This window comes from Delphinapterus leucas, chromosome 5 (assembly GCF_059928025.1).
Source record: "Delphinapterus leucas isolate spDelLeu-1000000601 "Yukka" chromosome 5, BTC_Dleu_Yukka2, whole genome shotgun sequence".
In the NCBI taxonomy this organism is placed as follows: domain Eukaryota; kingdom Metazoa; phylum Chordata; class Mammalia; order Artiodactyla; family Monodontidae; genus Delphinapterus; species Delphinapterus leucas.
Window position 1 is genome coordinate 102,674,070 of NC_143133.1, and position 144,179 is coordinate 102,818,248.

At 37.5% G+C, this 144,179-nt stretch overlaps 1 protein-coding gene and 3 pseudogenes across 1 annotated transcript; 1 reads left to right on the forward strand and 3 right to left on the reverse strand.

Moving 5' to 3' along the window:
- Positions 1–3,514: 3,514 nt before the first annotated feature.
- Positions 3,515–67,962, forward strand: TLL1 (tolloid like 1). The gene is made up of 11 exons (XM_022561650.3): positions 3,515–3,596; positions 6,091–6,207; positions 7,399–7,544; positions 16,752–16,947; positions 18,576–18,701; positions 19,800–19,960; positions 22,386–22,566; positions 31,443–31,568; positions 34,153–34,280; positions 61,219–61,432; positions 67,319–67,962. The coding sequence occupies exons 1-11, from the start codon at positions 3,515–3,517 to the stop codon at positions 67,720–67,722; spliced, it is 1,881 nt and encodes a 626-aa protein (XP_022417358.3). The 3' UTR covers positions 67,723–67,962.
- Positions 67,963–101,774: 33,812 nt separating this feature from the next.
- On the reverse strand, positions 101,775–107,729 carry LOC149749200 (uncharacterized protein C2orf78 pseudogene; annotated as a pseudogene).
- Positions 107,730–116,221: 8,492 nt separating this feature from the next.
- Positions 116,222–123,658, reverse strand: LOC149749201 (uncharacterized protein C2orf78 pseudogene; annotated as a pseudogene).
- Positions 123,659–133,001: 9,343 nt separating this feature from the next.
- Positions 133,002–139,263, reverse strand: LOC149749202 (uncharacterized protein C2orf78 pseudogene; annotated as a pseudogene).
- Positions 139,264–144,179: the final 4,916 nt, after the last annotated feature.

Consider the following 144,179-nt stretch of genomic DNA (forward strand, 5'->3'; position numbering starts at 1 on the left):
TAAATGCAAATTTTCCCTTTAGTATGATATATTTCAGCACTGAACAAACCCTTAATTATCAATTATTCTTGGATTTGGCAAATCTTTCTGGAGACGATATACAGTAAATATTTTTGGCTCTGCCAGGTATGCAGTTTGTTCAAGTACCCAGTGCTACCATTGTATTGCAGAAGCAGTCATAGACAATATGTAAACGAATGTGTATAACAAAACTTTCTTTACAAAAACTGGCTACAGGCTGGATTTGGCCCATGGGGTATAGTTTGCTGGTCCCTGATTTTGCCCCTAGTCTTATTTCTGAGAAGAAAACAGTTGTCTGCCTAGAGAGTTTATCAGACTTGTCCAAGCTGCTTCTGGATGGAGCCCTGAAATCTATTTTATTTTACTGCTTTTAAGTCTAATATCTCTTTCTAAAAACTATTTAATAATATCAGTCTAATTGACAAGATTTCTACCTTCCCATCCCCAGCACTATAAGGTATAAATATTATTCTAATTGGTCTTTTTATGGTGTTCATGGAATTAGTTTAGGTAGATAGTAATGTCTTAACCGTGCTGACAAAAGTTCACTGCTTATATCATTCTCTGGAGACTTCCAGACATCTAGTCCCTTGACTGTTGATCTGCTTTTCTTCAAGATTGTTCACTCTGTAAGATTGTAAAACAAAGTCTTTAGTAAGCAAACTCCACAGCAATTGAATCCATTTAATTTGCAGAATAGCAACTAAGACCCCGAACAGATCACAGGAAATCTTAGAATTGTTCCTTGTATCTCCCTCAATCCCATGTTCTAGAGGAACTATGATTAATTTTAAATTGAGAAATGGTAAACTGATACTTAACATAAGAAATAAAACATCTATATAATTGTGCTAGGTAGCTTTTATTTCATCATTCTTTGAAAAAAAGATGCAATGTATTAATATAAAATAGCATAATATAAAACAATCAAATATTTTTCAAGTGCTTTTGATTTGTAATTCAATTATGGATTCTGCTAGCAACCTTATTCAAAGGCCAACGTTTTACTTCTACATCAGAGCCCTAAGATTTGATTTTCGAAAACCTATCTTTATTACATTTTCTGCTTCTAAAGGGCGCTATGTTTTACATTAAAGTAGGCCAGTTTTGTTCCTTCACAGTGCTTGGAGTTTAAAATAGAAGATTAAAAACAAGATAGGAAGCTTTTCTGTTTAGAGTTACCCCCCTTCCAACTGTGTGTGTGTGTGCGCGTGTGCGCGTGCACGCACGTATGTGTATGTGTGTGTGTTCTGGACTTCAAATATTAACTATTTGTTAGCAATCCAACCACATCATTTCAATTTTGAATAAATTTTGATGACACACATCCCTCCAATTTAGCTGATTTTTTCCTCATCAAGGAGGAAGTTGAAACTCTTTGCATACCATTATACAACTCCTTTATACCCCAGAAGGAAGCCACAAATGAGCCTTGAGGTCTACTGTTTGTGTCTGTATTCTAGTTTTGCCCTCTCTGCTATAATAAATTAGTTCTCATATGATCATACAGAGTTGAAACCCTGGTGGTTGCTACAGGGAGAATACAAATGGAGAATGAAACTTAATATCAGACAGTGGTAGTATTCCCCATTTGTAGCAGACTTAAAGTAAATATAAAGTTAAGGGGGAAAACCAGAAATTATTTCCTAATTATGTCCTAAGAATAACCTAATGTTGAATTGGTATTCAGAGATGGAAGAGCAAGCATATTGGTAACTACAGAAAAATAGTTTAGAAACTATGCATTTTGATAATCAAGTATGGAGGGTTATTGAAAAAGAAAGGGAAAAAAAGGATTAGTTCTTTGTCCTTTGATATCTTGGAAATTCTTGTAAAAGGATTTTTAGAATATTTAGAATGATAAAATCAGATGAAGGAAAAAAAACCAAAGGAAAAAGAAAAAAAACTATAAATAAGGTAGAAAGAAATAAATGAAGTTTTATTAAACTGAAGCAAATTATGCCACGCCTACTGCATTACAGTTAAACAACATCTTGTCTCTATTTTCACATCCTTGATAGGTTTCACCCTTTTGTAATCAAGAAAGTACATGTTTAAAGAAACTGGTAAATGTTGAATTTAACGGTGAAATGTTAACACCATTTTAAGGTACAACTGACTTTCATTATAGTTAGATAATTTCTTAATTTCTATCTCTGTGAAATTGTTATTTATATGGGCAATTAAAACCAACTTTGGCATACAATTTCATCAATGATCATCATGGTGCTGAGATATAAGATGCCATGAGAAATATTTATTGTTATGCTGTATCTTCATCCTAGGAAGAAGTAAGCTAGTTGAGCGAGGATTGATTTGCCATAATTAGTACTTACCTTTCTGTTAAATACTTTGCTCAAGAAAGGGGAGAAGTATATGTTTTCTAACACAAAAAAGGTAGTACTTTTAGGGAATATGAATTCAAAATTATGCTTTTTCTTTTCTTATTTTTCATTCCTCGAGAGTCTTCCTACATTCGAATTTTTATATTGACACAAAAATTCTGTAAATACTGTTATAACCTATAGTTTTATATTAGAAGTATTCATAATTTGTTGCTTTTGGACAAAGTCCATTTCAATTTCTAGATTAAAGGACAGGTTCATTGTACACCTTAAGCATCTTATATGTTTTAAGCAGAATAGAGTTAGAATGAGTTTTTGAATATAAAAAAGTATTTTCCAAGTGAATTTTACCTCAGCAGATATATGCATTTTTATGTTAGTTTGACTCTAGTTTTTGGTGTAATCAACTAAAAAAAAAGTTAATTATATGAAAAGTAAAGTCTTTTTATAAATCAGTAAGAAAACTGTCTTTTCTAAAGTTGCTCTTGAATTATCTTAAAAGGCAGCATCATTTCAAAACAAAGTACAGAATAAAGGGTCATGTATAAGATCTTCTAGCTTAAAAGGTCTTCGAATACATATTCTTGGATCTGCAGAAACATAGTGACATCTGTCTTTGATTATAGTTACATGGACAAATTTGAATTCTAGAGCTGTATTTAAAACATTTCAACATACACAATGATATTATGTTCCTGGAATATGGCACATGGTGGTTATTTTTAATGTAATTATAGATGCCTGAAATAAATTATTAAAAAGAAGACACTCATAGTAAAATCAGAAGTTCTCATGGTTTAAGTCATGTTTATCTAAGAAAATTCAAAATAAACTATTTGAATAAAGATTTCTGTTTGTTTCACAATTGTTCAAATTAACTTTACAGAAACTGGTTTAATTGCTGAAATGTTTAGTTTCTTTATTGACATTGTGCTTCTAAATTGTTAGACATTAAAGTGAATGAGAAAATGGGTGTTTTTTTGAGGTGTTTATTTTAAAAATATTAGAAGGATACTAATACAGGAAAAAAATTTGCTATGAATCTCTTTTCACAGTAGTCCTGGGTTCCTAGCCATGTGAAGTTACAATCATTTTTAATCTGTGTATTCTTTTGTTACATTTTGAAGGTTGTCTTAAACTTTACTACGATGGACCTATACAAAAGTAGTTTGTGCTGGTATGATTACATTGAAGTAAGAGATGGGTACTGGAGGAAATCACCTCTCCTTGGTAAGAGATTTTTTTGCCTCTTATGTGGCTATGCATGTAGTCTGTCTTGTCCAGAGACAATTCTTTCAAGAGTTATCTTAGGGTTTAAAATGTATGAGACCAGCATTTTAATTTTTCTTATACTTTTTTCAATCACAGCAAAAATACTCACAGACAGATAGATAAATAGACAATTAATTGATTTAAACCAGTTTCAATTATGAGGTGGTATTTGGACCTGAACATAATGATTTAGAATAGCTTATAGTGAATAATCATCACATATTCTGTATTTTTAATTTTAAAATCAGAGTTTTAATGAGTAAACCAGATAAATTGTGTATTTGTGTGTGTATGTTGTTTTGCTTTGTTTGCTAAGGCAGTAGAGCATGAGCTGTTAGGTACACATTTGGTTACTGGCTTCCTGCACCAAGGATATTGGTTCCTATTGTAGAGGTCACAGTTTTGCTACTCAGGTTTTTGTGGCTGAGAAGGTGCATCTGTAGTTTGTGTCATAAATTGTAGCTCACATTTGGTGCTCATGAAAATATGCTACCAACATTTAACCACAGACCACATCACTAACTAACATTAGGCACTTTCTGTTGCCCTCTGTTTTACTTAAAGGTGAGAGCTGCTGTGAGCATGTGAGCATCTACTCTACTGACTTTTTTTTGAGATTTTACTTCTATTTTTAGAAGTAGCTTTACTCAGCTGTGTTTATTTGCCTACATATCTTTTCTTCTTAACATCTAAAACCTGCTGAATGGACACTGTTTTATTAAAAGTGACAGCAGCCTTAGTAAGTCCAAGAGATCTGTAGAAATGCTTAAAAATAAGGAAAAATTAAGATTTGCGCTAATTTGATAAGTCAGGATGAGGAAAACATTGTATTGAACATTTAGTTTCTTAGCCTAGATGAAGCAATTTGTAATATATGTATGTGTGTTCCAAAGAAAACATTTCATTAAACTCATATTGAAAAACCAATTCTAAAACTGAAATATTGAGAACACTTTTTAGAGCACCATCAGCATTACACACTGCAGGGTATAATGGCCTAACAGACTGGCTTAGTCTGACTACAATGCTCATGTGGAAAGCTTTCCCCACTATTTCCTCTGAGACCTTGTTCCTCAGAGTGTAGCTGTCACACTGGCAGCATCAGAATCACTTAGAAGGTTAGAAGTGTGGAAATGCAGGTCCCACTCCGTACCTTCTGAACCAGAGACTGCATTTTGACAGACTCCCTGGCAATTCATATGCACATTATAGCTTTTTCTCTTTTAGTCAGGTTACTTTCTTCCAGTTTCCTTTTTTAAAGAATTGAAGTATAGTTGATTTACAGTGTTGTGTTAGTTTCAGGTGTACAGCAAAGTGGTTCAGATATAGATATATATTATTTTTTCAGATTATATTCCATTACAGGTTATTACAAGGTTTTGAATATGGTTTCCTGTGCTTTACAGTAAATCCTTTTTGTTTATCTATTTTATACATAGTAGTTTGTATCTGTTAATCTCATACTCCTAATTATCCCTCTCCCTCTCCCTTTCCCACACATTACAGTTTAAGGGACATTGCTCTGTTTTACATGCCCCTAATTTACTTTGCCATTTAAGGAGACATTTTTTCACCTGCTATCTGTTAGTATGAATTTGTTTTAAGTTGACTGACATTTTTCATATACTAAAACTATGTATGACATCATTACCAAGGGTACACAAAAATGGATGACAATATATTATTCTTTGTGGAATTATTTAATGTGCATTGTCATATTTAACTTTCTGTCATCATAAAATCTTAGAGCACAGTAGCAGATATACAGTAAGCAACGAATATTTGTGGAAGGTTGAAGGAGGGAAGAAGGAATGACAGGCAATAATATATTTGCTCAGTATTATACTTGCCTGTGGATAAACAATCAGAAAAAAATTAGAACTCATTATTAAGTCTTCTGATACTGTTTGCCATTCTGCCTACTACACTACATACTACAGCTTTATAGATGAGATGTATGTAGTAACATAAGATCCTTGGGCAGTCTGTGGGTTTCCCTGACAAGTCGCCATTGAACATGGCTAAACAAAGAACTATACTTTGAGCTGTCACTTCCCTACTAATGACCAAACTGAACATTTGAAGCAGTTTTTCAGGATCACTTGTACTTTTTTCTGTTTTCCGTAGAATATTCCCCACCTTGATATATCGTGTGTCATTTTACAAATAGGACATGTTTTGAGCTAGCTGTTTCTTAATTCTACAGATAATGATACTGACATCAGTCAGTTAATCTGAGAGTGATATGTTCCAATATTCTATAAATAAATATGAAGAGATTTATTTATCCACCTTTATTAAGTAAATATTAAAGAATAATTATGGCTCTAGTTCCTAGGGGTAGATACAGGAACCAAATCAGGTTTTATGTATGCAATTTGTAGCTAGTATGAAAAGCAATTAGAATATAAAGTCATATTTAGGAGTCTCTTTATTCTTTTATTTCTTTTAGGTAGATTCTGTGGGGACAAATTGCCTGAAGTTCTTACCTCTACAGACAGCAGAATGTGGATTGAGTTTCGTAGCAGCAGTAATTGGGTGGGAAAGGGCTTTGCAGCTATCTATGAAGGCAAGTCACATTGAGTTTAGAGATGGCTTCTTCTTAGACCTCTAAAGAGAAATATCCTTTCTCTCAATTAAATTAGAATGATATTGTAACTGTATTTCAATTACAAAATTTTCTAAACCTGTATTATAATGTTCATTATGATGATTTTAATAAAAATACTCGGTAAATTTAAACTGCAGAAACAACCTGCTTTCTGGTACCAGTAATGTGGTAACATGTAAATGTACTCATCAGGGATGTGTGGGGGAAAAAAATACTCATTATAGAGATGTGTGGAAAACAACAGCAACAACAAACGGCAAAAGAGTTCTTAAACTTCGGTTGTTTTTTCATGACAACATTAAAATGTTATGAAGAAATTACCACTTCTCTTTGTGCTGAGTTTGTATGTGTTTGATGCCTGTACCGCGGAAATGCCTTGATAAAGGAAACTACACAGAAAGTAATTGCACACAGTTCTGGAGCTTGCTTTGTCTAAATGAGAGTGTCAGCATTCAAGAAGAATTTACTAGAGGCTTTGTTCTATATGTATCTAAATCAGTAAACTGGCATTGTGCTTCCTGGCTTTAAAAACCTTCTTGCCAGATCGTGGGTAGAGAAGACCCTTCTTGCTCCTGCCTCTGCCAGCGCAGAAGTTTAGGTTATTTAGAAGACAGAAGATTTCTGCTTCTCTTAGACTTTTAAGAGGATGGAAGCATTTGTTTTAGAGATTAACTGTGTGGTTGTGAAGAGTATGGTTTGGATGGAGCCACAGATGTTGAGCACGAGGGCCGCTCACAGCCAGAGGCCCAGAGAGTTTTGTGGAGCTTCTCTCCTGATCAGCTTCTCCACTGAGGTAAAAGACCTAAAGAAGCAGTTCAGAGAGTCAGAGAAAACTCACATAGAATAAATTACAAAATCTCAAAAGGTTTTTAAAGTTTTTCTTTTAAATGCTTGTTTTTGTAAAAATGTGAATTAACAGTGATAAAAAATCATATATTCCTCTGCTGACTGTTATCTAATATCTATAGTTAAGTGGCTAGGTTTTTTTTTTTAACCAACTAAATATTTACAACCAGCCAACCTTGATTTTTATAACCTGGTTTTTATGTACTCAGCTCCAGGCACCAAACTAAAATGTTATCTTAGAAGCAAATGAAAATGAAATGGCATGTCTAGGTTTATTTATTTGTTTATTTTTGCTTTCCTCAGCTATCTGTGGAGGTGAGATACGTAAAAATGAAGGACAGATTCAGTCTCCTAATTACCCCGATGACTACAGGCCGATGAAAGAATGTGTATGGAAAATAGCAGTGTCAGAAGACTGCTATGTTGGGCTGACCTTTCAGGCCTTTGAGGTAAAGTCCTTCAGGCAGCCTTTGTGGGGCACATCCTCCATAAATGACAGTGCATTTAAGGGATCCTCATTAAAAAAGCAAAGAACTAGAGAATCAGCTTTTTCATCAACAAAGAAGCAAAGGATTGCCTATAAAATGCAACATCAAGAGCGAAAGAGGTTTTTTTTTTTCTTCTTTCCTCTTACTGCAGACATTTTCAAGAAGATTAAAGTGAGTTTACATTATCTGTGCTTTTTGAATTAGAATGTTTGAAGTACTGTCTATAGTTTCTTTTGACAAATGACCAGGCTTGTTTCACAAGAATGCTTGAAGAGTCCATTAAATAAAAATCTTTTATTTCTCTTCTAAACCAAGAGGTTAAAGGTAGATCATCTTTTTTGTTGTTGTTACAGTGTAAATCCATTTTTCACCTTTTTATCATTATGCAGAAAATTATTTATAAAAAAAAATGGGGATTTAAATATTCTTAGGAGCTTTTGACTTCATCAAAAATATTTATTGGGGAAGAGATCAGCACCGACATTGCATTATTAGATGAGGGCAGAATAAACCAAAGGCCAGTCAGAGTCCTGGAGCAAAGTCTGCAACTAAAACTACTGCACTAGCTAATGAGTCATTTTTGTGTAGTGGGGAGAACTGAGTGAGGAATTAGAAGCTAAGAGATATGGGAATTGTCAAGAACTCCTGAGCATGTTTAAATTACAGAATCAGGCTAGAAATTGAGAGCCCAAGGTGGAGTAGGAAGGAATGATGAGGTGCTGGCAGTAGGTCCAAGAAAGAGTTAGAGATCCAGATGCCATTACTGGAGAGTATTTCTTTATTGAAATTAGAAGGCCTACTTACTGTCCAAGTGATCAGAAGGCCGGTGTAGAGAACCCCATTCATTGCCAGGATGTGCTTGCCACTGAGTGTGGTGACTGTGTGGTGTCCCAGTCCCTATAGCAGGAGCCCCAGGGGAATCCAGGTGTTACTCAAAAGCCCAGAGAAACTCATACCCCCACCTGTAAACTGTGTAACATATTTTTTGGTATTGTCTCTACCCCTTTGCATGTACCTTCTAATTTTCGAGACATATTTCTTTTTAATCATGAAAAATCTCTCTTTTATGCTGTGATCATGATGTTTATGCCCCTGACCCCTTTGCATTTTTGGAAACCTTGGTTCTGAGATTATCTGATTCACATTTATTTTTAAATTTTATTGGATTGCAAACATTATTCAAATAGAACACTTTATTGTAAAGAGTAAACTAAAATTGGGTAGGACTCACTTTTTAGACCAAAACAACTGGTTCATTGAAAAATTATCTAATGACCACATTACATGTGTTAATATTTTGTGCTATTGCAAAAATTAAGTGATGAACTGCCTTTCAATATATAATTCAATGTTTTATAGAATTCTATTATAGTAGTGATGTCAGCAAATACATTCATTCCATGCATCTAAAAACTGAGATGCAGAAATTGCTGGCTTAGCTGGTTTGCAGTTTTTTTTTGGTTTTCTGGGGTTTTTTCGTTTGTTTTGATATATCAATATAGTAAGAGTGATATTATTCAAAAATAGGATAATGTAAGGACAAATAAGAAAGATTTACACCTCATGCACTTAAAACTGTGCCTGACACAGAGTAGTCATTTAATAAATACTTGTTGATTAAGTGAATGAATAAGTTATTGCTAAGCTTTGGAAATGAGGTAGAGTCATGTCACAGTTTGGCTGATAGTACATTTTATTTATTACCTCTAGTTTCCTGTCCTTTCTTCATTTTGCTTTATTTCCTTATGTTTTTCCTCCTTTATTTATATGCTGGACATATTTGAATGTCTAGTAGGCCTCTCATCTTTAACTGACTAACATCAAGCCTTTGATTGTCTTGTTTTACTCACACTAACCCACTCACCTTCAGTCTTCCCTATTTCAGTATTTAGTGTTTCAGTATGTCACTATTTACTCAAGGAATATCCCTAATTCCATTTTTTGTCTTAAACCCCAAGGCCAATTAATAAGCATATTCCATTTGCTTTGTCTCCAAAATATACCACATACATGACCACTTTATACCTACTTTCTGGCCACCACTGTTGCAATCACTGCCTCTTGCTTTGGAACTTTGATGAGCTCTTCACATCTCTACCCTTGCCCTACATATCCTGATATCCACACAACAGCTGGGATGATACTTTCACAATGTAAGTTATATCAAACACTCCTCTGCTTAAGGTTTTATCAAACACTACTCCCCATGTGCCTCATGGAGAAAATCTTTGTGTTAGACTTTCAGGCGTGCATTATAATGCTGTTGGCCATGAGTTCACTGTTAATGAATTTGAATATCTGTGAAGGTACCTTTAAACAGAAACACACATAAAGCAAGGTTAAGTATTGATTTGATGACAAAAATTTTGTGACCAGAAGCTCTCAGGAACCTAACCCTGTATCTCTCCAGGAGCCATGAATCAGTATTCACTAACTCAGTGTTTTCAGTGACTTTGTTGAACTCAACTACTGCTAATACTGAGAATTAACTGTATATATTTTTAATTTGGTCTAGTGGTCATTAGGTGGTTTGTTTCAGTTACTCAGTTATCTGTTTATATCAATTTGTTTTTGTTTACATAACATTTTCAATATACAGCTTATGCATTTTATATTTAAAATGTATAATTTTAAAAATATCTTCACTATTTCTCAGTGTTTTGTGTCTTTCTCTGACAAAACTGTTTTTATTCACTGATATCAGTCTTTGACTTTTTCAAACACTTTCTATTTTTGTAACTCTTTTATTCCCTATGTCACCCTCTCCCTTTTCAGATAAAAGGGCCCTTAAGATAAGCTAGTTCTGTTGAAATCTACTATAAAGAACTTACTGGCTGTTCATTATTTATGCCTTTCTGTGAATTTATGTCATGAATATTCACCTCTCCTAATGCTACTTAGATTTTAATGTAAGTACAGAAAGAAATCTGAACAAGTGCTTTTGTTAATGAGGGTAATAGAGTCCTAATACTTCTGTAATCATCACCTTTGGGAAGATTTTTCTTCTCTAGTAGTTACTGGTATGTTGACTCTTAAGACCAATACTGAAGTGAGTTTGTACATGAATGTAGATAATGTCTAAAATCATTTTGAAGAACTCGTCTTCTCTTCAGCAGTGGTGTTATTTGTAAAAAAGCCTCTATACTACTATTTCACTTGAGAACTTTCAGTATGCAGAAATACATAAGAGAAAAAGTTGGGGAGATTTTAATAGTACAACTTCAAACAAATGTCAGTAAAGCAGGAAATAAGTGAAATAAACCCAGAGCTTAGTTATGTTTAATTAAAATCCCTACATACATTTATTTAAGTGAGATTACATTTGAGGTACTTATCAATATTTCTACACACTGTGATTTGGTTATACTTTCCTTTTGAAAACCATAGTATATAATAGTCTTTCCCATAATTACTAGCAACATTCTAAACTACATACAAAAGTTTTTTATCTTGGTACAGTTGACCCTTGAACAACACAGGTTTGAACTGCAGGGGTCCACTTATATGTAGACTTTTTAAAATAAACATAGTACCTGTTATTTTCATTTTACAGATCTTTAAGTGTGGGGGAAAGTTTGTGTTTGATTAGAGAACACAATGTATGGAATCAGAAGAATTAGGGTTTAAGTGGTGAACCTCTGCAAACTATTTCAGCCTCCTTCCCTTGGGTGAGTCATTTATCAGTTCCTTTGTTTTTGAGGCAGAGATAGCAGTTGGCGGTTTTTCAACTGTTCTTGGTTGGCATCCCTAACTCCTACGTTATTCAAGGGTCAACTGTACTTTGTGAATTACCTGATTAAGAGTAATCCTTTAATTCCTTTAAATATTTTATATTAGTTTAAGTTAAGTAGACTAGTCTTTGTGAATGAACTAGGAAGCCAAGACAAGATCTTAATTAGTTAACATTTTAATGCTTGCCCTGCACTATTTTTGGATATTTGGCTAAGAATATATATTGGTTAATGACTGTATAAGAGAATATGACTATATAAGAGCTACTATATAAAGTAGCTCTTCAGAATTATAGTTTAGGCTATCATTCTGCTCTGAAAGATTAGATTAAATAAACTTGCCCAAGGTCACACAGTTCTTAATTGGTAGACTGTGAGTGATACCAATTCCATGGCCTGGCACTCTTACACCCAGATCTTGGTAGCAAAATGAGGCATCTAATTCTCTCATGGCAATAAATTCTCTCCCATCATAACTATTGTCATTTGTACATTTGAGTTGTTTAATCAATAAATGCCTGTCAGTCAGGGACTATGTCTGTTTATTCATCACTGTTTATATACTATCAAGTATATATTTATTATCTGGTCATCATAGGTTTTCAGTAAATATTTATTAAATTTATGAGTTAAAAATAATTGTGTCATGAAGGAAAAAAAAAATCAAATGGCAGCATTGAGAAAACTGAATCATATAAAAATAGACCTAACCCAGACTTATGGTTTTGATTTTCACATGGTTGAGCATTTTGTTTTTTCTCCTCCATTTTTGAGCTCTAATTGTATACATATCAATATTCATTAAGTATTAAATAGTAAAAATAAAACTAATACTAATTAATAAAATATTAAATATGACAGTGATACATTTTAAAATAATCTATTAAACTTTTATCCTTTTTATTTAAAATTCCTTTTGTCATAGCATTTATTACTTAAATTTACTGTATTTTTCTCATTATTAAAATTAATTTATTTTTAATAATAAATGCTAATCTTGATTGTTTTTGTTAGTCATACTTTTCTTTAACATTTTACCCCAAAGCAAAAAATAATGACTTAGCGTTTTTCCAAATGTATAGAACTTTAAGTTATATTATCTATAAAAGTTAAATCATTTATGGAGTTGATAGTATGATTATAGTTTGAAATTACATTCTAACACTCATAGAAGACTTTTTTTATTACTATTTTATTACTATTACCATCTTAACTATTTTTTAAGTGTATGACACAGTAGTGTTAAATACATTCACATTGTTGTACAATCAACCTCCAGAACACTTTTCATCCTGCAAAACTGAAACTCTTTACCCAGTAAGCAACAACTTCCCATTTCCCCCTCCCCCCAGCCCCTGGCAATCACTCTTCTGCTTTATGTCTCTTTGAATTTGACTATTCTGGGTACCTCATGTAAGTGAAATCATACAATATTTGATTTTTTGTGTCACTTTTTAAAAATTTCACTTAGTGTAATATCCTCAAGGTTCATCCATGTTATAGCACTTGAAAGGATTTCCTTCCTTTTTATGGCTAATATCCCATTTTATGTATAGACCACATTTTGCTTATCCATTCATCCACTGATGGACATTTGGATTGCTTCCACCCCTTGGCTATTATGGATAATGCTGATATGAACATGGATGTACAAGTATCTCTCCAAGACCCTGCTTTCAATTTTCCAAATATAATACCCGGAAGTGGAATTGCTGAATCATATGGTAATTTTATTTTCAATTTTTCAGGGAGTACGGGAGAGTTTTACTGAAACTATTACCTAGAAACTTTGGAGTTTTCAGAGGTTTTTACAAATAAGTAGGTATTGCAGTAGATGTTTTTGCGATGTTATATTTATTTGGAAATTTGATTGTAAAATGAAAGCAAAGTGTGTGAATGGCCCCTGAGCCTGGGTATGGTATCTTGCTCCAGGGCTGGCATTCCTTCAGTCTTAGAGCTCCCCCACATGCACTGACCACAAAGCTCTGCATTGGTTGGCAGTGTTAGAATGAGAGGCTGACTACTTTAGGTTACTTTTAATTGATTTTAGTTCTTGCTAAATAAAATAACTCAGCTTTTTGATGCTTCCTCTCTAACCTGCCAGTAAAGACATGGACCCCCCACACTTAGTAATGAAATGTAATATTAATCCCTTCTGGCTAAGCTTTGTACTTATTCTTCCTTCTTTGCGTATTTGGATTTACTTCCAATATCATTTATATATCAGTTTTCCAAAACAATCTTCAGAGCTTAATGTCACTTTCACTGTTTTCTCTATATACATATTAGGTCTGTTTACGTTATGATAAACTTGCCACATTCCTATATGGTTTGTGTTCTGATTACCTTAAAGTCTGTAATAAATCAGCATTATCATTACCAAACATATTTATTACATGTCCACGCTTTAAATCAAGAAGAGACTGTTTTTCCTTTTCTTTTTTTTATGAATTACTGACTTTGGTGTTCTTCTTCTCATGGTACCTAAGGTTACTGGCATAACATCAATGAACTTATCCACTTTTTAGCTTCAACCATATTTATTTCTTCAACTATATTTATACTAATTGATAAAGTAATCGATACTGCTGGAGAAAATGTTACACAAATAACATAAAATAACTCAAACTCTCATTTGTGCTCACCATCATTACTGTTATGTGGATGTAGTTGAAGAGGTATAATTATAATTAACACCAATAGAGAAGATTTATTGTGCTGGTATTGCAATTAGGATTAAAATAATTAAACTGGAAAAACATGTAAACAAAGATCATGGAGGTCATTGATATGATATGTAGGTCAACAACCATGGCATTTACTGTGTGAGACTACAGTGTATATTTCTATTGTTTTATCCCTAATACCAGGTGCATAATACTCAATATATAAGTAATATGTAATTCATAAATAGGTACTGGTGGAACCAATCCTAAAATTGGTCATTTTTATTCATTTTACCCATGAGATATTTACACTTTGTGTATCATATAAAATATTTAAAGCTCTAATTTTTACAAAGTAACCAGTGAATATACTATAAATTAAAATTTAAAGAGATTATTGTTTAACTGTTAAAGGAACAGAGTGAGTTTTATATACAGGGAAATACCCGCTATCCTATATCCTTTTAATTACTGACCATATGTAATTTTTTTCAACAGTGTCTCTCTTGTTTTCTTTGTACTGTAATTTTCAAAAGCAGTAATTGCTTCATAAATAGTAATTAAAACCCATTTTAATTAACCTTCTTATTTTTTACTCTGGTATGGCTGCTGATATGAAGCAACGTGATTTTTTTTCTATGAATTAACTTTCCATGGCAAGCAGCTACTTTCTTCATTGTGTGTTCTCACTCCCTTTCCTCTTCTAACTTAGCCTCTTCCCCCTTTCCAAAATAATTCATGTGTTGCAAGCATTTCATTCTGTGCTGCTCAAGCAGGTGAAGATAGATAGGTTGACTTGCTGAGACCTTTGGTTATTTTTCCTACAGTTTTGTTGTTTGTTCAGTTTTGCTTACCCTTTTATCCAGTTGTACACCCTGAGATTTTAGATGTTATTTTATATGTCCCCTTAACCAATGAATAGACTTTGGCCATCTGGAAATGTTCTCATATTTATAGAGAACTCTGATTTTGAAGGGACTGTATTAAAGACTGAGAGAAGAAGGTGTGTTATAGCTGGTCAGATTGGCCTCGTCACCCCAGTGACTAATTTTGTTCCTAGTGAGACTGCTAGCTCTCCCTCACCTCTCTATTTAACAGCTACTGTCTCAAAAGTATACTTTAAATAATGAGATAATTTTCATGTTAAATATTTTCCAATTCTTTCCCATAATTCCACACACGAAGAGAATACATTTTTAGGGAAAAATCTGGATTTATGAGTCACGGTGAGCTCCTACTGATAGTAAAATTGCAACCTTCAATCCCGCCACCCCCACTGCTCATACTTCCTATCTTGTTTCATTTTGTGTTCTTCCATAGAATGTATTATTTTCTAATATTTTATGATTATTATTTACCTTGTTTATTGTTCCTTTGCTCTCTACCCACCAGTATAAGCTCCAGCAGGGCGAGGCTCTGTTATTTTGATGAATGATGCATACTAAGCAGTGAGAAGAGTGCACAGAACAGAACCAGCACTGAATATTTATTGAAGAAATAAATGAATCCTGATTTGTGATTGGGAAAAGGGCAGCAGCAAATGCAGTACTTAGTTCTAACCAAATCTGCTTCAAAATCTATTTTTTTCTGTTTGTCCTTATGCTGCCTAATTTGAAGACTATCATTGTTAATGTATTGACAAATCAGGAAATGACTTCTTCAACCAACTATACCAGAAGTTTCATGCATACAGGTTGTAGTTCATAGAATGTGTTCCCTGACATTCATTCTGTAATAGGAGAATTCCATAAATTAGTGAATTGTATGTTGAATGTTGGTTGACAACATGTGATACTTTTCATGGTTTATAATTATAGATGTCAGTGCTTTCCAGCTTCAAATACCTAATAAGTAGTTGACTCTATTAAGACTTCAGAGTTAGGGCCCATTTTCTATGAAAAAAACAAAAGCAAGAATTTATTTAGAAATTGTCTTATAATTTATAAAACAATTTGTAAATTTTCTTTTGTTTTTTGTAGACGTTTAGAGCTAAAACAAAGGTCTACAAACATTCACTTCTTCATAAAGCCAATAGTCTGAGCTAATATTTGCATTTAGTTGTTTAGGAAAGAGATTGAGTACATCCAGGGTGCACAGGTCAAGAATAATGTGTTAAGGTAAAAGTCTCATCTAAACATGCCTGTTATCCTGAGAGGGGCAGCCAGTGCTAGTTCTACAATGGAGTAGTCTTCCCACACAAAGCTATGCTAACTATGGATAAAGGATTTCATAGACTAGGAAGAAATGTAATCCCCATGTTATCAGATTTTGCTTCAAAAAGATATGTATAACCTAAAATAGTGCAACATTTGTCAATAATATGAATTCAGCCACTCTATTGATAAAATAATGATTTTTTGATCAACTATGAGCAATTTTTATAACTATGTTTCAGAACAAATTATGCATTGTTTATAGCATATCTAGCGCAGATTTCTAATGATAATTATTAGTCTGGATTCTCTTAAATTCTATTTTCCAAAGAATTACTACTTGTATTTCTATTTTATTTTAAAAGACAGTTAACTTCTATTGATCTTAGTGCATGTGGATGCACTTTTTCATAGATTTTTTCCTGTCTCTCTAACAGAATAATACATCCTTTATTCATGGACAGTGTAGATATTACCATACACACTCAACAGAAATGCTCTCTTTTGGTATAAGTAATATGGCCATGTTAGTACTATGGCACTGAGAATACATGATACTTTTTTATAGAAATTGTTCTGTCTATTAATGAGATAGATCACATATTTTTACTATTACAGATTGAGAGACATGACAACTGTGCCTATGACTACCTAGAAGTTCGAGATGGAACCAGTGAAAATAGTCCTTTAATAGGGCGTTTTTGTGGTTATGATAAACCTGAAGATATCAGATCTACCTCCAATACCTTGTGGATGAAGTTTGTTTCTGATGGAACTGTGAACAAAGCAGGGTTCGCTGCCAATTTTTTTAAAGGTAATTTGAAATCATTTAAAGTGGAAGCTTTTCTCTGTCAAGGATAAATGTGGTATTTATCTTTGAGTTAGGGGAGAAATAAAGTAATATTGAAGATTGACGCATGCACTATTCATAAAGATATTTTGATGGTTTTTGATGGAATAGTTTACTGGCTATAAAACTGGAATTTGGAGATTTGTAGCACAGGGTAGGAACTCCATTAGGATATTCTACCACCTGTTTTTTAGGAAATAGTCAAAATCCAGAAATATACAGACAAGAGGAAAATATTTGCAATACAATCAACAAAGGGTTCATAACCAGAAGGGGATTACTGATATATAGTTTATCAATTTATTTCCAGGTGGCAGCATCTAAACCATCCCTTAGAGAATAGAATTCTGTCACATTAGAAATAATGTATGGCCTCCTTAGTAGAACATTCTGATCCCTAAAATGTCTTTTTGACATTATTACTGATCAGCTTTAATTTTGAATTGTATAAGCAAATTTTAGTTTATTTTCATGTCCCATGTTTGGTGTGTATTCCTCAGGTAAAAAGAAAGCTATTTTAGTGCAAATAATAACATCAGATTTGTATTTTGAAAATTCATAGGCACTTAGGTTAAGTGTGTTATTATAGAATAAAATTCTTTTATGTGAAGAGAAAATAAATTTTCTCTATAATAATTTTTAAAGAATAAGTGATGGATTCAGTAGTGTATGTCAAAATTTAGTGTGAATAATATCTAGATATTTTCATTATTCAAAGAGCAATAATATAATTGATTTTTCCTGAGCATTACTTAGATGCTCACCATTTGAACCGAAAGGCAGAGAACCTTGGCACTTCTACTATATGTATTCCAAGTATTCATTAAATTGTTCATTTACATGGTTTAAATCTTCTCTATGTTATATTTTACAGTAGAAGAAACATATTATAAGAGTCTCTCTCGTGATGTTTGTGTATTTGCTTAACAAAATGCCTAGTCTTTGGATGATGCATAATTTCTCCAGAGAATATTGTTTGCTGTTTTCCTAACTCACAGTAGGTTATTCCTAAAGAGTGAGATTATGGAGTACCTTGTAATATGTGTTTTTTAAATAGTATATATTTTTCATATGTCTATTTCATATATATTTTCATGTTACCATATACAATTAAAATAGTTTCTGTTTACAAAAATATGGAATTATTGTATTTTCTGGATCAACATATCTATATAAAAAGCAGTGAATGTTTTCAATTTAAAGAGGTCTATTAAGTTTCATAGTTTTCCTTCTTTTTAATTTTTAGTCACCATATTTTATTTCTTAATAATGATATTACTTTAAAAGCATTTCTTCAGGCTACCTAGCAAACTATACAATGAAATGAACAGGTGAATCCATGTTTTTTCAGTAAGTTTTTCTATTCCATTCTGAAAAATCTCTAGGTTTTAATAATCCTCTTTAACTTTAAAGTCAGAAAAAAACATACTGTGTCTGAGATGAGGTGATCTTCAGTTGGACCAGTCCTTCTGGTTCTTACACAATTAGATTGCAGTGACATGGGTTCTTCTATGTCATCAGTCAAGGGCTTGCAAATTGTTCCTCTTCCTTCGTTGAAGAAATCAATTGTCTAATTGTCGCCATTTTTATAGAGGAAGACGAGTGTGCCAAGCCTGACCGTGGAGGCTGTGAGCAGCGTTGTCTGAACACACTGGGCAGTTACCAGTGCTCCTGTGAGCCTGGCTATGAGCTGGGACCTGACAAAAGGACCTGCGAAGGTGGGACCAGATTTGCACGTGGGTTTCCCTGCCTGAAACCCCTACCCATTTCCTTCTATCATGTAGTCTCATTCTCCTTCTCTTTTTATGCCTCCCTCTTATACTAGAATAAAATAGACACAGTTATGAAGAAAATACAGTATCTTTAAAACACAGGACATTGTATTCCAGATAATAATGAAGTTATGTGGCTGTTATTTCCACATGACTACTAAAAATAAGTACACTTTAGAAACTTACCAGATATGGTAAACCTGAGATTATAGGTAGTTTAAAAATATATTTATAAATATAGTAATATTTATATTAGTTAACATACATATCCACATATACATATGTATGCCTATATATGCAAAGGCAATTCAAGAGACCAGTTATTTTAGCTAACTCTTGACTCCCTAGGAATTAATTAGGAACTGTGTACAATATGTTCATTTCACTTAACTTGCTTTTGAAACCCTAACTTTCCTAATTTCACTATCAATAAGAAAGAGAGGTAACATAAATAGTACCTCTTTTAAATAGATCATCCTAAAGAGAAAGAAAACCAGTTGCTAAATGGAGTTTGGGAATAACAAATATGCTCTATTTACTATAGTTTACCTTGCCTTCTAGCTCAAGTAACTCCTTCCTTGTCTTGGAAACAAGTAACAAGTTCCTTGTCTTGGAAAAAAAAAAAGAGTTTGGGGAAATAAACAATTGATTTTGGTCTTAATACATCATGCTGTATTGTACTTTACATATACCTTTTTATTAATTCTCACAACAATCGTATGGTGTAGGTATTATTATACACACTTAAAATATAAGAAATCTGACCCCCAGGTTTCTTTATATTGCTCGCCCAACTTTGAAGCGATCTAAAGTGTAAAGCCATCATTTTCTTCGCTCCATATCTACAAAATAACACTTTATAAATTGGATTAGATGATTAAAATAGTTGTACTAAAGATTAAGGAATAGAGACTGCAGCTTTCTAGATTTTGAAAAATCCAGAAGATGGTTGAAATTTAATGCTGAGATGTTTGATTATCAATGGAAAGGTGCTAAGAAGGGGGTAGATTTATTAGGGGAAACCTCCCTTTTCTTTCTTTCTAGCGGCTTGCGGAGGACTTCTTACAAAACTGAATGGCACCATAACCACTCCAGGCTGGCCCAAGGAGTACCCTCCCAACAAACACTGCGTGTGGCAAGTGGTGGCACCAACACAGTACAGAATTTCTATGAAGTTTGAGTTTTTTGAATTGGAGGGCAATGAAGTAAGTGAATAATAAATATATTTTTTTATAAAGTATTTTAGGAATCCCTAAAGACAATCTGGTAAACTAAAAAAAAAAAAAAAAGAGAGAGAGAAGAAGAAAGGAAGGAAGAAGGAAGGGAGGGAGGAAGGAAGGAAAAAAGGAAGGGAGGAAGGAAAATTGCAGTAGTACAATAGTATAAATGCTGTAGTCTTTCTTTGCTCTATTTCTCATTTCTGCAACTGCTTATAATTCCTGCTGGCATTGGATGATATTTTAGACTGTCTCTGGGAGATTGAAAATTACCCCCCAGCATTTTCCTGATTTATTAAAGTACTATGAAAATATTAGGGTAACGTCACATAGATTTTTCTAGAAAAAATAAACCAACATTCACTTGTTGAGTCATAACGAAAATACTTTTTTGGGAAAACCTGGTATATTTCACTTGTGGAAATGGGTATATTTTCATTATATAAGTAGTTTTTCATTATGAGTATGCTTATGGTTCACAGATAAAGTGAGAAAGATAGAGAAGAAGAAAGAAGTATTTTTAACTTCAATAAAACATGTATTTAGTTGACACTATCTTCCCTTTGCCTTTATAGCTTACCATAGTAAACGTCCAGTTTTCTGTCTGGTGATCACTTTTAAACAAATGAAATCATTTATTTGAGAATTCCTGTGTGCTGGTACATACACACCAAATTCAAATGGAATGTCAGGCCTAGAGATGACAACTTTTAGAACTGTGTCTTGTGTGATCGGTCAACATTAAGTCCAGAGAAAATGTAATAAATGTTTGTTCTATTTCAGCTTTTCTACTTTCTTTTCTTTTCTCTAACTCCCACATCCTTACTCCCAACAACTTTTTTTTCCTGTGTTTATTTTTAAATGAATGAGATCCAAAAGTATGATAAAATTCACTCAAAAATTATTTTGTCTTTGATGTATATCTGTTGGACACTCACAGAGAGCTGAGAGAACAGAAATATAATGTATCTGTGCTCCTGGACAATAATTGTTGGTAATATTTGTGGGTTTTATACCGTAATTTTGTCTTTGTGTATGTATCTTTGCTTCTTCTTTTTTCCCCTCCCACTTATCCTTCTTTCTTTTAATCATTTTTTAAAATTCTATTTGTAGTAGTCAAGGCACTTCTATGGTTTTGAGTTAAAAAGAAGTGCAGACTTTTGTGTTGCTTAAAGAAAATTAAAATATGCAGTGTAATGCACTGATATTTCAGAGAATTGTACAATTTTAGAGCTCATTTTGAGATCTTCTTTACATCATGTAAGCTTTATGATGGAAAAAACTGCAATTTATACTTCTTACATAATTTATCCACATGAAACATCATTTTTCTTTAATAATTATCTTAAATTTGGGGAAATATTAAAATTAAGAATGTATTTTTATAGTAATCTTAAAACAGCTTTCATATGAGCAACACGTTTTGAAAATGGGAATCTCCCTGCCAGTTCTTCAATGTAATGTGAGCTTAGTATTGAATGGCTTCTACTTTCTCAGTTTCCCTAAAGCTGTTGGTTGTGGCAGAATGGCATTTTGATTCACTAATTGATAGATGTTCCTAAGAAGGATAAACGTTTATGTTTACGAGGAAGAAGGGTAGATGGTTTAAAATAAATGGGGCATTGTGTTTGAAAGCATTTTTCTCATGGTAGCAGTCTTTATTCATAGAAGGAGCCTTTAAAAACTCTGTAACATATCCTGGAATTCTTAAACTTATGATGAGGTTACTGTGTGGAATCCTATTAATAAAATTCTGTGCATTTTCATAGTTTAAAGTCTTGAATATTTAAAATAAAATCATGAGCAAAATCTCGACTTATAGAATACTGGGTTAAGTTATAACTTCATTGTTTTATTCATTTTACTGATATCTAAAAAGAAAGTCAATATCAAACAACTTTAGCTTCGGTAACATTATCCCATCTTGTGTCAGAGCCCTCTCTAAATAAAAGTTGCAGTTGTAACAAAGTAGATAGAAAACTTATTTCATTTTTCCTAGCAACATTTTGCTTATTTATCACCTAATTAATATCACAAGAGCCAGTAATTTGAGTTGACATATTGCAAAGTACACATCATGCCCAGAGTTCAATCATATGCTTTGTTAAACAATTATTCATCGCAGTTTTCCTTAAGTCTGTATTTTTTGGAAAATATGTATGCTGTAAATACATATATACAAGCATACATTTGTATATACATCTCTTGGGGCTATTCGGAGCAAAATTCTCTCATCTGTCTATCATGCCTTCTGCTTCATATTTGGACATTTTTCTTGATTTTTGGACCTGTTAAGTCCAGTTTGACTACCACAGGAGTAAAGAGGGAAAAACACAGTAAATTTAAAAAAAGTAAATGTCAATCATCTGATGCTCTCAAATCTGGTGATTACAGTAACCATGTTTATTTCTAGGTTTGCAAATACGATTATGTGGAGATTTGGAGTGGTCTTTCTTCTGAGTCTAAATTGCATGGCAAATTTTGTGGTGCTGAAGTGCCTGAAGTGATCACATCTCAGTTCAACAATATGAGAATTGAATTCAAATCTGACAATACTGTATCCAAGAAGGGTTTCAAAGCACATTTCTTCTCAGGTATCAGTATTCTCATGCTACATGTGTATATTACAGATTTTAAAGGTGGATTGGCTTAAATTGTATGCTATCCATTCTTCCCAGTTTTCTCTAAATGAACTTGGAGATACATAGAATGCATGAACATTTATCCTAGTTTAATACTTTTTTAAAATTGGGATATTAATAAGAATGGCCCTGATGAAATGCACCCCTCAAACACTTAGATCTTACATAAATTCTAATCAAATATTTCAAAGGCTAGTAAAAATAACACAAAATTATTATGGTAATATTTTCACACAGTGACTTTATAAGTAGATAGCGATAATGATACCAGACTTCCAAAAAGTGGCAGACTTTTTCAAAATTATCTTTGTCTTTGGAATATGTGGTCTCATTTTAGCAACATATTTTTTATTCTTACTGCTTAGCAACATGTTTATTATTCCTCTTCTTACTATTATATATTCATTCCTTTTATTAAGCAGACGTTAAAAATCATGCTTTACCTCATCATTATAGAAATGATTGCAGTAAGAGACCTAGAAATATGGAAATTATAATTTTACTAAAAATAATATATTATTGGATACATTTAGCAGTTGACATGTCTACATTTGGAATTTAATGTTTAGTTGAACCAACTCACATTAAAAATTCCCTCTTAAAGAGCTGAAGTTTGATTAAAGGTCCCTAAATTTTAAGAAACTAGATAGAAACATCAGTGAAATGCCCTTATTTTCCCAATTTCAAAATTGTTCCTTTTAAAAATATTACTCTGAAACTTCAAAATTAGATAAAATTGTAATGAGCCTTGCTAGATATAGCAATCTATTCTGCCTGAAAGACTGGCAAGCAATGTAAAGCAACTGAATTCCAATTATGTTTTAATATCAGGTAATTTAGATTGAGTTAATTCAAAGTCTATTTATTCCAGTCCCCATGTATTTAAGATTAATGAGATTTACAGTGCCTGGGGTTTGTTTGGGGCTTTCAGTGTAATTGAAATTAATGGTTCACAAGTTCCATTGAGGTCCAAGTCATATAGGAAAGTACATTTAAAATACAATGGATCTTGTCTCCCTTGTTCTCATTCCCTTCCTTCCCTCAGATTTAATTGCCTTTTAAAAGTTCTTCTCAGATATAGAAAACAAACTAGTGGTTATCAGTAAGGAGAGGGAAGGGGGAGAGAGGCAAGATAAGGGGAGGAGATTAAGAGGTAAAAACTATTATGTATAAAATAAATAAGCTGCAAGGATGTAATGTACAGGGAATATAGCCAATATTTTATAACTTTAAATGGAGTATAATCTATAAAAATATTGAATCACAATGTTGTTTACTTGAAACTAATACAACATTGTAAATTAACTATACCTCAATATAAATAAATAAATAAATAAATAATAAAAATCATTCTCAGGCATTCATTTAAGATTTGTTATTCAAAGTAGCATTTTAATATACTATTTTAATGAAAGGAAGACTTCCTTAGACTTTACTATTCTATAAATATTATGCAGTTTACAAATTTTAGGTGATCCAGTGTTTAGAGATAAGGCTTCTTATCTTAGAACCACCTAAATATTTATTTTAAAAATTAAAATTATAAGGTGAATAGGTTTTATTATATTATTAATATTCAGGATCCTATACTTTAATCACTCATTTTATTTAATAAAACTTTTTTAAAAAGATGCATGCTACATATACTGGTGACAAAGTATAAGTAAACTTAAAGTTCCCCAGAGTATTTAAAATTTGTTATCTGATATTTCTCTTCAGGCAAAACTTCCTAAATTCTAAAGACAGGTTATTAGTCTGTGTCTTTAGGACAATAATATTGTTAAGTAAACTGAACAATGAAGTTCAGGGAAAATTAAACCCCAAACTCTCATGTTGTAGCTATCATTCTGAGAACCTATTATGCAGGCATACATTATGTCTTTAATAATCAAAGTAAAACTGTAATATTCTAAGTGTTCAGTGTCACAAGGTATTTAACCCCAGTTCATCTTGGGTTCTGTTCTCTTAACCATAAGAGATGATCACATCCTTTGCAAATAGCATTAGTTATGTGTTATGTTCAACATTATCTGTGACCTGGAAAAAAATAGATATACTTTTAAATTCTTTATTAGATTATTATTTTGTAAAGTCCAAGATAATTAAGTATAAACATTCAGTGTTTTCTTTTTGATTCATTGAAAAGTCTTGGCAGTTTGTCAGATTCATATTTAAAATACTATAGTCCTGGATAATTAATTAGATCTATTTTACATTTAAATTCTTGAGAGTTTCTGCTAGTGGGGAAGATGTTTGCTCAGGAAAAGGGAAGATAAAAACATATTTGTTTTGTACAATAAAGAGATGGCAGTGTTACTTAATGTCCTGATTATGATCATCTTACCGAAACATAATTTACAAAAGATCACCCATTATAATATATAGATTCTATTCACATTGAAAATATCATTTTAGAGCTCTAATAATGCTATAAGTGTAATTGTGTGTTAAAAGTCAAATAACTCATCGTATCTATTAGAAAGTAAGCATGTAAATCATGGGGATATTGTATTTCACAAACAAAATTGAAGGATTATTTTATGTTAAAATTCACTCTTGGGGATTTGATAAAACATATTACTGCATTAATTGTGACAAATTATTTAGAAATAAATTTAGCATAGGAATCAAGAATTATTACAATGACTAATCTGTTTGCTCAGAAATTCAATTCTTGGGACTCTTTCATAAAGAAATATTTCAAAATCTGGAAGAAGGATTTTCAATATACTGTGATAGTGACAGAAATTTTAAACAACCTTCAAATGCACTGTGTGAGCTCTTCCATACCATAAGGATGGTTTAATGATTTCATGGTGTAAAAAGTTGTATATGATAAAATATTAATGGAAATCTAGATATAAAGCTATATGTGCACTGTGCATACAGCTAAGCACGTGGGTGGGAACAGATCTGAACGATGCTATTTAAAAATCCCAAGAATGTTTGTGTTAAGGTGAAAAGATAGTGCAGTGTAGTTTCTCCACAATTTTTCTCAGTTTTCATCTGATTTAAATATAAAAATAACTTTAAAAGGAAAACACACATCATATTTCTACCTATCTTTTACCCCAAATATTTTCTAGATTTGAAAACATTACCTAATAGACTTTGATCTTTGAGAGTGAAATTTTTAAATCCATCTATTTGTTAATTAGTTAATAAATATTAATACAAATTAATAATATTAATGCAAATGTTTTGAATGAGTTAAAGCTTCTAATTTTTATTTTTAGTTAATTTATAATATCTTATAGACAATTGAATAAATGTTTGCTGTATTGTGTATGTTAATCCAGAAACATTTGATGGAGACAAACTTTTTTTTTTAACATCTTTATTGGAGTATAACTGCTTTACAATGGTGTGTTAGTTTCTGCTGTATAACAAAGTGAATCAGCTTTACATATACATATATCCCAATATCTCCTCCCTCTTGTGTCTCCCTCTCACCCTGTCTGGAGACTTAATCTTAAGTGGTTCTGTTTATAACCAGTTTTCTAAAAAGTTTAGAAGTGATTATGAATTTATGAAAACATAATGAGAAATATACCATGTTTAGCTATTTTTTCAGCATACTTTTTCTCAGAAATATTATCAAGAAATTCAATTTAAAAAGAAACAATATTTATTATAAGTGATTTCATATATTTTGTAAAGGAAAGCTATTTAAAAATAACTTCTAGCTGTCTTGCAACTAAGTGATACATCAAGGAAGAAAAAACACAAGGAAATGTATTTAGATTTTTAATGAATATAATGAAATAAACTTTAGCATTATTTTAAAAACTACAATTATTTAATGAAATAATTATACTGAGATTTTACTTATTTTTGCACATAGCCTCTGATTTTAAATAAGCACTTTATAGACCTAAGAAATGGAATTGGAAGAATGACACTAAGAACTTATTAGCAAAATAATTAATACAGATTTCTGTCACTTCCATGCACATCAAAGCAAGAAACCATCACATAAATTCTTATTTAATGTCTTAAATTAGTCATGAAAAATGCTGTAGCTTGAAAATCTAGAAGTGATTGGTTTATACAGCAGAATATCCACAAGCTCCTCTATAAAAATTAGTGTCATATAGTTCTGATATTAAGGGTATGTTATGAAGCAATATAATGAAATAATATGAAAGTAAATAAGGAAATTACAACTATAAAAATAAGGCTATTTGAACATGATGTAAAATTACATGTCTATTAAATTTTTTATGTAATTCAGAATATAATGGCATAGGCATTTTCTAGAAGAGATCTGGTTCAACAATATAATACTGCTATTTTCTTGGAATGAATGAGGTTTGTTTATAGATTAACAATAATTACTTTACTTTTATGATAGTAAAACCAAACTTAATTTTATGTGATGTTATATTTGAACACAAGTATACAAATCTGCATAAGTATACATGATATAGTTTACTTATTTTAAGTGATTAAGCAAAATTAACTGTATTCTACTCAGAACAAAATTATTTTTCTTTAAATAGGTTAAACTTAAAGGAAATTTTAGTAGGATTTTATGCATGTAAAAGCAGCAACATTTGGGAAACTGGACTTTTAATTTAATCACACTGTTCATTATTTGGGAATAATGTAACAAATAACTTCAGGCAGTGAGAGCTGCGCATAGACATTCCACCTTCTTTAGGCAACCTGGTAGTGGTGAAAAGACTCAATGATGACTTGAAGGATAACCTCATTAAATGGCAGTCCCCCTCACGGGTAACTTAATGGGAACGTGATCCTTTCCTGATGGACCCAGTGACCTGCACAGTAGCAGAAATGCAGTAAAACCCAGATTTCTTGATTCCCAGTTTATTTCTGTCTGTAACAAATATAGGAGTCAGATAAAATGATTTGTGTGATATTTCTACCTCTGTATTCAAGTGATTTCAACTGACCTGTTCCTCGTCTTATCTACCTTTCAGTGTTTATAGATATTTCTTTACATTGTTCCTCCTGTACACCATTTCTTTCATGGAATGGTCATAGGTATTTTTAGAATAAATTCAACCTGATATTATTCTAACAAAACATTAAATTTTAGCGTGATTAATTTCAAATAGAGCTCTCCTATGATTCTGAATTCTGTTCCAAGTTTCATGATAAATGATATTTAAATATTTGCATGTTTTAGAAAGATCAAATTGTCTGTCATTGCTCTCAGTAGAGCTTATCAGAGGTCTTTTGAAGGTGATTATTTTTTCAACAGTTTTGTGTTGAAACCTGTGTGTGTCTTGTATGCGTGCACACATGCATGGGGTGTATGTGTGTATGCATGAATGTGTGTGATCTGTTTATTTTATATTTGAGCATTTATTGTAAGTATATCTGCTCATGTGTTTCTGTTCTGGTGCGTGGACCCTTTACTTCTTTTTCCTACAGACAAGGAAGATTTCTGCAAAGAGAAAATTTTTATTTTTGAATCTTGCAAGAACTTGATACAGGTTGCCACTTCAGTCCCATCCAGTATGTATTATTCATAGACTAATGGCCTCTGATAGTCTCAAGGATACTCTGCAGGCCTCTGATGGGAAAATGCCACTTCCTTTTTCCATAATAACGGACCTTTCCTTCATCTAGCATGAAGGAATGGAAATCAGATATGTCCATTCCGAAGAAGGAGGCTAATTTCCACCTGCAAAGATTAAATGTTTTGATTTCTACTCAATAAAATGTTTGTTTCTCTTACTAATAAAAACTATTTTTTAAATTCCATGCCTATAGTATGAAAATGTTAGAAAATTTCAAATGAATCATTGATAGAATTCTCAATTATTGAATTTGTTATGCAGACTTTCTGAGAAATTTTTAAAACTCTGCAACCTCCTTCCTTCTCTCTTTCTTTGGATTTTCATTGTTCAAAATATTAGTAGTTTGTGTCCTAAGAGGAGAAAAGGAAAGAAAGTGAAAACAGAATTATATTTGCTAATAGTTTTTTTTCCTCAAATTTGATGACCTTTTATAATAAGTTCAGAATATATTTGTGGAACTCATCTTTTATGATATTAAGTTAAATAAATAGCTTTCTTTGTGTGATATTAAAAAGTCTGGATAATTCCAAGTATTCCGATGTTTACTAAAATTTTGTCTTTTCATATTGACTAAGCACAATTTTAAATGCTACTTTGCTGGGGATGATGACTTTTATCTGCTGCTTTTAATTTCTATTTTGATTTGTCCAATTTTGAATTTTAGCTAAGCTTTAGATTAACCTATACATATATTCTAGCAGTGTATTTGATAACTCAATTTTAATGTGACATCACTTGTATTAAGAAATGTTTGATGCAGGGAAGAAGACAGGAAACATTTATCAACTGGAACACTGAAAAATAATAGATACTTAGACAATATGACTATATAAAATCTTCATGCTCCTCCTCCTCTTCTTCCTCATTTTATTCTTCTTCCTCTAAAAATTATTTTTCCAGCACAATAGAAATAGGAAAAACTGGCTACAAAACACTACTATTCAAATATGAATGGTTTCACTTTCAACTTTATTTCTCTTTACTTACTATTACTGCAAGTCAGATTATGTTCTATCAGATCTAAAGAAAATAACTCTCCTTACAAATATCACCTAGCAACATGAGATTTCCACTAGAATGAAGTTTAAATGTTAGAAATATTTTATGTTTTGGAATTGTTTTCATTATAAAATGACTGTAGGTTTAAAAATTCAGCAATACTAACTTGTGTTCTTTCTTTTAACATTTTTATATCTCTCATGTATGGTAGTCTAAACAGATCCAAATAAAAGGATGACTCAGGCAGTCCCTGCCCTGATAGGTTTGTCACTGAGCAACCTGGTTACCAGTCAATTGCAAATGTGAACTAATTTTTTCTAAACTTCTTTACTTACAATTCTTACATTTCCAAACAACCCTCAAAAATCTGACCTTGAGTACAACTAAAGTTCACTATATCAGGTTTTAAGTATACCAAGCAAACATTAGATAAATATTTTTATAGGAAATATGTGTCTATTTCAGAGTAATTCTAGCACCAGAAATTTTTTAATTGGCTCTTTCCTTTTAACAATGATGAAGTGTATTTCTGCATCAACTCATGAAGAAGTATTTTTCCAAAGCATCTTAAGAGCCCCTGGAAAGGTGTGTTAAAATAGTAAATTTAAATCATCTACTGCTTGACTGTCTAAATTAGGAAATGCAGGTAGCTGACAGCATGGTAGTAGGAAGTATGGTTCACCATTCACCCATTCTGCACAGGTCATTCACAACTTACCACATGTAATTTTCACTGTTGATACAATTAAGGTAATGGGACTTCCAAATTATGAATTTCTCTAAAATTAATTTTACAAGGCTAATTCTCTATTAATTTCTGGTTTCTTATATATTTTGATGTTTGATGTTCTCTTAGAGATAAATTTTCTTTATTCTGTGCTTTTTTTCTCCTCTGCTTAGCCTCCATAGTAAGTATTAAAAGTGTAATGGAAGTGTTAACGATAGGTAGAGAACACATAAATTGCAGATATATTGATCCTGATATATTCTTTAGAACTTTGGGACTGCCTGTATGTATATGGAATATTCTTATATTGCCAATGCATGAATTGGCAATATAAGACATAGCATATATGTGCTATGTCGTGTTATCAGTCTACAAAATGGGAAAAAATAGTTGCATTCATAAAAATTACTATCAGATCCTTGGATAAAAATGTCTTTCCTAAACCCATCTCCATAGGGGGAATATTGATTTGATTACAAAGGCAAAAATAACATTTGCTATTTGTGTGCCACCATGAGCTCACAAATTCTCACTAGAAAAATCAGTTCACAGTATAAATTTTGAATTCAGCCTGACCTTTGATGTGACTGTCGTGCGTCCTTTCTGTTCTCTGTGCTATGGCGATGGGGAAGGTCTGAGTGATGTGTCATCATAAGTATGTTTCAGGAGCAGAGGCCAGTATTTACTTTAAAGGACAAGCCAGTCATGGAATGACAGCTAAGCAACATAATATGGTGGCTGATGCCTCTCACTGAATTGACTGTCTGCTAATATAGTTGGGATTTTTTCCCTGTAGTGAATTTGTTGTCTATTTCTTAAAGCTCGTATTTCCTATTCTGACCTTTACTTCTAGCACACTAAAAGCCTTTTTACAGAATTACTTATTAATAAACTGGTCTGCTAGAGGAGATTAGTTTAAAATATATAAATTGTTTCTTTTTAAGGATAGTCTAATGATGCCTTATTCTGTCTTGAAATATTATAAAATGTTCAGATTTATTAATGCTAAGCATAACTGCAAAGTTAATGAAAAAAATCAACTACAGTAATTATACTGAGTGATTTTTACAAAACGATTACACACAAATCTTGGAAATGTGTTTAGCCTCTGCCTATACACCATGGTTAATATAGTGAAGGATTTCCCTCCACTTAAATGCCATGATTTGCATTTAATCAAACTACTCACAATTTTTAATTTATTTTAAAAATTGGCTATAAATGTTTAGGATTAGTTGGAAAAATATTCTTTCATTTCCTTTACCCTACTCAAAACTTCTCCAGCATAGGAATGAAAGAGGACTACATGTTGTCACCCTGGTGCAAATGATCTTGGAAACAATTCATGGCACAAGGCTCCAAGATAAAGAAGGAGTGGGTAGAACTAAGACACTATAAATTTTTTGATTTTTTTTGTTTGTTTTATGTTGAGAACACGGAAAGCTGTGACTTAGTTTACCCTTTGCCAGTGTTAACCACAACTAAATGACTCTCCTTTGATATCCTTTGTTTTTAAAGCTACTTACTTATCTATGGGGTTATCTCTTTGCTAGACAAAGATGAGTGCTCTAAGGATAATGGCGGGTGCCAACATGAGTGTGTCAACACAATGGGAAGCTACATGTGTCAGTGCCGTAATGGATTTGTGCTGCATGAAAATAAACATGATTGCAAGGAAGGTATGAAAGAAGTGTTCTTTTTTTGACAACATCTAGAATTTCATGCAGTTTGGGTAAAGCAGTCCTTCCAGGTAGAGTTAATCATATCAATGAGTGTTAAATGTTAACTGTTCAAATGTCAAAAATAAAAATACATGCAGTGTTCAAAGATCCAAGTCATACTATTGGAAACCTTGTATTACCTAAAGGTACTGCACTTCATATATGGTTGGAATTAGAATAACTTTGTATAACAGACATAGAAGCTGCTGTGATGCCATCTGGCAGCCAGAAAGGCACTACATTATCCCTCAGTCTTCACAGAACAGACCTTACAACTATCTCCATATTTAAACTTAACTTCTGCTAAATGTTTTACATTTGGTTCAATTTCCCTCCCCAAAATATCTCATATATGTGCTACATGAGTGATGTCACTTTAAATACCAGGAGTATCAAATTCAAATGCCTACCAGAAGAAAGACATTTGAAAATACTGTGCCATTTAGAGTTTTAAGTCATGGTTTTGCCCCCTCCCCAGCACACACACACACAGAAGCATCCTAGTAACTCAATATTAGCCTACCAGTTTTTGGTCCCAAATTCTTACCATATTCCAAGATTTTATAAAGATAATTATCTTAATCTCCTGAGCCAATATGAGCTACATGGGAACAAGAAATAGTTATTCAGGTCTTATTTCGTCCTTTGTGGGTCTGCCCCTGAATTTTCCATTTAACTTGGATTTATTACTAAGGCAGGTTTCATAACTAGTCATTAGAACATGTAGAGTGGTGGGTGCCTGACTAGAACCACAGGTAGATAGCACTTCTTTGTATTCACATTCCAATAGTACAGAATACCCTGAATTGACCCTTGTTCCATTCAGTTCCATTCAAATATGGTCATATGTCACATTTTTTTCCTCTTTATTTCACAGAGTTAATGACATTGCCCAGAATCATATGCAAGTAGGATTTTTTTCTCTTTTAATTTTCATGTATGAGCATAAACCAATGAGATTGTGATATGTGTAACTTGGTAAAGTATTCTGATAAATCAATAGGCTGGGGAATAGGCCCAGTTATTTTGAAATATGGAAGGTAATTCAGAAAAAAAAAAAGAGAGAGCTTTTCAGAGTATGCATGTAGCCTGTGACTCACAGGTAGCACATAAATTTAGATATCCAAAGTCTCTCTTCATTAGAGTAAATATTTTCAAGAAAGGACTTCTTTTTAAATGGAACTGTATCCAGGCACCCCTAATAAAGTTCATCTTTACTGTTAGTAAAGGGGATGGATTTTCTTTCACCACCGTTATAGTACAGGTGCCTTATACAGTTTAGCAGTGAGCCTCTTGGCTTTGTCTTATAAACTAAACTATTTGCCAGATCTGGGAGATTCCACACTTCATATGGCCAAGGCAAGGACAGGGATAATGGGATTTAGGAAACCTTGTCAAGACAGGATCCAGACTTTAAGACTACTGTCTTGCTGCATGACCCTATATTGTTTGAAAGGAGCTAAATTTCACCCTTTTTTTTGTGTTCCTTGGTTAAGAATCCAAATCTCCCTGTGGAAACCCGGCACAGTTAAAGCAAAGGTCTAGTCGGAGAGCATGTGCCAACAGCACAGTAATGTCAGTCATTTTATCCTTACTGTGCAGCCCTGTAGTGCAACAAATGTTTTTTCCATATAGTAGAGTATTTCCCCAGAGATTTCTTGGAAAATTTCACAGAATTAATTGTATTTTAGAATGGGTTACACAATACATAACAAATAATTTCCAGCCTAAGCCAGGATGTGCAGGGTGACACTTCATAAATTATATAGATAGAATACAGTCTGAGGATATTACATGCTTTTGAAGTTTGAAATTAACAATATTGGATGGTCCCCTCCAAGATGAAGTTGTTTAAATTGTAAGACCTAAAAGAAATTTCATGTTAATTGAATGACATTTTTTTTAATTAATTCAGAAGCTAGTAGCTGTTTACATATTTTTCCCCTTAGTGCTTCATTTCACTGTGATGAAATGACAGATAATTTACTTAAGCAGCTAAAATTATGGTTTAAGTATTCAAGTGTATACTTTAACAAAGAGAGAGAGAAAATGTAAAGACATGTTTCATAAAGTGGCTTAGTGATACTAGTTAGCTATAAATGATGTTTCTGTTAATAGGAAGAAAATAACTGAAAATGACATAGTCATTTTTGTTGTGGCATTGCATTAAATATTTTGCACATACCAAGAGTTGATATCTTTGATTGTCAATAATGTTGCTCTGTTAAAATCTAAACTTTTAGATCCAGATCCAGCAGTTAAAAAGATCCAGCAGTTAAAAAGAGTTCATTTTCTTGTAGACATTTATTTAATTCATTGTAAACACAATTTCATGTGAACCCAAAAACAAACATTTTCTGATTATGATAATGATTATGCAACAGGTTTACCAAAGCAGATAAATATGATACTGGAGACTAGAGTGATGATTAGTTATTGAGGAAAATCTTTCATCAGGATAGTGTGTAAACAGGCTACTTCCTTGCTGGCCCAATTCTGGGCTAGATTTCCACACTAATTGATTTTATCATTATTGGCACAGCTGAGTGTGAACAGAAGATTCACAGTCCAAGTGGCTTCATCACTAGTCCCAACTGGCCAGACAAGTACCCAAGCAGGAAAGAATGCACATGGGAAATCAGTGCAACTCCTGGTCATCGAGTAAAATTAGTAAGTGAGCGCACTGTTCTTTTTTCTGTTAAGCTGCCTGCCCGTATCTTGCACAGCTAGTGCATGGAAATAAAATAAATAAAATGAATGTTTATTTAATTGAATTGAATTAGTAGGCAGATGGGAAAGACTTTCTTTCTTATGTTTTCCTACTAACGCTAAATAAATTCCTGATTTCCTAGATCAAGGTGATAGTAATGGTAGCCATGTAGTTCTTGTACAGTCTTCTTATCCTGGATGGGATGCTTTAAAAGGCATTACCAAAATTACTACAAAACAATATGTTCTACTTCCTAATATGTTATTGAAATAATGTTTCCAAATGGAGATATAAATGAAGGAACAAAAATATCAGAAATTCAGCAAGAAAGCAATAAGTATTCACTTCAATGCAGCATAGTAAATTCTATCAGTTGTGTCAATTCTATATGACTCATATACAAAGCATATGTATTTTTATAATAAAACTAATTTTGTCTTATGGTTTATGGAATATTATTTTTGCATAATGTAGTTGCCCTCTTTAGATGAGTACCGTTATCATTAGACTTCTTCCAAATTCAAATATGAATGTAATATATGTCCTCTCTCCTGTATTCTATGAACCTTGCATTCTGTCCTGGTCATCTGACAGTACATCTTAAATTTCATTATAGGCTACAGAATACTTGAAGAGTATACTTTAAAGAAATAGAATCATAGGAATATAGAAATTTTAACAATTTTCTGAAATATGCTGTTGTCAAAAGCAGGAAGGAATGCCAACTAACAAAGTTCAGGACAGTCTAACAAGAACCATAACAAAGGACAAGAAATTGTCTTGAGAATGAGGCTACCAGTCCACTGTAGCTTACTGGACCAGTCCAGTTAATTTTGAAAGTCTGTTTGAACCCTTTCCTTCAGTGGGTTTTTTTGGCCAATAAAGACCTCTTATTCATATGCAACATAATAATAATGTTATTAGAGACTGTCACTGAGATATTCATATTCCTATTATGGAGTTCCTTCCAATCACCGTATTTGTAAGATATCAGTATATGACTTTTTGAAAAGAGACATCAATTCATTTCAGCCACTCTTTGGAAGGATGCTAGGTGCTAAGATAACAGCACTGTAGGATTTGATTGCTTTCCAGTCCTGTTGAAGACCCTGACTGAGATGATCACTCTCTGAAGCTTATGGGCTGAGATGCAAAGGCTGCATTCTTTTCCGCAGTGCAATATCTAAGGCAGTTGGGAAAATGGATTTTCCTGAAGACTTTTGTGTGTGTGTGTACATCCAAGTTTCATCTGGTATCATATTCCTTCTCCCTGAAGAATTTCTTTTTATATTGTGTGTAGAGTAAGTCTGTGCAGAGTATGTCTTTTATACCCAAAGATATTTTCATTGGGTATAAAATTCTAAGATAGCAATTTTGTTTTCTCAGCTACACTTTAAATACCTGACTCCACTACTTTCTGTCCTTCATGGTTTTTAATGTCTGTGGTAAATCTTAATTTTATTCCTGTGGAAATAATTATTCTTTTCTCTGATGGCTGCCTTCAACATTTTTTTATCAGCACTTTGAATATAATGTATCTGGGAGTGTGTGTGTGTGTGTGTGTGTGTGTGTGTGTGTGTCCGTCTGTCTATCTGTTTAGTAATTTATCCTTCTGAGAAATCTTTGAATTTCTTGCATCTATGTTGTGATGACTGCCATGAATTTTTGAAAACTCTTGACCATTATTTCTTGACAAACTCCTCCTGCATTATTGTCTCTCTTCTTCTGGGATTCAAATTACACATATGTGAGATTGCTTCATACTATCCCATAACTCTTGAATTCTGTTATTTTTTTGCCACTCTTTTTGTTTTTAAGCTTGGGTTATTTCTATGGGCCGATCTTCAAGTTCAATGATTGTCTATTCAGTTGTCTTAAGTCTACTTATGAGTTTGACAGAGGTATTCTTTATCTCCCTTATCATGTTTTTTTATTTCTTGAATTTCCATTTGATTTTTTAGTAGAGTTCCTGTGTATTAGTCTGCTTAGGTGGCCATAACAAAATACCACAAACTGAGTGGCTAAAACAACAAAAATGTATTTTCTCACAGATCTGGAGGCTAGATGTTCAATATCAAGGGACTGTGGGGACTGGTGTCTGGTGAGGCCCCTTTTCCTGACTTGTAGATGGCTGCTTTATCACTGTGTCCTCACTTGGCCTTTCCTCTGTGGGTACATATGGAGAGAGAGAGACAGAGAGAGAGAGTGCATGCTCTGGTGTCTCTTCATCTTCTTATAAGGACATTAGCCCTGTGGGATCTGGCCTCACCCTTATGACCTCATTTAACCTTGATTACCTCCTTAAAGGACCTGTCTCCTAATGCAATCACATTGAGTTTAGGGCTTCAATGCATGTGTTTGGCCAGGATGCACAATTCAATTCATAACACCATCTCTGCTGAAATTTCTCATTTGATAGATTAAACATAGGGATCGTGTTTGAGTCTGCTCTGTTGATTATTTTCTCTATTAACACTGTGCTTTTCTTCTTGCCTTTTTGTGTGTCATGTAATTTTTGATTAAACATCAGACATTTTGTGTTTAACAGTAGAGACTTTATGTCTGGAAATGGTTACATCTCTTCTGTTAGGCTGTTAGTGAATGTGTGTATATGGGAAGGGATGTTGTTGAGTGAATATAGTCAGTAATTAGCTGAGTTTGGGTTGTCTTGTTCCTATGATTACCTTCAGTGAACCATTGGCTTTAATTCCTTTCTCTTAGATTGAAGGCTGGAATTTCAGATGCATTTTCTCAATGTTTCTCCTTTACCTTTAGCTTCTGCTTTCATCTCTATCACAAATTGTATCCCTCTTCACACTTTTTTCCCTCAACCAGTGATAGACTGCAGTTACACACTGCTTGGTGCTTGGTAGTCTGGTGGTGAGGACAAGGGGTTCTCTACCTTAGACAGGATCTGTTTCTAGGTCTTAGAAATAGCCTTTCTCAGTGGTCCTGCCTCTTCTCTTCCTGGCAGCCAAACTCCATCTATCTCTGGTTGGTCTTCTATGGGAGAGTTTCTTTTCCCTCTCCCAGTTGTAGCAGGTCCCTGATATTATTGGTGTAGGCTCCTGAGTCCAAGACTTCCCCAGGGCTGGAAGTGTTATTTGTTTGTTTAAGCTTTCCTGTGGCTACAGTGGGTCTGCCCTGGTGGTGACAGGTTTTCTGCTCCTCCCCCAGAGGCTTATTTTATTTTCCAGAGAAAGGTTGCAACAGGACTTCATGCTTTTCTCCCAGCAGTGACCACTTCCCCCTCCAAGCCTGCAACACCAAGAAAGGTACTTGCCTAACTCCTACTCTTCCCACAGTCTTTCTCATGAGCAGGAGATTGAAGTCCATGGAGAAGAGCCTGCAAGTGGGTGCAAACTCCTGTGTCTACAGCTCCTAGAGTGCTATACTCTAGTCCATAGCTGACCTTTACAATACATTACAATTGTAGCTGAATGCATCTAACCTAGTTATATGGCACCCAGCATCTCTTCTAGCTGTAGTCTGTCACTGGTGACATGCTCGTGTCTCATCTCTCCTTGGCAGGGGCTGAGAGTCAGTGGATTTGATACTACTTGGTTGACTAGTGACTTTGGCTCTTTGATGTGTTCAGCAAAGTTGTGATTTTTTTACTTGACATAGGTTTTCTTGCTAGGGTAGAAGGAACACTAGTCCCAGCTTTCTATATCCAAGGGGAAATAGAATTCCTAATATACCTTAACTCGAAAAAATGTCAATAATTTATTTTTTCTCAATTATATACCTTTCAGTTTATTGAGCATCCCTTTCAACTCTAAGACAGTCTGCTTCTTTACAAATTACAGGCAAATATTCCACTTGAAGATCAGGAGAGTCTGTTCAACAATGGTCATACCTGCTAGCATCCTAAGAAGATAATTTTTAGAAGGAAAGGAGCTTTAATGCTACTATTCATCTTTGTTTTAAGTATTTGACTTTGTGATCTTTGTAGAAGTAGTTACAGTCTAAGCCAGAATATTAGCAGGCATCAGAATTAACCTGGAAGACTTGTTAAAACACATTTTTGCCACTCCAAGTTTTCTGAATCAGAGCGTAATATTGATTCCACTCTCTTATTTCATTAATCATGTTTATATAAAACCTGACTCACAATATCACTCTAACAATCAGGATCAGTAGAAAATGTGTTGTAACAGATTAGCTACCAACTTCAAGTGATATTTTAGTTCTATACTTTTTAACTCTTACCATTTTGACATTATTGTTGCTTACGTTTACCATTTTTGTCTCCCTGCTTGTAATACAAGTGTTAATGAATCTTACCTACTTTAAAACTGAAACCACTATCTGTTACGGATCTCAGCCAATGGACATTTGGCCAGCACTGTTTGTAATATTCAAACCATTCAATTACCTACCTATGTGTTTTGACATTTATTATACAGGAGATTTGATCAAGAAGATATATTGTTTAAAATAAATGCATTTTGTTTGGTTTCTTTAGGATCCTTAATTTTCATGGAGGAACTTGAACCCAAACTAAATTTGGAAAATAGATTCCAGGGAAACTTGGAAAATTCTGAAATCTATTAATCCTGTTAGGTCAAGAGCTGCTGATAGATACTCAGTTCTAAGCTAGTTTCTTTATAGGCCAAGGCAAAAAAGAAAAGGCAAAGAAAAGATTTGGTGTCCCTGTGTGCGCCATGGAGCTTTCTTTACAACTCATATTTACTCCTTTTACCTTAGGCTGTGTGGAAAAATAAGAAAACATTTCTAAATATTTTACCTATTCATACAGAAGCAAAGAAAAGGAAATTGTCCCTGAAGACACTTCCATGACATATTTTTTTAAAACACCTTGTTTATGAATTTTGAGAATCTTACTGTTCTTTCTAACCCAGATATTCCTTTAACTTAACATAGAGTTGTATTGAGTGACATGCAAGTAGTGGCTTATGGGTATAAGCAAGCCTCTTTCACTGCATCTGAGATAACCATTATTTTAGTGAATTTGGTTTATTTGTAAGACTACAAATGAATATTACTTAGGTTACTTAGATAATCTTGCCATTATGGAATATGAGAGGAATTACAATAAAATTCAGTGCCCTTTGTGAGATATAAGCATTCTTGTGCATAGTATTTATTTACCATAGTGTGGTTATCTATATCTAGTGTACAATAATTATGTGTAAGGACTGAACTATCAGTAGTGGTAGTTTATTACTGATTTATGGAAATTTAAGACTTCTGGCATTAATATGCAATTATTACCTTTTATGCACTGTTCTAGTTATCTACTGCTTCATAATAAGCTAACCCAAAACTTCATGACTTAAAACAAGAACCATTTTATAATATCCCATGGTTTTGTGGGGAAGAGGTCATGATTTGAGTAATGCTTTGCTGACAATTCTTCAGTTGCCCATGGCGTAGATTGAGGTCAGTAAGTGATATTCACCTGGGGCATGGTCTGTTGGGAAGGTCATGTTGGCTTTAATTTTATGTCTGTCACCTTGGTAGGGAGGGCTAGAAGGCTGACTTAGCTGGGACAACCAGAGCACCTACACATGACCATTCTAGCATGGTGGTCTCAGGGGAACCATACCCTTTACATGGAAGTTCTGGATCCCCAAAAAGAGTGTTCCAAGAGGCCTAGGGGAATACCTAAGTAGCTCCTGAACATTACCTCTATGCATTCTATGGTAAAGCAAATCAAAAAAGCTAACCAGTATTGAAGGGGAAGAATATTAGACTTCATGACTCAATGGGAGAAGTAGCAAAGAATGTGTAGCCATCTTTAATCCCACACATGCATTTAAGTGTATGAGACAGCATATATTTGGGAAAGTAAAGATGACACAAATGAGTTACTGCCTATACTCTCCTGAGTAGTTTTCTCTAGGCAAAGTCCAGAATGTGCAGTCAGAATACTGTTAGGTTGTAGTATACCACCTAGTATACAAACAGGAAATATTTAAAGGTAATTTTTTTCTAATTCAATACTAAATTCTATCCAGTAATATAAAATAGCAATTTGAATACAATAATAACATAAATTATGTCTATACATAATGAACATAATCATCAATTTTTGTCTTAAGTCATGAATTTCCTATTATAAAGCAAAATATGAAAATCAAGTAGAATTGTGTGTATGAGTCAATATAGTGGTTCTTGAGGATTTTTTGCATTCTTGTATATACCTTCTCTTATCTTTATAAGACCCTGGAATATTACCTTCATATAAATGCAGTAAGCTAGGGAGCTGGGATCCAGAGACCCTGGGAGTGTCATTTTTAAAAATTCTAAAATAGTCACTCTCTCATATGAAATTCTACAAGTAAAAATATGAATGTTCTTAAGTTTTCCATTTCTTGAAAATGCTCTCCAAATTGTAAAATGTAGCTTGGGCACATTTGTATCTCTTAAAACTGTACTTAGGCTAAGACTGTGTGTATAGTTCCCAATGGTTTCAAAGTCGTATCTTGTATATTACCTGAAGTTGATGTCATAAATGACAGTTATAGATAAGGAAGCAGTCCCAGGCATTTAGATGACTTGGAAAGTTTATAAAGGTAGTAGGAGTCTAACTACCTTCAAGCCCAAGCATTCTGTCTCTACATAAAAATCTTATTTTTCCTTACAGCATCCTGCATCAGAGAAGAAAGAGATCCATAATTGCTGTGTACACTTATGCAATAATTTAAATGGAAAATAATCATATTTCCTAATATGATTAGGAAAATTTGTTAGAATAACATCCTAACAAAATTACAATGATTAAATATACGATTAAACAGATATACAGCAGAGACTTCTGTCTAGATCCTAGCACTTCTACTTACTAGTTGTGTTATCTTGGGAAGATACTTATCATTTTAAAACCTTGATTTCTTCATCTGGAAATTGAAGCTGCTGTTTACAAATTTTGTGTGTATACAAAATGAACTTGTATACAATGTATTTGGCACAGTGCTTTATTAAGTGCCAATAAATGCTGCTGTATGATATCATAATAATAATCATAATTATGATAATAATCTAAAATTTTTTATTTTTATTGAAAATTCAACCATGATCAAGTTTTTGTGTAGCCTTATAAATTTGAAATTCAATCCTTAGTGATCCACTGATTGTTTAGTAGCATATTGTTTAGCTTCCATGTGTTTGTGTTTTTTGTAGTTTTTTTCTTATAATTGGTTTCTAGTCTCAAAGTGTTGTGATCTGGAAACATGCTTGATATGATTTCAGTTTTCTTAAATTTACTGAGACTTGTTTTGTAGGCTAGCATGTGACCTATCCTGGAGAATGTTCCATGTGCACTTGAAAAGAATGTGTTCTGTGGCTTTCAAATGGAGTGTTCTCTACATATCTATTAAGTTCAGCTGCTCTAATGGGTCATTTAAGGCCAGCGTTTCCAGATTCATTTTCTGTCTGGATGATCTGTCCGGGTGATCTGTCCATTGATGTAAGTGAGGTGTTAAAGTCCCCTACTATTATTGGGTTACTGTCAATTTCTCCCTTTATGTCTGTTCGTATTTGCTTTCTATATTCAATATTTAGGTGCTCCTATGCTGGGTGCCTGTATATTCACAATTGTTATATCTTCTTCTTGGATTGATCCCTTCATCATTATGTAGTGTCTTTGTCTCTTGTAACAGTCTTTATCTTAAAGTCTATTTTGTCTGCTATAAGTATTGCTACTCCGGCTTTCTTTTGATTTCCATTTGCATGGAATACTTTTTTCCATCCCCTCACTTTCTATGTGTGCCTATTTTTTTTTTTTTTTTTGGCCATGCCACATGGCTCTCAGGATCTTAATTCTCTGACACACACCCCCTTCAGTGGAAGCACAGAGTCCTAGCCACTGGACCACCAGGGAATTCTCAGTCTATGTGTGTCTTTAGATCGGAAGTTATTCTCCTGTAGGCAGCAAATATATGGGTCCTGTTTTGGTATCCATTCAGCGACTCTGTGTCTTTTGGCTGGAGCAATTAGTCTATTTACATTTAAGGTAATTATTGATATGCATGTTTTGTTGCCACTTTGTTAATGGTCTTGGGGTTGTTTTTGTTGGTCTTTTTTTTTCTTCCTTTTTCCCTTCTCTTGTCATTTGATGACTGTGTTTAGTATTATGTTTTTAAAGTCCTTTTCCTTTTTTTGTGTGCACATCTATTATAGATTTTTGGTTTGCAGTTACCACAGGTTTTTTTTTATAGCAGTCTATGTATATATGTGATTGTTTTAATTTGCTGATCTCTTAATTTCAAATGCATTTTAAAATCCCTGCATTTGTACTCTCCTCCCATAATGATTACTGTTTTGGGTATCATATTTTATGTCTAATTCTTTTGTGTATCCCTTAACTGCTTGCTCTGAATACAGGTGATTTTACTAGTTTTGTCTTTTAACCTCCTTACTAGCTTGTATGTGTATGATTTCCTACCTTTGCTGTATGTTTGCCTTTACTGGTGAACTTTTTCATTTTGTAATTTTCTTGTTTCTAATTGTGGCCTTTTCTTTTTTGCCTAGACAGGTTCCTTTAACATTTGTTGTGAAGCTGGTTTGGTGGTGCTGAATTCTTTTAGCTTTTCTTGTCTGTAAAGTTTTTGATTTCTCCATCAAATCTGAACAAGAACCTTGCTGGGTAGAGAATTCTTGGGTGGAAATTTTTCTCTTTCATCACTTTAAATATACTGTGCCACTCCCTTCTGGCCTGCAGAGTTTCTGCTAAAAAAAATCAGCCAATAGTCTTACGGGAGTTCCCTTGTATGTTATTTGTTGTTTTTCCCTTTCTACTTTTAATATTCTCTATCTTTTTGTCATTTTTTTTTAACATCTTTACTGGAGTATAATTTCTTCACAATGGTGTGTTAGTTTCTGCTTTATAAAAGTAAATCAGTTATACATATACATATGTTCCCATATCTCTTCCCTCTTGTGCCTCCCTCCCTCCCACCCTCCCTATCCCACCCCTCTAAGTGGTCACAAACCACCAAGCTGATCTCCCTGTGCTATGTGGCTGCTTCCCACTGGCTATCTATTTTACCTTTGGTAGTGTATATATGTCCATGCCACTCTCTCACTTTATCCAAGGTTACCCTTCCCCCTCCCCATATCCTCAAGTCCATTCTCTAGTAGGTCTGTGTCTTCATTCCCATCTTACCCCTAGTTTCTTCATGACCTTTTTTTTTTCTTACATTCCATACAAATGTGTTAGCATACAGTATTTGTCTTTCTCTTTCTGACTTTCTTCACTCTGTATGACAGACTCTAGGTCCACCCACTTCACTACAAATAAGGCAATTTCATTTCTTTTTATGGCTGAGTAATATTCCATTGTATATATGTGCCACATTTTCTATATCCATTCATCTGTTGATGGACAGTTAGGCTGCTTCCATGTCCTGGCTATTGTAAATAGAGCTGAAATGAACATTGTGGTACGTGACTCTTTTTAAATTATGGTTTTCTCAGGGTATATGCCCAGTAGTGAGATTGTTGGGTCGTATGGTAGCTCTACTTTTAGTTTCTTAAGGAACGAACATACTGTTCTCCATAGTGGCTATATCAATGTACATTCACACCAACAAAGCAAGAGTGTTCCCTTTTCTCCACACCCTCTCCAGCATTTATTGTTTGTATGTTTGTTGATGATGGCCATTCTGACCGTTGTAAGATGATATATCATTGTAGTTTTGATTTGCATTTCTATAATGATTAATAAGGTTGAGCATTCTTTCATGTGTTTGTTGGCAATCTGTATATCTTCTTTGGAGAAACGACTATTTAGGTATTGTGCCCGTTTTTGGATTCGGTTGTTGGCTTTTTGTTATTGAGCTGCTTGTAAATTTTGGAGATTAATCCTTTGTCAGTTGCTTCATGTGCAAATATTTCTGCCCATTCTGAGGGTTGTCTTTTGGTCTTGTTTATGGTTTCCTTTGCTGTGCAAAAGCTTTAAAGTTTCATTAGGTCCCATTTGTTTATTTTTGGTTTTATTTCCATTTCTCTACGAGGTGGGTCAAAAAGGATCTTGCTGTGATTTTTGTCATAGAGTGTTCTGCCTATGTTTTCCTCTAAGAATTTGACAGTGTCTGGCCTTACATATAAGTCTTTAATCCATTTTGAGTTTATTTTTGTGTATGGTGTTAGGGAGTGTTCTAATATCATACTTTTACATGTACCTGTCCAGTTTTCCCAGCACCACTTATTGAAGAGGCTGTCTTTTCTCCACTGTATATTCTTGCCTCCTTTATCAAAGATAAGGTGACCATAGGTGTGTGGGGTTTACCTCTGGGCTTTCTATCCTGTTCCATTGATCTATATTTCTGTTTTTGTGCCAGTACCATATTGTCTTGATTACTGTAGCTTTGTAGTATAGTCTGGAATCAGGGAGCCTGATTCCTCCAGCTCCTTTTTTGGGTCTCAAAATTGCTATGACTATTCGGGGTCTTTTGTGTTTCCATACAAATTGTGAAAATTTTTGTTCTAGTTCAATGAAAAATGCCAGTGGTAGTTTCATAGGGATTGCATTGAATCTGTAGATTGATTTGGGTAGTAGAGTCATTTTCACAATGTTGATTCTTCCAATCCAAGAACATGGTATATCTCTCCATCTATTTGTATCATCTTTAATTTCTTTCATCAGTGTCTTATAATTTTCTGCATACAGGTCTTTTGTCTCCTTAGGTAGGTTTATTCCTAGATGTTTTATTCTTTTTGTTGCAATGGTAAATGGGAGTGTTTTCTTAATTTCACTTTCAGACTTTTCATCATTAGTATATAGGAATGCAAGAGACATCTGTGCATTAATTTTGTAACCTGCTACTTTACCAAATTCATTGATTAGCTCTAATAGTTTTCTGGTAGCATCTTTAGGATTCTCTATGTATAGTATCATGTCATCTACAAACAGTGACAGTTTATTTCTTCTTTTCTGATTTGGATTCCATTTATTCCCTTTTCTCTTCTGATTGCTGTGGCTAAAACTTCCAAAACTATGTTGAATAATAGTGGTGAGAGTGGGCAACCTTGTCTTGTTCCTGATCTTAGTGGAAGTGCTTTCAGTTTTTCACCATTGAGGATGATGTTGGCTGTGGGTTTGTCATATATGGCCTTCATTAGGTTGAGGAAAGTTCCCTCTATGCCTACTTTCTGCAGGTTTTTTATCATAAATAGGTGTTGAATTTTGTCGAAAGCTTTCTCTGCATCTATTGAGAGGATCATACAGTTTTTCTCCTTCAATTTGTTAATATGGTGTATCACGTTGATTGATTTGCATATATTGAAGAATCCTTGCATTCCTGGAATAAATCCCACTTGATCATGGTGTATGATACTTTATAGTGCTGTTGGATTCTGTTTGCTAGTATTTTGTTGAGGATTTTTGCATCTATTTTCATCAGTGATATTGGCCTGTAGTTTTCTTTCTTTGTGACATCTTTGTCTGATTTTGGTATCAGGGTGATGGTGGCCTCGTAAAATGAGATTGGGAGTGTTCCTTCCTCTGCTATATTTTGGAAGAGTGTTAGCTCTTCTCTAAATGTTTGATAGAATTTGCCTGTGAAGCCATATGGTCAGGGGCTTTTGTTTTTTGGAAGATTTTTAATCACAGTTTCAATTTCAGTGCTTGTGATTGGTCTGTCATATTTTCTATTTCTTCCTGGTTCAGTCTCGGCAGGTAGTGCATTTCTAAGAATTTGTCCATTTCTTCCAGGTTGTCCATTTTATTGGCATAGAGTTGCTTGTAGTAATCTCTCATGATCCTTTGTATTTCTGCATTGTCAGTTGTTACTTCTCCTTTTTCATTTCTAATTCTATTGATTTGAGTCTTTTCCCTTTTTCTCTTTGTAAGTCTGGCTAATGGTTAATCAATTTTGTTTATCTTCTCAAAGGACCAGCTTTTAGTTTTATTGATCTTTGTTATCATTTCCTTCATTTCTTTTTCATTTATTTCTGATCTGATCTTTATGATTTCTTTACTTCTGCTAACTTTGGGGGATTTTTTTAGTTCTTCTTTCTCTAATTGCTTTAGGTGCAAGGTTAGGTTGTTTATTCGAGATGTTTCCTGTTTCTTCAGGTAGGATTGTATTGCTATAAACCTCCCTCTTAGAACTGCTTGCACTGCATCGCATAGGTTTGGGGTCATTGTATTTTCATTGTTATTTGTGTCTAGGTATATTATGATTTCTTCAGTGATCACTTCATTATTAAGTAGTGTATTGTTTAGCCTCCATGTGTTTGTATATTTTACAGCTCTTTTACTGTCTTTCATATCTAGTCTAATAGCGTTGTGGTCAGAAAAGATACTTGATACGACTTCAACTGCTTAAATTTATCAAGGCTTGATTTGTGACACAAGATATGATCTATCCTGGAGAATGTTCCATGAGCACTTGAGATAAATGTGTATTCTGTTGTTTTTGGATGGAATGTCCTATAAATATCAATTAAGTCCATCTTGTTTAATGTATCATTTAAAGCTTGTGTTTCCTTATTTATTTTCATTTTGGATGTCCTGTCCATTGGTGAAAGTGGGGTGTTAAAATCCCATACTATGAAAGTGTTACTGTCGATTTTCCCTTCTATGGCTGTGTGTATATGCCTTATGTATTGATGTGCTCATATGTTGGGTGCATAAATATTTACAATTGTTATATCTTCTTCTTGGATCGATCCCTTGATCATTATGTAGTGTCTTTCTTTGTCTCTTGTAACAGTCTTTATTTTAAAATCTATTTTCTGTGATATGAGAATTGCTACTCTAGCTTTCTTTTGATTTCCATTTGCATGGAATACCTTTTTCCATCCCCTCACTTTCAGTCTGTATGTGTCCCTAGGTCTGAAGTGGGTCTCTTGTAGACAGCATATATATGGGTCTTGTTTTTGTGTCCATTCAGCCAGTCTGTGTCTTTTGGTGGGAGCATTTAATCCATTTACATTTAAGGTAATAATTGATATGTATGTTCCTATTCCCATTTTCTTAATTTTTTGGGGTTTGTTATTGTAGGTCTTTTCCTTCTCTTGTGTTTCTTGCCTAGAGACGTTCCTTTAGCATTTGTTGTAAAGCTGGTTTTGTGGTTCTGAACTCTCTCAGCTTTTCCTTGTCTGTAAAAGTTTTAATTTCTCCATCAAATCTGAATGAGATCCTTCTTGGCTAGTGTAATATTGGTTGTAGGTTTTTCTCCTTTATCACTTTAAATATGTCCTGCCAGTCCCTTCTGGCTTGCAGAGTTTCTGCTGAAAGATCAGTTGTTAACCTTATGGGATTCCCTTTTGTGTTATTTGTGGTTTTTCCCTTGCTGCTTTTAAAATGTTTTCTTTGTATTTAATTTTTGATAGTTTGATTAATATGTGTCTTGGCATGTTTCTTCTTGGATTTATCTTGTATGGGACTCTCTGTGCTTCCTGGACTTGATTTACTATTTCCTTTCCCATATTAGGGAAGTTTTCAACTCTAATCTCTTCAAAGATTTGCTCAGTCCCTTTCTTTTTCTCTTCTTCTTCTGGGACCATTATAATTCAAATATTGGTGTGTTTAATGCTGTCACAGACATCTCTGAGGCTGTCCTCAGTTCCTTTCATTCTTCTTTCTTTATTCTGCTCTTCAGTAGCTATTTCCACTATTTTATCTTCCAGGTCACTTATCCGTTCTTCTGCCTCAGTTATTCTGCTATTGATCCCTTCTAGAGTAGTTTTAATTTCATTTATTGTGTTGTTCATTGTTGCTTGTTTCCTCTTTAGTTCTTCTAGGTCCTTGTTAAATGTTTCTTGCATTTTCTCTATTCTATTTCCAAGATTTTGGATCATCTTTAGTATCATTATTCTGAATTCTTTTTCAGGTAGACTGCCTATTTCCTCTTCATTTGTTAGGTTTGGTGCGTTTTTATCTTGTTCCTTCATCTGCTGTGTGTTTTTCTGTCTTCTCATTTTGCTTATCTTACAGTGTTTGGTGTCCCCTTTTCGCAGGCTGCAGGTTCGTAGTTCCCATTGTTTTTGGTGTCTGCCCACAGTGGCTAAGGTTGATTCAGTGGGTTGTGTAGGCCTCCTGATGGAGGTGACTAGTGCCTGTGTTCTGGTGGATGAGGCTGGATCTTGTCTTTCTAGTGGGCAGGTCCACGTCTGGTGGTGTGTTTTGGGGAGTCTGTGACCTTATGATTTTAGGCAGCCTCTGTGCTAATGGATAGGGCTGTGTTCCTGTTTTGCTAGTTGTTTGGCATATCCCAAGTTCTTTGATTATCTTTACAATCACTACCTTGAACCCTCTCTCATGTAGATTGCCTAGATCCACTTCATTTAGTTCTTCTGGGGTTTTCATTTTTTTCCTTCATGGAACATGTTCCTCTGTCACTTCATTTTGCCTAAGTTGCTGTTTTTATTTTTATGTATCTAGTAGGTTGGTTATGTTTCCTCATCTTGGAGAAGGGGACTTTTGCAGATGCCCTATGTGTCCCAGCAGTGTGCTCCCTTCTTGTCACCCAAGCTATATGCTCTAGGAGTTCTCCCTATTAGGCCTGCATGGGTCCTTCAGTTGTGGCAGGCTAACTATGTGGCTGGACTATTAGGCTTTTTTGGCCCCTGGTCTCGTTGGTTGCTTAGACCTGCCTTGTGTGGAGGCTGCCAGCTCCTGGTTGGTGGGGCCTGGTCACAAGGCAGCTAGCTGCAGAACCCCGGGGGGTCCCAAGACTAGTGCTGGCTCACTAATGGGAAGAGTTAGGGTACATAAGACTCCAGAGCTGTTGCCCACACACTGGTGGGTGAAACCAAGTCCCGGTGTTAGTGCTGGACTACTGGAAGGCAGAATCAGGTTCTGGAGTCTGGTTACAGGGCCCAGGAGTCCCAGAGCTGATATAAGATCACTAGTGGGAGGGGTGGGGGCAGTTCCTGAAACAAAGGTGGGTACTGGGTCTGGAGTGTTCTGGAGTTCATGTTGGCCTGCTACTGGGCAGGGTCAGTGCCCAGCTTGTCCCAGGGCAGGGTCTGGCCTGCTGTGGGCAGGTTAGGTCCACAGGTTATGGGATTGTGGTTTTCTTACATCTGTTTTCTGCTCCCTGGTGGGTGAGGCTGATCCAGAGGCTACGCCCGGCTTCCTGGGGGACAGCACTAGGGCCCAGGGGATTCTGAAGCTGGTGCCTTCTCACTGGTGGGTAGATCTGGGTCCTGGCCATCTACTGGGCAGGGCTGTGTCTAATGGGCTGTGGGCTCAGGAGGTCTTTAGGCAGCCTGTCTGTTGCTGGGTGAGGCCAGTCAATGCACAAATGAATGGACATGGTTGTGTTCCAGTAAAAGTTTAATTACAAAAAAGCAGGCTTCAAGCCAGATTTCCTCTATGGGACTTAGTTTCTTGACTGAGCTAATAAAGTTATGGATAAAAGAGTTTGAAATCATTCAGTTATAAGTGTTTGTCCTCATTTCTCCTGAGAATCAGAGGGTGAAAATATTTGGCCTTACTTTCTATGGTAGGCAGAATAATGCTCCCCATCCCCCAAAGATGACCTTGTCCTAGTCCCCAGAAAAGTGTGTTGTATTGAGTCACTAAGTATGTGTTAATTTGCTAGAGCAGCAATAGGAAACTAATATATTTGCCTTGTTTTTAGAGTGTGTATCTGTGTGTGTGTCTGTGTGTGTGTTTAATCATGAGATGCTAAATGCATGGTAACAGTTTTAAAGTAAAAGAAACCTTGGTTGAAAGATACTTGGAAAAAGTCTTCCTACTAGAAGAGGGATAAAGTTCTGAATGAATAAAGGGATAAAGTTCTATCATTCCTGGCTTCACCCTGTCTTGGTTCTGAGAGGCTCAACTGATCATTAAATTTCTGGTACTTTTTTCATATTCTGAATTACTCTTCATTAAAAACAAAATAAAACAAATGAAACAGAAATAAAGTTCTAAGCATAAGAGCACATAACAATAGGCTAATACAGTTATGTCATTTTTATTTTATTTATCATATCCTAAAGCTTTGCTAAGTTATATAGCTGTAATTCACATCTTCATATATGGGATATTTGGAAAACAAAACACCCACAAGTGTTATATAATTCTCCACCATAAATCCATTATAAGTATATTTGATCACTGTTATAGAGTATTCATGGGAAAGAAAGGTCTTTTGAATCAGAAGGCAGGGGGTTATATTCCACTGTGCCTTTTTTTTCCAGTGGCCTCCAATCCTTCCAACATCTTGTGGGAAACCAAATGATAGTTCTCACCGAAGGGAGAAAAAAGTGAAGGATGGCTAGAACTCGGAAGCTCTGAATTTCATCTCACAACTGCTCACATTGTATCAGTCTCTTTAATTATCTTAGTTTAAATCTTAGCTAGATTTTATTTCCGCATTAAGCATTATCATTTTATTATGTTGTCCCTTGTGAATGTATCTTGTCCCTTGTAAATGTGACTTTGAATGGCCTTATCCTTTAGCCAGTGCCTGTATTTTCAGTAAAAGTACCTCTACAGATGTTCATATGAGGGAGCTGCATATGGAAGCTTGGCTGGTGGCCAGGAAGGTAGATTAGGCTTGCTTGGATGTTCCAGAAACACACAGTTATTCTTTCCAGAGCTTAAAATGGAAGTTCAGTTTTATTCCTTTTGAATGAAACTCCTTAAATGCATTAGAATTTCTTACTAGGACTTACTGTTATTCACTCTTTTTGGCCTTTCTAAAACCTGGATTATGAACCTTAAAATCATAGAAATATAATCATGGAGTGAATAAGGTTGAAATGTTTGAATACCAAACTGTCTGTAAAGTCTGAGTGTAAACGCTTAAGAAAAATATTTAAAAGTCCTCAAAAGAGAAGGTAGTGTTTCAACAGAAATCAGACTTCCTTACAGCTCCACACATCAGCTTTTCTTTTCTGTCTCCATTGTAAAGTTGAAGGACTTCGGGGGAATATTTTTTGGGAATCTAAGTGTCTTCTAGGGAGACATTTCTGTGTCATTGGTTCCTGGTGGCTGGAAATTTTCACATTCTGCATCATTTAGACATAGAGATTCATGGCTCAGAATGTGTGATAGAATAAAGTAATAAATTATGTATCTCACGTTATCTTTGGGGACTCTAAAAACTGTTTTTAAAGATTTTCTATTTTCCCATGGACTCCTATAATACCATTCTATGGCCTAGAAATATTTTATATTAAGGCAAAGTCACTGTATATGGAGGGGTCTCTACGTGGATGTCTCAATATTACAGGGCCGATTTATGAGATGTGAATTTGTCACATTTTGCTTGTGTGTGGTGGAGCATTTGGTTAAGCTGACTTCTGGAAAAGGACCAAAATGACCACGCAATTGTTGCAGCTGACCTAACAAGCTACTACTTATTCCAAGAAGAAAATTCAACAGTACTTTAATGAATGAGAGTTATTTGCATCATTGAGAATGTGTCAGCTAAAAAAGCTTTGCCTACTCTGACTTATAGAGTCAGTCTGATTCCATTAGTAATTTGATAAAAAGCTGGAGCCAATTGACTGCAGACCAGGTGTCGGCATGCCCCCAGCCCACTAGTTCAATGCCACCTTGTACTTTATTGCTCTGCTCTGTAAAATATGTTATGATTTACTCCAGAAATCCTGCATTTATTTCATTAGAGAATGAAGTAGCCACTTAGTTATCTCATTCACTTAGTTTTCAATGGGCCAATCAAAGGACTGAACATGTGTGGTCTGTAAATTCTGATCCCATTTTTAACTTTTACTTAAAGGATAAGCTTTAGAATGCCATTACCCCCATCATTCTTAAATTTTTCTCTTGTACACAGTAGGTTTCTCTGCTCTTTAAATTTATAGATGAATGGTTCTAAAGCCCATTCAAAAGAGACAATTATTCAGCATGCAACAGTTTTCAGATATTGTTATATTTCTTTTTAAACAATATTTATCTTATTATTTAGAAGCTTTGTTGCATATTTAGCTAAAAAAAACTCTTGGTGCTGTTAAGCTGATTTTCTCTTATTGCTTTCTTAACAGTTACAAACTGATATTAAGACTGTTTATGTGTACACAAAGATAATAGAAGCTGACTGAGTACCATCTTATAAGAGGCAGATAACCAGAAGTTTTGGTTTGCCATGTCTACGTTCTTTCCATTCATAGGATTGGCCATAAACTGGGTTTAGGTAATTAGGTAGATGAATGGACAGCCTTATACAGGCATCCAGCCAACAACCCATTCAGTGTCTTCTATAGTCCATGCACTGTGTGTCTACTCTGCTTCCTTCTCTGCCACTAGATTACAGAGATTAATAAGTGACAAACCATTTGGTGATGCTGTACTTTGAATGTTGTGCTTCAGATTAAATAAAATCTGCTAAACTCTCCTTCTCCACTGTATTTTTCTGCACTGTGTTTCTTTCCAGTGAGATTCTTTGTGCTGTATTTAATATTTTTGAACTAGCCATAGTCATTGGTTGAATGAAGTAAATATTCCTTTTTACTCATAATAATTATAGCAAATAGTGATTCACTAATGCTTATTGGTTATAACAATTTTTTAACATCTTTATTAGAGTATAATTGCTTTACCATGGTGTGTTAGTTTCTGCTTTATAAAAAAGTGAATCAGTTATACATATACATATGTTCCCATATCTCTTCCCTCTTGCGTCTCCCTCACTACAACCCTCCCTATCCCACCCCTCAAGGTGGTCACAAAGCACCGAGCTGATCTCTCTGTGATATGCGGCTGCTTCCCACTAGCTATCTATTTTATGTTTGATAGTGTATATATGTCCATGCCACTCTCTCACTTTGTCACAGTTTACCCTTCCCCCTCCTAATATCCTGAAGTCCATTCTCTAGTAGGTCTGTATCTTTACTCGTCTTACCCCTAGGTTCTTCATGACATTTTTGTTTCTTAGATTCCGTATATATGTGTTAGCATACGGTATTTGTCTTTCTCTTTCTGATTTACTTCATTCTGTATGACAGACTCTAGGTCCATCCACCTCACTACAAATAACTCAATTTCATTTCTTTTTATGGCTGAGTAATATTCCATTGTATATATGTGCCACATCTTCTTTATCCATTCATCTGATGATGGACACTTAGGTTGTTTCCGTCTCCGGGCTATTGTAAATAGAGCTGAAATGAATATTTTGGTACATGACTCTTTCTGAATTATGGTTTTCTCAGGGTATATGCCCAGTAGTGGGATTGCTGGGTCATATGGTATTTGTATTTGTAGTTCTTTAAGGAACCTCCATATTGTTCTCCATAGTGGCTGTACCAATTCACATTCCCACACAGCAGTGCAAGAGTGTTCCCTTTTCTCCACACCCCCTCCAGCACTTATTGTTTCTAGACTTTTCAATGATGGCCATTCTGACCAGTGTGAGATAATATCTCATTGTAGTTTGGATTTGCATTTCTCTAATGATTAATAATGTTGAGCATTCTTTCATGTGTCTGTTGGCAATCTGTATATCTTCTTTGGAGAAATGTCTATTTAAGTCCTCTGCCCATTTTTGGATTGGGCTGTTTGTTTTTTTATTATTGAGCTGCATGAGCTGCTTGTAAATTTTGGAGATTGATCCTTTGTCAGTTGCTTCATTTGCAAATATTTTCTCCCATTCTGAGGGTTTTCTTTTGGTCTTGTTTATGGTTTCCTTTGCTATGCAAAAGCTTTGAAGTTTCATTAGTTCCCATTTGTTTATTTTTGTTTTTATTTCCATTTCTATAGGAGGTGGGTCAAAAAGGATCTTGCTGTGACTTATGTCATAGAGTGTTCTACCTATGTTTTCCTCTAAGCGTTTGATAATTTCTGGCCTTACATTTAGGTCTTTAATCCATTTTGAGCTTATTTTTGTGTATGGAGTTACAGAGTGATCTAATCTCATACTTTAACATGTACCTGTCCAGTTTTCCCAGCACCACTTATTGAAGAGGCTGTCTTTTCTCCATTGTACATTCCTGCCTCCTTTATCAAAGATAAGGTGACCATATGTGTGTGGGTTTATCTCTGGGCTTTCTATCCTGTTCCATTGATCTATGTTTTTGTTTTTGTGCCAGTACCATACTGTCTTGATTACTGTAGCTTTGTAGTATAGTCTGAAGTCAGGGAGCCTGATTCCTCCAGCTCCGTTTTTTATTCTCAAGATTGCTATGACTATTCGGGGTCTTTTGTGTTTCCATACAAATTGTGAAAATTTTTGTTCTAGTTCAATGAAAAATGCCAGTGGTAGTTTCATAGGGATTGCATTGAATCTGTAGATTGATTTGGGTAGTAGAGTCATTTTCACAATGTTGATTCTTCCAATCCAAGAACATGGTATATCTCTCCATCTATTTGTATCATCTTTAATTTCTTTCATCAGTGTCTTATAATTTTATGCATACAGGTCTTCTGTCTCCTTAGGTAGGTTTATTCCAAGATATTTTATTCTTTTTCTTGCAATGGTAAATGGGAGTGTTTTCTTAATTTCATTTTCAGATTTTTCATCATTATTATACAGGAATGCCAGAGATTTCTGTGCTTTAATTTTGTATCCCGCAACTTTACCAAATTAATTGATAAGCTCTAGTGGTTTTGTGGTAGCATCTTTAGGATACTTTATGTATACTCTCATGTCACCTGCAAACAGTGACAGCTTTAGTTCTTCTTTTCCGATTTGGATTCCTTTTATTTCCTTTTCTTCTCTGATTGCTGTGGCTAAAACTTCCAAATCTATGTTGAATAAGAGTGGTGAGAGTGGACAACCTTGTATTGTTCCTGATCTTAGTGGAAATGGTTTCAGTTTTTCACCATTGAGGACGATGTTGGCTGTGGGTTTGTAATATATGGACTTGATTATGTTGAGGAAAATTCCCTCTGTGCCTACTTTCTGCAGGTTTTTTACCATAAGTGGGTGTAGAATTTTCTCAGAAGCTTTCTCTGCATCTATTGAGAGGATCATACAGTTTTTCTCCTTCAATTTGTTAATATGGTGTATCACATTGATTGATTTGCGTATATTGAAGAATCCTTGCATTCCTGGAATAAACCTCACTTGATCATGGTGTATGATCCTTATAATGTGCTGTTGGATTCTGTTTGCTAATATTTTGTTGAGCATTTTTGCATCTATTTTCATCAGTGATATTGGCCTCTAGTTTTCTTTCTTTGTGACATCCTTCTCTGGTTTTGGTAGCAGGGTGATGTTGGCCTCGTAGAATGAGTTTGGGAGTGTTTCTCCCTCTGCTAGATTTTGGAGGAGTTTGAGAAGGTAAGTGTTAGCTCTTCTCTAAATGTTTGATAGAATTTGCCTGTGAAGTCATCTGGTCCTGGGCTTTTGTTTGTTGGAAGATGCTTAATCACAGTTTCAATTTCAGTGCTTGTGATTGGTCTGTTCATATTTTCTATGTCTTCCTGATTCAGTCTTGGCAGGTTGTGCATTTCTAAGAGTTTGTCCATTTTTTCTAGGTTGTCCATTTTTTTGGCATAGAGTTGCTTGTAGTAATCTCTCATGATCTTTTGTATTTCTGCAGTGTCACTTGTTACTTCTCCTTTTTCATTTCTAATTCTATTGATTTGAGTCTTCTCCCTTTTTTTCTTGATGAGTCTGGCTAACGGATTATCAATTTTGTTTATCTTCTCAAAAGACCAGGTTTTAGTTTTACTGATCTTTGTTATCATTTCCTTCATTTCTTTTCCATTTATTTCTGATCTGATCTTTATTATTTCTTTCCTTCTGCTAACCTTGGGGTTTTTTTGTTTCTCTTTCTCTAATTGCTTTAGGTGCATGGTTAAGTTGTTTATTCGAGATGTTTTCTGTTTCTTCAGGTAGGATTGTACTGCTATAAAATTCCCTCCTAGGACTGATTTTGCTGCATCCCATAGGTTTTGGGTCGTCGTGTCTCCATTGTCATTTGTTTCTAGGTATTTTTTGATTTCCCCTTTGATTTCTTCAGTGATCACTTCATTATTAAGTAGTGCATTTTTTAGCCTCCATGTGTTTGTAATTTTTACAGATCTTTTCCTGTAATTGACATCTAGTCTCATAGCATTATGTTCGGAAAAGGTACTTGATAAAATTTCAATTTTCTTAAATTTACCAAGGCTTGATTTGTGACCCAAGATATGATCTATCCTGGAGAATGTTCCATGAGCAGTTGAGAAAAATGTGTATTCTCTTGTTTTTAGATGAAATGTCCTATAAATATTAATTAAGTCCATCTTGTTTAATGTATCATTTAAAGCTTGTGTTTCCTTTTTTATTCTCATTTTGGATGTCCTGTCGGTTGTTAACCAATGGGGTGTAAACGTCCCATACTATGAATGTGTTACTGTTGATTTCCCCTATTATGGCTGTTAGTATTTGCCTTATGTATTGAGGTGCACCTATATTGGGTGCATAAATATTTACAATTGTTATATCTTCTTCTTGGATCTATCGCTTGATCATTATGTAGTGTCCTTCTTTGTCTCTTGTAAATGTCTTTATTTTGAAGTCTATTTTGTCTGATGTGAGAATTGCTACTCCAGCTTTCTTCTGATTTCCATTTGCACGGAATATCTTTTTCCATCCCCTCACTTTCAGTCTGTATGTTTCCCTAGGTCTGAAGTGGGTGTCTTGTAGGCAGCATATATATGGTCTTGTTTTTGTATCCATTACACCAGTCCGTGTCTTTTTGTGGGAGCATTTAATCCATTTACATTTAAGGTAATTATCAATATGTTTGTTCCTATTCCCATTTTCTTAATTGTTTTGGGTTTGTTATTGTAGGTCTTTTCCTTCTCTTGTGTTTCTTGCCTAGAGAGGTTCCTTTAGCATTTGTTGTAAAGGTGGTTTGCTGGTGCTGAACTCTCTCAGCTTTTGCTTGTTTGTAAAGGTTTTAATTTCTCCATCAAATCTGAATGAGATCCTTGCTGGGTAGAGTAATCTTGATTGCAGTTTTTTCTGCTTCATCACTTTAAATATGTCCTGGCACTCCCTTCTGCTTTGCAGAATTTCTGCTGAAAGTTCAGCTGTTAACCTTATGCGGATTCCCTTGTGTGTTATTTGTTGTTTTTCCCTTGCTGCTTTTGATATTTGTTCTTTGTATTTAATTTTTGATAGTTTGATTAATATGTGTCTTGGCATGTTTCTCCTTTATTTATCCTGTATGGGACTCTCTGTGCTTCCTGGACTTGATTAACTATTTCCTTTCCTATATTAGTGAAGTTTTCAACTCCAATGTCTTCAAAGATCTTCTCAGTCCCTTTCTTTTTCTCTTCTTCTTCTGGGACCCCTATTATTCGAATATTGGTGCATTTAATGTTGTCCCAGAGGTCTCTGAGACTGTCCTCAGTTCTTTTCATTCTTCTTTCTTTATTCTTCTCTGCAGTAGTTATTTGCAGTATTTTATCTTCCAGGTCACCTATCCGTTCTTCTGCCTCAGTTATTCTGCTATTGATCCCTTCTAGAGTAGTTTTAATTTCATTTATTGTGTTGTTCATTGTTGCTTGTTTCCTCTTTAGTTCTTCTAGGTCCTTGTTAAATGTTTCTTGCATTTTCTCTATTCTATTTCCAAGATTTTGGATCATCTTTAGTATCATTATTCTGAATTCTTTTTCATGTTGACTGCCTATTTCCTCTTCATTTGTTAGGTCTGGTGATTTTTTGCCTTGCTCCTTTATCTGCTGTGTGTTTTTCTGTCTTCTCATTTTGCTTATCTTATTGTGTTTGGGGTCTCCTTTTTGCAGGCTGCAGGTTCGTAGTTCCCGTTGTTTTGGGTGTCTGTCCCCAGTAGCTAAGGTTGGTTCCGTGGGTTGTGTAGGCTTCCTGGTAGAGGAGACTAGTGCCTGTGTTCTGGTGGATGAGGCTGGATCTTGTCTTTCTGGTGGGCAGGTCCACATCTGGTGGTGTGTTTTGGGGTGTCTGTGAACTTATTATGATTTTAGGCAGCCTGTCTACTAATGGGTGGCATTGTGTTCCTGTCCTGCTAGTTGTTTGGCATAGGGTGTCCAGCACTGTAGCTTGCTGGTCATTGAGTGAAGCTGGGTCTTGGTGTTGATATGGAGATCTCTGAGAGATTTTTGCCGTTTGATATTACATGGAGCTGGGAGGTCTCTTGTTGACTGGTGTCCTGAAGTTGGCTTTCCCACCTCAGTGGCACAGTCCTGATGCCTGGCTGGAGCACCAAGAGCCTTTCATCCACACAGCTCAGAATAAAAGGGGGAAAAAGTATAAAGAAAGAAAGAAAAGAAGAAAGAGAATAAAATAAAATTAATTTAAAATAAATTTATTAAAATAAAAAAGAATTATTAAGAAAAAAATTTTTTAAGTAAAATATAAAACAGACAGGATCCTAGGACAAATGGTGAAAGCCAAGCTATACAGACAAAATCTCACACAGAAACATACACATACACACTCACTAAAAGAGGAAAAGGGGAAAAAATAATATATCTTGCTCTCAAAGTCCACCTCCTCAATTTTGGATGATTTATTGTCTGTTCAGGTACTCCACCGATTCAGGGTACATCAAGTTGATTTTGGATATTTAATCCGCCTCTCCTGAGGCTGCTGGGAGAAATTCCCCTTTCTCTTCTTTGTTTGCACAGCTCCTGGGGTTCAGCTTTGGATTCGGCCCCGCCTCTGCATGTAGGTCGCCTGAGGGCGTCTGTTGTTTGCTCAGACAGGACAGGGTTAAAGTAACAGCTGATTCGGGGCCTCTGGCTCACTCAGGCCAGGGAAAGGGAGGGGTACGGATGTGGGGAGAGCCTGAAGCGGCAGAGGACGGCATGACGTTGCAGCAGCCTGAGGCGCACCATGCGTTCTCCCGGGGAAGTTGTCCCTGGATCGCGGGACCCTGGCAGGGGCGGGCTGCACAGGCTCCCATGAGGGGAGGTGTGGAGAGTGACCTGTGCTCGCACACAGGCTTCTTGGTGGCAGCTGCAGCGGTCTTAGCGTCTTATGCCCATCTCTGGGGCCCGTGCTGATAGCCGCGGCTCACGCCCGTCTGTGGAGCTCCTTTTAGCTGCACTCTTAATCCCCTCTCCTCACGCACCAGGAAACAAAGAGGGAAGAAAAAGTCTCTTGCCTCTTAGGCAGGTCCAGAGTTTTTTCCGGACTCCCTCCCGGCTAGCTGTGGCGCACTAGCCCCCTTCAGGCTGTGTTCATGCTGCCAGTCCTCTCCCTGCGATCTGACCAAAGCCTAAGCCTCAGCTCCCAGCCCCGCCTGCCCCGCCAGGTGAACAGACAAGCCTCTCAGGCTGGTGAGGGCTGTTCAGCACCGATCCTCTGTGAGGGAATCTCTCTGCTTTACTCTCCGCACCCCTGCTGCTGCGCTCTCCCTCCATGGCTTCAAAGCTCCCCGCCTCCACCACCCGCAGTCTCCGCCAGCAAAGGGACTTCCTAGTGTGTGGAAACATTTCCTCCTTCACAGCTCCCTCCCACTGGTGCAGGCCCCGTCCCTATTCTTTTGTCTCTGCTTATTTTTTTTTCTTTTGCCCTATCCAGGTACGTGGGGAGTTTCTTGCCTTTTGGGACGTCTGAGGTCTTCTGCCAGCGTTCAGTGGGTGTTCTGTAGGAGTTGTTCCACGTGTAGATGTATTTCTGATGTATCTGTGGGGAGGAAGGTGATCTCCTCGTCTTACTCTTCCGCCATCTTCCCCCTCACCTCCGGTTATAACATTTTAATTTATATTTTTAAGTAGGGCACAGTGGAATGGGACGTGAGAGATCAGCCCTTTTCCTTTTCTTTTGTCTCTTCAATCTTTTCTCCTACTCCCTAATTAATATAAATTGCTTCCTTCATTTCTTCCCTTACTCCTCTAAAGTCAGAAGTGAGAGCAGATGGTAGTGTGGTTGGAATAGATAAATGTGATCAACAGTGAGGGAGAACCTGTCTTAGTCACTTTTTTCTTTCAAAAATACAAAATGTATGCTTTAAATTGAGAATTATAATCACTTCACAAAACTGCATTAAGGAAAACATGTATGTAGAAAGTTTATGTACAAATATTTTATGCTGTAGGGATTGTAGCAAAATTAATACATTTTCAAGCATATTTTATATTTCCTCCAATTTATTTTATATATTTTTTAGCTTTGCTCTATAGGCTTAAGTAGGGGTGATGGTTTATTTCTTGAATGTATGATGGTTTTTATGAGGAATGGAAAAAGCCTTAATTGGCAATGGCAAATAACCTAGAATCCCTGGAATTATTAATAGTTTGGACAATTATTATTTTCAGTCAGTCTCAATTAAACTTTCCATCGTTATATTTAATGTGTTAAATATTTAATAAACTTTTATTTTAAGAATTTGCTACACATAAAAAAACATACTAAACTTTGCAAGACTCCAAATATTAAAATAAATGTACCATCTCTCTGAACAGTTAACTAAAAATAATCTAGCTTAAAGTCATATTAGTGTTTTCTAATAATATGGGTTGTAAGATCTAAATAAAGAAATGTATAAGAAAAATCCCTTTGTGTTATGTATTCTATTAAGATTTACTATATTTAATTTCTGTGAAAATAATTACTTGTTTAATTATTTTATGGAGTTTTCTTTTCAGTTTAAGTGCTCAATGGTATGATGATGTTCAGTAGTTTATGATCATTAACACCAGAAGGACTCATTTTTTAAATATAATTGTTTAAAATTTTCTGATGCATTAAGAATAAATTCAGAATAAAATATCATTTGTTATTATAATCTGTCTAAATTCTGGAGTAGACTTAATTGCAATAGTAGAATTAGTTGCAATAGTCAAATAGTACAATAGAATTTCACGTGAAGTTATTACATTGTTTTCCTCATTATAAAGTCTTCCTAGAGACTTTATATTCTATTGATTTCACACCCCTTTCAATAATGTGCTAGATGGATTGAATCATTTGCATGGCCTGGACATATTATTGTTCTGTATTTCTGCTCCAAAGAAAAGTACCCATTTTGAGTGATATGTGGCTTTTTTATTTTTTTCTCCTTTCTTTCTTTCTTTTTTAATAGATTTTTAGTGAGTTTGAGATTGAGCAGCATCAAGAATGTGCTTATGATCATTTGGAAGTATTTGATGGAGAAACGGAAAAATCACCAATTCTTGGACGACTGTGTGGGAACAAGATACCAGAGCCCCTTGTGGCTACTGGAAATAAAATGTTTGTTCGGTTTGTTTCTGATGCATCTGTTCAAAGAAAAGGCTTTCAAGCCACACATTCTACAGGTCAGTAAATTAGGGGATGCTTCTCTTTTCTGAGTAAGATCCAAGTTTCTCTTCTAGTGTGTGCAGGGGATCTATAACAGGATTATAAATGAATCAGAAGAAGTCTCACTGAAGTACTGTGTGAAATGTTTGAGAACCACATAGCATCCTAACTAAATATCTTTGTAGCTGTTGAACTAATTAAAAGAAACACAATAGTTTGATCTGATTCATGTTCAGTGTGGTATGATCAAGAAGAACTATCTCTAAATATTTATATAGTGTATTCCATGTTAACTTTAGCAGTTTGATTTATATGTTATATTTAACAGATAGAAATCTATAGCTTGGAATTCAAAAATTTTGTTTTTGCTAAAATCCTACTTGTTTAGCTAACTTTCACATTAATATATTTTTGTAAACCAAATTTGGAATTTAACTCTCTGTTTTACAGAGTTTTATTTTTTTCCCTTTTATTTGGTAGGCAACACAGTCTTTTCCCTAATCCTAATCCCTAATTTGACTCTTACAGATTCCAGCTGTAATGGAAGTCTTTAAGAAATAAAATACAATTTAGAAAAATATGGAAAATTTTAAGCAAAAATGTCAAATAACTTTTTTATAATTTGGATCAAATTTATAATATATTCCATAAATGTCCAGTAAATATCCTTTTTTTATTCAGTTTAAATATATATATATATATATATATATATATATATATATATTTACTGAAATCATTTAGCTTATAGTGACACCTAGTGGCAGTTCTAATGCCAAAACTATTGAGACACATCTATCTTGGTGTAAAATGCAGTATATAATAGGCTACAAATTCATCAATGAAACAATTTTAGTGCAGTAATTTTTGTCATGGTTTCCTGATTATTGTTTTCTCCTTTCCTTTTATTTTAGAAAACATAACTTTATTCCATTGTCCAATATTATTTTCCACTCTAGTATATTCTGTTATGAGCATTAGATTTATATTGAAGCCTATTTGTGAGAAAGTGGATATTGTCTGATTCATGCTAGTAATGACTGGACTCATAAATAATACAAAATAATTATTTCTCATGATTAATATAAATATTCTGGTTCGAGAAAAATCTTTCATGGATTAAAATTTTCATACTAATGAAGGATTTTTTTATACACTTGATGTTTGTTCTTTAAATATTTTCCTGATAACTTGTCACACATTGAAGGAATGGAAAAATTGGAGTCCTATGACTTGATCAATATTTTTCTGAAGCACAGAGTTAATGGCACAATTTTTTAAATAATCGTGGCTGTCACAGGTTCTAAGAATGGAGTGTAAAAGTATATTATCAAAACTCTTGAAAGAGCTGATACACTATTTTTAAATTACTTACCTATAAATTCCTCTGTCTTAGTTTCATAAAAACCTACTTTTATAGTTTCTCTTTTCATCTTTACCTTTACCTTAAATCTCAAGTTTTCTTGCAGCTGTATAACTCCATGACTCCTTAATTTTCATAGCCTCTGCTCTGGACCCATTTCAGTGTTTGTATTACCATTTAGGATCCACTGTTAGGATCTAATTATCTTATCATAGAGATCATATATTGAAATCCAATTGTATATATAGCATGCACTTGATATTTCAGACACATACATATACTTAATATAAATTACATACATTGAGTTCTCAAAAGAGCTATATGATGTATGAATTATTATCTTTATCTTCAGATAAAGAAATTTAAAATCTGAAGGATTAATTAATTTGCAAAGACTTCTAAAATTATATCAAAGCCTGGATTTTATCCTAATTCTGTTTCCAATGCTCATGCACTTTCTACTATGGTATATTTTTTCTTAACATAAACATTTTGGATTAGGAAGAAAACCAATACAAAACTGGATCACTGTTAATTGAAACAATAGAGACTGAATGCTTCCTTATTTGTCTTAATCAAATCTTCTGTCCTAACTATCCAACTGAATAGGCTCATTTTTTCTCTCTGTTCAGTTCAAATCCAGTCAAATACCCACATGATCAGCCTCAATCATAATTTGTAGGCAAAACATGATTCGGTCCTGTCATCTCAGAAATGAGGATTTTGAGACTAAGACTCAAATGAAACTGAAGTAGCACAAAAAATAATAGTTAGAATTAGAGTCCTAGCCTCCCAACTCCTGCTCAGTTGTGCTAGTCAAAATTTTTGGCATTACCTGTTTGTTTGTTTGCTTGTCTATTTTACATGTAAATTTTTTCTCTCACTTAACCAGCTGTCTTTGAATTTTCTGGGTAGAGTTTATTTACACTGTTACTTTCAAGTAGCCATACATGCTGAAATATTCTTATGTACTGCTTACTATTTATTTCTTTTGAAAGTTTTCTCTTTAACAAGTTTATTCCACAGTCTTTCATGAAATATTTATTTGGTACCTGCTTTGAATAGACACTGTAAAGTATTAGTAATTCATAGCAAAGAATTAGGAATTTTGTGGTAACTTATGAGAAAACAGAAGGAATTCCTGCCTTTTGACAGCTATAGTCTGATAAGTTAAACTTATGATTTTCAGTCAGTTTTTACCACCAAGACAGCCAAGTCCAGTACCACATCTGTCAATTTCTGCTAAATGTATAAAGCATTTATTCATTATTTAATGTTTTCTAGAATACATGTAACTTTTATTAAGGGGCCCTGAAGTATACATTTTAATTTGCTTGAGTACATTTATATTTCTATATACAATTTTAATTTTATCCACAAGGAAAACTTATAATACTACAAATTTTGAAATTAGGTGAAGAGAAATATTAATATTGCTTTATAGCTATTTTTTTTACAAGTAATACTATCCAAATCAATGGGAAATGGACTTTGCTGGAAAAAGTCCCTTTTTCCTCTAAAGGTAGGTCCAAATTCTAAAAGTCCAAATTTATTTTAATCAGGTAACAAATGGTGTTAGGCCAGCCTTAGATAAACTATTGAAGAAAAAAACTCAGTAAAAAAAAATAACCTATATATTCTCTCAGATATGATAAGGCTATAATACAGAAAAAGAGGGGGAGTGTGGAGAGAAAATATTTTAAAACATGGCATGTCAGGTAGGACTTTATTCTGCAGCAGAAAGCATCATCCTAATTTAAAAATCAAATAATATATTATTAGGCTCCTTAGAAATTATTTTGATAGAACTTAATTAAATTATAGTGCCTACTAAAAGCATTTATTGCTCAAATTACAGGCCCTCACAGGGATTTAACACTTTACCAGGAAATGAACAGAAGTCTTTCCAAATTAAAACGAGGGCCACCCTTTCTGAAACATTTTAAGTCACTCTTAATTGTAGTTTAAGTCATTTGTTTTGAGTATTGTCATTTTCTAGAAGTTTTCAATAAAATCAAATAACGATGCCTCACATTTCAGATTCACAAAGGCTTTGTGAAATCTCGTTTTGTTTAAATACTTCATTTCCTTCTTGATTTCTGTTCTGATCTGGTGTTGACAGAGAATTGTCTCCTCTGGATCCTGATTTGCTTTGCTACTTTGTTTCTCTGAAGTAGGCACACAGAAGCCAGTGCCTCTCCCATAGTCCACCCCTTCCTGGGTTGTGGAATAAAAGTAATACAAGTGCTGACAGTTGTAAACAAAACAAATCACTGAATTATATTAAACTTTGAGAATAAGTCAAATTTTTAAAATATCTGTAAATGAGATTACACTGGTTTATACATTTATATATTGAATTCAGAAATACTTTCACAAAATATTTTACTGGCCTTCAAAAATATAATCCTTCCTTTCTGAAAACAGGTTAATAGTGCTTTAAATTGTTTTTCAATTTTTCTGGCTTTTCTTTTCATGCCTGAGTGGATCTCTAGGAGTATAGATGGTGGCATTTAGATATTCTGACTAGAAAATAATAACAAAATGATGATTGTGTATACTTATATGGCTTTTCCTATGTGCAAGGTATCCTTCAATGATTTTACATATATTAGCCCATCACTCTTCATCTAGACCCTATCATTTAAGTACTATGTATGATCCCCACTTTAGGAATGAAGTGGGGGACAAAATCCCACAGCTGATGAAGCATAGAGCTCAGATTTGTACCCAGGCCAGTTAGCTGTGGAGTTCTGTCACACGGAGAGGACAATAATTCTTGGAATTACTGGAATAAGAGAAGCACCGTGGTGGGAAAGGAAGGATGCTTGCCTTCCAGTCTGTGACACTTAAGAGATGATTCCCAAGACTGATCAGATTTGCAGCTTTCCAGAGTGGTTCTAAGCACATGTGTTTCTTCACATGTTTACATTTGTAATTGTGGCACCTACATCAATAGATTGTGCAAGACACCCCACCTACCATCTGGAAGACAAAGGGACATCATTTAACATGATGGGGAAGCCATTCTCATGATTGAAACCCTAGTTGGAAGTTCTTTCATATGTTAGTCGCGCAAAGGTCTCTGAATGTGCAGTTGTCTGTGAAAATGCCCATAGTTTTGGTTGAGCCTACTTGTATTCAGACACATCTAGATGGGGTTCCATCCTGGGAATTCAGAAATATTTTTTTACTTAAAATCACCAAACCACAATGTAGGTAAATTATATACAAATCTGAAAAATCTAAGAATTTTAGCTGTCCTAATTCACTTTCACTGGGTGCTGCCAAGGACAATCTGGTCACAGATGACCACACCAGGGTTACAATTGTGTTTTGATAACCAGAGGCTTAGCTGTCCAAATCTTTCCACATTGGATTTTTGTTTTTGTTCCCTCCCAACTCATATCAGTTTTCTTGGGACTTTCCTGGTTTTAGTACTGAAATAACTGTTTCCCAGGAACCTCTCAATCATTGGCAAATAAGGGCAGAAAGAAACTCTACTTTCTCCTGACACTTTTCATATCCCTTTCTTTTTCTCTCTACCCCAGCCATATGTTTGTATATGTACTTGGTTGGAGGAGACATTGTAGACTTCCTCTACAATTTATTCTCTAGTCATTGTAAAATCTGGGGGCTCAGACTACAAAGAGTTCCTGAGAAAATTTTGAAAATTTGTATTCTCTAAATTACACTAACTGTAAACTTTATGCAGGCTTATATATTTCTTTGGTATATTTACCTCTAATTACAAAAGTAGTAACTGGTAAAGCCTATATTTATTAATATCTCTCTGAAAAAGCCATAAAAAGAGCATTTTAAATTCCTTTGTTTATTAAAATCACAAAATATAACTGACAAGGTTCTGGAACTACAAAAATAACTACAATTAATGATGTGTGTATGCTTTTCCCAACCAAGTTAGATAAATATTTCTACCTAAGTAAAGTAATACTGGTCTGCATATTCTATGCAGAGAGTTCTATATGACACATATACACATACAGGAGTTTTATATATTTTGCTGATCTTTAAGTTATTTCTTATTCCTTTGGATCCTGGGTTCTTAAATTATTAAGATTAAACTCAAATTAAGACAGACCTTTTTTCCACGAAAACAGTTATTTAAGACTGAAAACAACATGAGATATAACAATAAAAAAATGCATTGAGAGTTACTGTATGGCAGGTACTGTTTTAAGTGATTTTTGTGTGTTAGTCAAATCCTCAAAACCCACTAAGATTGGTACTATTATTATCATCTGCACTTTACTCTTGACCGCTTTACCCTATGGATAAGAGAAGTGATGTCACTTATCCAAAGTCGCTGAGCTAGTAGGTATGGAGCTGAAATTCCAACCCAACAGTCTCTTTAGGGCCTATAACAGTACCCACTATGCCATCTGAATCTTCAAATATAGGGAACATAACTGATGGTGGAAATGAATACAGAAGTTAGAGAGTGGTTAGACTATATTAAAAGAGAAATTTAAATTGTTAAACCTCATTGAGCTCACTTATTTCATTTTTCTTTCCTGGGCAGAGTGTGGTGGCAGACTGAAAGTGGAATCAAAACCCAGAGATCTGTACTCACATGCTCAGTTTGGTGATAACAACTATCCAGGACAAGTTGACTGTGAATGGCTGTTAGTGTCAGAACGGGGCTCTCGACTCGAGTTATCCTTCCAGATTTTTGAAGTGGAAGAAGAAGCCGACTGTGGCTATGACTATGTTGAGCTCTTTGACGGTCTCGATTCAACAGCGGTGGGGCTTGGTCGATTCTGTGGATCAGGGGTAAATACAGTACGAGCAGGATACCATAGACATGATAAAAATGCCTATAAATTGGTGATTGATATGTGTAACATATGCAAATCAGCAGTGCTTTTACAAAATGGCTTGACAAGTTATAACATGCCTCTTCTTCCCTTACTTCTCCATCTCTAATGAATTTGCTCAATAATATTGAACAAGACAGATGAATTCAATAGCTATAATTTCTTGTTACTGTCCACATCCTTTTTTAATTCATGTTTTTATTGTGCAATAAATATTTAAATGTTTAATTATCTAAAAGAAATATGCCTAAATACACACCTTTGACAATTTTGTAAGCTTCATAAATTAAAGCATAAAGCAAAAAGAATATGCACATCATTGGCATTCCTCTCTCAACAATATATTTGATAAGTGACAGTATCTACCATTGGTGTGGGGGTAGAGCCGGTACTATTGAATGTTGCTCCATTGCAGTGGGCACAGGACGGAGTACAAAACATAGGTCAGAGGTTGTCAACATGAGAAATAAGAAACAGGAAAGCTTAAGGTTTTCTCAATGCTTTTCCCCCACGATTCACTGCATTAATATCAAATGTTCTTCTGAATACATATTTTGTTCTGAAGATATTAGTCCCATTTTTCAAATGTCTACCAGTGACCATTTCTTAAATAATATTGAACTCCTGTCCAAATAGCTACTGAAATGAAACAAAAATTATTCTTGGTACTTAGATTATTAAAGCAAGAAGGAATGGATGATTTGGATTCTGGAAGTGGCTCTGCCTCAGAGCACCTTCTGAAATAGATTTAATGTCCCTTTATCCTTTGTGAACCTCACTTTAATTACTTGTAAATCAAAGGAAATTGGCTTAAAATTTTGGGAAAAAACACCAAGTTTCAGAACTTGGAAATAAACTTAATTATGTTCAAAGCTCAGCTATATCACTGATCAGGCTTGTGATCTTGAGCATGTCATCTGTTCTCTGAAACTCAAGTTTTCTCATCTGTAAAATAAAGTCACTCTTATCCACTTTTCAATGTTGTTGGGAGGTTTAAATTATATACCAAAAAAATTCCCAAACATGAATTACACTGAAGAAAAAATAATTCATTCTTGTTGTTTGTTTATTTGTTTTGTTTGTTTTTGTCTTCAGCCACCAGAAGAGATCTATTCAATTGGTGATACAGTTTTAATTCATTTTCACACTGATGACACAATCAGCAAGAAAGGATTTCATATAAGATACAAAAGCATCAGATATCCAGATACCACGCATACCAAAAATTAACACCATAACCTCCATCAAAACATAAAGGAATGGGCATAATGGAAAGAAGATGTATTTCTTTTTTAAATGAAGATTTTAGCACAAAGTTTTATATAATGAGTTTGAGCAGAAGAAAACTGCAAGACCAGAATTATCTTTGTACTAAAAGAGAAGTTTCCAGCTAACCCTGATCAACATTACCAGGATATCTGAACTTCATTCTTGACAGTATAAATATAAATAAAGTTGGCGAAAGGGCATCTCATGCTTCAAAGAAGACTTCACAATCCTTTGTTCACAGCTCACCATAGCTGCTTCACAATTCAGACAGTCCCATTCAGGGTCTGTGACCCTGCAGAGTGTCCGTTTTGACAATTTTTCAATATATGGGAAAAGTAAAATGACCTTGCAGGTCATAAACTGGAATACCCTCTCCTTGTATCTTAGGATAATTGCTTTGACTTTGGATCTTGAAGACAGTGTAAGCCAGACCCATATAAGTTGTTGTGAAGTGGAAGTCTCTTGAGGGTGGTTTATACTTTAAATGTGGGTATGACCAATGCTTGGAAACTGGAATATTTCAGCTTCATTATTTTCACTTGCAGGCTAAATTTACCTCTTTGAAACATAAATGATCTCGAGACCATGTCGTTTTTGTGACATTCTGACAAGTTTGAAATGTCAGTACTGTCTATCATTGCAGTTAACTCTAGATATCATTTATTTAAGTGCTGGAAAATGCCCAATTGATTGGTAAACTCAGTTCTTTCAGTGAAAGTGCTGTCTTTTCATACCAAATTCAAGAAGGCTTGTGATGTCTTATGAACTTGATGAGACAACTCCCAACAGGTGTGAACAGGATTCTTCTAAGCGACTGCCTGGATGGTTCATACTCAAGTTCCACTGCTGCTATTGTCATTCTTTTGTTGTTGATCTGTTGTAGTTAATGTTGATGTTGTCATTGTTAATGTATTTTTTTTAATGAAATGAAATGAAGTGGAAGTAGGCCTTGTTAGAATTGAAAGATCTCTTTCTTTCTCTTCCTAGAAATCAGTTTTTTTAAATGCAATGTTGAAAAAAAAAAGGATTTGTTTCATGGTGCTAGTCCATAAACATTTTTTTAAACAAAGTTTTTGACCTTTGAGCCAACCACCTGTAGACTATGAATGTCTCTGTCTGGCTGGTAGCACTTGAAGACTAAAGACTTAATGTATCAAGAGTATATCATTGCAAGGGCAACACTTGTCCTGTGGAACAACTGCTTATATTGCCTTAGAATTCTTTCACATGATCGAGCAGATCCTCCTAAGAGACACAACTTTTGAAAAGTTGAACATAATAGTGTATGTTAATTAGCATTTCTATGAGGAAAATCCATTTCTGTGACTGAGAGCATTGGATATAAGTATGGTGACCTGCTTTTATGGTAGAAAATGAATTTTCTGCTTTAAAGGCAGGTTTTTAAAAAAATATTAATGTATGTATATGTGAGGTTGTCTGAATGAGTGGAGTTACAAGGAGGTGAAAAGTAGTGGGTGGTTGAAAAGTTTAAACTTACGTGCCAATTTCTACTAAAATCCTATTTAAAGTAGCACCTTTCATAGGACGTTTCATGGACAAATAATGGGAACTTCTAATTATTATCAACCCCATTTTAAAAAGGCTCCTTCCTTCAGAGAAACTCTATTTTCATATTTTTTGATGTTGATATAGATTGCTATATGAAGTAGCTTTTGTTCTGTTACCTGTCCATGAACATTCAACATTTAATAAAATTGAGAATTTTTCTTCATTTTACAAAATTAAACTATACATACAGATTTAGCTTATTTGGTTTTTTTTTGTCATTGTTGCCTTGGAAATCTTTTCTTGCATATGAATTTTATTATGTAAATACATTTTTAAAACCAATCTTTTGATCTTACTGAATGTTACTTTGGAAATGTATAACTAACGCCTGCAATATAATGAGCTTTTTAGTGGAGCTGATTTATTCCAGTAACTCTTCTATATTTTTTTTCACTAATCTCCAGTTAGCCAAAATATTGGGAATGGGAATTAGAGGAGAAAAATACATTAACACCTAATATACTACACTGTGCCCAGCCCAGTACTAGGCACATACACTAGCTCTTTTTAACCTTTATGCCACCCTTTGAGAACTGTGGTGATGTTCTCATTTTGTGGTTTAGGAACTGAGGCTCAAAGAAGGCATATAATGTTCCCAGGGTCACAGTGTAAAGTTAGATGTTAAAACCCAGATTGTTTGATATAAAAATCTGTGTTTGTTCTACAAAATGTAGTAGAATCAATCTTGACCTATATAAATAGTAGATATATTTTATGATGAAACTTCTCCACATAAAGTCAATTTTAGAGGTGAATTACGGTAAAACTTTCAGGATAAGCATTGTTCCTTTCAATAATAGCATGACAATTCAAATATCAACTGTAGATATCTTTAAGAACCATAGATAGTACTAGAAATGTGAAAAATAAAAAAACTACTATATAGTTTGGAGTTAGTAACTATGGGCCTTTTGTTAAAATAAATATATTAAATTATTTTATCTGGTGTGGTAGGAGAAATGTAGTGTTCTACTTTAAGAAATATTGTTAATATTCTGACTGACATCTTATTAGGCCACAATGAGCTGCCTTTGACACAACTGAGAAATAAAATATTTAGAAGGCACACCACAGAGATGTTGTCATAACTTAGGTCTTCAATGGGAACATTAAATTGTACCTTATGTCAGATATCAGCTCACTGAATATTATTTTTATATTAATTCGACTTTGGCTTAAGTGTGTTGTTAAATTCAAACACAAACAGCTTCGTTGTTATTGTGTTAATAATTGTTAATTACTGTTCTAGGCATTTTATTAGTTTTGTAAATTTATTTTCAACCTCTACTCTCTATCTGCCAAAGTTCTAACTCCTATACAATCCTCACTAACTATACATAGAAAAAAACTGCTCCCACTTTACATGATTTTACTAATTATTTTTAAATTCAATTTTGAATATTAATCTAGTTTATTTAGGAAATCTTAACAACTGAACAAAACAACATTTTTAAATAAATATATGAGAAACAGCAATTCTATTTCCAAAGTCTCCAAATGTCCCCTGCCTGTGTTGGCTGAATTTTTGCTATCTTGGATTAATTTTAGTATACCACAGTTATCAGATTCAAATTCTGTTCAATTTTGTTTTTAAATGTCTTAGTCTCTTTTGTTTGGTTTCTATTACTATATTTTTGATAGTAAGCCTCAGATAATGAAATTTTATTCTCACATATAGAAAATCTCTAAAAGCATCTAATTACTCTTCACAAGGCTAAAATTTTTTTAAAAGAAACATTAAATTACATATTTCTTTAGATTTAGTAAACTATAGCCATGTGTGACATTAAAAATAACTTTTCTTAAAGCAATTAACCAAATGTTTGGAAATTTTATTTAACAATAATTTTATTTAGCAAGAATATTTTGGATAAAGGAAAACCTTAATACCACTTATTAAATCCTGCATGGGAGGAAGAAAACAGGAAAAATAATTACCATATAAAGATCTATAACTTGAGCTGCAGTGATGACTTCTGTTTTACTAGAAAAAATATGTAATATGAGCTTATCAAAAAGAAAGAAAAGATGGTCTATGGATGCATTTTTACATCAATGCATAATAAATGGTTACCAATGAACATTTAACTTTTAGTCTTTTAGTGCTATTGTTATAAAATTGATAAATTTTGTCATTAGCTTAGGAAATGATGGAAAGGCTGGCTCTTATACAATGTGAAATATTATTATTAGTCTCCAAACTTTCTTTTGACATGTACTTTTTAAATTGTTCAGCTTTCAACCTACCTACATTTCACTCACCACCAGTGTACTCAAACTGAATTCAGGCTTACCAGGTAATTCTAGTCAATACCATGACACCTACTTGGTGCAGAGGTCAACACATGGTGATTCCAAACAGTGTATAGGGCCCTGAGCATGTCTCATATGTATAATCTCCCTCTCGTCCAATATTTTGAATACAAATTCAGTGCAATAAATCTCAACTTCTAACTTTAGAAGACTTGTAGGTAAAATATTACTTGGGTTAAAGCCTATAAAAAGAGAAGACCTAAGCACCAACCTGTAGTGTAAGACATGTGGATAGAAGGCCCTGGCAGCTGGGTCTTCTCCTGCATTTGCTGCCAGAGCAGAGGTGGTTGAAGTGGCAGGGAGAGGTCCATTTCAAGGAATGCCCTTAAAATTATTTAAACAGGAGAACACCCAGAAAGGACAAATAAAGTGAAAGGATTATAGATAATAAGGCTTGAATATGTAAATCTATCCTAAAGCAATATTTAATGGACATTCCATAGAGGAATATAATTAAAAATTAAATTTCAGAAAAATTTTCCACAGAGATGTAATAAATTTGTTAAAGTCATTTTTACACCATTGTACATCTATTAGTTGTGTTTGAGTTTCATGGAAATAGAGTCTTTTGTATTAATTTTTGTCATTTTTAAGCCAAAAGACATAGACATTTATTTATTCAACAAATATTTGCTTAATTCCTATAATATGCTAAGCACTATGTTAAATATTAAGAATTTAATGAGACTTTAAAAAGAAAAACAATCACAATCTTTTCTTTCTTGAAAGTTAAATTCTAGTTGGAGAGATAAATATTAATATTAATTAAAAGCAAATCACAAAAAGTCATAATTGCAATATAAAACATGCATGTGCAGAATTCCCTGGCAGTTCAGTGGTTAGGATTCCATGCTTCCACTTCAGGGCGCACAGGTTCGATCCCTCATCAGGGAACTAAGATCCCACATGCCGCTGTGGTGCAGCCAAAAAAAAAAAAATGCATGTGCATTTTACTACCATTTGGGGGGCACTCTTCCAAACAGCATGGTTTGGATTTTGAGACAAGTATTAACATAAGCATCCTTTCCTTATCCTTGATTTTCCACTGTCTTCTTACTTACATTTGTGCTTTCTAAAATTTCAACTTTTGTGTAAAATAACTTATTTTTGCATCAATCACATATTTTCAGCTTATAAATGAAATTATTTATTCTCATGATGAGCAATGAGAGTGGGATAACATATCAAAATTCTGATATTTATTTATGTAATTATTTAATAAACAAAACTAAACAATGTAATTTTATAAAAAGCACTGCCTATGGAGGTGGCCAAGATGGAGAATCCTGACTTCACCTCCTCCCATGGACACATCAAAATTACAACTACTCACAGAGCAACTCTCTATGAGAACAACCTGAAAACTAGTAGAAAAGATTTTCCACAAAGACATAAGGAAGAAACCACAACGAGAAGGGCTGGAGGGGTAGAGACAAGACATAGTCAGACCCACAACCCACCAGTCAGCAAAACACAAAAGTATAGAATATCACAATTGTAGATGTCGTCCTCAAAGAGCAAGGGGTCCAAGCCCCACATCAGGCTACCCCACCTGGGGGTCGTGTGCCAGGAAGATGAGCCCCTAGATTATCTGTTTTTGAAAATCAATGGGGCTTGTGTGCAGGAAAGCCAGAGGGACATAGGAAAGAGAGCTCCACTCTTAAAGGGCACACACAAAATCTCACATGCTATGAGACCCAGTGCAGAGGCAGTAGTTTGAAAGAAGCCTTGGTCAGACCCATTTCCTGATCTTGGATATCTTCCCAGAGGGGTAGGAGGCAAATGGAACTCCCGCTCATGATATAGACACTAGCAGCAGATATTATTGTCAGCTCATTCCAATGGAAAAACATTGGCACTGGCAAGCACAATTTTGGAATCCTCCTTCTAGCTTAATAGGGCCATGGACCCAGCTCTGCTCGCCAACAAGACCCAGCCTACCCCCAGATCACACACAGATTATCATATTAAAATATCATATTAAAATAATCATATATATGGGGTTATATATGACCTCATGGTAACCACATCCAAATTATAATAGGTACACATGCAAAAAAGTGAAGAGAATCCAAACATAATGTTAAATAAAAATTGTCCTCAAATCACAAGGGAAGAGAGCAAAAGAAGAAGAAAGGAACAAATAAAAATTAGAAAAACAGCCTGAAAACAATTAGCAAGATGACAACAAGTACATACCTATAATTAATTACTTTAAATGTAAATGGACCAAATGCTCCAGTTAAAAGATATAGAGTGGCTGAATGGATTTTTAAAAAGATCCATATATATGCTGCCTATAAGATACTCACTTCAGATTTAAAAACACACACAGACTGAAAGTGAGGGGATGGAAATAGGTATTCCATGAAAACGGAAATGAAAGGAAGCTGGGGTGGCAATATTTATATTAGACAAAATAGACTTTAAAACAAAGACTATAATAGGAGACAAAGAAAGACAGTTCCTAAGAATCAGGGATCAATTCAACCAGAAGACATAACAATTGTATATTTATATGCACCCAACATAGGAGCACCTAAACACATAAAGCAAATATTAACAAACATAATGACAGAAATTGACAGTAACACAATAATAGCAGGGGACTTTAAGACATCACTTACATCAATGGATGGATAATTCAGACAAAAAGTAAGGTAACACTGACCTTAAATGACACATTAGATCAGATGGAATTAACAAACATACACAGAACATTCTTACTAAAAGCAGCAGAATACACATTCTTTTAAAGTGCACTTGGAACGCTCTCCAGGATAGATCACATGCTAGCCCTCCAAAAAAATCTCAGTAATTTGAAGAAGATTGAAATCTTATCAAACATCTTTTCCAAACACAACAATATGAGACTAGAAGTAAACTACTAGAGAAAAACTGAAAAAAAAATGGAAACACATGGAGGCTAAACAATAAGCTACTAACATCAAATGGGTCAATGCAGAAATAAAAAAGGAAATAAAAAATACCTAAAATAAATTAAAATGGCAACATTGCAAACCAAATCTATTGGATACAACACAAGCAGTTATGAAAGGGAAGTTTATAGCAATACAAGCTTACTTCAGGAAACAAGAAATATCTCAAATAAACACAAGCTAATCTTACACCTAAAGGAACTAGAAAAACAACAAGCAAAATCTAAAGTTAGTAATAAATCATAAAGATCACAGAATAAATAAATGAAATGGAGACCAAAAAAATAGAAAAGATCAATGAAAGTAAGAGCTGGTTCTCTGAAAAGTTTTTTAAAATTTAAAAACCTTTACCCGGACTCATCAAGGAAGAAAGAAAGAGGGACCAACTAAATAAAATCAGAAATGAAAGATGATAAGTTACAATCAACACCACAAACATACAAATTATCATAAGAGATTAATACAATTATATGCCAACAAAACAATCAAACTAGAAGAATCATACAGATTCCCAATACTGAATCAGGAAGAAATAGAAAATATGAACAGACCAATTACTAGTAATGAAATTGAACCAATAATTAAAAATCTCCCAATAAGCAGAAGTCCAGGACTAGACAGCTTTACAGGTGAAGTCTACCAAACATTTAAAGAAGAGGTAACACCTAACCTTCTCAAACTAGTCCAAAATATTGGAGAGGAAGAAATACTTCTGAACTAATTCTACAAGGCCAACATCAGCCTGATACCAAAACCAGACAAAATTACATCACACACACAAAAAAAATTATAAGCCAATATCAGTGAAGAATATAGATGCAAAAATCCTTAATAAATATCAACATCTAAGTTGAACAATATATTAAACACCATGATTAAGTGGGATTTCTACCAGGAATGCAAGAATGGTTCAATATCCACAAATCAATCAATGTGATACATCACATTAACAAAATGAAGAATAAAAGCCGTATAGTCAGGACTTCCTTGGTGGTCCAGTGATTAAGACTCTGCACTCCCAATGCAGAGGGCCTGGGTTCAATCCCTGGTGAGAGAACTAAATCTCATGTGCTGCAACTAACAGCCTGCATGCCACAACAAAAAGATCCCACATCCTCAACTAAAGATCCTGCATGCTGCAACGAAGACCCTGCATGCCACAATTAAGACCCGGCACGACCATATAAGTAAATAAATAAATATCCTTTCAAAAAAACATATGATCATCTCAATAGCTGTAGGAAAAGCTTTTGATAAAACTCAACATCCATTTATGATAAAAGTTTTCCAGAAAGTGGACATAGAGAGTACATACCTCAACATAATAAGGGCAATATATGACAAAACCAAGCTGAATTCACACTCAGTGGTGAAAAATGGAAAGAATTTTCTCTAAGATCAGGGAAAAGACAAGGATGCCCACTCTCACCACTTTTATTCAAGATAGTATTGGAAGTCCTAGCCACAGCAATGAGACAAAAAGAAATAAAAAGAATCTGAATAGGAAAAGAAGTTAAACTGTCACTGTTTAGAAATGACATAATACTATATACAGAAAATCCTAAAGAGGCTACCAAAAACGTTTTAGAACTCATGAATTCAGTAAAGTTGCAGGAAACAAAATTAATATATAGAAATCTGTATACACTGACAACAAATTATCAGAAAGAGGAATTAAGAGAACAATGTCATTTACATTTGCATCAAAAAGAATAAAATACATAGGAATGACTCTAACCAAGAAGATAAAAGACCTGTACTTGAAAAATTATGAGACACTGAGAAAAAAATTGAAGACAACACAAACAAATTGAAGAATATACAGTGCTTATTGATTGAAATAATTAATACTGTTAAAATGACCATACTCCCCAAGACAATCTATAGATTCAATGCAATCCCTAAGACAATACCAAAGGCTTTTTTCACAGAGCTAGGACAAAGAATTCTAAAATTTGTATGGAAACACAAGACTCCATATAGGCAATGGAACCTTGAGAAAGGAGAACAAAGCTGGAGGTATCACACACCCTGATTTCAAACCATACTCAAAACTATAGTATTCAAAATCATATGGGGTTATCACAGAAACAGTCACATTGATCAGTGGAATAGATGCCCTGAAATAAACCCAAACTTATATGATCAAATAATCTATGACAAAGGAGGCAGAAATATACAATGGGGAATAAACAGATTCTTCAATAAGTGGTGCTGGGAAAACTGAACAGCTACATGTAAAAGAATGTTACTAGAAAAATTTCTCACTCCATATACTAAATAAACTTAAAATGGATTAAAGACTTACATGTAAGACCTGAAACCATAACACTGTTAAGAGAAATCATAGGCAGTATGCTCTTTGACATCAGTCTTAGCAATATTTTTTTTGATATGTCTCCTCAGGCAAGGGAAATAAAAGCAAAATAATCAAATAAGACCGCATCAAACTAAAAAGCTTTTGCACAGTGACAGAAACTATCAACAAAATGAAAAGACAACCTACTGAATAAGAGAAGATATTTGAAAGCAATATATATGATAAGGGGTTATTACCACAAATATACAAAGAACTCATACAACCCAACATCAAAAAAAAAATCAACCTAAATTTAAAAATGGTCAGAGGGCATGAATAGACATTTTTCCAAAGAAGACATACAGATGACCAAAAGGCACATGAAAAGATGCTCAATATCACTCATCATCAGGGAAATGCAAATCAAAACCATAATGAGATATCACTTCACACCTGTCAGATTGTCTATTATCAGTAAGTCAATAAATAACAAATGTTGGCAAGGATGTGGAGAAAAGGGAAACTGCACTGTGGGTGTGAGGGTAAATTGGGCCAGCCACTCTGGAAAACAGTATGGAGGTTCCTCAAGAAATTAAAAATAAAACTACCATACAATTCAGCAATACAACTTTTGGGTATTCATACAAATAAAACAAAAACACTAACTCAAAATGATATATGCACCCCTATGTTCATTGCAGCATTAATTATAATAGAAAGACATGGAAGCAACCTAAGTGTTCATCAACACATGAATGGGTTAAGAAGGTGTGATGCATATATATAAAATGCAATATTATTCAGTCATAAAAATGAATGTAACCTTGCTATGTGCAAAAACATGATGAACCTAGAGGGCAAGAAGAAAGTAGTCAGACAGAGAATAACAAATGTCATATAATTATACTTATATGTGGAATCTAAAAATAAAATAAAATAAATGAACAAAACAAAACATAAACTGACTCACAGATACAGAGAATAAACTGGTGGTTGCCAGAGGGGAGGTGGGTATGGGGATGAGTGAAATAGGTGAGGGAAATTAAGAGCTACAGGTTTCCAGTTATAAAATAAATAAGCCATGGAGATGTAATGTTCAGCATGGGAATATAGTCAACAATATTGTAACAAACTTGCATGGTGACAGATGAAAACTAGACTTATCCTGGTCTTCATTTTGTAATGTATAAAATATTAAATCACTATGTTGTACACCTAAAACTAATATAATATTGTAAATCAATTATACCTCAATAAAAATATTTAGTAAAAACTTTAAAAACAAGTTTTAAATGGATTTTTAAATAAAATAACATAACTGATGTACATTTATATACTTTATTAATTCAGAGTCAGTACTTATAGAGAGCACAATAAATATGTTATTCCAATTTTGCAGATGGGGATCGTGAATATATAATAAATTTAAAATTTTACAAGATTATATGAGGTCTACAATAAAATATATTTGAAAAAGAGTTGATATATACATTAAATTTTAAATTGTAATTAGACATCCATGAAGATAACACTTTTATTTCTAATTTATTTATTTATTAATTTTATTTTTTTGTCCAAATTATTCTCTTTCATTTTTTTAACATCTTTATTGGAGTATAATTGCTTTACAATGGTGTGTTAGTTTCTGCTTTATAAGAAAGTGAATCAGTTATACATATGTGCCCAAATCTCTTCCCTCTTGTGTCTCCCTCCCTCCCACCCTCCCTATCCCAGCTGTCTACGTGGTCACAAAGCACCGAGCTGATCTCCCTGTGCTATGTGGCTGCTTCCCACTAGCTATGTATTTTATATTTGGTAGTGTATATATGTCCATGCCACTCTCTCACTTTGTCACACTCACCTTCCCCTTCCCCATATCCTGAAGTCCATTCTCTAGTAAGTCTGTGTCTTTATTCCCGTCTTACCCCTAGGTTCTTCATGACATATTTTTTCTTAGATTCCATATATATGTGTTAGCATATGGTATTTGTCTTTCTCTTTTTGACTTACTTCACTCTGTATGACAAACTCTATGTCCATCTACCTCACTACAAATAACTCAATTTCATTTCTTTTTATGGCTGAGTAATATTCCATTATATATATATGTGCCATATCTTCTTTATCCATTCATCCGATGATGGACACTTAGATTGCTAAAACCTATTGTCTATTGTAAATAGAGCTGCAATGAACATTTTGGTACATGACTATTTTTGAATTATGGTTTTCTCAGGGTATATGCCCAGTAGGGGGATTGCTGGATTGTATGGTTGTTCAATTTGTAGTGTTTTAATGAACCTCTATACTGTTCTCCATAGTGGCTGTATCAATTTACATTCCCACCAACAGTGCAAGAGTGTTCCCTTTTCTCCACACCCTCTCCAGCATTTATTGTTTCTAGATTTTTTGTTGATGGCCATTCTGACTGGTGTGAGATGATATCTCACTGTAGTTTTGATTTGCATTTCTCTAATGATTAATGATGTTGAGCATTCTTTCATGTGTTTGTTGGCAATCTGTATATCTTCTTTAAAAAAATGGCTGCTTAGGTCTTGTGCCCAGTTTTGGATTGGGTTGTTTGTTTTTTTGTTATTGAGCTGCATGATCTTCTTGTAAATCTTGAAGATTAACCTTTGTCAGCTGCTTCATTTGCAAATACTTTCTCCCATTCTGAGAGTTTTCTTTTGGTCTTGTTTATGGTTTCCTTTGCTGTGCAAAAGCTTTGAAGTTTCATTAGGTCCCATTTGTTTATTTTTGTTTTTATTTCCATTTCTCTAGGAGGTGGGTCAAAAAGGATCTTGCTGTGATTTATGTCATAGACTGTTCTGCCTATGTTTTCCTCTAAGAGTTTGATAGTTTCTGGCCTTACATTTAGGTCTTTAATCCATTTTGAGCTTATTTTTGTGTATGGTGTTAGGGAGTGATCTAATCTCATACTTTTACATGTACCTGTCCAGTTTTCACAGAACCACTTATTGAAGAGGCTGTCTTTTCTCCACTGTATAATCTTGCCTCATTTATCAAAGATAAGGTGACCATATGTGCATGGGTTTATCTCTGGTCTTTCTATCCTGTTCCAGTGACCTATATTTCTGTTTTTGTGCCTGTACCATACTGTCTTGATTACTGTAGCTTTGTAGTATAGTCTGAAGTCAGGGAACCTGATTCCTCAAACTCCATTTTTCGTTCTCAAGATTGATTTGGCTCTTCAGGGTCTTTTGTGTTTCCATACAAATTGTGAAATTTTTTGCTATGGTTCTGTGAAAAATGCCAGTGGTAGTTTGATAGGGATTGCATTGAATCTGTAGATTGCTTTGGGTAGTAGAGTCATTTTCACAATGTTGATTCTTCTAATCCAAGAACATGGTATATCTCTCCATCTATTTGTATCACCTTTAATTTCTTTCATCAGTGTCTTATAATTTTCTGCATATGGGTCTTTTGTCTCCTTAGGTAGGTTTATTCCTAGATATTTTATTCTTTTTGTTGCAGTGGTAAATGGGAGTGTTTTCTTAATTTCGCTTTCAGAGTTTTCATCATTTGTGTATAAGAATGCCAGAGATTTCTTTACATTAATTTTGTATCCTGCTACAAGGATACAAAAGAGCCAAATTCATTGATTAGCCCTAAGAGTTTTCTGGTAGCATCTTTAGGATTCTCTATGTACAGTATCATGTAATCTGCAAACAGTGACAACTTTACTTCTCCTTTTCCGATTTGGATTCCTTTTATTTCCTTTTCTTCTCTGATTACTGTGGCTAAGCCTTCCAAAACTATGTTGAATAAGAGTGGTGAGAGTGGGCAACCTTGTCTCGTTCCTAATCTTAGTGGAAATGGTTTCAGTTTTACACCATTGAGGATGATGTTGTCTGTGGATTTATCATATATGGACTTGATTATGTTGAGGAAAGTTCCCTCTATGCCTACTTCCTTCAGGGTTTTTCTCATAAATAGGTGATGAATTTTGTTGAAAGTTTCCTCTGCATCTATTGAAATGATCATATGGTTTTTCTCCTTCAATTTGTTAATATGGTGTATCATGTTCATTGATTTGCGTATTGAAGAATCCTTGCATTCCTGGGATAAACCGCACGTCATTATGTTGTATGATCCTTTTAATGTGCTGTTGGATTCTGTTTGCAAGTATTTTATTGAGAATTTTTGAGTCTATGTTCATCAGTGATATTGGCCTGTAGTTTTCTTTCTTTGTGACATCGTTGTCTGGTTTTGGTATCAGGGTGATGGTGGCCTTGTAGAATGAGTTTGGGAGTGTTCCTCCCTCTGCTATATATTAGAAGAGTTTGAGAAGGATAGGTGTTAACTCTTCTCTAAATGTTTGATAGAATTTGCCTGTGAAGCCATCTGGTCCTGGGCTTTTGTTTGTTGGAAGATGTTTAATCACAGTTTCAATTTCAGTGCTTGTGATGGGTCTGTTCATATTTTCTATTTCTTCCTGGTTCAGTCTCAGCAGGTTGTGCATTTCTAAGAATTTGTCCGTTTCTTCCAGGTTATCCATTTTATTGGCATAGTGTTGCTTGTAGTAATCTTTCTTGATCTTTTGTATTTCTGCAGTGTCAGTTGTTACTTCTCCATTTCCATTTCTAATTCTATTGATTTGAGTCTTCTCTCTTTTTTTCCTGATGAGTCAGGCTAATGGTTTATCATTTTTGTTTATCTTCTCAAAGAACCAGCTTTTAGTTTTATTGATCTTTGCTATCATTTCCTTCAATTACTTTTCATTTATTTCTGATTTGATCTTTATGATTTCTTTCCTTCTGCCAAATTTGGGGTTTTTTGTTATTCTTTCTCTAATTGCTTTAGGTGCAGGGTTAGGTTGTTTATTCCAGATGTTTCCTGTTTCTTAAGGTAGGATTCTATGCTATAAACTTCCCTCTCAGAACTGCTTTTTCTGGATCCCATTGGTTTTGGGTGGACGTATATCCATGTCATTTGTTTCTAAGTATTTTTTGATTTCCTCTTTGATTTCTTCAGTGATCACTTGGTTATTATGTAGTGTATTGTTTAGCATCTATGTGTTTGTAGTTTTTACAGATCTTTTACTGTAATTGATATCTAGTCTCATAGCATTGTTGTAGGAAATGATACTTGATACAATTTCAATTTTCTTAAATTTATCAAGGCTTAATTTGTGACCCAAGATATGATCTATCATGGAGAATGTTCCATAAGCATTTGAGAAAAATGTGTAATCTGTTGTTCTTGGATGGAATGCCCTATAAATATCAATTAAGTCCATCTTGTTTAATGTATCATTTAAAGCTTGTGTTTCCGTATTTATTTTCATTGTGGATGTCCTGTCCATTGGTGAAAGTCGGGTGTTAAGGTCCCATACTACAAAAGTGTTACTGTCAATTTTCCCTTTTATGGCTGTGTGTATTTGCCTTATGTATTGAGGCTTTCCTATGTTGGGTGCATAAATATTTACAATTGTTATATCTTCTTCTTGGATCGATCCCTTGATCATTATGTAGTGTCTCTTGTAATAGTCTTTATTTTAAAGTCTATTGTGTCTGATATGAGAATAGCTACTCAGGCTTCCTTTTGATTTCCATTTGCATGGAATACCTTTTTCCATCCCCTCACTTTCAGTCTGTATGTGTCCCTAGGTCTGAAGTGGGTCTCTTGTAGACAGCATATATATGGGTCTTGTTTTTGTATCCATTCAACCAGTCTGTGTCTTTTTGTGGGAGTATTTAATCCATTTACATTTAAGGTAATTATCAATATGTATGTCCTATTCCCATTTTCTTAATTGTTTTGGGTTTGTTATTGTAGGTCTTTTCCTTCTCTTGTGTTTCTTGCCTAGAGAATTCCTTTAGCGTTTGTTGTAAAGCTGGTTTGGTGTGGCTGAACTCTCTCAGCTTTTGTTTGTCTGTAAAAATTTTAATTTCTCCATCAAATCTGAATGAGGTCCTTGCTAGGTAGAGTAATCTTGGTTGAAGGATTTTCTCCTTCATCACTTTAAATATGTCCTGCCACTCCCTTCTGGCTTGCAGAGTTTCTGCTGAAAGATCAGCTGTTAACCTTATGGGGATTTCCTTGTGTGTTATTTGTTGTTTTTCCCTTGTTGCTTTTAATATGTTTTCTTTGTATTTAATTCTTGACAGTTTGATTAATATGTGTATTGGCATATTTCTCCTTGGATTTATCCTGTATGGGACTCTCTGTGCTTCCTGACTTGATTAACTATTTCCTTTCCCATATTAGAGAAGTTTTCAACTATAATCTCTTCAAAGATTTTCTCAGTCCCTTTCTTTTCTCTTCTTCTTCTGGAACCCCTATAATTTGAATGTTGGTGCGTTTAATGTTGTCCCCGAAGTCTCTGAGACTGTCCTCATTTCTTTTCATTCTTTTTTCTTTATTCTGCTCTGCAGTAGTTATTTCCACTATTTTATCTTCCAGGTCACTTATCCGTTCTTCTGCCTCAGTTATTCTGCTATAGATCCCATCTAGAGTATTTTCAATTTCATTAATTGTGTTGTTCATCATTGTTTGTTTCATCTTTAGTGCTTCTAGGTCCCTGTTAAATATTACTTGCATTTTGTCTATTCTATTTCCAAGATTTTGGATCATCTTTAGTATCATTATTCTGAATTCTTATTCAGGTAGACTGCCTATTTCCTCTTCATTTGTTAGGTGTGGTGGGTTTTTATCTTGCTCCTTCATCTGCTGTGTGTTTTTCTGTCTTCTCATTTTGCTTATCTTACTGTGTTTGGGGTCTCCTTTCTGCAGGCTGCAGGTTCGTATTTCCCGTTGTTTTTGGTGTCTGTCCCTAGTGGCTAAGGTTGGTTCAGTGTGTTGTGTAGGCTTCCTGGTGGAGGGGACTAGTGCCTGTATTCTTGTGGATGAGGCTGGATCTTGTCTTTCTGGTGGGCAGGTCCATGTCTCGTGGTGTGTTTTGGGGTGTCTGTGAACTTATTATGATTTTAGGCAGCCTCTCTGCTAATGGGTAGGGTTGTGTTCCTGTTTTGCTAGTTGTTTGGCAGAGGGTATCCAGCACTGTAGCTTGCTGGTCATTGAGTGAAGCTGGGTGCTGGCATTGAGATTGACATCTCTGGGAGATTTTCGCCATTTGATATTATGTGGAGCTGGGAGGTCTCCTATGGACCAGTGTCCTGAAATTGTCTCTCCCACCTCAGAGGCACAGCACTGACTCCTGGCTGCAGCACCAAGAGCCTTTCATCCACATGGCTCAGAATAAAAGGGAGAAAAAGTAGAAAGAAAGAATTAATAGAAGTAGAAAGATAGAAAGGAAGGAGGGAGTGGAGAAGGGAGGGAGGGAGTGAGGGAGGGAGAGAGGGAGGAAGGAAGGAAGGAAGGAAGGAGGGAAGGAAGGAAAAAAGGAAGAAAGACGATAAAGTAAAATAAAATAAGATAAAATATAATAAAATTATTAAAATAAAATAGTAATTATTAAGAGAAAAACAAAACAAAAAACAACAGATGGATAGAGCCCTAGGACAAATGATGGAAGCAAAGCTATACAGACAAAATCTCACATACAATCATACACATACACACTCACAAAAAGAGGAAAAGTGGAAAAAATCATAAATCTTGCTCTCAAAGTCCACCTCCTCAATTTGTGATGATTCGTTGTCTAAAGGAGGGAAGGAAGGAAAGAAAGAACGAAGATAAAGTAAAATAAAATAAAGTTATTAAAATAAAAAGTAATTATTAAGAAAAAATTATAAAAAAAAACTGACGGATAGAAGCCTCGGACAAATGGTGGAAGCAAAGCTATTCAGACAAAATCTCACACGGAAACATACACATACACACTCACAAAAAAAGGAAAAGGGGAAAAAAATCATAAATCTTGCTCTCAAAGTCCACCTCCTTAATTTGCAATGATTCATTGTCTACTCATGTATTCCACAGATGCAGGGTACATCAAATTGATTGTGGAGCTTTAATCTGCTGCTTCTGAGGCTGCTGGGAGAGATTTCCCTTTCTCTTCTTTGTTCTCACAGCTCCCAGGGGCTCTGCTTTGTGTTTGGCCCTGCCTTTGCATGTAGGTCGCTGGAGGGCATCAGTTCTTCGCTCAGACAGGACAGGGTTGAAGGAGCAGCTGCTTCGGGGACTCTGGCTCACTCAGGGTGGGGGGAGGGAGGGGCACGGAGTGCAGGGTGAGCCTGCGGTGGCAGAGGCCGGCGTGCCGTTGCACCAGCCTGAGGCCTGCCGTGCGTTCTCCCAGGGAAATTGTCCTTGGATCCCGGGACCTGGCAGTGGCGGGCTGCACAGGCTCCCCAGAAGGGAGGTGTGGATAGTGACCTGTGCTCGCACACAGGTTTCTTGGTGGCGGCAGCAGCAGCCGCCTTAGCGTCTCATGCCCGTCTCTGGGTTCCGCGTTTTTATCTGCGGCTCACGCCCTTCTCTGGAGCTCCTTTAAGCAGCGCTCTTAATCCTCTCTCCTCACACACCAGGAAACAAAGAGGGAAGAAAAAGTCTCTTGCCTCTTCGGCAGCTCCAGACCTTTTCCCAGACTCCCTCCTGGCTAGCTGTGGTGCACTATCCCCTTCAGGTTGTGTTCACGCAGCCAGCCCCAGTCCTCTCCTTGCGCTCCCACTGAAGCCCAAGCCTCAGCTCCCAGCCCCACCCACCCCGGCGGGTGAGCAGACAAGCCTCTCGGGCTGGTGAGTGCTGGTCGGCATCGATCCTCTGTGCGGGCATCTCTCCGCTTTGCCCTCCACACCCTGTTGCTGTGCTCTCCTCTGCGGCTCCGTTGCTCCCCCCTCCGCCACCTGCAGTCTCCGCCCACGAAGTGGCTTCCTTGTGTGTGGAAACCTTTCCTCCTTCATGGCTCCCTCCCACTGGTGCAGGTCCCGTCCCTATTCTTTTGTCTCTGTTTTTTCTTTTTTCTTTTGCCTTACCCAAGTACGTGGGGAGTTTCTTGCCTTTTGGGAGGTCTTAGGTCTTCTGCCAGTGTTCAGTAGGTGTTCTGTAGGAGTTGTTCCACGTGTGGTTTTGGTGTATCTGTGGGGAGGTAGGTGATCTCTGCGTCTTACTCTTCCTCCATCTTCCCCTCCGACTATTATCTTGTTTATCACTGTTTGTGTGCTCTTTAGTTCTTCTAGGTCCTTTTTAAAGGTTTCTTGTATTTTCTCCATTCAATTTCCAAGATTTTGGATCATCTTTTCTGTCATTGCTCTGAATTCTTTTTCAGGTAGACTGCCTATCTCCTCTTCATTTGTTTGGTCTTGTGAGATTTTACCTTGCTCCTTCATCTGCTACATTTTTCTCTGTCTTCTCATTTTGTTTAACTTACTGTGTTTGTGTTCTTTCCACAGGCTGCAGGGTTGTCATTCCTCTTACTTCTGTTGTCTGTTCTCAGTGGGTGAGGTTGGTCCAGTGGCTTATGTAGGCTTCCTGGTGGGGGGGTACTTGTGGCTACCTTCTGGGGGGTGGAGCTGAATCTTGTCCCTCTAATGGGCAGGACTGTGTCCTGTGGTGTGGTTTGGGATGTTTGTGAGCTTAGTATGACTTTAGGCAGTCTGTCTGCTAATGGATGGGGTTGTGTTCCTGTCTTGCTAGTTGTTTGGCATAGGGCTTCCAGCACTGGAGCTTGCTGTCTGCTGGGTGGAGCCAGGTCTTAGTGTTGAGATGGAGACCCCTGGGAGAGCTCTCACCAATTAATATCCCATGGGACCAGGAGTTCTCTCATGGTCCAATGTCCTGGACTTGGCTCTCCCACCTCAGAGGCTCAGACCTGACCCCCTGCAGGAGCACTAAGAGTTAGCAAGCTGTACGGTGCAGAATAAAAGGAAAAAGAAAAACAAAGAAACAAACAAAACACACAAACAGACAAAACCCCAAGACAACTGGTAAAAGCAAAACTAAACAGACAAAATCACACAAAGAAACTAGCACACACACACTCACAAAAAGAGAAAACAAAGATGAGAGCAACCAAACCAATTTAGAAAACCCGAAAAGAAAACAAACACTAAAAACTAAACTAAAAAAAACATAAAATCAGAAACAAATCAAATGCAGAAAGCAGACTAAAGAAAGGCAATGAAAGCATAAAACAAACACACAAAAATGATCAAAAACATGTAAAGACAAAAGAAAGATGAAAACCAAAAGGAAAATATACAAAACAACAAGGTAGTAAAGTAAAAATAGAAAAATATAAAATATAGTTAAAAATAAAATGAAAACAAAACAAAAGAAAAAAACAAACACAAGGAAAAAACACAATATAACAAAAAAGTACAGTACAAGCAGGAAAAAATAATAAATAAAATTATAAAGATAGTAAAATAAAAGCATAAAAAAGAAAAGAAGTAAATAAAAAATTAAAATTAAAATAATAATTAAAAAAAGAACAACAGAACAAAACAAAACAAAAAAAAGAAGTAGTAATATTTTCCTGTGGCCTTAGCTATCAGTGCCCTTGCCCCCACATTGAGCCACAGCCAATCTCTGCATACCCAGGAAGTCCTCCAATACTTCTAGGTCAGTCTCTGGACCTGCTGTGGACACTGTGGGGCCATCTCAGACTCTGATCTGGCCTTACTCCCTCATGTACTTGCTCCCAAAGTCCACAGTTTTCCCCAAAGTCCACAGCCTCAATTGTGGGAACACTCATAGTCTATTCAGGTATTCCACAGACACGGGGTTTACCAAGCCGATTGTGGGTATTTAATCTGCTGCTCCTGCAGCTGCATGGAGAGATTTCCCTCTCTCTTCTTTGGTCTCACAGCCCCTGGGGTTCAGCTTTGTTTCTGGCCTCACCTCTGCATGTGGGCTCCCCTCAGGCGTCTGGTCCTGACCCAGGCAAGAGGGGGCAAAAGCAGTGGCTGATTAGGGCTCATTTGCTCACTCAGACTGGGGGAGGAAGGGATATGGCAGTCACAATTGGGATGTGTGGGGAGTGCCTGCAGCTGCTGAGGCTGGTGTGAAGTTGCAACAGCCTGAGGCATACCATGCATTCTACTGGGAAAGTTGGCCTCAGACTGTGGGACCCTCAGGAGTGGCAGGCTGCACAGGCTACCAGGAAGTTGTGGACAGTGACCTGCCTTGAACACAGGACTCTTGGTGGCAGCGGTGACGCTCTCTGGGGTCTGAGATAACAGTCACTGCTCACACTAGTTCTTCTAGGTGTTGCTGCCCCTGGAGCACCCCACAACAAAGGTCTCCTGCCTCTCCAACAGGCCCATGTTTTTCCCAGACTCCTTCCTGGCTAGCCGTGTCACACTAACACCCCCCAGGCTGTCCTCATGCAGCCAATCCCAGTCCTCTCACTGGGGTCTGACCTCCAAAGCCCAAGCCTCAGCACCCAGCCCTTACCAGCCCTAGCAGGCAAGCAGACAAGCATCTCAGGTTGATGAGTGCTGGTTGGCACCGATCCTCCTTGTGGGAGTCTCTCCGCTCTGCCCTCCACACCCTTGTTGCTGCCTTCTCCAAGGCTCTGAAGCTCCCCCCACCCAGTCCCCACCAGTGAGGGGGCTTCCTAGTATGTGGAAACTTCCTCCTTCACAGCTCCCTCCCAGAGGGGCAGGTCCCATCCAGATTTCTTTGTCTCTTTTTTTTTTTTTTGCCTTACCCAGTTATGTGGGGATTTTCTTGCCTTTTTGGAAGTCTGAGGTCAATTCTGTAGGTGCTCTGTGGGAGCTGTTCCACATGTAGATGTATTTGTGGGGAGGAAGGTGATCTCCACGTCTTACTCCTCCCCCAGCTTGAAGGTCTCCAAGACATTCCAAATGGCCATGGGAAGGAGTGTAAGGTCCTGGCTCCAGAGTCTGTCACTGTTGGCAGTGGTCAGAACATAGGTGGGATCAGTAGGTGAAACCCGCCTGTTTCCATTCTCAATGTCCTCTTGCTGCAAATGCAAAACAGTCTTCCCAGGGGTAGAATACTTGTGCTGTTACTGGCCAAGAGACGGCTTTTTATCATGCAGAAAGTTTCTGTTGTTATTATTATTTCTGTCTTCTTTTTAGTTTAGCAGTTTATTACAGGCTAGGATAAAGGATACAGATGAACATCCAGTGGAAGAGATGCATAGGGCAAGGTATCAGGGAGGGGAATGGAGCGTCCATGCCCTCTCCAAGCCCAAAACTCTGCCCAAATCTCCATTTGTTCACTGACCTGGAAGTCATTACTTTTTAAATAAGAACCATCAGTGAACCATGAGAGATCAGCATTACCCAAAGAAATTTCCTGCAGATCAACATGAGGAGTCAGGAGATGATTTGTGTTAAGCAGTTGTAAGAGAGAAGCAGATGGAGGGGAGAAGTGTAGCCTAGTTAAGGTTATTTCAACATGAGTTATGTGAGGAGCAGTTAATAAAAGAACTTGACAGGAAGTGAAGTGGCTGACTGAGATATGTTAAATGTGATAAGAATTCAGGAGCACTTCTACTGTATGGGGAATAAAAATGGTTAAGATAATCCTGCATGAGTTTCTCACTGGCCTTAACCAAAAGGACAGTGGCTATAATGGCTCTAAGGCAAAGAGGGTATCCCTCTGTGATAGAGTCCAATTGCTGGCTATAATACCGTATTTTTATACCTGATGGTAGGCCCTGTGTTTTGGGGTGAGTACCCCAAAGGCATTCCCTTCCTTTTTACATATACAAAAGAAAAAGAGGATCTGATAATTGAGATGTCAAGGGAAGCTGGGTTAATCAGACTCCCCTTTAAAGCCCTGAAGGTTTATACTGTCTGCTTCCTCCCAAAAAATTAGGTCCATGTAGCCAATGTTGATTAAAACATACAGAAGTCTAGCCATCAGAGAGAAATTTGGAATCCAATTTTGGCCATAACCAACTAGATTGAAAAAAACCTCACAGTTGGCCTCGCAGTTTGGGAAAGTTAGGGCACCATAAAAATCTATCTGGATCTAGGTGTTGCCCTTGTTCTAATATCAAATACCCTAAATATTAAACCTGGGTTTGGGTAAACTGCAGTTTTTCTTTGGCAAACTTATGTCCTTGTAAGGATAAAAGGTTTAGTAAATGGATGCTGCCTTCCTGTGAGAAAGCTTGAGAAGAAGAGCATGAAGAAAATCATCTACATATTACAACAAAGTAGAACCCCTAGAACTTTATATCATCCAGATCAGCTACAGGATTTGTGAGAAATAGGAAGGATTCAGTAACCCTGAGGCATTACTGTACAGGTGAACTGATTTTTTTTCCAAGTGAAGGCAAAAAATATTGATTGTCTAGCTTCATCAACTGGAATACTAAAGAATGCACTGCATAAATCAATTGCAGTAAAGAATTTACTTCTGGTGGGAAAAGATGTTAGTAATGATTGAGAGTTAGAAACAACAGGGTGTTGAGGGATAACAATGGTGCTTATTGCTCAGAGGTCCTAGACAAACCTCTACATTCAGTGCCTAGATTTTCTCACCAGTAAAATGGGAGTATTACAGAGACTAGTACAAGGGATAATGAGGCTTTGAATCTTATTCTATTATGGGCTGAATGCCTTGAAGGGCTTCTTTACTTATAGAATATTGATTAATTCTGGGAAGAGGTTTCAAACCCTCAAGGTATCTATGTGAATCTTGATTGGAGATGTGCTAGGAGTTTTGCCAACATCATTTGGAGATTTTGCCCATAAGGAAAGTGGTAGCTGATTCAATAGGGACAAATGATCAACATTTCCAGAATCAGCTCTAGTACCATCAGAAATGGAGCAAATAAAAGTTGCCAAAGGTTAATTCACTTGGTTTGTTTATTTGATGACTACTGTCCATTTTCAGAATTAGTTCTCCCTTTTGGAAGAAAGAAACTCTGGCATGATATCTCTCTAAGACATCTCAGTGTAATAAATGGATAAGGGTAGAGGAACTAAGGAGAAAATGGTGGTCTCTCTCAAAGGGTCTAAACAAAAGGGAATGGGTTCAGAGACAGAAACCACTTGAGGTTAATTTGAGATCCCCACTATTTAAACTGTTTTATATTCCAAGTCAGGAACCACTTTATACTGGTGGGGTTGAGCAAGAATAGTGCAGCTCCAAAATCAGTTAGGATTGGAAGAGATTTATTCCCAATCTGGAGAAATGTTTCTCCAAGTTGATTAAGAGTGAAAATTGGGAAGAGCCCCTGTAGTTCCTCAGAGCCCAGTAATTAAAATTGGGAGACACTGGAAAGGCTGATTAGAGAGCTGAAAGAACTTGAAGCACTTAAATTTGTAACACTCTCTTTTCCAATGTCTTGGATCTTTGCAATAAAAGCAGAAATTAGGAAGGGTTTGGTTTTGTCTAGGGACATCGATTTGCTGGAATTGAAGATTAAGAATTTTAGTGGTCTTCATTTTAGATAACTTATGTAGAGTGTGAGAGAGCTGGTTTGCCAGATTAAATCTGGAATGTACCTAGTTTCCCATTTCATCCTGGCCCTTTTTACTAGAAGGGAAAGGCCCATCCATTAACAGAGTTAAAAGTTACTCAGGTGGAATCAACATCTGAAGAAGACCAAAATTTAATTTTAAAATAATCTGAAATTGATTGTAATAGTCATGAACAGATTCAGCAGATTTTTGTGTGCAAGACTGAATTATGTTCAAATCAACAGGCTTTGGAAAAGCCCTAAGAATTGCTCAACAATGTCACCTAGCAATTGCCTAAGCCTGATCATATATTATCAGGCTGGTCTCCCAGTTGTAATTCATCCAATATTGGGCCTGGCCTTCACTAACATGCATATGAACTAACTTATATGAGTCAAGTAAACCAGGCTCATAAGTCTAAATGACTATATTGAATTCCGCAGAAAATCTGTGAGGATATTTGGTTACTGTTTTTTGTTTCTTGTTTTTTGTTTTTTGTTTTTTTTGCTTTTGATGTCTCAGATGTTTATATTGTTTGGAGTTAGATATATATGAAGCACATGATTCTGAAGTTAGGTAAAACAGTGAAGCTTTGTTTTCACTTGAAGTAAAAAAAAAGTTATTAGAAAAAATAGAAATAAATAAATTTTACCCTGTTATTTATTTTATACTTTTATTTCAAGAATATATATTTTGAAAAGAATTTTTTTTAATTTTTACCAAATCACACACTGGACTGATTAGCTGAAGTCACTAAGTTCCAATTAAAATAATTTCATATTCCTAATCAAATATATAATCTTTGTAAACTTTCCTACAAATAAAATTTGTTTTTAAAAAGTTGCTCTCTTTTCATCTTAAATACAGAGAAATAAAAGATCCTTGGTTATTACTGAATTCTAAAGAAGACTTCATTTCAAATAAAGGATGAAATTAATTTTGACTTAGAGACAGAAAAGTCTTTTAAGATCTATACTTCAACAAGTTGTTAATCTTGTGCCACTTTTAGCACTTGTCACACATATAAACAAGGAAATTGGCTCTATCTTATTCTAGCTCTGTATTGAATTAAAAGAAGAGCATGATGTGAAGAAAGAGTAAATTTCATCCTTTCTTTAGTAATGCACATATATTTCCATACATTTCACAATCTAAAGGAGCCTATGAATTCATTCAATAAATACAAAACTATAAATTGTAATTCCAGAAAAGGGAAAGGTTTAAACATTTTTTTCTGATTTCTGATTTTTTGAAACGTAAAATCTGATCATTTTATGTTTGAAGGCTGAAAATTAATTTCATACATTTTATTTTTTTAGCAGGAAACTTCTGTATTAGAAATAAATCTAAATGTTACTTTGGAAAAATCTTTGACTGTGGCTCACAGTTCAGCTTTAGTTCAGGAAATATAAGAAAATAAGGTCTTAGCTTCTGGATCCTCAGAGGCTTAATTTTAAAGGGACATATTCTTATAAGTTCAGAGAAAAACAGACATTTGGCAAGAGAATTAGAATGGGGGAACTGAGGGTATAGAGGTGGTGTAGGCAGCATAGAAGGAAAGGAGAAAGATGGCACTGGAGGTGGACCTGAGTATGAGGAGCTGAGGGAGACAGGCAAGATGACACCAAGGGTGGAGCCTGAGACAAGGAAGCCAAGGAAGAGGTTCATGAGGCTTTGGAAGCCATTTTAATCTTTCTTTGTTTGCCTCAGTTAATCTTAGAATCTTATTTTGCAGAGAGGCAATTTTAGGCTCCTTGTAATGTCTGGAAGCCTCAAAATATAAATTGAAATAGGCATTCCATTCAGTTTTGGAAATTTTAGAGCTATGGTAGTCCAATTCAGTTTTTTTTATCATCTTTATTGGAGTATAATTGCTTTACAATGGTGTGTTTGTTTCTGCTTTATAACAAAGTGAATCAGCTATACATATAAATATATCCCCATTCATTTACATTCCAAAATTGAAGTATAGTTGATTTATGTTTCAGGTGTACAGTAAAGTGATTCAGGTTCTTTTTCAGATTCTTTTCCATTATAGGTTTGTACAACATATTGAATATCGTTCCCTGTGCTATACAATAGGCCCTTGTTTTTTATCTATTTTATATTTAGTCATGTGTATCTGTTAATCCCAAATTCCTAATTTATCCCTCCCTCCCTTCTTTCCCCTTTGGTAGCCATAAGTTTGTTTTCTATGTCTGTGAGTCTACTTCTCTTTTGTAAATAAGTTCATTTGTATCATTTTCTTGGATTTCACATATAAGTGATATCATATGATATTTGTCTTTCTCTGGCTTACTTCACTTAGTATGATAGTCTCCAGGTCCATCCATGTTGCTGCAAATGGCATTATTTCATTCTTTTTCTCATGGCTGAGTAATACTCCATTGTATATATGTGCCACATCTTCTTTATCCATTCATCTGTCGATGGACACTTAGATTGCTTCCATGTCCTGGCTATTGTAAATAGTGCTGCTGTGAACATTGTGGTACATGTATCTTTTTGAATTAGAGTTTTCATCATCTAATGCTATTTATTTAATTTTAATTTTTTTAAGTTTTCTCCATTGTATCCTCTATTTTCATGTAGTTAACCTATTTCAAATGGAGCCCTTCTATACGGTGTGTTTTACACTTCCCCAGGTGTGTTTGTTTTTCACACACACACACCGCATATTATTTTTACAAGAGATAAATAAACTGACACCAGGCACTGGAAATGGATGACCACAACAGAAGCAACAATGACTGCAATTACCAAACACGAAACACACTCACACTATGTCATAATATTGACATTCACTGTATGTCAATATTATATAAACAGGAATCTTCCACTGTAACAGCTCCTTTACTTTGCAGTGAAAATTGATTTCTATAGTTTTTCCCTCTGAGTCTTTGTGGGATTTTTTTTTTTCAATTCAAACAGAAAGTCACAAAAATTCTAATCATCCTCATCAGTTCACTCAGTCCCATGTAATTTTTTTTAACATCTTTATTGGGGTATAATTGCTTTACAATGGTGTGTTAGTTTCTGCTTTATAACAAAGTGAATCAGTTATACATATACATATGTTCCCATACCTCTTCCCTCTTGCATCTCCCTCCCTCCCACCCTCCCCATCCCACCCCTCCAGGCGGTCACAAAGCACCGAGCTGATATCCCTGCGCTATGTGGCTGCTTCCCACTAGATGTCTACCTTAGGTTTGGTAGTGTATATATGTCCATGACTCTGTCTCGCTTTGTCACAGCTCACCCTTCCCCCTCCCCATATCCTCAAGTTCGTTCTCTAGTAGGACGGTGGCTTTATTCCTGTCTTACCCCTAGGTTCTTCATGACATTTTTTTTTCTTAAATTGCATATATATGTGTTAGCATACGGTATTTGTCTTTCTCTTTCTGACTTACTTCACTCTGTATGACAGACTCTAGGTCTATCCACCTCATTACAAATAGCTCAATTTCGTTTCTTTTTATGGCTGAGTAATATTCCATTGTATATATGTGTCACATCTTCTTTATCCATTCATCCAAAGATGGGCACTTAGGTTGTTTCCATCTCCAGGCTATTGTAAATAGAGCTGCAATGAACATTTTGGTACATGACTCTTTTTGAATTATGGCTTTCTCAGGGTAAATGCCCAATAGTGGAATTGCTGGGTCGTATGGTAATTCTATTTGTAGTTTTTTAAGGAACCTCCATACTGTTCTCCATAGTGGCTGTACAATTCACATTCCCACCAGCAGGGCAAGAGTGTTCCCTTTTCTCCACACCCTCTCCAGCATTTATTGTTTCTAGATTTTTTGATGATGGCCATTCTGACTGGTGTGAGATGATATCTCATTGTAGTTTTGATTTGCATTTCTCTAATGATTAATGATGTTGAGCATTCTTTCATGTGTTCATCGGCAGTCTGTATATCTTCTTTGGAGAAATGTCTATTTCGGTCTTCTGCCCATTTTTGGATTGGGTTGTTTTTTTTTTTTGTTATTGAGCTGCATGAGCTGCTTGTAAATTTTGGAAATTAATCCTTTGTCAGTTGCTTCATTTGCAAATATTTTCTCCCATCCTGAGGGTTGTCTTTTCGTCTTGTTTATGGTTTCCTTTGCTGTGCAAAAGCTTTGAAGTTTCATTAGGTCCCATTTGTTTATTTTTGGTTTTATTTCCATTTCTCTAGGAGGTGGGTCAAAAAGGATCTGGCTGTGATTTATGTCATAGAGTGTTCTGCCTATGTTTTCCTCTAAGAGTTTGATAATTTCTGGCCTTACATTTAGGTCTTTAATCCATTTTGAGCTTATTTTTGTGTATGGTGTTAGGGAGTGATCTAATCTCATATTTTTACATGTACCTGTCCAGTTTTCCCAGCACCACTTATTGAACAGGCTGTCCTTTGTCCACTGTACTTTCCTGCCTCATTTATCAAAGATAAGGTGACCATATGTGCGTGGGCTTATATCTGGGCATTCTATCCTGTTCCATTGATCTATGTCTCTGTTTTTGTGCCAGTACCATACTGTCTTGATTACTGTAGCTTTGTAGTATAGTCTGAAGTCAGGGAGCCTGATTCCTCCAGCTCCGCTTTTCCTTCTCCAGATTGCTTTGGCTATTCGGGGCCTTTTGTGTTTCCACACAAATTGTGAAATTCTTGTTCTAGTTTTGTGAAAAATGCCAGTGGTAGTTTGAAAGGGATTGCATTGAATCTGTAGATTGCTTTGGGTAGTAGAGTCATTTTCACAATGTTGACTCTTCCAATCCAAGAACAAGGTATATCTCTCCATCTATTTGTATTATCTTTAATTTCTTTCATCAGTGTCTTATAATTTTCTGCATACAGGTCTTTTGTCTCCTTAGGTAGGTTTATTCCTAGATATTTTATTCTTTTTGTTGCAATGGTAAATGGGAGTGTTTTCTTGATTTCACTTTCAGATTTTTTATCATTAGTTTATAGGAATGCCAGAGATTTCTGTGCATTAATTTTGTATCCTGCAACTTTACCAAATTCACTGATTAGCTCTAGTAGTTTTCTGGTAGCATCTTTAGGATTCTCTATGTATAGTATCATGTCATCTGCAAACAGTTACAGCTTTACTTCTTCTTTTCCGATTTGGATTCCTTTTATTTCCTTTTCTTCCCTGATTGTTGTGGCTAAAACTTCCAAAATGATGTTGAATAAGAGTGGTGAGGGTGGGCAAGCTTGTCTTCTTCCTGATCTTAGTGGAAATGTTTTCAGTGTTTCACCATTGAGGATGATGTTGACTGGGAATGTCATATATGGCCTTTATTATGTTGAGAAAGTTTGCTCTATGCCTACTTTCTGCAGGGTTTTTATCATAAATGGGTGTTGAATTTTGACAAAAGCTTTCTCTGCATCTACTGGGATGATCTTATGGTTTTTCTCCTTCAATTTGTATTATAAATAACAATGGAATTTAGTATGCTATTATACCTTCAGACCTACTGTAGGACATGCTGTTCTTTGCTGTTCCACTTGTGGCAGGATTCATAGTTTTTCTAACAGGTACCGATCCCTATGCCTGATACTGTGAGGAAATGTTATACTTGGGCTCCACTCTTATCTCTCTGAGGCATTTTTTGGTATTGTCTAAAATGTAACTCCATACTGTCAACCTCCAGCATGATACCAGGCACATAATAGAAATCCAATAAATGTTTCACTGTGAGTGGAGTATAAGTTGATAGAGTATTTTTGAAGGTTGATTAGGCAGATTAGATTGATTGAAAATCTTTCAATATTTTAAGTTTGCATCTCTTTCATTCCAGAAATTCTATGTCTAGAAATTTATATATAGCTATACACATGTATAAAGAGGTTCACATTGCAGCCTATTTGCAACAGAGGACAAAAACAAAAAACAAACAAAAACCGCCAAACTGAAAACAACTACAAGTCCGTCAATATTGGACTGGCCATGTAAATTATTTAATGTGACGCAGCTATTAAAGAAAATGGAATAGATGTACGCAAAAACTGACTGGGAAAATCACTATCCAAGACAGATTGTAGACTATGTATAGTATGCTGCTCTTGTATAAAATACGTGATCTCCATTACGTAGAAATACTTACATACAACATACAACAAGTGTGAATGTCAGCACTTGGGAAATATCTGAAAGAACCACACAAGATACTGGGAGAGTGGGACAACTTTCCACGTCCCATATGATTGGAATTCTGAAGGGTACACACACGAACTAATGGACCTCTGCTACCATCTTCCGGCTGAGGAGGGAATTGCAGACGTCAGAATCCTCTTTACTAATAAGTGTCTCAGGCAGCCGGCTTGAGGACGTCATCTGGAAGGCCGGTGGCGAATGCGCAGTAGAAGGAGGTCCGCGAGTTGCGTGGAATTGTGCCTAGGCGCTTGTGTTTCGCGGACTTGTGCTGGGACCGGGGGCGCCGGGCTGGCGACTTTGGCACTCTTGGCGTTCGGTGGGCGGCATCTTGGGGGCCACGTGAGCCAGTGGCATCATGCCCGCGGGCGCTGGGGTCAGCGTCGCGGCTTTTCCGGGGACGTTCGTCGGACAGGACGGATGGCGGAAAGCACATCCTGGAAAGGAAATACGACTTGGCCCCTGGGCGTTGCCGGTGGAGCTCAGAGACCCTGGGGCTGGGCTTCGTCTCTTGTGCTGTCTCCTGTGACTGTTGCCCACGCGCGCTGCCCCGTCCGCGCTGTGCTAGGGGGTATTGGTCGTCTCGCGGCTCAGTTCACAGTAGCTGAAAGGGACAGTGTGTGATGTTCAGATTTCCCCCCATCGTTTTAAAAGGGAGGCTCTGGCCATTGCTCCTCGGGTACAATGCAGAGGGAATGCTTTTTAAGATGGGACTGTCAGTGTTGGGGACACTCCCTAATTGCAAACATGGAGTCACCCTCAATTCCTCAAGCTGTGTTGGTTAGTCACAGAAGATGTGCGTAATAGTTACTGGAACTAAGTTTGAGTGAAGAAACGCACGGGTACTGCCGAATTTTCCATCGAGACAGTTGATTTCTGCTGACTCTTTTATGGTAAAGGGTGTACTGTTGCTTCCTAACCGGTGTTATTTGAGAGATCTACCTCAGTACGTTCAAATGATTAATTTTGAGGCTTTGCTCATGTGTACAGTAAACCCTTTAATTCCCTAAAACCTTCCTTTCCTCCATCTCATACCCCATTAAACCAACTTCAGTTTATCTCCTGAATTTCTTCCGAATGTGTCAACTCTTACTCAACATCCTAATACTGAACTTGCCTGTCTGTTGCAATTAGGTCCTAACTAGTGTCCATATACCTTTTTTCCTTCCAATCCATTCTGCACACAAGAAACATTTAAAAGCAACTTGGAACATTGCTCATAAACATCGCTCAAAATCATTGTTTTGAGAATAGAAAACAAACGGTTGGCCTTTAAGACTCTGCGTTGTCTAGAGTCCTCTCTGCTTCTCTAGCCCCATCTTGTGCCACTATTGCCCTCACCTTCTATGCTTCAGATACACTGAATTAACCTTAGTTCTAACTCATCTTACAGAAGTCAGTTCAGATATTATTTTTCACTGTGATTCCTAGCATTAAGGAATTTTATTATCAGGTTTTGTATAAGGACTAAAAGTAAATTATGAAGTGGAAGAATTGAGTGTAAACTATTTCAGTCAACACGCATGTATTAATGATGTGATACCTTAGTAGTCAACAGTGGGTTAGGTTCTATCAGGGATACAGAAGTTCTGGCCATCTCTGGTTTTAGATATCCCTGATATTTGTTGAGACCGTTGCATTGTTTTGTTGCCTTTTATCTGTTTTCAAGATGGGAGAACAGGAACAAGGGAAGTATAGGTTATTACTAGGTGGGGTTGAATAAGTGGAGCAGCAAAATGCAAAGCAGAAAGAAGAGGGACCTACCATAGAGGGATATGATTTCCCTTTTCAAGGCCCATTCATCCTATGCAGGGAGACAGCCTAACATAAAATTTGCCTAACAAAAAATATATTAACAGGTGGAAAGACTATCTCCCAGTTGAACAGCGGATGCCTGGGACCCGTTTTATTGCTGTCAAAGTTCCATTAAAAAAGGTGAGCAAAAGTTAGTACCGTATACTTCGAGAAATCTGAATTCACCATATAGAGCCCTGGCTATCAACCCCATCGTACTCCATTTTCCATTTTGAGAGCAAATACTTTATACTACCTTTTGCTATACAGAAATGGAATTCATAGATAAATACAACCTACTTTTCTACTTAATTAATAAAAAACAACAATCGAATGCCCTAACTCTAAGTAAAGAATTTATAAGACAGTAATATGTATCTCTGTATGTAAATGTCTGGGGATGACTATACTAGAAATAAAGAAATAGTTACTTGTACCATGAATGCAATAGACTATGGACTTTGATTGATAATGATGTGTCAGTGTTGGTTCATGAATTCTCACAAAGGGAGCACACTGGTATGGCATGTTGATAATGGGGAAGGCTGTGTGGGATGAAGGAGAGAGGGTATAAGTGGGAACTGTGTACTTTTTGCTCAGTTCTGCTGTGAATCTCAAACTGCTCTAAAACTAGTCTACTAATTTAAAACGAAAAGTGTGTTGCTGGCACCTGAATAGCTAAAGAGCTCAATCGAACAGAGTACATAAGTAAGCCAAATACATAAAAGAATATTTAGCGGTGAAAGCCATCCTTCATCTAGGTGGATATTCAAGAAGTATTTATTTATGTGTCTATTTACAGGCACTCTGCTTGGAGCTGGCAGTACAGCGGTAGGCAAAATGGATGTGGTCCCTGCCTTCGGGGAGTTTACAGTCAGGTTAGGAGACCAACATGAAATAAACAAAGATAGAAATAACTATATAGAAGTGAGCTTATTTTCTTCCGTCTAATCCCTCTGGAAGAAAGGATCATAATACCGCTTGTAAACTCCAGAGGAAGAGACTTTACTTTGAAGCTCATATGTTAGCATCACAGGGTTTGAAGAAATGGATAATATAATAAAGGATTTTAAACGCATGTTCTTTCTTATTTTATTCTTTCTGACAGAGATTTGAAAAGAATCTTGCTCCAGGAGAATGTTTCTCCCCCTTGGATCTTTTCTAACAAACTCCAAGAACACAACGAAGAACTAGGGCTGATTATTGACTTAACATATACTCGCCGCTATTATAAGCCAGAGGTAAATGGAACCCGTAATTGAAAATGACCTTCTTTCTGATACTCTGATAATTCGTAGTAGTTCTGTAGTTATCATCTTATGCTAAGGTGAATCCTGGCCTTCTTTCATGGGTTCCAAAAGGGGAGCTAGTGGTTTCCTTAAATACACATTTGTAATTGCTGTTTCAAAATGAGATTAAAGATATGAATTGAACTGTAGTATTTGGCAGTAGGCTCTAGATATGCTTAAGAAGTGCTATAAGCTTCCATGTTCTGTATTTTGAAAATGCAGTAAATTTTTAGTAAGAATAGTAGTAGCCTCAAAGGAAAGCAAGGTATGTCCGTTATGTCTTTGGCACTTACGTTAAGCAGTTGCCTGAGCGTGTTTAAGCATCGGGGTAAAAGACAGTTGTTCTCTAAGTTTTATGCTTTCTTTTCCTAATACCTTCTGATATAGTAGAGAAACCCATATATTCTCTTGGCCCATGTAGGACATACCAGTGCCAAAGAATTACCCTTCTTCTGACCTGTTCCATGGCCTTGGGAGACAGTAACACCTAATGTTTGTTCATATTTGTACAGCGGTTTGCCATTTAGAAAGTTCTTTCATATCCATTGACTTTGTGAATCTTCCCAACAATCCTTTGCTGTTGAAGTGGAAGCAGTACTGATACCTCCTACTGAGTGCTTCCTCTGCACTAAGCTCAGAGGATAGACAACTACAGTTACTAATTTTACGGACGATGAAACTGACTCTCGGACAAGGAAGAATTGAAATTTCAACTCAGTTGTTCCTCTTTTTTCATTGTGGTAAAATATGCATAAATCATATGTATTTTAACCATTTATAAATATGCAGTTCAGTGGCATTAACTACAGTCACAGTGTGGTGTGACTATCACCACTGTCTATGACCAAAACCTTTCCATCATCCTCAACAGAAACTCTGTAACCGTCAAACAGGGACAACCCCATTATCCCTCCCAGCGGCCCGTAGAAACCTCTATTCTGTTTTCTGTCTCTCTGAATTTGCCTATCCTAGGTACCTCGTGTAAGTGGAATCTACAGTATTTATCCTTCTATGTCTGGCTTATTTCACTAAACCTAGTGTTTTCAAGGTTCATCCGTGTTATAGCATGTAACGAAATGCCATTCCTTTTTTGGCTTAATGAATCCCACTGTGTGTATATACCATATTTTGTTATTCATCGGGTGATTGACACTTGGGTTGTTTCCACCTTGTAGCTATTGTGAATCATGCTGCTGTGATCGTTGGTGTACAAATATTTGCTCAAATCCCTGCTTTCAGTTCGTTTAGATGTGCAGTGTAGGTAGTAGCAGAGTTGTTGGATCATACGGTAGCTCTACGTTTAACCTTTGAGAAACTGCCAAACTGTTTTCTGCAGTGTCGTCTTGTCTTTAAACGATTATCACAAATTTTAAACATGTACAAAAGTATAAAAATACTGTGAGTGTTGCTTGTATACCCATGATCTCATCCAGCTTTAATATTTACCAACTGATGGCTGTCATGTTTTATCTATACCCCCACCTGTTTCACCCCATTCCATATTATCTGGAAGCAGCTCCGAGACAACATGTAATTACACCTATATATATTTTTTAATTAATTAATAATTATTATTATTATTTATTTATTTATTTTTTGCTGTGTTGTGTCGTCGTCTCTGTAGGAGGGCTTTCTCTAGTGGCGGCAAGCTGGGGCCACTCTTCATCGCGGTGCGCGGGCCTCTCACTATCGCGGCCTCTCTTGTTGTGGAGCACAGGCTCCAGACACGCAGGCTCAGTAGTTGTGGCTCACGGGCCTAGTTGCTCCGTGGCATGTGGGATCTTCCCAGACCAGGTCTCGAACCCGTGTCCCCTGCATTGGCAGGCAGATTCTCAACCACTGCGCCACCAGGGAAGCCCCAGCTATATACTTTTGGTACGTATCTTTAAAATATAGGACTTTTATTCCTTAATATCATTTTTAATAGTAAATACCCAGTGAGTGCTCAAATTTGCAGTTGTCTCCTAAATGTCATAAAAAATTGTTTTTAAGAATTTTGAGTTAGATCCAAATAAGGTCCACACTTTGCCGTTGATGGTTAGGTCTCTGAAGCCTTATTTACTCTCTAGGTTCTCCCTCCATGTCTCTCTCACTTTTTTTTTCCCCCCTTGAATTTTATTTTTAAAGAAACCAGGTAATTTGTCCCGTCTGGATTTTGATGATTATATTCACCTCTGTAAGTGAAGTGGCACAGGAATGAATACTGGCCTTGCCTGTCGTTGCCAGGATTAACTGAATAGTGCCTTAGCTGCCCTGGTGCTCAGGTGTTGAGTACGCGGTGATTTACATACCAGGCCCTATTCGTGGGCCTCCTGATGCAGCAGTTCCCTTGGCTCTGCCCCTGTCGTCAGCTGCCCCTAGGATAACTCTGAGCCCTAGCCACCTCTCTGGTAGATTTCCCTATCCCCCCACTATAATCACACCTGGATATGGCAACTCAAACCTTTCAGAGATGTGTCCTGAACCTCTGGTTTTCTTAAATACCTATCTGGTGGTTGTGAGACTTAAGGCCAACCTCCCCAAGAGACTTTTTCTATTTCTCCTAGTAAACCTAGGGTCACCTTCTGTCATCTTCAACTCTACTCAAATTTGGTTCTTTCAACCCTGACCTCTGACCCTGCTTTTTACTTCTGCCATTTCATCCTCACTCCTGCTTCCTTTCATAAATCCATAAATCTCTTTTGGCCTTCCTAGCCCTGGGCCAAGTTCCTTCCTCTTTCCTCAGTTTTTACCCCTTTCCTTCATTCTCCCATCCAACTTTCAGTCCTTCCTTTCTCATGCAGACTTTGATTCCAACCCCATCAAAAGCAAAACAAAACAAAACAAAAAAACACGCCGCAGTTAGCAGCATCTCAAAATTCAAAAGGTTTATTACTCATCTATTAATTCTATTGCCTTTTTTATTCAGTTTTATTGTTTTAAAATATACCAATATAAATAAATTTATGCCTGTCTTATCTGTATATGGAAGAAGAGCTGGTCCCCAAGGTGGCACCAACAATCCTAGCAGCTGTTACTTTACATATCCGTAGTAGTCAGCAATTTCCATTTCTTTTTGCCTCTCAATGAAAAATTGCACTTTCCCCAAAGAGGTGTATTTGGCAGCATTCTCACGTTGTTGTTGAGCCCGCCTCTTCATGGCCTCCCGCTCGGGCCTCTGCTGTAGTTCGATGGGCTTTGACATTACTGGCTCAGGAACATTGGGTTGCCTCCATGGAACTGGTTTCTTGCTGAAGTCTTGGAGTAGAAATGGGGTTTGGAGCTTGGCTGGGGACTGGCGCTTAGTCACAGCAGGGGGAACAGGCTCCCGCTGGAGAGAAGTGCAAGATGAAGTTTTGTAGGGTGCAGGCCTAGGAGCAGCAGACTGAGGGACACTAGGCTGGGTATGGTCGGCCCAACCCGGTTGGGTTGGGTTGGTCACAGTTGGCTGAGCTGGTTTGGCAGGACCTGGCAAAGAGGCAGGAGCTGGCTGGGAAGAACTGACTGCAGCAGGTTGAGCTGAGTTAGCAGAAGCAGGGTGGGCACGGTCAGCAACAGCAGGCCGATGGGAGGCCGGAGACTGTGGCCTCCGAGGAGCAGGTCGAGCTTGAGGCTTGTCCCAGGCAGAAAAAGGCAGAGGTGTCAACTTGACCTTCCCAGGAGGCAGCAGCACATACTGGGATGGAGATGGACAGTCTTTTTCAGCACTGCTGTCTGGTTTCTGGGCTTCGACTTGAGTTTTCTCAGGGCCCTTACCCTCACGTGGGGTATTCCGCCATGGCTGGATAGCTGGGGGTGGCTGGGGGTCTTTAGGGTTGCTTGACTTTCCCAAGACCCGACAGGAGGAGAGCCCAGTTCTCTTATCATTCTTCTCCCCCAGTGCATGAAAAACCTTCACAGCCTCCAGCATGCGCACGCGTAGGGCGGTTCGAGGCTTTTTAAAGCTCTCTTGGATAAGCTCAGTTTGGTGTTCCTTTCGCTTCGTCTGGGGAATTGTTGCCTTCTCTCCTGCCTTGACTTTGTTCCCTGACTGCTTATTCTCGTCAGCCTTCTTTCTTCCTCTGGTCCTTTTGGTCTTTTCCTGCCCGTGGCTCTTCGTTTTGCTGATCTTTCTGGATGCAGCTTTCTGAGGTTTGCCTTTAGAATCCTTGGCCGTGTTCACAGGAGCCCTGTCACTGACGGCAGCATTGCATAGAGCCACTTCTCCCCCTAACAGGCACTCTGGATTCTTTGGCTGGATTTTGGCCTTGGGAGCAGCACTGATAGGCTCAGAGGCTTTATGTTTGTTCTTCCTGGGTTGATCAGAGGGAGCCTTTATGACGCTTGGCTTTTCCCGCACCTGATTCACCTTAATGGCTCTGTTGTCTTTGGCTTTGATCACGTTGGGACCTTTGGATTGATGAGGATCTTTCAAAGAATTAGAGAGCTGGGGAAGGTGAATTCCCTCCGCCAGTGTAGTAACGTCTGCAAAACCACTGCTAGATTCCATCCCATTTTCAGGTGTCCCTAGGTCCTCAAGACTCAGGCTGTTCTTTCCCAGATCAGCATTTTCAGAGGCAGGCTGCTCCTCTTGGCTGAGGGGATCAGTGCAGGCCAGGAGCTGGTGAATATCAGGGATTTCTTGACAACTTGTTTCTGTGATGGGTTGAGCATACACAGGGTAGTAGATTCCAGAGGTGGAAGGTGGTGGTTGGATATTTGTGGGCTGAATCTCCCTTAGTACCATTCCCATTTCTGGTTGCACAGAGGCCCTACTTCCTGTGTATGACACAGAGCCGTAGGATTGCAGGCAGGAGCCAAGTTCTCCATACAGTGAAGACCCCACTGTGCCTTGGCTATAGTAATATACCTGCCTTCCTTCCTGGTAGGGAAGTGACAGGCTGTGTCCCTGATTGGGAATTTGAGATGGTGTTCCCTGAGCAAGCCTGGCAGAAAGTGATGGATATAGAGGGACCATGTTATTGGGGTCTGCAGTTTTATCATACTGGGCTGCCATAAACATGGAGGAAGCAGCTGTGTGCTGGTCAGTGACGGCCAGAGTAAAGCCTCCGAGTGGAGAAGAATTCTTTTCAGTGCTTCCTGTGATGTCCCAGTCAAGAACACCTGGATAGGAAGCAGCTGAAGTGGAGATCTGGCTCTGGTCAGTAACTCCAGATAAAGTAGTGGTGCTAGACTGTTGGTGAAGGTAGGCACTACACGTGTGTCTGTGTCTGGAAGGAGGTACCTACCGGTAGCTGACGCCGAACTGACGGCAGGAGCAGAGACTCTGGAGAAGTGGCAGGCACTTCCTGTCAGGGAGGTTGCATTGCTCACCACAGGAAGAGAGTGCTGCAGAGAATTTAGAGTTCCAAGTAGAAATGGATTTTGGAAATTTTCTGTAAAGAACAAGAGGGTCATGAAAACATCAGGGAGATTGATGAATTCTCACTATGTTTGAGGAACAGCATTACCTTAAGGTTCTTGCTATCAGGACACCTCTAATGCCAATACTTACTGAGAAACCAAAAATCAGACCGTTATGATGGTTGTAAGGACTGAGCAGTTTTACGCTCTTCTGTATTAACTGCCTGTGCTGCCATGTTGGGCACAGATGGGCAGAAGACCCAAGCGGTATGGCTCAGACATTGTTCTCTAGGCTGGACGCAACCTTCTCCCTGCCCTATCTTTCCCTTCAGCCTGCACTAGTATTGACTTGTATGCTGTTTCCTAGACTGGAAGCATTTTAGAACTCGGAGGTCCTTAGAGAACTTCCTATTTTCACAGTCTCATTTCATGAGGAAGGAAACTGAGGCTCAGGGAGGTCGGGTTGACTTGTTCAAGTTCTCTCATTATGTTAGTATCCTTACCAGGTTTCAGAACCTAAGTATCCTGACTTCCTTGCCAGGACGCTACTCTGAGCACGATACTGCCAGAAAGCAGGAGAAATAGAACTTACACTATAGGCAGTTTTTTTTGTCCGTTAGAAAACAGTACGGCTATTACCATCGTGATCTTCAGTGTCTCACTTTGCTTGTGCGGTTCCCACGCTATTACCTAGAGTTCACGTATAGCTCAGTCCAACTGGTAAATTTAAAGAGTCATTTTTACCCTCTTCAAGCCTGGTTTCTCATCCTACCTCAAAATGATTACCCGAAAGAGAATTTCTTAAGTGCTTTTGGAAAGAAAAATGTTATCTGATTTCTTCACATTACTCATCTGTAAAGTGGTTATAACACCAGCACCAGTAATAATAGCAGTAATAATTAACCCATGAATAAACTGGCCTATTGTGTATGATTTATATGGAGGAAGATACAGTAAGTTCTAGAAAGACCAAGAAAAGTCATGAAAAACATATTACATCACGAAAGAGAAATACCTAGTTATGAAAACTGGGGTATGTGGCAAGTATCAGAGCATAATGAGTTCACTAACAAATGACATTCTGTACCATACATGCAATGTGATGAAAGTGAATTTTGCCCACTGTATTTTAGTGAATACTGTTAACCCAGAAACACGATAGAAGGTGATTTTGAATGAATTCCTAGCCAGTACATACAGACAGAGAAGATATATCCGTAAAAATGCCTAAAGAGCAACAAATCAATCAATGTGAGTGTATAGGTAGCCACAATATATGCAGACAAGTATTTCAATGAAAACTGGTACAAAGCAGACAGCAAAATAATAAGTGTAAAAGAATTTCATTATTGTGCCCATTCATATTTTTACCCAGCAAGTAACAGTATTCAGCCTGGTAGAAATATATGTTTCAAAGAATAGAAATATATAATAAGCAGAAAGGAAGCTTAAAAAGTATCAAGAAGGTTTTTGTATTTATCCTAGAACTTAGATTATAATCATCTTCAACATCCAAGAAGATGACATCCCCAAACCTAAAAGAACCGTCATCACTAGAATCCAATTAAAAAAGATTTTCAAATGTAAGAACATCGAAAGGACTCCGCAATATTGTTCTAGATAAATGTGGAATTTTTTTTTTTTTTTTGTCGCGCCGCGTGGCCCTGGCAGTGAAAGCACCGAGTCCTAACCACTGGACCGCCAGCGAATTCCCTCAATGTGGAATTAGAGATGTGGGGCTTGACTTTTTCTTTTTCTTCTTAGGTAGCTAAGATCTAAAAACGAACGATGGCTGTTGATCAATGTGCTCTCTGTGTTAGGAAGGAAAGAACTGTAAAGATGGAAAGCAACCTTGCCTTAGAAGCTACATATCACACAAAGGAAATAGTCCTTCTGATTCAATCTCGAAGATATCATTTAAAGTGTTTAAGTGGTAAAACGTCTACATAGTTTAAAAATTAGAAAGAATAGAACATTGAAAAGAAGACCCCTAGATAACCACTTTGGTTTCTTGTATATAGGAAGCGTGATTTCTAGGACATATTTCTAAAATGTTAACATTCAAGACTGTCAAGTGCCAACTGTATTCAGAGAGGCAATAAAAGAAAAAAAAAACACTGAGTATGACTTTTCTGGTAAGCTGCCTTTCCTGGTGATACCCTCTTCTGTCCTTACTTTCCTCTTAGTCTGTTAAAATAAGGATTTGCTACAGTGAACTTTGTTTTGCCCTGCTCTGAGCAGAATTCACTCTATGCTGTTTGTGCTTTAATTTAAAATCTTTGGTTCCCATCAACATTCCATGGCAAACTACGTTTTTCTTGAGAGCTCCTCTATGCTTCCCCTCTTCGTTCTTATATCTTTTCCTATGTCTTGGTTCCTGTTGGCCTGTGCTGATGAAAACAATCCTAAACTTCCTTACGTTTGACTCGGTGCCTCCCTATATAGCCCAGTACTCTCCATCCTCTCTCCCTATTTTCTCTTTTCAACTAGTCGAAATATTAGTGGAGGGAGACCATTAGAGATGAAACATCTTGCTATATATTGCTCGTTTTCTATGTCACCTGGCTTTTCTGTGTTTCTGTTGAAACACTCTTGAGAAGTCTCTGATTTCATTTTCTACATGGCTACCCTTTAAGGCTCAATATTAGAAAAGACAGGGATCAGAGTGATCAACCAATGTAGTATCCTCACGTAACAGATAAGGAAAAAATCAAGGCTTTGTGAGACAGTCAATGATTTGTCCAAAGTCGCACAGATAGTAAATGCCAAAGTCAAAACTGAAATTAGGTCTCCAGACTTCTAGTTCAATACGTTCCCTCATTATTCCATGCTATTTTGAATCTACTAGTAAATCTAGGGGCAAAATAAATCTAACGAAAAGCTTTAAAAAGTTTCTTTTCTTACCTGACATGGTCAGAGAAGAAGAGAAAAGATCAACTGCAGATACAAGGGATGAGGAGGCAACAGCAGAGGATGTCTGAGTGGCTGCAGCTGAACGGCGCATGTGTCCAGTACAAAGGTCACTGGTTACTGCTCACTGGTCACTTATATGATATAGGAGAATGATGTCACAAAGCAGGCAGTTTCAAGGTATGAGACAGCCAATAGGGAGGTCCGATCCCCAACAGGAAGGCGGGGCTGGGTGGAGAGAGTGGAGGAGAGCTAAAACAACACCTGAGTTTCTGAGCTCTGGGCAGGAAATCCTAGAAGACAGATTCACCTCCCCCAGGCTCTTACATTAGGGAAATCATTGCCGCATTTCTTACAGACGTTCATTAGTATAATTTACTAACAGTTACCTGTATCCTACACAGTATTATATTATATTTTATGTATCATATACTTAGAGCTATATATATATCTTATGTAATTAATATCCTTAGGAAGGCAAGAGCCATCTAGTTTGAACTATTACGGTTGTTCTGAAATCATATCTGTCTAATTAGTGAACTTATAGCAGCTTTTAAGGAGCAAAAGGAGGGATTAAGAAGCTCTTTTTGTTACTTGGTTAAAGCGTAGGGTGAAGTTTGTTGAGTGTACCTTGTGGAGAGTGTTGTGGTCCAAGGCTCTTCTCTTTTAGTTTCGTCTCCTTGACGCCTACCTTCCTTGGGCTGGGCCAGGCTGGGCCAGGGGTTGGACTTGCGACTTACATTTCTCTTCTGCCTGCTTTTTTTTTTTTTTTCTTTCCATTATGGGCATTGTTTCTAGGACAAGCCTTGATCTTGCCATTGTTACCCTCATGGATGTTACTTCCTGTCAACTTACAGCAGCAGGAGTCTTCCTTTCAGTGCTTGATGCTTCACAAAATAGACTCTGCCCGTTGGACGCAGATACCAGAGAGCTAGGAGACAGAGCTGGTTGCAAACCTTTCCTCTTCCAGCCTTTGGTTGCAGTTGTTTTCCCCATAATTCGCTACCTCTGGTTCCTTGGGCCACACAGGTATCCGGCCATCCAGCTCTTTTATAGGTGAGAGACATTCTGAATACTGTCCCTTTTTCTTTGCACAGAAGTATATACAGTGTGGCAGTTACTGTAATCTCCTGCCCCTTGCAAACAGCCGCTCTAGAATCTTGGACCTCTAGGATTCTCTGTCTTGCATGCTTGGGTGCAAGGCCTAGCAAAATGAAGAGGAGAATAATTAGAGAAGGAAGAGGACATTTCGTGGAGAACTGGGAGCAGATGAGGTGAAAGGGCACAGGAGTAAAGAGATTCATGTAGATTTTGTGGTTTCTGTGAGAAACAAGTTGACACACTTTGGCCTCATTTTGTATTACCAGAAGGGACAGTCATATATATAAGTAGCTCGATAGTGCAACAACTGCCATGAATTCTGTACACTAAAGGGAACAGTCTTACATATATTTCTCATTCTGTTTTATGTCATATTACCTTATTAATAGCATTCACTGGTATGTTTGTAGAATACAGATTTTTTGAAATGCTCTGGTTTTGTCTACATGGTTATTTCCTTGTCATATTTTTAAGGACTCCCACATTATAAGACATACTGCATGGTTTTCTCTTGACGATTGTTTATCTTGAAGCATCATGAACGCACTTGACCTGTTGGATTTTGTGGAGAAACTTTAAAGAGGGTCTGTGAAAAAGGCATTGCGGTGAGTCGCGTTATGCACCCAAGCGTAAGGAGCAGATATCTGCCATCAGCCCAACTTGGCCTGGGTTGCCTCTGTTTTAGTTCCCGTGGTTAGTGCTTTGCTCCCTAACCACTCTTGTGACTGTGATAATGTGAGTAAGGGCCGAGTTGCTAATGATTTATATGTGAGGTAAGCGGGTTTGAGGGAGGAAATCTATGGATCTAGTCATTTTCCTTGGTGGTAAGCTTTCAGGGAGGGGTGCAAAGATTGATCTTTCTGGGGACTTCTCTAGTACCAGGAAGATGTCCCATAGATGGGACCTCCAAAGACACACATTTAATTTTTAGGCCTGTTTTTCCTATTATGAGATACCAGTTTTTTCACTGATGGGGATGATGCTTATCTGAGAAGAAATGGTGAAAGGTGTTGTTAGTATAGAGATGTGGCTTAAGCTTTTAAGTGTTTTTCCCCTAAGCTTCCTACTTCAGATGGCCTACTTACGTGATACTAGTATGTGATGTGAGGCTAACAACTTACTAAATACCTGCAAGCCAGATCAGTGTCTCTTTTCTCTATATTTCCATGGAAATCAAGGGACCCATAGCCACTGCAGGTTAGGGTGGGCGGTGTGAGATTGGGGGGAGTGTGGTAAGACACATTTTGGTATCAGTAAAATGTTTACCTATTAAACTATGCAGTTCCAACATTCAATTCTGTTTAGTTAGGCAAACCCTTAGTTAGGCTTTTCCTGGTTCCGAGCCTATGTAACTTACGTTCTCTCCCTAGTTCCAGCCATTTAACTTTAGCTTGCAGGCTCAGCATCATCTTAACCTCTAAAAGAATCTTCCATGTAGGAGGAAGAAACTAAAGAGCTCTATTTCAGCACTTAGGAACATGAGGCCCTACCCTGACCGAAACCTTTATTCTTACAGTTAGGGTATTGTCTTGTCCCAGCATTTTGAACCCATCAGGTTAACTGAGACATGTCTTGGTGTAACATCCCCAGTTCGTCTACCCCTGAGGCTGTCCTTAATTCCTCCCATTGTCACATTGTGATTTAATTAAATACTGGAATCCCTCAAGCCCTTGCATGGTACCTGAGGCCCTATGGGATACTGGTAGGTTTTGTTAGTGTCAGATACTTAGCTGTCTGATTCTCCAAATATCCCTTGCTCCTAGATTTTCCGTCCCAGCATACTACATACCCATTAAGGCATTGTTTCATCTCATGTTGGACCCACTCCCATCCAGAGGCCTACTCTTTGCTAGTTCCCATACTTTCTGGAAACCCCGTTATGGCCAGGTCTGGACTTTTTTGTGTTCCCACCCAAAGCCTGTATCTTTTAGCAAGCTGGAACTATAAGACCAACATAGATTTTCTAGTTTCTGATAGATTTGTGTCACAATTTGTACATTGTCATGTCTATAGATATTTGTATCATTTGTACTTTTTGGCCATTACATGCCTATTGGATATTTTTCATAAATTGCAAAAGAATATTTTATGACTTAGCACCAAATTGAATGTGCCTAATTGTAAGTTTGTGAACTAGGTTGTGCTAACTTGTATCTTTTCTTTATCCAAGTAGTAATTGACTACTATTGTCCCATTTGTAATTATGTGGAAGTTTTCAGAATTGTAAATAAATGCTTGTGGATTGAAACTTGGCTAGACTATTGACTGTCCCAGATACGTTAAAGCTAGTGATCTTTTTACTCCTTCATTCATTCACTCATTCAATAATTCTGACCTTCCTGACTCAGTTTACCCAGCTCAGATGGTTGTGAAGATTACTAACAGTGTATGTAAGATACTTTCAGAAACTAGAAACTGAATCAAAGTAAAACTAACAAAAAACATTTGTTATTATAAATAACAATGGAATTGAGTATGCTATTATACCTTCAGACCTACTGTAGGACATGCTGTTCTTTGCTCTTCCACTTGTGGCAGGATTCATAGTTTTTCTAACAGGTACCGATCCCTATGCCTGATACTGTGAGGAAATGTTATACCTGAGCTCCACTCTTATCTCTCTCAAGCATATCTTGGTATTATCTAAAATGTAAATCCATACTGTCAACCTCCAGCATGATACCAGGCACATAATAGAAACCCAATAACTGTTTCACTGTGAGTGGAGTATAAGTTGATAGAGTATTTTTGAAGGTTGATTAGGCAGATTAGATTGATTGAAAACCTTTCAGTATTTTAAGTTCGCATCTGTTTCATTCCAGAAATTCTATGTCTAGAAATTTATATATAGCTATACACATGTATAAAGAGGTTCACATTGCAGCCTATCTATAACAGAGGACAAAAACAAACAAGCAAACAAACAAACAAAATACCCCCAAACTGAAAACAACTAAAAGTCCATCAATATCGGACTGGCCGTGTAAATTATGTAATGTGACGCAGCTCTCAAAGAGAATGGGATGGATGTACGCAAAAATTGACTGGGAAACTCACGATCCAAGACAGATTGTAGACTATGTCTAGTATGCAGCTCTTGTATAAAATACAGGATCTCCATTACGTAGAAATACTTACATACAAGATACAACAAGTGTGAATGTAAAGCACTTGGGAAATATCTGAAAGAACCACACAAGATAACTGGGAGAGTGGGACAGCTTTCCACGTCCCATGTGATTGGAGTTCAGAAGGGTGCACACACCACGAACTAATGGACCTCTGCTACCATCTTCCGGCTGAGGAGGGAATTGCAGGCGTCAGACTCCTCTTTACTAATGAAGCGTCTCGGCGTGTGGACGTCATCTGGGCGGGCGGTGGCGCATGCGCAGTAGAAGGAGGTGCGCGAGCTGCGTGGGCTGGTGCCTAGGCGCTTGTGTTTCGGGGCCTTGTGCTGGCACCGGGGGGCGCCGGGCTGGCGACTTTGGCACTCTTGGCGTTGGGTGGGCGGCACCTTGGGGAGTCACATGAGCCAGTGGCATCATGCCCGTGGGCGCTGGGGTCAGCGTCGCGGCTTTTCCGGACGTTGGTCGGCCTGGAGGAAGGGCGGAAAGCACATCCCGGAAAGGTAATACGCCTTGGCCCCTGGGCGTTGCCGGTGGAGCCCAGAGCCCCTGGGCCTGGGCTTCGTCTCCTGTGCTGTCTCCTGTGACTGTTGCCCCCGCGGGCTGCCCCGTCCGCGCTGTGCTAGGGAGTATTGGTCGTCTCGCGGCTCAGTTCACAGTAGCTGAAAGGGACGGTGTGTGATGTTCTGATTTCCCCCCATCGTTTTAAAAGGGAGGCTCTGGCCATGGCTCCTCGGGTAAAGTGCAGAGGGACTGCTTTTTAAGATGGGACTGTCAGTGTTGGGGACACTTCTTAATTACCAACATGGAATCCCCTTCAATTCCTCAAGCTGTGTTGTTCTGGCACAGAAAATGTGAGTAAGAGGACCTGGAACTAAGTTTGAGTGAAGAAACGCACGGGTACTGCCGAATTTTCCATCGAGACAGTTGATTTGTGTTGTCTCTTGGAATGATAAAGGGCGTACTGTTGCTTCCTAACCGGTGTCATTTGAGAGATCTACCTCTGTACGTTCAGATGATTAATCGTGAGACTTTGCTCATGCGTGCAGTAAACGCTTTAATTCCCTAAGACCTTCCTTTCCTCCATCTCATACCCCATTAAGCCCGCTTCAGTTTATCTCCCGAATTTCTTCTGAATCTATCACCTCTCCCTCAACATCCTAATACTGAACTTGCCTGTGTGTTGCAATTAGGTCCTAAGTAGTGTCCATATTTCTTGTTTCCTTCCAATCCATTCTGCGCACAAGAAACCTTAAAAGCAAGTTGGAACATTGCTCATAGACACCGCTCAAAAGCATTGTTTTGAGAATAGAAAACAAACGGTTGGCCTTTAAGACTCTGCGTGGTCTAGAACCCTCTCTGCTTCTCTAGCCCCATCTTGTGCCACCATTGCCCTCACTTTCTGTGCTTCAGATACACTGAATTAATCTTAGTTCTAACTCATCTTACAGAAGTCCGTTCAGATATTATTTTTTACTGTGATTCCTAGCATTAAGGAATTTTATTATCAGGTTTTGTATGAGGACTAAAACTAACCTGTGAAGGGGAGGAATTGAGTTCAAACTATTTCAGTCAACATGCATGTATTAATGATGCCGTAGTAGTCAACACCGGGCTACGCTTTATCAGGGATACAGAAGTTCTGGCCATCTCTGGTTTTAGATTTCCCTGATTTGTTGAGACCGTTGCATTGTTTTGTTGCCTTTTATCTGTTTTCAAGATGGGAGAACAGGAACAAGGGAAGTATAGCTTATTACAAGGTGGGGTTGAATAAGTGGAGCAGCAAAATGCAAAGCAGAAAGAAGAGGGACCTACCATAGAGGGATATGATTTCCCTTTTCAAGGCCCATTCATCCTATGCAGGGAGACAGCCTAACATAAAATTTGCCTAACAAAAAATATATTAACAGGTGGAAAGACTATCTCCCAGTTGGACAGCGGATGCCTGGGACTCCTTTCATTGCTGTCAAAGTTCCTTTAAAAAATGGTGAGCGAAACTTAATACCGTATTCTTCGAGAAATCTGAATTCACCATATAGAGCCCTGGCTCTCAACCCCTTCGTACTCCATTTTCCCTTTTTATAGCAAATACTTTTTAATACCTCCTTTACTGTCCAGAAATGGAATTCATAGATAAATACAACCTAGTTTTGAACTTAATTAAAAAAAAAACCAATGGAATGCCCTAACTCTAAATAAAGAATAAAGTAATTTATAAGAAAGTAATATGTATCTCTGTATGTAAATGTCTGGGGATGACCATACTAGAAATAAAGAAATAGTTACTTGTACCATGAATGCAATAAACTATGGACTTTGATTGATAATGATGTGTCAGTGTTGGTTCATGAATTCTCACAAAGGGAGCACACTGGTATGGCATGTTGATAATGGGGAAGGCTGTGTGGGATGAAGGAGAGAGGGTATAAGTGGGAACTGTGTACTTTTTGCTCAGTTCTGCTGTGAATCTCAAACTGCTCTAAAACTAGTCTACTAATTTAAAACGAAAAGTGTGTTGCTGGCACCTGAATAGCTAAAGAGCTCAATCGAACAGAGTACATAAGTAAGCCAAATACATAAAAGAATATTTAGCGGTGAAAGCCATCCTTCATCTAGGTGGATATTCAAGAAGTATTTATTTATGTGTCTATTTACAGGCACTCTGCTTGGAGCTGGCAGTACAGCGGTAGGCAAAATGGATGTGGTCCCTGCCTTCGGGGAGTTTACAGTCAGGTTAGGAGACCAACATGAAATAAACAAAGATAGAAATAACTATATAGAAGTGAGCTTATTTTCTTCCGTCTAATCTCTCTGGAAGAAAGGATCATAATACCGCTTGTAAACTCCAGAGGAAGAGACTTTACTTTGAAGCTCATATGTTAGCATCACAGGGTTTGAAGAAATGGATAATATAATAAAGGATTTTAAACACATGTTCTTTCTTATTTTATTCTTTCTGACAGAGATTTGAAAAGAATCTTGCTCCAGGAGAATGTTTCTCCCCCTTGGATCTTTTCTAACAAACTCCAAGAACACAACGAAGAACTTGGGCTGATTATTGACTTAACATATACTCGCCGCTATTATAAGCCAGAGGTAAATGGAACCCGTAATTGAAAATGACCTTCTTTCTGATACTCTGATAATTCGTAGTAGTTCCGTAGTTATCATCTTATGCTAAGGTGAATCCTGGCCTTCTTTCATGGGTTCCAAAAGGGGAGCTAGTGGTTTCCTTAAATACACATTTGTAATTGCTGTTTCAAAATGAGATTAAAGATATGAATTGAACTGTAGTATTTGGCAGTAGGCTCTAGATATGCTTAAGAAGTGCTATAAGCTTCCATGTTCTGTATTTTGAAAATGCAGTAAATTTTTAGTAAGAATAGTAGTAGCCTCAAAGGAAAGCAAGGTATGCCCGTTATGTCTTTGGCACTTACGTTAAGCAGTTGCCTGAGCGTGTTTAAGCATCGGGGTAAAAGACAGTTGTTCTCTAAGTTTTATGCTTTCTTTTCCTAATACCTTCTGATATAGTAGAGAAACCCATATATTCTCTTGGCCCATGTAGGACATACCAGTGCCAAAGAATTACCCTTCTTCTGACCTGTTCCATGGCCTTGGGAGACAGTAACACCTAATGTTTGTTCATATTTGTACAGCGGTTTGCCATTTAGAAAGTTCTTTCATATCCATTGACTTTGTGAATCTTCCCAACAGTCCCTTGCTGTTGAAGTGGAAGCAGTACTGATACCTCCTACTGAGTGCTTCCTCTGCACTAAGCTCAGAGGATAGACAACTACAGTTACTAATTTTACGGACGATGAAACTGACTCTCGGACAAGGAAGAATTGAAATTTCAACTCAGTTGTTCCTCTTTTTTTCATTGTGGTAAAATATGCATAAATCATATGCATTTTAACCATTTATAAATATGCAGTTCAGTGGCATTAACTACAGTCACAGTGTGGTGTGACTATCACCACTGTCTATGACCAAAACCTTTCCATCATCCTCAACAGAAACTCTGTAACCGTCAAACAGGGACAACCCCATTATCCCTCCCAGCGGCCCGTAGAAACCTCTATTCTGTTTTCTGTCTCTCTGAATTTGCCTATCCTAGGTACCTCGTGTAAGTGGAATCTACAGTATTTATCCTTCTATGTCTGGCTTATTTCACTAAACCTAGTGTTTTCAAGGTTCATCCGTGTTATAGCATGTAACGAAATGCCATTCCTTTTTTGGCTTAATGAATCCCACTGTGTGTATATACCATATTTTGTTATTCATCGGGTGATTGACACTTGGGTTGTTTCCACCTTGTAGCTATTGTGAATCATGCTGCTGTGATCGTTGGTGTACAAATATTTGCTCAAATCCCTGCTTTCAGTTCGTTTAGATGTGCAGTGTAGGTAGTAGCAGAGTTGTTGGATCATACGGTAGCTCTACGTTTAACCTTTGAGAAACTGCCAAACTGTTTTCTGCAGTGTCGTCTTGTCTTTAAACGATTATCACAAATTTTAAACATGTACAAAAGTATAAAAATACTGTGAGTGTTGCTTGTATACCCATGATCTCATCCAGCTTTAATATTTACCAACTGATGGCTGTCATGTTTTATCTATACCCCCACCTGTTTCACCCCATTCCATATTATCTGGAAGCAGCTCCGAGACAACATGTAATTACACCTATATATATTTTTTAATTAATTAATAATTATTATTATTATTTATTTATTTATTTTTTGCTGTGTTGTGTCGTCGTCTCTGTAGGAGGGCTTTCTCTAGTGGCGGCAAGCTGGGGCCACTCTTCATCGCGGTGCGCGGGCCTCTCACTATCGCGGCCTCTCTTGTTGTGGAGCACAGGCTCCAGACACGCAGGCTCAGTAGTTGTGGCTCACGGGCCTAGTTGCTCCGTGGCATGTGGGATCTTCCCAGACCAGGTCTCGAACCCGTGTCCCCTGCATTGGCAGGCAGATTCTCAACCACTGCGCCACCAGGGAAGCCCCAGCTATATACTTTTGGTACGTATCTTTAAAATATAGGACTTTTATTCCTTAATATCATTTTTAATAGTAAATACCCAGTGAGTGCTCAAATTTGCAGTTGTCTCCTAAATGTCATAAAAAATTGTTTTTAAGAATTTTGAGTTAGATCCAAATAAGGTCCACACTTTGCCGTTGATGGTTAGGTCTCTGAAGCCTTATTTACTCTCTAGGTTCTCCCTCCATGTCTCTCTCACTTTTTTTTTCCCCCCTTGAATTTTATTTTTAAAGAAACCAGGTAATTTGTCCCGTCTGGATTTTGATGATTATATTCACCTCTGTAAGTGAAGTGGCACAGGAATGAATACTGGCCTTGCCTGTCGTTGCCAGGATTAACTGAATAGTGCCTTAGCTGCCCTGGTGCTCAGGTGTTGAGTACGCGGTGATTTACATACCAGGCCCTATTCGTGGGCCTCCTGATGCAGCAGTTCCCTTGGCTCTGCCCCTGTCGTCAGCTGCCCCTAGGATAACTCTGAGCCCTAGCCACCTCTCTGGTAGATTTCCCTATCCCCCCACTATAATCACACCTGGATATGGCAACTCAAACCTTTCAGAGATGTGTCCTGAACCTCTGGTTTTCTTAAATACCTATCTGGTGGTTGTGAGACTTAAGGCCAACCTCCCCAAGAGACTTTTTCTATTTCTCCTAGTAAACCTAGGGTCACCTTCTGTCATCTTCAACTCTACTCAAATTTGGTTCTTTCAACCCTGACCTCTGACCCTGCTTTTTACTTCTGCCATTTCATCCTCACTCCTGCTTCCTTTCATAAATCCATAAATCTCTTTTGGCCTTCCTAGCCCTGGGCCAAGTTCCTTCCTCTTTCCTCAGTTTTTACCCCTTTCCTTCATTCTCCCATCCAACTTTCAGTCCTTCCTTTCTCATGCAGACTTTGATTCCAACCCCATCAAAAGCAAAACAAAACAAAACAAAAAAACACGCCGCAGTTAGCAGCATCTCAAAATTCAAAAGGTTTATTACTCATCTATTAATTCTATTGCCTTTTTTATTCAGTTTTATTGTTTTAAAATATACCAATATAAATAAATTTATGCCTGTCTTATCTGTATATGGAAGAAGAGCTGGTCCCCAAGGTGGCACCAACAATCCTAGCAGCTGTTACTTTACATATCCGTAGTAGTCAGCAATTTCCATTTCTTTTTGCCTCTCAATGAAAAATTGCACTTTCCCCAAAGAGGTGTATTTGGCAGCATTCTCACGTTGTTGTTGAGCCCGCCTCTTCATGGCCTCCCGCTCGGGCCTCTGCTGTAGTTCGATGGGCTTTGACATTACTGGCTCAGGAACATTGGGTTGCCTCCATGGAACTGGTTTCTTGCTGAAGTCTTGGAGTAGAAATGGGGTTTGGAGCTTGGCTGGGGACTGGCGCTTAGTCACAGCAGGGGGAACAGGCTCCCGCTGGAGAGAAGTGCAAGATGAAGTTTTGTAGGGTGCAGGCCTAGGAGCAGCAGACTGAGGGACACTAGGCTGGGTATGGTCGGCCCAACCCGGTTGGGTTGGGTTGGTCACAGTTGGCTGAGCTGGTTTGGCAGGACCTGGCAAAGAGGCAGGAGCTGGCTGGGAAGAACTGACTGCAGCAGGTTGAGCTGAGTTAGCAGAAGCAGGGTGGGCACGGTCAGCAACAGCAGGCCGATGGGAGGCCGGAGACTGTGGCCTCCGAGGAGCAGGTCGAGCTTGAGGCTTGTCCCAGGCAGAAAAAGGCAGAGGTGTCAACTTGACCTTCCCAGGAGGCAGCAGCACATACTGGGATGGAGATGGACAGTCTTTTTCAGCACTGCTGTCTGGTTTCTGGGCTTCGACTTGAGTTTTCTCAGGGCCCTTACCCTCACGTGGGGTATTCCGCCATGGCTGGATAGCTGGGGGTGGCTGGGGGTCTTTAGGGTTGCTTGACTTTCCCAAGACCCGACAGGAGGAGAGCCCAGTTCTCTTATCATTCTTCTCCCCCAGTGCATGAAAAACCTTCACAGCCTCCAGCATGCGCACGCGTAGGGCGGTTCGAGGCTTTTTAAAGCTCTCTTGGATAAGCTCAGTTTGGTGTTCCTTTCGCTTCGTCTGGGGAATTGTTGCCTTCTCTCCTGCCTTGACTTTGTTCCCTGACTGCTTATTCTCGTCAGCCTTCTTTCTTCCTCTGGTCCTTTTGGTCTTTTCCTGCCCGTGGCTCTTCGTTTTGCTGATCTTTCTGGATGCAGCTTTCTGAGGTTTGCCTTTAGAATCCTTGGCCGTGTTCACAGGAGCCCTGTCACTGACGGCAGCATTGCATAGAGCCACTTCTCCCCCTAACAGGCACTCTGGATTCTTTGGCTGGATTTTGGCCTTGGGAGCAGCACTGATAGGCTCAGAGGCTTTATGTTTGTTCTTCCTGGGTTGATCAGAGGGAGCCTTTATGACGCTTGGCTTTTCCCGCACCTGATTCACCTTAATGGCTCTGTTGTCTTTGGCTTTGATCACGTTGGGACCTTTGGATTGATGAGGATCTTTCAAAGAATTAGAGAGCTGGGGAAGGTGAATTCCCTCCGCCAGTGTAGTAACGTCTGCAAAACCACTGCTAGATTCCATCCCATTTTCAGGTGTCCCTAGGTCCTCAAGACTCAGGCTGTTCTTTCCCAGATCAGCATTTTCAGAGGCAGGCTGCTCCTCTTGGCTGAGGGGATCAGTGCAGGCCAGGAGCTGGTGAATATCAGGGATTTCTTGACAACTTGTTTCTGTGATGGGTTGAGCATACACAGGGTAGTAGATTCCAGAGGTGGAAGGTGGTGGTTGGATATTTGTGGGCTGAATCTCCCTTAGTACCATTCCCATTTCTGGTTGCACAGAGGCCCTACTTCCTGTGTATGACACAGAGCCGTAGGATTGCAGGCAGGAGCCAAGTTCTCCATACAGTGAAGACCCCACTGTGCCTTGGCTATAGTAATATACCTGCCTTCCTTCCTGGTAGGGAAGTGACAGGCTGTGTCCCTGATTGGGAATTTGAGATGGTGTTCCCTGAGCAAGCCTGGCAGAAAGTGATGGATATAGAGGGACCATGTTATTGGGGTCTGCAGTTTTATCATACTGGGCTGCCATAAACATGGAGGAAGCAGCTGTGTGCTGGTCAGTGACGGCCAGAGTAAAGTCTCCGAGTGGAGAAGAATTCTTTTCAGTGCTTCCTGTGATGTCCCAGTCAAGAACACCTGGATAGGAAGCAGCTGAAGTGGAGATCTGGCTCTGGTCAGTAACTCCAGATAAAGTAGTGGTGCTAGACTGTTGGTGAAGGTAGGCACTACACGTGTGTCTGTGTCTGGAAGGAGGTACCTACCGGTAGCTGACGCCGAACTGACGGCAGGAGCAGAGACTCTGGAGAAGTGGCAGGCACTTCCTGTCAGGGAGGTTGCATTGCTCACCACAGGAAGAGAGTGCTGCAGAGAATTTAGAGTTCCAAGTAGAAATGGATTTTGGAAATTTTCTGTAAAGAACAAGAGGGTCATGAAAACATCAGGGAGATTGATGAATTCTCACTATGTTTGAGGAACAGCATTACCTTAAGGTTCTTGCTATCAGGACACCTCTAATGTCAATACTTACTGAGAAACCAAAAATCAGACCGTTATGATGGTTGTAAGGACTGAGCAGTTTTACGCTCTTCTGTATTAACTGCCTGTGCTGCCATGTTGGGCACAGATGGGCAGAAGACCCAAGCGGTATGGCTCAGACATTGTTCTCTAGGCTGGACGCAACCTTCTCCCTGCCCTATCTTTCCCTTCAGCCTGCACTAGTATTGACTTGTATGCTGTTTCCTAGACTGGAAGCATTTTAGAACTCGGAGGTCCTTAGAGAACTTCCTATTTTCACAGTCTCATTTCATGAGGAAGGAAACTGAGGCTCAGGGAGGTCGGGTTGACTTGTTCAAGTTCTCTCATTATGTTAGTATCCTTACCAGGTTTCAGAACCTAAGTATCCTGACTTCCTTGCCAGGACGCTACTCTGAGCACGATACTGCCAGAAAGCAGGAGAAATAGAACTTACACTATAGGCAGTTTTTTTTGTCCGTTAGAAAACAGTACGGCTATTACCATCGTGATCTTCAGTGTCTCACTTTGCTTGTGCGGTTCCCACGCTATTACCTAGAGTTCACGTATAGCTCAGTCCAACTGGTAAATTTAAAGAGTCATTTTTACCCTCTTCAAGCCTGGTTTCTCATCCTACCTCAAAATGATTACCCGAAAGAGAATTTCTTAAGTGCTTTTGGAAAGAAAAATGTTATCTGATTTCTTCACATTACTCATCTGTAAAGTGGTTATAACACCAGCACCAGTAATAATAGCAGTAATAATTAATCCATGAATAAACTGGCCTATTGTGTATGATTTATATGGAGGAAGATACAGTAAGTTCTAGAAAGACCAAGAAAAGTCATGAAAAACATATTACATCACGAAAGAGAAATACCTAGTTATGAAAACTGGGGTATGTGGCAAGTATCAGAGCATAATGAGTTCACTAACAAATGCCATTCTGTACCATACATGCAATGTGATGAAAGTGAATTTTGCCCACTGTATTTTAGTGAATACTGTTAACCCAGAAACACGATAGAAGGTGATTTTGAATGAATTCCTAGCCAGTACATACAGACAGAGAAGATATATGCGTAAAAATGCCTAAAGAGCAACAAAATTCAATCAATGTGAGTGTATAGGTAGCCACAATATATGCAGACAAGTATTTCAATGAAAACTGGTACAAAGCAGACAGCAAAATAATAAGTGTAAAAGAATTTCATTATTGTGCCCATTCATATTTTTACCCAGCAAGTAACAGTATTCAGCCTGGTAGAAATATATGTTTCAAAGAATAGAAATATATAATAAGCAGAAAGGAAGCTTAAAAAGTATCAAGAAGGTTTTTGTATTTATCCTAGAACTTAGATTATAATCATCTTCAACATCCAAGAAGATGACATCCCCAAACCTAAAAGAACCGTCATCACTAGAATCCAATTAAAAAAGATTTTCAAATGTAAGAACATCGAAAGGACTCCGCAATATTGTTCTAGATAAATGTGGAATTTTTTTTTTTTTTTGTCGCGCCGCGTGGCCCTGGCAGTGAAAGCACCGAGTCCTAACCACTGGACCGCCAGCGAATTCCCTCAATGTGGAATTAGAGATGTGGGGCTTGACTTTTTCTTTTTCTTCTTAGGTAGCTAAGATCTAAAAACGAACGATGGCTGTTGATCAATGTGCTCTCTGTGTTAGGAAGGAAAGAACTGTAAAGATGGAAAGCAACCTTGCCTTAGAAGCTACATATCACACAAAGGAAATAGTCCTTCTGATTCAATCTCGAAGATATCATTTAAAGTGTTTAAGTGGTAAAACGTCTACATAGTTTAAAAATTAGAAAGAATAGAACATTGAAAAGAAGACCCCTAGATAACCACTTTGGTTTCTTGTATATAGGAAGCGTGATTTCTAGGACATATTTCTAAAATGTTAACATTCAAGACTGTCAAGTGCCAACTGTATTCAGAGAGGCAATAAAAGAAAAAAAAAACACTGAGTATGACTTTTCTGGTAAGCTGCCTTTCCTGGTGATACCCTCTTCTGTCCTTACTTTCCTCTTAGTCTGTTAAAATAAGGATTTGCTACAGTGAACTTTGTTTTGCCCTGCTCTGAGCAGAATTCACTCTATGCTGTTTGTGCTTTAATTTAAAATCTTTGGTTCCCATCAACATTCCATGGCAAACTACGTTTTTCTTGAGAGCTCCTCTATGCTTCCCCTCTTCGTTCTTATATCTTTTCCTATGTCTTGGTTCCTGTTGGCCTGTGCTGATGAAAACAATCCTAAACTTCCTTACGTTTGACTCGGTGCCTCCCTATATAGCCCAGTACTCTCCATCCTCTCTCCCTATTTTCTCTTTTCAACTAGTCGAAATATTAGTGGAGGGAGACCATTAGAGATGAAACATCTTGCTATATATTGCTCGTTTTCTATGTCACCTGGCTTTTCTGTGTTTCTGTTGAAACACTCTTGAGAAGTCTCTGATTTCATTTTCTACATGGCTACCCTTTAAGGCTCAATATTAGAAAAGACAGGGATCAGAGTGATCAACCAATGTAGTATCCTCACGTAACAGATAAGGAAAAAATCAAGGCTTTGTGAGACAGTCAATGATTTGTCCAAAGTCGCACAGATAGTAAATGCCAAAGTCAAAACTGAAATTAGGTCTCCAGACTTCTAGTTCAATACGTTCCCTCATTATTCCATGCTATTTTGAATCTACTAGTAAATCTAGGGGCAAAATAAATCTAACGAAAAGCTTTAAAAAGTTTCTTTTCTTACCTGACATGGTCAGAGAAGAAGAGAAAAGATCAACTGCAGATACAAGGGATGAGGAGGCAACAGCAGAGGATGTCTGAGTGGCTGCAGCTGAACGGCGCATGTGTCCAGTACAAAGGTCACTGGTTACTGCTCACTGGTCACTTATATGATATAGGAGAATGATGTCACAAAGCAGGCAGTTTCAAGGTATGAGACAGCCAATAGGGAGGTCCGATCCCCAACAGGAAGGCGGGGCTGGGTGGAGAGAGTGGAGGAGAGCTAAAACAACACCTGAGTTTCTGAGCTCTGGGCAGGAAATCCTAGAAGACAGATTCACCTCCCCCAGGCTCTTACATTAGGGAAATCATTGCCGCATTTCTTACAGACGTTCATTAGTATAATTTACTAACAGTTACCTGTATCCTACACAGTATTATATTATATTTTATGTATCATATACTTAGAGCTATATATATATCTTATGTAATTAATATCCTTAGGAAGGCAAGAGCCATCTAGTTTGAACTATTACGGTTGTTCTGAAATCATATCTGTCTAATTAGTGAACTTATAGCAGCTTTTAAGGAGCAAAAGGAGGGATTAAGAAGCTCTTTTTGTTACTTGGTTAAAGCGTAGGGTGAAGTTTGTTGAGTGTACCTTGTGGAGAGTGTTGTGGTCCAAGGCTCTTCTCTTTTAGTTTCGTCTCCTTGACGCCTACCTTCCTTGGGCTGGGCCAGGCTGGGCCAGGGGTTGGACTTGCGACTTACATTTCTCTTCTGCTTGCTTTTTTTTTTTTTTTCTTTCCATTATGGGCATTGTTTCTAGGACAAGCCTTGATCTTGCCATTGTTACCCTCATGGATGTTACTTCCTGTCAACTTACAGCAGCAGGAGTCTTCCTTTCAGTGCTTGATGCTTCACAAAATAGACTCTGCCCGTTGGACGCAGATACCAGAGAGCTAGGAGACAGAGCTGGTTGCAAACCTTTCCTCTTCCAGCCTTTGGTTGCAGTTGTTTTCCCCATAATTCGCTACCTCTGGTTCCTTGGGCCACACAGGTATCCGGCCATCCAGCTCTTTTATAGGTGAGAGACATTCTGAATACTGTCCCTTTTTCTTTGCACAGAAGTATATACAGTGTGGCAGTTACTGTAATCTCCTGCCCCTTGCAAACAGCCGCTCTAGAATCTTGGACCTCTAGGATTCTCTGTCTTGCATGCTTGGGTGCAAGGCCTAGCAAAATGAAGAGGAGAATAATTAGAGAAGGAAGAGGACATTTCGTGGAGAACTGGGAGCAGATGAGGTGAAAGGGCACAGGAGTAAAGAGATTCATGTAGATTTTGTGGTTTCTGTGAGAAACAAGTTGACACACTTTGGCCTCATTGTGTATTACCAGAAGGGACAGTCATATATATAAGTAGCTCGATAGTGCAACAACTGCCATGAATTCTGTACACTAAAGGGAACAGTCTTACATATATTTCTCATTCTGTTTTATGTCATATTACCTTATTAATAGCATTCACTGGTATGTTTGTAGAATACAGATTTTTTGAAATGCTCTGGTTTTGTCTACATGGTTATTTCCTTGTCATATTTTTAAGGACTCCCACATTATAAGACATACTGCATGGTTTTCTCTTGACGATTGTTTATCTTGAAGCATCATGAACGCACTTGACCTGTTGGATTTTGTGGAGAAACTTTAAAGAGGGTCTGTGAAAAAGGCATTGCGGTGAGTCGCGTTATGCACCCAAGCGTAAGGAGCAGATATCTGCCATCAGCCCAACTTGGCCTGGGTTGCCTCTGTTTTAGTTCCCGTGGTTAGTGCTTTGCTCCCTAACCACTCTTGTGACTGTGATAATGTGAGTAAGGGCCGAGTTGCTAATGATTTATACGTGAGGTAAGCGGGTTTGAGGGAGGAAATCTATGGATCTAGTCATTTTCCTTGGTGGTAAGCTTTCAGGGAGGGGTGCAAAGATTGATCTTTCTGGGGACTTCTCTAGTACCAGGAAGATGTCCCATAGATGGGACCTCCAAAGACACACATTTAATTTTTAGGCCTGTTTTTCCTATTATGAGATACCAGTTTTTTCACTGATGGGGATGATGCTTATCTGAGAAGAAATGGTGAAAGGTGTTGTTAGTATAGAGATGTGGCTTAAGCTTTTAAGTGTTTTTCCCCTAAGCTTCCTACTTCAGATGGCCTACTTACGTGATACTAGTATGTGATGTGAGGCTAACAACTTACTAAATACCTGCAAGCCAGATCAGTGTCTCTTTTCTCTATATTTCCATGGAAATCAAGGGACCCATAGCCACTGCAGGTTAGGGTGGGCGGTGTGAGATTGGGGGGAGTGTGGTAAGACACATTTTGGTATCAGTAAAATGTTTACCTATTAAACTATGCAGTTCCAACATTCAATTCTGTTTAGTTAGGCAAACCCTTAGTTAGGCTTTTCCTGGTTCCGAGCCTATGTAACTTACGTTCTCTCCCTAGTTCCAGCCATTTAACTTTAGCTTGCAGGCTCAGCATCATCTTAACCTCTAAAAGAATCTTCCATGTAGGAGGAAGAAACTAAAGAGCTCTATTTCAGCACTTAGGAACATGAGGCCCTACCCTGACCGAAACCTTTATTCTTACAGTTAGGGTATTGTCTTGTCCCAGCATTTTGAACCCATCAGGTTAACTGAGACATGTCTTGGTGTAACATCCCCAGTTCGTCTACCCCTGAGGCTGTCCTTAATTCCTCCCATTGTCACATTGTGATTTAATTAAATACTGGAATCCCTCAAGCCCTTGCATGGTACCTGAGGCCCTATGGGATACTGGTAGGTTTTGTTAGTGTCAGATACTTAGCTGTCTGATTCTCCAAATATCCCTTGCTCCTAGATTTTCCGTCCCAGCATACTACATACCCATTAAGGCATTGTTTCATCTCATGTTGGACCCACTCCCATCCAGAGGCCTACTCTTTGCTAGTTCCCATACTTTCTGGAAACCCCGTTATGGCCAGGTCTGGACTTTTTTGTGTTCCCACCCAAAGCCTGTATCTTTTAGCAAGCTGGAACTATAAGACCAACATAGATTTTCTAGTTTCTGATAGATTTGTGTCACAATTTGTACATTGTCATGTCTATAGATATTTGTATCATTTGTACTTTTTGGCCATTACATGCCTATTGGATATTTTTCATAAATTGCAAAAGAATATTTTATGACTTAGCACCAAATTGAATGTGCCTAATTGTAAGTTTGTGAACTAGGTTGTGCTAACTTGTATCTTTTCTTTATCCAAGTAGTAATTGACTACTATTGTCCCATTTGTAATTATGTGGAAGTTTTCAGAATTGTAAATAAATGCTTGTGGATTGAAACTTGGTTAGACTATTGACTGTCCCAGATATGTTAAAGCTAGTGATCTTTTTACTCCTTCATTCATTCACTCATTCAATAATTCTGACCTTCCTGACTCAGTTTACCCAGCTCAGATGGTTGTGAAGATTACTAACAGTGTATGTAAGATACTTTCAGAAACTAGAAACTGAATCAAAGTAAAACTAACAAAAAACATTTGTTATTATAAATAACAATGGAATTGAGTATGCTATTATACCTTCAGACCTACTGTAGGACATGCTGTTCTTTGCTCTTCCACTTGTGGCAGGATTCATAGTTTTTCTAACAGGTACCGATCCCTATGCCTGATACTGTGAGGAAATGTTATACCTGAGCTCCACTCTTATCTCTCTCAAGCATATCTTGGTATTATCTAAAATGTAAATCCATACTGTCAACCTCCAGCATGATACCAGGCACATAATAGAAACCCAATAACTGTTTCACTGTGAGTGGAGTATAAGTTGATAGAGTATTTTTGAAGGTTGATTAGGCAGATTAGATTGATTGAAAACCTTTCAGTATTTTAAGTTCGCATCTGTTTCATTCCAGAAATTCTATGTCTAGAAATTTATATATAGCTATACACATGTATAAAGAGGTTCACATTGCAGCCTATCTATAACAGAGGACAAAAACAAACAAACAAACAAACAAACAAAATACCCCCAAACTGAAAACAACTAAAAGTCCATCAATATCGGACTGGCCGTGTAAATTATGTAATGTGACGCAGCTCTCAAAGAGAATGGGATGGATGTACGCAAAAATTGACTGGGAAACTCACGATCCAAGACAGATTGTAGACTATGTCTAGTATGCAGCTCTTGTATAAAATACAGGATCTCCATTACGTAGAAATACTTACATACAAGATACAACAAGTGTGAATGTAAAGCACTTGGGAAATATCTGAAAGAACCACACAAGATAACTGGGAGAGTGGGACAGCTTTCCACGTCCCATGTGATTGGAGTTCAGAAGGGTGCACACACCACGAACTAATGGACCTCTGCTACCATCTTCCGGCTGAGGAGGGAATTGCAGGCGTCAGACTCCTCTTTACTAATGAAGCGTCTCGGCGTGTGGACGTCATCTGGGCGGGCGGTGGCGCATGCGCAGTAGAAGGAGGTGCGCGAGCTGCGTGGGCTGGTGCCTAGGCGCTTGTGTTTCGGGGCCTTGTGCTGGCACCGGGGGGCGCCGGGCTGGCGACTTTGGCACTCTTGGCGTTGGGTGGGCGGCACCTTGGGGAGTCACATGAGCCAGTGGCATCATGCCCGTGGGCGCTGGGGTCAGCGTCGCGGCTTTTCCGGACGTTGGTCGGCCTGGAGGAAGGGCGGAAAGCACATCCCGGAAAGGTAATACGCCTTGGCCCCTGGGCGTTGCCGGTGGAGCCCAGAGCCCCTGGGCCTGGGCTTCGTCTCCTGTGCTGTCTCCTGTGACTGTTGCCCCCGCGGGCTGCCCCGTCCGCGCTGTGCTAGGGAGTATTGGTCGTCTCGCGGCTCAGTTCACAGTAGCTGAAAGGGACGGTGTGTGATGTTCTGATTTCCCCCCATCGTTTTAAAAGGGAGGCTCTGGCCATGGCTCCTCGGGTAAAGTGCAGAGGGACTGCTTTTTAAGATGGGACTGTCAGTGTTGGGGACACTTCTTAATTACCAACATGGAATCCCCTTCAATTCCTCAAGCTGTGTTGTTCTGGCACAGAAAATGTGAGTAAGAGGACCTGGAACTAAGTTTGAGTGAAGAAACGCACGGGTACTGCCGAATTTTCCATCGAGACAGTTGATTTGTGTTGTCTCTTGGAATGATAAAGGGCGTACTGTTGCTTCCTAACCGGTGTCATTTGAGAGATCTACCTCTGTACGTTCAGATGATTAATCGTGAGACTTTGCTCATGCGTGCAGTAAACGCTTTAATTCCCTAAGACCTTCCTTTCCTCCATCTCATACCCCATTAAGCCCGCTTCAGTTTATCTCCCGAATTTCTTCTGAATCTATCACCTCTCCCTCAACATCCTAATACTGAACTTGCCTGTGTGTTGCAATTAGGTCCTAAGTAGTGTCCATATTTCTTGTTTCCTTCCAATCCATTCTGCGCACAAGAAACCTTAAAAGCAAGTTGGAACATTGCTCATAGACACCGCTCAAAAGCATTGTTTTGAGAATAGAAAACAAACGGTTGGCCTTTAAGACTCTGCGTGGTCTAGAACCCTCTCTGCTTCTCTAGCCCCATCTTGTGCCACCATTGCCCTCACTTTCTGTGCTTCAGATACACTGAATTAATCTTAGTTCTAACTCATCTTACAGAAGTCCGTTCAGATATTATTTTTTACTGTGATTCCTAGCATTAAGGAATTTTATTATCAGGTTTTGTATGAGGACTAAAACTAACCTGTGAAGGGGAGGAATTGAGTTCAAACTATTTCAGTCAACATGCATGTATTAATGATGCCGTAGTAGTCAACACCGGGCTACGCTTTATCAGGGATACAGAAGTTCTGGCCATCTCTGGTTTTAGATTTCCCTGATTTGTTGAGACCGTTGCATTGTTTTGTTGCCTTTTATCTGTTTTCAAGATGGGAGAACAGGAACAAGGGAAGTATAGCTTATTACAAGGTGGGGTTGAATAAGTGGAGCAGCAAAATGCAAAGCAGAAAGAAGAGGGACCTACCATAGAGGGATATGATTTCCCTTTTCAAGGCCCATTCATCCTATGCAGGGAGACAGCCTAACATAAAATTTGCCTAACAAAAAATATATTAACAGGTGGAAAGACTATCTCCCAGTTGGACAGCGGATGCCTGGGACTCCTTTCATTGCTGTCAAAGTTCCTTTAAAAAATGGTGAGCGAAACTTAATACCGTATTCTTCGAGAAATCTGAATTCACCATATAGAGCCCTGGCTCTCAACCCCTTCGTACTCCATTTTCCCTTTTTATAGCAAATACTTTTTAATACCTCCTTTACTGTCCAGAAATGGAATTCATAGATAAATACAACCTAGTTTTGAACTTAATTAAAAAAAAAACCAATGGAATGCCCTAACTCTAAATAAAGAATAAAGTAATTTATAAGAAAGTAATATGTATCTCTGTATGTAAATGTCTGGGGATGACCATACTAGAAATAAAGAAATAGTTACTTGTACCATGAATGCAATAAACTATGGACTTTGATTGATAATGATGTGTCAGTGTTGGTTCATGAATTCTCACAAAGGGAGCACACTGGTATTGGCATGTTGATAATGGGGAAGGCTGTGTGGGATGAAGGAGAGAGGGTATAAGTGGGAACTGTGTACTTTTTGCTCAGTTCTGCTGTGAATCTCAAACTGCTCTAAAACTAGTCTACTAATTTAAAACGAAAAGTGTGTTGCTGGCACCTGAATAGCTAAAGAGCTCAATCGAACAGAGTACATAAGTAAGCCAAATACATAAAAGAATATTTAGCGGTGAAAGCCATCCTTCATCTAGGTGGATATTCAAGAAGTATTTATTTATGTGTCTATTTACAGGCACTCTGCTTGGAGCTGGCAGTACAGCGGTAGGCAAAATGGATGTGGTCCCTGCCTTCGGGGAGTTTACAGTCAGGTTAGGAGACCAACATGAAATAAACAAAGATAGAAATAACTATATAGAAGTGAGCTTATTTTCTTCCGTCTAATCTCTCTGGAAGAAAGGATCATAATACCGCTTGTAAACTCCAGAGGAAGAGACTTTACTTTGAAGCTCATATGTTAGCATCACAGGGTTTGAAGAAATGGATAATATAATAAAGGATTTTAAACACATGTTCTTTCTTATTTTATTCTTTCTGACAGAGATTTGAAAAGAATCTTGCTCCAGGAGAATGTTTCTCCCCCTTGGATCTTTTCTAACAAACTCCAAGAACACAACGAAGAACTTGGGCTGATTATTGACTTAACATATACTCGCCGCTATTATAAGCCAGAGGTAAATGGAACCCGTAATTGAAAATGACCTTCTTTCTGATACTCTGATAATTCGTAGTAGTTCCGTAGTTATCATCTTATGCTAAGGTGAATCCTGGCCTTCTTTCATGGGTTCCAAAAGGGGAGCTAGTGGTTTCCTTAAATACACATTTGTAATTGCTGTTTCAAAATGAGATTAAAGATATGAATTGAACTGTAGTATTTGGCAGTAGGCTCTAGATATGCTTAAGAAGTGCTATAAGCTTCCATGTTCTGTATTTTGAAAATGCAGTAAATTTTTAGTAAGAATAGCAGTAGCCTCAAAGGAAAGCAAGGTATGCCCGTTATGTCTTTGGCACTTACGTTAAGCAGTTGCCTGAGCGTGTTTAAGCATCGGGGTAAAAGACAGTTGTTCTCTAAGTTTTATGCTTTCTTTTCCTAATACCTTCTGATATAGTAGAGAAACCCATATATTCTCTTGGCCCATGTAGGACATACCAGTGCCAAAGAATTACCCTTCTTCTGACCTGTTCCATGGCCTTGGGAGACAGTAACACCTAATGTTTGTTCATATTTGTACAGCGGTTTGCCATTTAGAAAGTTCTTTCATATCCATTGACTTTGTGAATCTTCCCAACAGTCCCTTGCTGTTGAAGTGGAAGCAGTACTGATACCTCCTACTGAGTGCTTCCTCTGCACTAAGCTCAGAGGATAGACAACTACAGTTACTAATTTTACGGACGATGAAACTGACTCTCGGACAAGGAAGAATTGAAATTTCAACTCAGTTGTTCCTCTTTTTTTCATTGTGGTAAAATATGCATAAATCATATGCATTTTAACCATTTATAAATATGCAGTTCAGTGGCATTAACTACAGTCACAGTGTGGTGTGACTATCACCACTGTCTATGACCAAAACCTTTCCATCATCCTCAACAGAAACTCTGTAACCGTCAAACAGGGACAACCCCATTATCCCTCCCAGCGGCCCGTAGAAACCTCTATTCTGTTTTCTGTCTCTCTGAATTTGCCTATCCTAGGTACCTCGTGTAAGTGGAATCTACAGTATTTATCCTTCTATGTCTGGCTTATTTCACTAAACCTAGTGTTTTCAAGGTTCATCCGTGTTATAGCATGTAACGAAATGCCATTCCTTTTTTGGCTTAATGAATCCCACTGTGTGTATATACCATATTTTGTTATTCATCGGGTGATTGACACTTGGGTTGTTTCCACCTTGTAGCTATTGTGAATCATGCTGCTGTGATCGTTGGTGTACAAATATTTGCTCAAATCCCTGCTTTCAGTTCGTTTAGATGTGCAGTGTAGGTAGTAGCAGAGTTGTTGGATCATACGGTAGCTCTACGTTTAACCTTTGAGAAACTGCCAAACTGTTTTCTGCAGTGTCGTCTTGTCTTTAAACGATTATCACAAATTTTAAACATGTACAAAAGTATAAAAATACTGTGAGTGTTGCTTGTATACCCATGATCTCATCCAGCTTTAATATTTACCAACTGATGGCTGTCATGTTTTATCTATACCCCCACCTGTTTCACCCCATTCCATATTATCTGGAAGCAGCTCCGAGACAACATGTAATTACACCTATATATATTTTTTAATTAATTAATAATTATTATTATTATTTATTTATTTATTTTTTGCTGTGTTGTGTCGTCGTCTCTGTAGGAGGGCTTTCTCTAGTGGCGGCAAGCTGGGGCCACTCTTCATCGCGGTGCGCGGGCCTCTCACTATCGCGGCCTCTCTTGTTGTGGAGCACAGGCTCCAGACACGCAGGCTCAGTAGTTGTGGCTCACGGGCCTAGTTGCTCCGTGGCATGTGGGATCTTCCCAGACCAGGTCTCGAACCCGTGTCCCCTGCATTGGCAGGCAGATTCTCAACCACTGCGCCACCAGGGAAGCCCCAGCTATATACTTTTGGTACGTATCTTTAAAATATAGGACTTTTATTCCTTAATATCATTTTTAATAGTAAATACCCAGTGAGTGCTCAAATTTGCAGTTGTCTCCTAAATGTCATAAAAAATTGTTTTTAAGAATTTTGAGTTAGATCCAAATAAGGTCCACACTTTGCCGTTGATGGTTAGGTCTCTGAAGCCTTATTTACTCTCTAGGTTCTCCCTCCATGTCTCTCTCACTTTTTTTTTCCCCCCTTGAATTTTATTTTTAAAGAAACCAGGTAATTTGTCCCGTCTGGATTTTGATGATTATATTCACCTCTGTAAGTGAAGTGGCACAGGAATGAATACTGGCCTTGCCTGTCGTTGCCAGGATTAACTGAATAGTGCCTTAGCTGCCCTGGTGCTCAGGTGTTGAGTACGCGGTGATTTACATACCAGGCCCTATTCGTGGGCCTCCTGATGCAGCAGTTCCCTTGGCTCTGCCCCTGTCGTCAGCTGCCCCTAGGATAACTCTGAGCCCTAGCCACCTCTCTGGTAGATTTCCCTATCCCCCCACTATAATCACACCTGGATATGGCAACTCAAACCTTTCAGAGATGTGTCCTGAACCTCTGGTTTTCTTAAATACCTATCTGGTGGTTGTGAGACTTAAGGCCAACCTCCCCAAGAGACTTTTTCTATTTCTCCTAGTAAACCTAGGGTCACCTTCTGTCATCTTCAACTCTACTCAAATTTGGTTCTTTCAACCCTGACCTCTGACCCTGCTTTTTACTTCTGCCATTTCATCCTCACTCCTGCTTCCTTTCATAAATCCATAAATCTCTTTTGGCCTTCCTAGCCCTGGGCCAAGTTCCTTCCTCTTTCCTCAGTTTTTACCCCTTTCCTTCATTCTCCCATCCAACTTTCAGTCCTTCCTTTCTCATGCAGACTTTGATTCCAACCCCATCAAAAGCAAAACAAAACAAAACAAAAAAACACGCCGCAGTTAGCAGCATCTCAAAATTCAAAAGGTTTATTACTCATCTATTAATTCTATTGCCTTTTTTATTCAGTTTTATTGTTTTAAAATATACCAATATAAATAAATTTATGCCTGTCTTATCTGTATATGGAAGAAGAGCTGGTCCCCAAGGTGGCACCAACAATCCTAGCAGCTGTTACTTTACATATCCGTAGTAGTCAGCAATTTCCATTTCTTTTTGCCTCTCAATGAAAAATTGCACTTTCCCCAAAGAGGTGTATTTGGCAGCATTCTCACGTTGTTGTTGAGCCCGCCTCTTCATGGCCTCCCGCTCGGGCCTCTGCTGTAGTTCGATGGGCTTTGACATTACTGGCTCAGGAACATTGGGTTGCCTCCATGGAACTGGTTTCTTGCTGAAGTCTTGGAGTAGAAATGGGGTTTGGAGCTTGGCTGGGGACTGGCGCTTAGTCACAGCAGGGGGAACAGGCTCCCGCTGGAGAGAAGTGCAAGATGAAGTTTTGTAGGGTGCAGGCCTAGGAGCAGCAGACTGAGGGACACTAGGCTGGGTATGGTCGGTCCAACCCGGTTGGGTTGGGTTGGTCACAGTTGGCTGAGCTGGTTTGGCAGGACCTGGCAAAGAGGCAGGAGCTGGCTGGGAAGAACTGACTGCAGCAGGTTGAGCTGAGTTAGCAGAAGCAGGGTGGGCACGGTCAGCAACAGCAGGCCGATGGGAGGCCGGAGACTGTGGCCTCGGAGGAGCAGGTCGAGCTTGAGGCTTGTCCCAGGCAGAAAAAGGCAGAGGTGTCAACTTGACCTTCCCAGGAGGCAGCAGCACATACTGGGATGGAGATGGACAGTCTTTTTCAGCACTGCTGTCTGGTTTCTGGGCTTCGACTTGAGTTTTCTCAGGGCCCTTACCCTCACGTGGGGTATTCCGCCATGGCTGGATAGCTGGGGGTGGCTGGGGGTCTTTAGGGTTGCTTGACTTTCCCAAGACCCGACAGGAGGAGAGCCCAGTTCTCTTATCATTCTTCTCCCCCAGTGCATGAAAAACCTTCACAGCCTCCAGCATGCGCACGCGTAGGGCGGTTCGAGGCTTTTTAAAGCTCTCTTGGATAAGCTCAGTTTGGTGTTCCTTTCGCTTCGTCTGGGGAATTGTTGCCTTCTCTCCTGCCTTGACTTTGTTCCCTGACTGCTTATTCTCGTCAGCCTTCTTTCTTCCTCTGGTCCTTTTGGTCTTTTCCTGCCCGTGGCTCTTCGTTTTGCTGATCTTTCTGGATGCAGCTTTCTGAGGTTTGCCTTTAGAATCCTTGGCCGTGTTCACAGGAGCCCTGTCACTGACGGCAGCATTGCATAGAGCCACTTCTCCCCCTAACAGGCACTCTGGATTCTTTGGCTGGATTTTGGCCTTGGGAGCAGCACTGATAGGCTCAGAGGCTTTATGTTTGTTCTTCCTGGGTTGATCAGAGGGAGCCTTTATGACGCTTGGCTTTTCCCGCACCTGATTCACCTTAATGGCTCTGTTGTCTTTGGCTTTGATCACGTTGGGACCTTTGGATTGATGAGGATCTTTCAAAGAATTAGAGAGCTGGGGAAGGTGAATTCCCTCCGCCAGTGTAGTAACGTCTGCAAAACCACTGCTAGATTCCATCCCATTTTCAGGTGTCCCTAGGTCCTCAAGACTCAGGCTGTTCTTTCCCAGATCAGCATTTTCAGAGGCAGGCTGCTCCTCTTGGCTGAGGGGATCAGTGCAGGCCAGGAGCTGGTGAATATCAGGGATTTCTTGACAACTTGTTTCTGTGATGGGTTGAGCATACACAGGGTAGTAGATTCCAGAGGTGGAAGGTGGTGGTTGGATATTTGTGGGCTGAATCTCCCTTAGTACCATTCCCATTTCTGGTTGCACAGAGGCCCTACTTCCTGTGTATGACACAGAGCCGTAGGATTGCAGGCAGGAGCCAAGTTCTCCATACAGTGAAGACCCCACTGTGCCTTGGCTATAGTAATATACCTGCCTTCCTTCCTGGTAGGGAAGTGACAGGCTGTGTCCCTGATTGGGAATTTGAGATGGTGTTCCCTGAGCAAGCCTGGCAGAAAGTGATGGATATAGAGGGACCATGTTATTGGGGTCTGCAGTTTTATCATACTGGGCTGCCATAAACATGGAGGAAGCAGCTGTGTGCTGGTCAGTGACGGCCAGAGTAAAGTCTCCGAGTGGAGAAGAATTCTTTTCAGTGCTTCCTGTGATGTCCCAGTCAAGAACACCTGGATAGGAAGCAGCTGAAGTGGAGATCTGGCTCTGGTCAGTAACTCCAGATAAAGTAGTGGTGCTAGACTGTTGGTGAAGGTAGGCACTACACGTGTGTCTGTGTCTGGAAGGAGGTACCTACCGGTAGCTGACGCCGAACTGACGGCAGGAGCAGAGACTCTGGAGAAGTGGCAGGCACTTCCTGTCAGGGAGGTTGCATTGCTCACCACAGGAAGAGAGTGCTGCAGAGAATTTAGAGTTCCAAGTAGAAATGGATTTTGGAAATTTTCTGTAAAGAACAAGAGGGTCATGAAAACATCAGGGAGATTGATGAATTCTCACTATGTTTGAGGAACAGCATTACCTTAAGGTTCTTGCTATCAGGACACCTCTAATGTCAATACTTACTGAGAAACCAAAAATCAGACCGTTATGATGGTTGTAAGGACTGAGCAGTTTTACGCTCTTCTGTATTAACTGCCTGTGCTGCCATGTTGGGCACAGATGGGCAGAAGACCCAAGCGGTATGGCTCAGACATTGTTCTCTAGGCTGGACGCAACCTTCTCCCTGCCCTATCTTTCCCTTCAGCCTGCACTAGTATTGACTTGTATGCTGTTTCCTAGACTGGAAGCATTTTAGAACTCGGAGGTCCTTAGAGAACTTCCTATTTTCACAGTCTCATTTCATGAGGAAGGAAACTGAGGCTCAGGGAGGTCGGGTTGACTTGTTCAAGTTCTCTCATTATGTTAGTATCCTTACCAGGTTTCAGAACCTAAGTATCCTGACTTCCTTGCCAGGACGCTACTCTGAGCACGATACTGCCAGAAAGCAGGAGAAATAGAACTTACACTATAGGCAGTTTTTTTTGTCCGTTAGAAAACAGTACGGCTATTACCATCGTGATCTTCAGTGTCTCACTTTGCTTGTGCGGTTCCCACGCTATTACCTAGAGTTCACGTATAGCTCAGTCCAACTGGTAAATTTAAAGAGTCATTTTTACCCTCTTCAAGCCTGGTTTCTCATCCTACCTCAAAATGATTACCCGAAAGAGAATTTCTTAAGTGCTTTTGGAAAGAAAAATGTTATCTGATTTCTTCACATTACTCATCTGTAAAGTGGTTATAACACCAGCACCAGTAATAATAGCAGTAATAATTAATCCATGAATAAACTGGCCTATTGTGTATGATTTATATGGAGGAAGATACAGTAAGTTCTAGAAAGACCAAGAAAAGTCATGAAAAACATATTACATCACGAAAGAGAAATACCTAGTTATGAAAACTGGGGTATGTGGCAAGTATCAGAGCATAATGAGTTCACTAACAAATGCCATTCTGTACCATACATGCAATGTGATGAAAGTGAATTTTGCCCACTGTATTTTAGTGAATACTGTTAACCCAGAAACACGATAGAAGGTGATTTTGAATGAATTCCTAGCCAGTACATACAGACAGAGAAGATATATGCGTAAAAATGCCTAAAGAGCAACAAAATTCAATCAATGTGAGTGTATAGGTAGCCACAATATATGCAGACAAGTATTTCAATGAAAACTGGTACAAAGCAGACAGCAAAATAATAAGTGTAAAAGAATTTCATTATTGTGCCCATTCATATTTTTACCCAGCAAGTAACAGTATTCAGCCTGGTAGAAATATATGTTTCAAAGAATAGAAATATATAATAAGCAGAAAGGAAGCTTAAAAAGTATCAAGAAGGTTTTTGTATTTATCCTAGAACTTAGATTATAATCATCTTCAACATCCAAGAAGATGACATCCCCAAACCTAAAAGAACCGTCATCACTAGAATCCAATTAAAAAAGATTTTCAAATGTAAGAACATCGAAAGGACTCCGCAATATTGTTCTAGATAAATGTGGAATTTTTTTTTTTTTTTTGTCGCGCCGCGTGGCCCTGGCAGTGAAAGCACCGAGTCCTAACCACTGGACCGCCAGCGAATTCCCTCAATGTGGAATTAGAGATGTGGGGCTTGACTTTTTCTTTTTCTTCTTAGGTAGCTAAGATCTAAAAACGAACGATGGCTGTTGATCAATGTGCTCTCTGTGTTAGGAAGGAAAGAACTGTAAAGATGGAAAGCAACCTTGCCTTAGAAGCTACATATCACACAAAGGAAATAGTCCTTCTGATTCAATCTCGAAGATATCATTTAAAGTGTTTAAGTGGTAAAACGTCTACATAGTTTAAAAATTAGAAAGAATAGAACATTGAAAAGAAGACCCCTAGATAACCACTTTGGTTTCTTGTATATAGGAAGCGTGATTTCTAGGACATATTTCTAAAATGTTAACATTCAAGACTGTCAAGTGCCAACTGTATTCAGAGAGGCAATAAAAGAAAAAAAAAACACTGAGTATGACTTTTCTGGTAAGCTGCCTTTCCTGGTGATACCCTCTTCTGTCCTTACTTTCCTCTTAGTCTGTTAAAATAAGGATTTGCTACAGTGAACTTTGTTTTGCCCTGCTCTGAGCAGAATTCACTCTATGCTGTTTGTGCTTTAATTTAAAATCTTTGGTTCCCATCAACATTCCATGGCAAACTACGTTTTTCTTGAGAGCTCCTCTATGCTTCCCCTCTTCGTTCTTATATCTTTTCCTATGTCTTGGTTCCTGTTGGCCTGTGCTGATGAAAACAATCCTAAACTTCCTTACGTTTGACTCGGTGCCTCCCTATATAGCCCAGTACTCTCCATCCTCTCTCCCTATTTTCTCTTTTCAACTAGTCGAAATATTAGTGGAGGGAGACCATTAGAGATGAAACATCTTGCTATATATTGCTCGTTTTCTATGTCACCTGGCTTTTCTGTGTTTCTGTTGAAACACTCTTGAGAAGTCTCTGATTTCATTTTCTACATGGCTACCCTTTAAGGCTCAATATTAGAAAAGACAGGGATCAGAGTGATCAACCAATGTAGTATCCTCACGTAACAGATAAGGAAAAAATCAAGGCTTTGTGAGACAGTCAATGATTTGTCCAAAGTCGCACAGATAGTAAATGCCAAAGTCAAAACTGAAATTAGGTCTCCAGACTTCTAGTTCAATACGTTCCCTCATTATTCCATGCTATTTTGAATCTACTAGTAAATCTAGGGGCAAAATAAATCTAACGAAAAGCTTTAAAAAGTTTCTTTTCTTACCTGACATGGTCAGAGAAGAAGAGAAAAGATCAACTGCAGATACAAGGGATGAGGAGGCAACAGCAGAGGATGTCTGAGTGGCTGCAGCTGAACGGCGCATGTGTCCAGTACAAAGGTCACTGGTTACTGCTCACTGGTCACTTATATGATATAGGAGAATGATGTCACAAAGCAGGCAGTTTCAAGGTATGAGACAGCCAATAGGGAGGTCCGATCCCCAACAGGAAGGCGGGGCTGGGTGGAGAGAGTGGAGGAGAGCTAAAACAACACCTGAGTTTCTGAGCTCTGGGCAGGAAATCCTAGAAGACAGATTCACCTCCCCCAGGCTCTTACATTAGGGAAATCATTGCCGCATTTCTTACAGACGTTCATTAGTATAATTTACTAACAGTTACCTGTATCCTACACAGTATTATATTATATTTTATGTATCATATACTTAGAGCTATATATATATCTTATGTAATTAATATCCTTAGGAAGGCAAGAGCCATCTAGTTTGAACTATTACGGTTGTTCTGAAATCATATCTGTCTAATTAGTGAACTTATAGCAGCTTTTAAGGAGCAAAAGGAGGGATTAAGAAGCTCTTTTTGTTACTTGGTTAAAGCGTAGGGTGAAGTTTGTTGAGTGTACCTTGTGGAGAGTGTTGTGGTCCAAGGCTCTTCTCTTTTAGTTTCGTCTCCTTGACGCCTACCTTCCTTGGGCTGGGCCAGGCTGGGCCAGGGGTTGGACTTGCGACTTACATTTCTCTTCTGCTTGCTTTTTTTTTTTTTTTCTTTCCATTATGGGCATTGTTTCTAGGACAAGCCTTGATCTTGCCATTGTTACCCTCATGGATGTTACTTCCTGTCAACTTACAGCAGCAGGAGTCTTCCTTTCAGTGCTTGATGCTTCACAAAATAGACTCTGCCCGTTGGACGCAGATACCAGAGAGCTAGGAGACAGAGCTGGTTGCAAACCTTTCCTCTTCCAGCCTTTGGTTGCAGTTGTTTTCCCCATAATTCGCTACCTCTGGTTCCTTGGGCCACACAGGTATCCGGCCATCCAGCTCTTTTATAGGTGAGAGACATTCTGAATACTGTCCCTTTTTCTTTGCACAGAAGTATATACAGTGTGGCAGTTACTGTAATCTCCTGCCCCTTGCAAACAGCCGCTCTAGAATCTTGGACCTCTAGGATTCTCTGTCTTGCATGCTTGGGTGCAAGGCCTAGCAAAATGAAGAGGAGAATAATTAGAGAAGGAAGAGGACATTTCGTGGAGAACTGGGAGCAGATGAGGTGAAAGGGCACAGGAGTAAAGAGATTCATGTAGATTTTGTGGTTTCTGTGAGAAACAAGTTGACACACTTTGGCCTCATTGTGTATTACCAGAAGGGACAGTCATATATATAAGTAGCTCGATAGTGCAACAACTGCCATGAATTCTGTACACTAAAGGGAACAGTCTTACATATATTTCTCATTCTGTTTTATGTCATATTACCTTATTAATAGCATTCACTGGTATGTTTGTAGAATACAGATTTTTTGAAATGCTCTGGTTTTGTCTACATGGTTATTTCCTTGTCATATTTTTAAGGACTCCCACATTATAAGACATACTGCATGGTTTTCTCTTGACGATTGTTTATCTTGAAGCATCATGAACGCACTTGACCTGTTGGATTTTGTGGAGAAACTTTAAAGAGGGTCTGTGAAAAAGGCATTGCGGTGAGTCGCGTTATGCACCCAAGCGTAAGGAGCAGATATCTGCCATCAGCCCAACTTGGCCTGGGTTGCCTCTGTTTTAGTTCCCGTGGTTAGTGCTTTGCTCCCTAACCACTCTTGTGACTGTGATAATGTGAGTAAGGGCCGAGTTGCTAATGATTTATACGTGAGGTAAGCGGGTTTGAGGGAGGAAATCTATGGATCTAGTCATTTTCCTTGGTGGTAAGCTTTCAGGGAGGGGTGCAAAGATTGATCTTTCTGGGGACTTCTCTAGTACCAGGAAGATGTCCCATAGATGGGACCTCCAAAGACACACATTTAATTTTTAGGCCTGTTTTTCCTATTATGAGATACCAGTTTTTTCACTGATGGGGATGATGCTTATCTGAGAAGAAATGGTGAAAGGTGTTGTTAGTATAGAGATGTGGCTTAAGCTTTTAAGTGTTTTTCCCCTAAGCTTCCTACTTCAGATGGCCTACTTACGTGATACTAGTATGTGATGTGAGGCTAACAACTTACTAAATACCTGCAAGCCAGATCAGTGTCTCTTTTCTCTATATTTCCATGGAAATCAAGGGACCCATAGCCACTGCAGGTTAGGGTGGGCGGTGTGAGATTGGGGGGAGTGTGGTAAGACACATTTTGGTATCAGTAAAATGTTTACCTATTAAACTATGCAGTTCCAACATTCAATTCTGTTTAGTTAGGCAAACCCTTAGTTAGGCTTTTCCTGGTTCCGAGCCTATGTAACTTACGTTCTCTCCCTAGTTCCAGCCATTTAACTTTAGCTTGCAGGCTCAGCATCATCTTAACCTCTAAAAGAATCTTCCATGTAGGAGGAAGAAACTAAAGAGCTCTATTTCAGCACTTAGGAACATGAGGCCCTACCCTGACCGAAACCTTTATTCTTACAGTTAGGGTATTGTCTTGTCCCAGCATTTTGAACCCATCAGGTTAACTGAGACATGTCTTGGTGTAACATCCCCAGTTCGTCTACCCCTGAGGCTGTCCTTAATTCCTCCCATTGTCACATTGTGATTTAATTAAATACTGGAATCCCTCAAGCCCTTGCATGGTACCTGAGGCCCTATGGGATACTGGTAGGTTTTGTTAGTGTCAGATACTTAGCTGTCTGATTCTCCAAATATCCCTTGCTCCTAGATTTTCCGTCCCAGCATACTACATACCCATTAAGGCATTGTTTCATCTCATGTTGGACCCACTCCCATCCAGAGGCCTACTCTTTGCTAGTTCCCATACTTTCTGGAAACCCCGTTATGGCCAGGTCTGGACTTTTTTGTGTTCCCACCCAAAGCCTGTATCTTTTAGCAAGCTGGAACTATAAGACCAACATAGATTTTCTAGTTTCTGATAGATTTGTGTCACAATTTGTACATTGTCATGTCTATAGATATTTGTATCATTTGTACTTTTTGGCCATTACATGCCTATTGGATATTTTTCATAAATTGCAAAAGAATATTTTATGACTTAGCACCAAAT

Coding starts and splice junctions, on each gene's coding strand:
- TLL1 (XM_022561650.3), top strand. CDS start 3,515: ATGGACCTATACAAAAGTAGTTTGTGCTGGTATGATTACATTGAAGTA. Junction 16,948..18,575: donor CGCTGCCAATTTTTTTAAAG/GTAATTTGAAAT, acceptor CCATTTTTATAG/AGGAAGACGAGTGTGCCAAG. Junction 22,567..31,442: donor CAAAGCACATTTCTTCTCAG/GTATCAGTATTC, acceptor TCTCTTTGCTAG/ACAAAGATGAGTGCTCTAAG.